Raw genomic sequence first — 127,500 nt, 5'->3', positions numbered from 1 at the left:
CCCTTGAATCAGTGAAGGGTCCCCCTGTGGTGAAGCAGTGTGCACGTTATTATACTGTCAACACAGCATTGAACGTGCATTAACTGAACTGGTATTGAATCTCTGTATTGCAAACACACAGTAGAGTGTAAAATATTTACGTTGTAATTCAGTTTCATCAATTAACAAGAACACATTTGACAATGTGCGTGTGACTGGCTATGCAGCTTTAATTAAGCATCCCTGCGGAGTGCACTTGTAAGTGTGGGTCATTCCTGAAAGTCACAGTGTTATTTGTGCAGTTCATCAAAATGGGCTTTTTGTTTTTACCACCTTCAGACACAGTTTCGCCATGTGGGGCTGCTAGTATATAACACCTGCCCCGGCCCCTTCTCAGTCAGTTGTGGTTTATGTATCATTACACCCTGTAATTTGCCCCGTTTTGTATTCTGCTGGTGCGGCAGTGATACAGACTCCATGCTTAGTGATTTGAAACCAGCAGTAGATCTTTGTATGATATGCCCTACGTTATGCGCTTTGTTTTAGTTTGCCATGCAAGTGTTCCTATCCTTCAGTGACTTTTTTAAACAGTTTTTGATTTTTCATATTTTTTCATTTGAAGGCTAATGATGGTACATCCCTGAAATTAACTCTCATTTTGGTTATCAGGCAACATGCAAAAAAAAAAAAAGATTGCTTACAATTCTTATTATTTATTTATTTATTTATTTGTGTTACAGTTGCACGACTTTTAGATCACTAAAACGTTTGGTATGGAAAGGCAAGCTCTAGGTAATTCGAGCACCCACCGCCCCCCAGTTGAAATGCACTCTGCTCCAGGAATGAGCCTCACACTATTAAACAACAGCACAGTCAGTTATTTTACTGTGCTACTAACTTGTACAGCAGCTGCAGACAGTGGGTAATGGCTACTGCACCAGCACTTTTCTCCCAGTAGGCGTTGCTGCAGAGCAAAGTAAAGCGATCTCGGAAGGAAAAAGGAATAGAAGAGTTTGTTCTTGTTTTTTGTCAGCAGCTGCACAATAAATCAGCCAAAGAGTGTATTGATATCAGCCTTAGGCCTTACATCATGAGTTATTTAAAGAACATTTGATCATTCTACTTCCCCCTTTGTGTCAGTGTAAATTATACATCACGTGTGAGAAATCAACCTGTCGCTGTAAAGGATTTTTTATATAGATGTCAACCCATGCAACATGCAGCACTATTCTGAATTAAGAAAAAAACAACACTGTTTAAAAGTAGTTCCAGAGTACAATCTTAGTTTGTGTGATATATAAAAAGTTCAGCCATAGTTAAGAGGCTGTGCGATTTGTGTTCCGCCTTAAACGAGAATACCAGTGTAATACCGTTATGGGGGAAATGGGAGCCTTGACTGTGCCAGAGTTCTAACTTGTTCCACAGTATAAAGAGCTGCCTAGTAAAGGTGGAGCACTGTATTTACATCTATCCCATGCTGTCTCACAGACCTAATTGATTACCATCGCAAAAGAATGTGTCGCTTTATTTTCTCTTCCTTTGTTTTTTTTTTTTGGAAAACCAGGAGTGCTCAAAACAAAGCAGAAGATTATCTAATGCTCTGGCAAGCAAATCAAATGCACAATCAGCAACCTCTTCAGTCAAAAAGAGTGACAGACAGTCTATTGCAACACCCAGCTCTGCCAGACAGACCATGCCAGGCAAAAATACAGAAATTGCATCTCAATGGCAAAAAGCAGGTGACTTCTTTTTTGTGTAATTTAGCACTGTACTTGTTTTGTTATATTTAATTGTACACTTTATTTAATAATTATAAATTCAGATAAGAAACATAATGGATTTGCTCTAATGAAGTATGTTTTCCTGTTGAATTGTAATTACTGCAACACCTGTACATAGAGCTCTTTACATGGAGATGTTGGGAAACTGTTGAGTACACAAACCTGCCAGCACTTTCAGTTTTGATTAGAATCCTTGATTCCATGTTTACTGTGATATTTACTCAATGTAGATTTACAAAAAGACAACCCAACTATAATGTTAATGTAGAACTACTACATGTAAGAGTTATACCGGGACATACCCAAGATTGGGTTAACTGGCATGTTGCTGTGAAATTTGCCTTTTTTAATTGAGTTACTTTTCCTAGACCCCTTTGTTTAACTTGAAAGAGTTAAACAGGTGAGAAATTAAATACAGCACAAAGAAAATTATTAATAAGAAACCTTTTAACCAACTTGTTGTCTTGATCTTTCATGAGCAAACTGCGGTAGAAAGGGAGTAGCACTTTGCAGTTTAAAAACTCATGTCTGAATATGTGACTTGAAGAAACCGAAACACTTATAAAGTTTTACCTTAGAATTCCAATTGGGTGTTTTGAAGGTATGCTTGACTAAGGTTACACATTCTCTAACAAGTGTGTGACTCTGTTTTACTGTATTGTGTTTGTTTTTTATAGGTATGCAAACTTACAGGCCATCTGGTTTTCATGGGACGTCAACAGTCAGAAAGGTAATGCCACAAGAGCCCTCTGAAGATAACTGGAGTTCAAGTGGCTTGGGGACTACTGAAAGAACAATTCCTACCTATAGGGCAATCAAAGCCAGTGACAATTCTGCAAAAACTTCCAGTGATTTTTGGGAAATGCACAGCGAGAGGGAGGTTGAAGACCACAGCCCACATCTGAGGTTATCATCCAGTCCTGTGACCTTTGAGAAGCTGATGAACATGATGCACATCAACTTGGAAGCCATCAACACCTCAGACCCAGTCTCTCGAGCAGGGCCCAGCACGGTCAGTCCACCAGGAGCAAAGAGCTACATGGCCAATTCACCAAACATGCAGAGCTTCAATGCAACTGCAAAAAGATCAGACAGAACCACCTCACAGTGTGGGTCAGACAGCACCTCCTCACAGTGTGGGTCAGACAGCACCGCCTCACAGTGTGGGTCAGACAGCACCACCTCACAGTGTGGGTCAGACAGCACCGCCTCACAGTGTGGGTCAGACAGCACCACCTCACAGTGTGGGTCAGACAGCACCGCCTCACAGTGTGGGTCAGACAGCACCAGCCTCACAGTGTGGGTCAGACAGCACCACCTCACAGTGTGGGTCAGACAGCACCAACTCACAGTGTGGGTCAGACCGCCTCACAGCACAGCACCACCTCACCTCACAGTGTGGGTCAGACAGCACCGCCTCACAGTGTGGGTCAGACAGCACCACCTCACAGTGTGGGTCAGACAGCACCGCCTCACAGTGTGGGTCAGACAGCACCGCCTCACAGTGTGGGTCAGACAGCACCGCCTCACAGTGTGGGTCAGACAGCACCGCCTCACACTGTGGGTCAGACAGCACCGCCTCACAGTGTGGGTCAGACAGCACCACCTCACAGTGTGGGTCAGACAGCACCACCTCACAGTGTGGGTCAGACAGCACCGCCTCACAGTGTGGGTCTGCGCATTCCTCACCCAATAGCCCTGTCATTAACTGGCCTGTCTTAGATTCAGGATGGCACTACGAGCACATAGCATGCTACCCGTGGGGCGAGAGTGATGGGGGATACGAAAATTAATTGCTATTGCCATGACCCTGATGTTTTATAAGATATTGAATTTGAAAGACTACACACAAGGTTATGCCTTAGCTATTAGCTATTAAGAGAGATATAAAATATCATAAACTTAAGTCTTTATCTTTCTTCTGACAGCCAAAAAAAGAACCCAAATGAAATAATATAGCGGTCAACCCGTGATGCAAGCAGCACAATTCTGAATTAAAAAAAACAAACACAGTTTAAAAATAGTTCCTGAGTACAGTCTTAGTTTGTGTGATATATAAAAAGTGAATATGTTATGTGTAGGGTCTCTGTTATTATAACAGAAACAATCATGCACAGTTTGAGTTTCACGTCATGGTTCTCTCGCTCAAACTGCACAAGATAACGTCGCTTAGACAGTAAGAGACACCCAACATACAGAGTATTAGCTTATATGAGAAGCAGGCACCCATATATATATATATATATATATATATATATATATATATATATATATATATTTCAGAGATTTCCTGCCATTGCTACATTTTGGGAGGAAATGAAGGACAGAATCTCCCTGATATTTCAGCAAGGAGTGTCAGCTTCAGTGTCTGTTGTCATTTGGTTCAGGCGACAAACTGGACTCTGTGAAATGCAAATGTACGCTGATATAGAATGTATTTTACAAACTTGGATCTATCTTCCCCAACGCTTTATGTCATCAATATATTCTGAATATGTTTCCTTTCCTTTGACTGTTTTAAGAAACTTAGCTCAATCCAGACAGTTGTCATGCTGATGAGCTGGGGAGACTGCACTGTGGTTGATCCCCGGAGCCAGCATCGCAGCCGTTTTGTGTGTGCTGATGCACTGGGGAGGCAAAATAACCTGATCCCTGGAGCCAGCACTACACTTCAGCAATCAACACCAGGCAGAAGGATATCTACATTATCAGATGGAAAACAACGCAAATGGATGGAGATGCAGATGGATCACATTAGTTTACTGCAAAGCTACGTCTTAGTTGGTGCTTATCTTGGCGAGAGCCGAGTTCAAATCAGCATGAAGTTTTCTACTCTCGTGTAATGGGAATCAAATATTCGGAATATGTTTCCTTTCCTTTGGCTGTTTTAAGAAAGACTAGAATATTTTATTAGGTCATGGCAGCCAGTAATGGGTTACTTTAGGCCATGTAGACAACTATATTAATTTGAGGACCAGACATCAACACTAATCTTCCATATGAGGGATCTCTTATTGACACAGAGTACTGTAATTATATATATATATATATATATATATATATATATATATATATATATATATATATATATATATATATATATATATATGTGTGTGTGTGTGTGATACAGTGCTCCCCTTTTATAATGCTATAGTCAGGAGCCATAGTTAAGAGGCTGCTATTTGTGTTCCGCCTTAAACAAGAATATGAGTGTAATGGCATTATAGGGCAAACGGGAACCTTGACTGTACCAGCCGTCTAACCTGTTCCACAGTATAAAGGGCTGCCTAGTAAAGGTGGAGCACTGTATTTACATCTATCCCATGCTGTCTCACAGACCTAATGATTACCATCACAAAAGAATGTGTCTTAATTTTCTCTTTGTTTTTTTTTTTTGGAAAACCAGGAGTACCCAAAACAAAGCAGAAGATCATCTAATACTCCAGCAAGCAAACCTCTTCCACAGCCAGCAACCTCTTCAGTCAAAAAGACTGACGCAGGGCCATCTGGTTTTCAAGGGACGTCAACAGTCAGAAAGGCAATGCTGCAAGAGCCCTCTGATGATACCTGGAGTTCAAGCGACTTAGGGACTACTGAAAGATCATTTTCTACCTATAGGGCAATCAAAGACCACAGCCCACATCTGAGGTCATCATCCAGTCCTGTGACCTTTGAGAAGCTGATGAACATGATGCACATCTATTTTGAAGCCATCAACACCTCAGACCCAGTCTCTCGAGCAGGGCCCAGCACGGTCAGTCCACCAGGAGCAAAGAGCTGCAGGGCCAATTCACCAAACATGCAGAGCTTCAATGCAACTGCAAAAAGATCAGACAGAACCACCTCACAGTGTGGGTCAGACAGCACCTCCTCACAGTGTGGGTCAGACAGCACCTCCTCACACTGTGGGTCAGACAGCACCGCCTCACAGTGTGGGTCAGACAGCACCGCCTCACAGTGTGGGTCTGCTCATTCCTCACCCAATAGCCCTGTTATTAACTGGCCTGTCTTAGATTCAGGACGGCACTGCGAGCATGTTGCACGCTGCACTTGGGGTGAGAGTGATGAGGAATCCGAAAATTCATTGCTATTGCCGTGACCCTGATGTTTTATAAGATAGTGAAATTGCTTTTATTAGCTATTAAGAGAGAGTAATAAAAGATCATAAACATAAGTCTGTATCTTTCTTCTGACAGCCATTTGGGTCCAGATCCATATTTTGTAGTATTTGGATATGGATAATTAAAAACCCATCACCGCTTTCATTAAAAAAGCCAAACTTTCAAAATAGGGGGCCAAGTTAGACCCAGTTGTTTCACTTGCAAATGCAGTGTGGTCCAGTGGTTGAAGTTGAGGGCTTGTAACCTCAAAATCACCAGTTCAAATCCCACCACTGACTTGCTGTGTGCCCCTGAGCAAGTCACTTAACCTCCTTGTGCGCCATCCTGCAGATGAGATGTTAAATCAATGTCCTATTGTAAGTGACTCTGCATATAATGCACAGTTCATAGCTTACCTGTGTAAAGTGCTTTGTCATGATGGTCCACTATGAAAGGTGCTATATAAACTTATTATTATTGCCTTTTTAATTTTTTTTTTTTTTTGCTTGATTTTTTTTTTTTATAGACATCAAATGATACATATAACATTGTTGTTGTTGTTGTATTATGTTTCAAAATATTCAATAAAACATTAGAAATACAAAATATTTTTCTTTTAATTCAAATACCATTTATAAATATTACCTTCGATAAAAAAAAAGGTTTTCTTGCCTAAAATACAGATATTATTAAAAAAAATATCAATACATACCCTTGTTGCACATTTTAATCCACCCATATGAACAGTAGTGTAGTAGCGTCCTCGTTTATTGTAGTATACTGCTCTACATATTACACGATAGTACAGCACCTTATTTTTTGATAGTATTTTCAAAGGGGCAGAAGCCACTAAATCAGCCCAACACACTTAATTCATACCAAAATGGGTCTGAGAATTGCCAGCTTCCGTACTGCCTTGACACTAATTAAAACAATAGACGTGTTGTTGACACAGTTGATAGTGATTTATTTTTAAGTTTGGATTTCTAAATTGTAGGTGATAAAAATAAAAAAAAAATAAAAAAAAGTTTGTAACCTTGTTGACGTACAACACCCACAGGCGATGACGTTTTGCCCAACTCTGCAGCAGCTGGTAAGCGATTGTGTGTACGGGCAGAGAAAAAAAAGAAAACACGGCTTATTAAACACTAAAATCGACGCTAAAGACAGAGGAATTTGCTTAAAACCAGAGCTGGCGTGTTACAAAAGGGCTGTGCAACTGTAGGTGTGCAAATAGCCAATGTGTTCGCTGAGCTAGGCTGCCTGATTCTCCGATCCCTTTGTGGCGAGAATGGTTTGTTTGTATTGAGTAGCGAGAGAGCAGTCCATGGGTATCGGGTCCAGTGCAATGCTTAGGGGAGCCAATTAGTTTTGTCTCACGAAGAAAAAATAAAGTATATTATATATATATATATATATATATATATATATATATATATATATATATACAAGAGGGGCCGAAGAGGAGATGGGCAATTGTCTGAAATCTCCGACCTCGGACGATATTTCTTTACTGCACGAATCCCAGTCTGACAGAGCTAGCTATGGTGACGGGACGGACCCAGACCAAGAGCCACCGCCGCCATATCAGGTAAGATACTGGCAATCCAACATCTATTATCTGCTTTTATTTTAAATTGATACATTTTTTAAAACTCTAACATTCGTCGCAAGAATATTCTACCCTTAGGTTCACGCCCAAAGTGTATATGTGACTACGTAATCAACAATCCAGCTCCTAATTAAGGTAAATATTTCTGAAGCAAACACTTGCAACATTACCCACCAATCAATTGACAGTGTTGTTATTGCAGGTCTTTTTAGGTCGTTCCCAAATTTGTGTTTCGTTGTAATTTTGAAACTCCTGAGCTGTTTAATGATGAAGAAATACTGCACGTCCCCTTTAAACACTCCGCTCTTCACAGTTCAGACTAAGTCTGCTTTCTACGTAGGCGCCTATTTTGACCTTCTTGTTTAACCCAGGCGACTGGATTTGAACTTGTGACTTGGCCGTCAGACCATCGTCTCCCATAGTTGGGAATGTTTTTACAGGTTTTACTGCAAAGCTTGATTAGCCACAGTGTATACGAAGCTGAGGTGTATTCTTAATAAACTCACAGTAAAACCAGGAATGGATCAGACTGCTATGCAGTGGGAGTCTCGTTCCCAACCCTGTCTTTTCTGTGCATTGTTTTCGATGAAGTTTACAGAATGCGACACGTCGATGCCCTGGCTGGTATTGCCACGGCAAGTTGTAATAAGTAAATAAATAAAGGAAGCGAGCAAGAGGCCTTTCTAAGATGACAGACTATCGGTACTTGCTTACTTTGTCACTGCAAATACTTCACAGAATGTGATGGAGAGACCGGAAACGACACCCTTTAAAGCCGAAAGTATTTGCTTACAGGAAATATAAATATCTACTGCATTTTCTGTAATGTGCGCTGTGAAAAAACACAGGAATGAGGTATTTTTTTTTTTTTTTTTTTTTTTTTTTTTTTAATATAAATTTAACACTGGAACGTTGCAGTGAAAATGATTCCTCACCCCGGTAATGGAGGAAGTACAGTATGAACCAACAACCCTTGTTGCAATCTGTATTGCGCATGTTTTGTTCCTGCTTTTCTCTTGATTTTTTTTTTTTTTTCATGGTTGTTTTCCTTGCAGTACAGGTGTTTGCGCAAAAAGCCCTGCACACCTGTGATAACACTGCCAAGGGCCACACAGGAGGGCACGAATTGTTTGCTAGAATGGCCCAGGCATTCATTTAGGACCGTGCTTTGTGTAGCATTGGACCCAAAATAATACATACTAACATCTGTCCGATTAGATAATGATTATGTATTGCAGAATGTATTTCATGCAAATCACGTGATCAGTCACATGAGGTGCCGTCTATTTACCATTTAAACAAAAGCAGGTTTTGTGATTAGAACCCTAATTGCATGTATTTTTTTTTCAATGTTATTATTATTATTATTATTATTATTATTATTATTATTATTATTATTATTATTTTATCCAACCGCATTGTTACCGCCTGACAGTAGCGCTGCACTTTCTACACGAAGGATGTTTAAGTGCCTGGAGTTCAGTTTGCTGACGGGAAGAGGAGGGATTAAACAAAGCCTGTGCTTGTTAGAGACCCGGGTTTCACTGAGACAGAGGGAGGCTTGCTTGCGCTGTCAAAGGTTTATTCTCTTGCTGCAAGCTTTTAAGCTGATGTGTTTACTGTAGCTGCTTATCACACAATAAACTGAATATGTCCAGAGTACTCCCATATATCGCCCAGTAAGAAAAATAAATGTGTGTCAATATGCCAAATAAAGGTTACTGGTTTATTGATGTGCCCCAATTGGCAGGTTTAGGGATCAAAGGGGGAATACAACACTTTGGTGTAAGGCTGTAGGAACTAGCCATGTGTGTTCACTGTAAAGGGACGGCTACTGTTTTGGTCTGCAGCCAAGCACAGATGCAAGTTCTGTTACTGGAGTTAAGAATGACAGGCTCTGCTACCAAAGGCTGGAAAATAAGCATGCACTAAAACCAATTCTCCTGGTTTGTGTGGTTCCTGCCTGCCTGCCTGCCAGCTCTGTCACGCAGCCTGATTCAGTTTTTTCACAGGGACACGCAGTGTCCTTCAGATAGGATGGGATTTTATTTCTTTCCTTCCATAGTTGCATTGTAGGGTGACTAACTGACTTTTTGTAATCACCATTTTATTTTGTGTTAGGACAGATTCAAAATGAGAATTTGTCTTTCAAAGTATTTGTTTTTGTTTTCAGTCCAAAAAAATGTAGGGTGGGGGTGAGGAATTTTTTTTTTTTTTAATTTCTGTTTTGCTTCCGGGAGAAAACTAGGCTGCTGTGAGAGACAGACAGCCATTACCATATTTAACCACCTGGTGGCTCAGTGTGTTATGGAAAAATCCCATTAGAAATTAATGGAATTAAAAGCACATTTTAAAGGATTATAAATATCTGCCTTGTATGAAAGTTTTTGTTTTACTTTATGGGACTGAAAATAACTATTAATTAAACATATAGCGTCAAATCAGTCATATTGAACTGTATTAAGGTGTATGATGATTTACTGTACCAGAGGATGGGAAGTCTGTTCCATTACAGGTTTAATAGGTATAATGAAATGATGAAGTGCTTTAGGACCTGATCAGGGGTTTGTCTGCTCAATATAATATTTAGTGACATGGTTAGAATAAAGACCTGGACAGGACGTGACCCGGTAGCTACGTCTTCTGTACTGTAAGATTATTGGAAGTTTTTAAAACTTTTTTTTTGCTTTTCAGGGCACTTGTGTTAAGGACAATCTGGTCTCAGGAGAGGATTTTTTATTAAACCGTTTTTAAATAAATTTAATAATAATATTTAAAAAATGCACCCCAGATACCTGAGCTGGAACAGAGCACAGCATTCTAGAGAGTGTCAAAGTTAAAGGTTTGTCAATGGGCTCAGTGTTCATTCCAGCCAGTATGACTTCCCCAGTATGACCTCTGACCGCAGCTCTACAGTACAGTGCAGTGTACCAGTATATACCTGCACAGGCCTAAGGCGAGTACAGGATGTGGACAGTATTATACAGCTGATCTGCATCACTGACATTGAAATGGGATTGACTGTGCAGTATATAAGGCCTAGGGCAGTTACCCGTTGGTATGTTCTATGATGAAAGGAGTGTGATGGCTTTTTCTAGAACAGTCTAAACAACTACATTGGCTGGGAACTGTCTTGGTTAGAGTACAGTAATGCAGCTTGTGTTGGTTAGAGTACAGTACAGTAATGCAGCTTGTCGGTTAGAGTACAGTACAGTAATGCAGCTGGTCTTGGTTAGAGTACAGTACGGTAATGCAGCTTGTCTTGGCTAGAGTACAGTAATGCAGCTTGTCGGTTAGAGTACGGTATGGTAATGCAGCTTGTCTTGGTTAGAGTACAGTACGGTAATGCAGCTTGTCTTGGTTAGAGTACAGTACAGTAATGCAGCTTGTCGGTTAGAGTGCAGTAATGCAGCTGGTCTTGGTTAGAGTACAGTACAGTAATGCAGCTGGTCTTGGTTAGAGTACAGTACAGTAATGCAGCGGTCTTGGTTAGAGTACAGTACAGTAATGCAGCTTAAACGACCACAAGGATGCAGTTTCCTGTGTCTGTCTATAGAAATTGCACCCCGCTGTAGCGGTTGGAGATCTAATTACACTGTGCATTACCTACTCAGTAATAGTACAGTAGGGTAATGCAGCTTGTCTTGGTTAGAGTACAGTACAGTAATGCAGCTTGTCTTGGTTAGAGTACAGTAATGCAGCTTGTCGGTTAGAGTACAGTACAGTAATGCAGCTTGTCTTGGTTAGAGTACAGTACAGTAATGCAGCTTGTGTTGGTTAGAGTACAGTACGGTAATGCAGCTTGTCGGTTAGAGTACAGTACAGTAATGCAGCTTGTCTTGGTTAGAGTACAGTACGGTAATGCAGCTTGTCTTGGTTAGAGTACAGTATGGTAATGCAGCTGGTCTTGGTTAGAGTACAGTATGGTAATGCAGCTTGTCTTGGTTAGAGTACAGTACAGTAATGCAGCTGGTCTTGGTTAGAGTACAGTATGGTAATGCAGCTTGTCTTGTTTAGAGTGCAGTGCAGTAATGCAGCTGGTCTTGGTTAGAGTACAGTACAGTAATCCAGCTGGTCTTGGTTAGAGTACAGTACGGTAATGCAGCTGGTCTTGGTTAGAGTACAGTAATAATGCAGCTGGTCTTGGTTAGAGTACAGTACAGTAATGCAGCTGGTCTTGGTTAGAGTACAGTACAGTAATGCAGCTGGTCTTGGTTAGAGTACAGTATGGTAATGCAGCTTGTCTTGTTTAGAGTGCAGTGCAGTAGTGCAGCTGGTCTTGGTTAGAGTACAGTACAGTAATGCAGCTGGTCTTGGTTAGAGTACAGTATGGTAATGCAGCTTGTCTTGGTTAGAGTACAGTACAGTAATGCAGCTGGTCTTGGTTAGAGTACAGTATGGTAATGCAGCTTGTCTTGTTTAGAGTGCAGTGCAGTAATGCAGCTGGTCTTGGTTAGAGTACAGTAATCCAGCTGGTCTTGGTTAGAGTACAGTACGGTAATGCAGCTGGTCTTGGTTAGAGTACAGTACAGTAATGCAGCTGGTCTTGGTTAGAGTACAGTACAGTAATGCAGCTGGTCTTGGTTAGAGTGCAGTGCAGTAATGCAGCTGGTCTTGGTTAGAGTACAGTACAGTAATCCAGCTGGTCTTGGTTAGAGTACAGTACGGTAATGCAGCTGGTCTTGGTTAGAGTACAGTACGGTAATGCAGCTGGTCTTGGTTAGAGTACAGTACGGTAATGCAGCTTGTCTTGGTTAGAGTACAGCACGGTAATGCAGCTGGTCTTGGTTAGAGTACAGTACAGTAATGCAGCTGGTCTTGGTTAGAGTACAGTACGGTAATGCAGCTTGTCTTGGTTAGAGTACAGTACAGTAATGCAGCTGGTCTTGGTTAGAGTACAGTAATGCAGCTGGTCTTGGTTAGAGTACAGTACGGTAATGCAGCTTGTCTTGGTTAGAGTACAGTACGGTAATGCAGCTTAAAGGACCACAAGGATGCAGTTTCCTGTGTCTGTCTATAGAAATTGCACCCCGCTGTAGCGGTTGGAGATCTAATTACACTGTGCATTACTTACTCAGCTCATTTCCCACTAAACATTTTCCTTACAGTTTAAAATAGTTGATGATAATGATAAAATGTTGTGTGCTGCATATAAAACGGTCTGTTTTTTTTTTTTTAACTGGTCAATTTGCATTCTGTATGCTGTGTTGGCAGCTTTCATAGACTTGCCCTAGTCATTTTTTTTTATTATTATTTTAGCTTCGGAAACAAAAATTCTTCCAGACTATACATTCCAAGAGACACATGATCAGTTTTTTTAGGTAGTAAGGAATAGAATGCTTTTCATAACTCTTAATATTGTACAGGGCAGTAGTGAAAAAAGTAGCAAAATTAGTATGTTTTGCTGGGTGACGACAGATGTTATATGAATTGTACTTGATGTTAATAAGAGGGTCAATAAATTCCCCTTGAGGTTACCTTGACAAAGGGTGGTAATGAGATCTGCCAGACTTTAGATCACTTAAATCGATTCACTGGCTCACATGGTAAATGTGGTGTTGCATACAGGAGGTCAAGTCATGCAATCTGGTGCTTGCTGGTAGGAGTTTCCTGTCTAGGCTTGGGGTTCCACAGAGAACACGGCATTGGACTTTGTGCTCCCACAGGATAGAGAGGAAAATAAACAGGGGTAGCTCACCTCATCAAGCCCAACTTGTCAAGCAGAGACAAGCCTGATCTGCTGTTTAGGTGAGGTGGGTAAAAAGAGGCAATTGGTTTGGGAATGGAGGTCAGCTGTTCATCTTCATTCCTCCTGATCGATCCACGTTAAAATATATATAAACACTGATCTAATTAGAACATATGAAAGCTCATTTGATCACATATCTTATAGTTGGTTTCTGATTTTAAGTATTCTAAAAATAAACATAGATACAATTAGCTCCTCAGTATTCTTTATTGTGTGCTGAAACACTGCAGACGACTGCTTCCTTGATGGTGCAGTTTACAGAGCACACTGTGATTCCTGATCTGTGCTGTTACAGGAGATGCCACCACACATCAAAACTCCAAAAACAAACCCATCGGTTCACTTCTCGGAAATTAAAAACCCAGATAAACACAGATTTTGGGCCATCTCCAAAAATCTTCAACATTTTTAAAACATAAACACACACATGCAAAAAAAGGGAAAATATAAACACAGAATGCCTACTTGTAATATGGAATAGTCATAGTCTACCATAATAAGAACCTTAAGAATAAAATGAAGCTCTGAAGTACTACATTGCCATCTCAGTCTTGTCAAGAAGCTAGGAGAAGGATAGCACAGGATTTATTTTGCTATATGTTACTTAATACTTTTCCTTGGCTGTATGTTGGCTGTATCCCTCTTCCATCTGTATGGAACGCTATCCATTGTCTCTTATTATAGCTTTCACCATAATTTCCGTACTAAACCTATTGTTTTATTTTGAGCTCTTCACTGAAACTATGGAGAGTTATGCTATTGGGAGTTACCGAGTTATTTAACAAACTTGCAACAGCACATGCAGACAGCTAAATGACTGCTTGTGTATCAGTGTCTGTAGTTCTGGGCACCTCTGTGTGTGTTTCCAGTACAGATCCTCTGTTGTGCTGAATGGTAGGACAGGATAGGGGCTGGATATCGGAGCTCAGACTCCACACGGAGGATGAGGAGACAGAGTTGTTTGGTTTCTTTCAGGGTACAGTCTAAGGTTACTGTGAGTGAGCTCATAGTCTGGATCCAGGCCCTCCAGACTGCCAATGCACAGTCACTCTTAAAGGGCCGAGACAGAATTCTCCTCCCCTTCCCTGGCAAGAACACTTTCACACTTTTATTGTTATCTTATCAGGCCAGGAAATTAGTGTGTCTTCCCTGCCTGCCAAAACAAGACACTGAGGTTGGATACGAAAATATGAAAATAGACAGCTTCAAGATTGGGAGCTGTATTACCGGAGTTGACATGATTCAACCCTTAGTTGGTACAAGTGTTTCTTTTAATAAGATATACGGAATCAGTGCTGTTGTTTTCTAAACAGGTTTGAATGTATCGTGGCGCTGAGCTGAAAGCAGGAGCCAGGTCGGTCGGGCTGTCCTGGCGCGTTGCTGCGGTCTGCTTGTTGCTCTGTTTGTTCATTCTACAAAAGGAAGCTGCAGGATAGGTGATAACATGAGTGCGGGCAATGCCCTGTACACATGAGTGCGGGCGATGCCCTGTACACAGTGTGTGATGTCACTGCAGTGCTGTCATCACTGGGAGGGGATGATACAGCAGAAGAGTTTACAGGGCTCTTGGCACGAATCGGGTCTGCAAGGAGACAAAGCCATAAGGATGCTTTGTGTCTGAAGGAAGCTGACGGCTCCAGTTGTCTGCTGTGTGCTAGAGGCCTGCCTAGACAGAATTAAACAAGTGGTCATGATTCAGGGAAATTGCATAAACGACACGAAATAAATTCTACTGTATGGTGGAGTGTTTGTCTCCTTTCTTTTATAAAAGGAAATTTGATGAGGCACCAGGTTTATTTTACACTCAATATTTGTTTTACGGTAGTTGTACTTTTGTTTTCCATCTATTTCAAAATGAAAGAATAGTAGAATAATCAATTACAATTTTGTAAGACTATCCAACTCTAACAGGAACCCACCTGAGCTTTACACTCGCGTTCCAAGCTGGGCAAAAGAAGCTACAGTGTGTTCCTATTGTGCTTGTGGAGAGATTACTTCCGTTAATACAATCTTCTAGCCAGAAAGAAGTAAGCAAAAGTGAAAATGTGTGTTCACACCCCCGCAGGGTTAAATACAGAAGATATTGGTGTTTTTAACCAACCAGTCTAGGATCTGCTTTCATTTTTAGTTTTTGGTTTCTGTTTTTGGTTTAATCAATTCCAATGTGGTTACAATCTAGTCAGTCTATTCGCTCTCCCACACGCATACACTCAAGAGGAAGCTCTAGTGGTTGAACACCTGGGTTAGTATTATTATTATTATTATTATTATTATTATTATTATTATATTATTATTATTTTCAGTCAGTGTTAAACAAGAAACATAATTCAAGGCACAGCACCAAAACCAGATCAACTGCAAAAAAAGGTTTTTGAACAAAAAACTGTATGCATTGCTTCCCTGTTCAACAAATCTAGATATGCCATGCTGACTGGACATTTTAATATTTAGCTAAACGAGTCACATGCAAAACAGTCCAATAGCAGAGCATAAAGGACTAATTAAGCCGTGTACAGTCACCCGTCATATTTTAATGCAGACCTAAAAACATCAGTTCCCTCGTTGAGTACTAACGGTGCCCATATGCATTTAACAGTTGAAACATTCACATATATTATTTATTAATTTAAAAAAATATATATAATTTGTAAATAAGCCAAATGACAGAAGCACTTGGATAATGCAGTTTACTCTAGCTAGCTTGCATCGAGGGAATACCCTTCCTGTACTGATTCAGACGGCAGTTTCCACAGTGCATTATATAAGCTCTACGGTAGTTTGAACTATTTACAGCTCTGACTCCAAGCCATAATAAAAAGGACCCTTATCCTTTAAGGTGCCAGATGGAACGTTGACCTGGTTTCCTGGAGCTCAGTGGCCCATAGCGTTCTCATCATTGCTCAAGGTTACCTCACGAAAGGCTTAAGGAGATTGGCGAGGTGAAATCACCACTATACAGTGTGCCACAGCACGCCCTTCACTGCCAGCACTTGGGGTATTGACCAGAAGATTTAATAACAATCAATAAGCAAGTAAGCAAACGTACAAAGAAGATTTATTTGAACATGGCAGTATTGTGATTCACTAAAGTACTTTATTGTGGCAAATTATCTATTATCCCAAGGGTTTGGCAGGCACAGTGAATCTGTTACATGCTATAATTTGCAAAAAGTGATGGCTTTCCCGATTGGCGATAAGCAAAAACATGTTAAAGTTTAAAATACGTTTAATACTAAAGCTTAAACTTTTAGGAAATTGAAATGAAAAATAACACCCCAACTATCAACCTGTTCATTTAAAACAACTTGAATAAAACACTGCAAGAGCAAACTGCATTGGAGTAGCATTTCATAAGGATTAGCAGCTCCATAGCTGTGAGATTAACTAAGGAGAACTGTTGTGATCCAGGTCCAAGTAACAGCATAGCATTACAAATCCAGCGTGCTGTAATTACACACACAGTGGTGTATGATTACCAGCTTGTGGCTGCACTGTCTGCTCAGACCTGTCCAGCACAGCAGTGAAAGTGTAGCACAGGAAGGGAGTGCCTTATTTATATCATCCATCTCCATAGGCAGTCTGCTCAGCTCTGAGCAATGGATCAGCTGATCAGGGGAATTGGCTGAGTCATGTTTGCTGTGGGGCATTTGCAGTCTAGTAGCAAGTTTTTCCTGATTCAGCTCTGAAGGCCTTGGTTCGAGTCCTACTTAATAGCTAACTGAGATCTGTGGCTACTACCTTGTTCTGAGGTGACCCCACCATTCAAGCTGACATGGTTCAACACTTTTATTTATTTATTTCTTTTTTGGGGGAAAAAGGCCCGGACTGACTCGCAGGCAGAGGGTGTTTAGCTGAGGATGAACGTGCTCTCACTTGAAGAGGTGTGAGGGGAAGTTTTCGCCAGCGTCATTGACACTCGCCTGTCCATCAGAACAAGTTTTACAGTAAAACGTTTGAGTAGCTGCACCGTGGCATTGTTTTTTTTTTATTAACTGTGTGGGCTGCGGTTGTAAAGTTGCACTTTTAGTTCTTTATATTCCTCTGTTGATGGGGTTTGCAGACAGCTGGGTAAATACTAGGAGGCAATGTAAAGGGCTTAGGCTACTCAGAGTATAAAGCCTCATCCAGTGCATATTATCAGGTTGTTGGTTCATTTAACATTCCTTGATCACTCCCTCTCAAAAGCTGCAGCTCAGAATTTCATTTTTGAAATGTATTTTCAGAAATAAATGGACTGACGGCTGCAGTGGCCTCTTTGTGTCTAATTTGAAAACTGGCTTGGGCTATAATCTGAGCCCTGTAATAAATGCATGTAATTTAGTGGCAGTTTTTGGCATGTTGAGTTGTGTCAGAAAAGTGCTGATGTAACATTCTGTTTGTGCAAGGTAAAAGCTAGCTCCAGCTAATCTTTATCCAGGGCTTAGCAGTATTTCTGATCTGCTATCTGGGAATTACAGCATCATTCACTGAGGCTCTGTGTGTGCGTGTGCTTGTGGTTGTTGGGTTCATGAGATGGGGGGAGGGGGGGAAGATTAACTTGTGCCAGTATCTCCAAGCAGAGTGCAGTTATTATGTATTCATTCAAAACTTATATTTCATTTTATAATTTGCTCAAAGAGCCAACTTCCCTATATATGTCAGTATACAGTATAAGCCCTGCTGCCTCCAGGTTTTTATTACATGTTACATATTAACCGTGTATACTGTGGATTAGGTAGGTCATAGAGTTCCAGATACATTTCAGGCAATGTTTTATCCCAGCACTTGGTATGTATATACCAACATGCAGCTTGAACACCCCATTTACAATGGCAAAGATGTGCATTCTCTCACTCTCTCCAGATGCAATGACACCTCTCTCTCTCTCTGCAGACACACACACTCTCCAGGCACAGCTCTGATAATGATAATAAACTTCCCTGTTTAGCCACAATTTTTCCTTGTCCCCAGAACGTCATTGCTTTTTTAGATTCCCATTAAATCGTTAAACCCTGCATTGATGAAACAGCATATCCTCATTTTAAACCATTCTGTCGCATTCTTTTAAAATGCAACATTCCTTCCCTCAGAAGGAAGTGCCAAGATTGTGGTGGTGAAAAAATAAAAAGCCTATTCTGATCTTTATGAAAGTGCCATTTAGTATAAAAAATAGGGTCGCAGTTTGCATTTGGTTATTTAACCTCACTATTCATAAGCTAAAAAAAAAAAAAAAAAAGTATATAATGGTATGCAATAAAACATTAATGGTAAAGAAGCTTACATTTTATTTCATACCTCCTCTTGTTCTGACCAAAACACACACACACACACACACACACTGATCATCAAAATCACTGCTATTTGAATTAGGGTAACATTTTTTTGTCGTTGAACATACTGCTGTATTTGAGTGGTGCCTGAATGACCATGTACATAACATAACGTGTTGACTGTAGCATGTAATGAGTAGGCCGATATTTCTAATAAGTAAGAGATAATGAGACACACTGTTAATAAAGCCCATCGTGACAAACATAACCACCCAAGCTGGACTTTAACAAGACTCGTGGTTCATGCTCTGCGCTTTCATGTTCTAGTTTCGGACGTGGAGGGTTTGAAATAAGTGCATTGAGATAAGGCAGGTACTGGTTCAGGTTCACTGAGGGTGTGGGCTATTGTTCTGCTGTTGTTTGTAACCAATTAGCCCTATCATTCTTATTTAAGATGAAAGCCAGTTGAATGTAACCACTACCATGTTTACAACCAACCATTGGTCTTCATTTTCATAGTATCATGTCTACTGATCGCCATTCCTTTTTCAAGTATACTGTATTTCAGAGCTGTAGGGTCTCATTTCAATGTGTTGATGTTGCTGTAGTTCAGGGATGTCCAATCACGGTCCTGGAGAGCTGTTCCGCTCCAGGTTTAACAGGTAAAATTAGATAATTAACAACTTCAGGTTCTGGGTGGTGGTTCAATTAAACAATTTAGAACAGGGCTGGAACAAAGACCAGGAGTGGAATGGCCCGCCTGGACTGTGACTCACCACTCCTGCTGTGGAGTGTCCTGTTATAAAGAGGAGCACTGTGTTTGGGTTGAGTGCTGACTGGGTGTATATCCTCCCCTGGCAGGAGCAGGTGCAGGTGCCGGTGTACCACCCAACGCCAAGCCAAACTCGCCTAGCCACCCAGCTGACCGAGGAGGAGCAGGTGAGGATCGCACAGAGGATCGGCCTCATCCAGCACCTCCCCAAGGGGGTGTACGACGCTGGCAGGGACGGCTCCGAGAAGAAGATCCGAGAGTGAGTACCTGTGTTCCTTTTTATCCAAGGTGGCGCACGCAGGGAAGGTGTCCATCATTACTTTTATGTTGCCTCTGCATTGTTATTTACAATGTTTCTTAAGACCCATCTAACTCAACTGGGCACTTTCTCTTCTAAACCACTTCAAAATCTGATTCGTACTGTAGTTAAGACATGAATTGATGTCATTCTGCATGGTGTTTGTGTTTTACATCACATATAATCTTATGTTTATCTTATTATTACACAAGTAGTCTGTTACGACAGGCACTTACATTGCAGCTTGGCAGGGTTAACAGCAGACCATGGACTGTATGGCTGGCATATCGCCCATGGGCGGTGTCTTATCCATGTGACCACCTGTCGTTTCTACAGTGGCTTGCATGCTCAGGGTGACATTCCCCCCCCGCAAATTCATAGCACTGGGGAAATAATCGCGATCACATGGACATCACTATGACGCAAGGGGCCAGCAACAGTATGCCATCCTCTCTCCTCTTGTTTACTCTTGCTACCTGTCTGGCACATATCTATTTAGCATACACTGTACCCCTGAATAGGTAAAATGACTAACTTTATATACTGTTTCCTCCTGTAACCTTTACCTTTTTTGCATGGATTTCAGTCCTTGTTATAATTGTGAGATTGAAATCTTCCATTGACACCGTGCTCTGCTGGGTTAACTAGCTGGTTTCCCCCTGCAGGTGTGTGATCTGCATGATGGACTTTGTGTACGGAGACCCCATCCGATTCCTGCCCTGCATGCACATCTACCACATGGACTGTATAGACGACTGGCTTATGAGATCCTTCACCTGCCCTTCCTGCATGGAGCCTGTGGACGCAGCACTGCTCTCCTCCTACGAGACCAACTGACCCTCCCCTCCCCTCCCCTCCCAGCCCCACAGAGCAGAGCAGGGCAGGGGGGCACAGGGGTGTGCTGCTCGGATCACTGAGGCCTGCTGGCCAGGGAAACAAGAGAACCAAACAGGAGGAAGACTGTGCCCACAGAGATGGTGTGTTTCAAAATCAAGAGATCCCTGGTGAAAAGGACTCCTGTGCCGGTATGTTAGAAGACAAAATGCAAGAGAATAAAAATAATAAATAAAAAAAAAAAAAAAAAAAGATATAAATAAAATTAGTAACAGTTGCTAATGCCTTGACCCCTTCTGGTCTTTTTCCAGTACCGGTGTACAGTAGAAACCTTTGGGAGTCTTTAATAATACACTTATTGCATAGATCAATTTTAGCCCTTCAGGTAAAAATGTCTAATTTGATGCCAAAGCAGGTTTGTGTATTCACAAACATTTCAAATAAACAGTAGACGTCCTATTTAATTATGTGTACACACCTAAACAAGTGAAAAGTATTTTTTCACGTGCACAAGTTACATTTCTAAGTACAGTGTGTCCAAACATGTAGAATTGCGTTTCTTATATAAAGTATAGTAGTGCTGATACTAGTTCTCTGATTTTATCATACTCCTTTGAACCCTTAGCTCAAACTGAATGATTGCTCTTATTCAGTGGTACAAGTTGAAGGTTGGAAAGAGGTCTACTCTTTGGACTTTCCATACCTTGAGGGCTTTGACCCCTGCAATGACAAGCACACTGGTCAACCCAGTGTATCTGTGACCTGCTTTCTCGAGCTGGCTATAAAGCTGCTGTAGAAACTTTGTCCTGAGGGTTGGTGGGCGCATTCAGCCTTCAAAAAACAACTCTGAATAATTCCTGTTTATTAGAGATGCAGAAGCTGCTCCTTGTTTCCCTGTCTGTTTTCTAAACAAATCAGATGTGCTGGAAACTCTTAAAAAAAAAAAAAATAAAATAAAAAAAAACAAACAAACAAACAAAAAACAGCTAAAAGCACAGGGAAAAAAAATCAATTCGATTCCAGTATAGATTCTTTTAAAAATGTTCGTTATATATTTAAATGGGCTTTGTAACATTATGGAAAACAAATATTAAAACCCTTTCTTGCTACCTTGCTGAAAAAGTGTACTTCGAAGCGATTTAAAACCCATTTATATGTATCTACCTTGCTATATAAGTTAATAGATATGTATATATATCTTTTGGGATATATATATATATTATCATATATATATATATATACCTAACATTAATTGTAGAACTGTAACTACATTAGAACTTTCTCAAAACCATAACCGTTACTGGGAAGAAAAATTAAATCCCATTCACATTAGCGGTATTGTTTGTTGTTCTCATTTAAGTGCATGTGATAGTAAAGATGATTTTCACCCCACTAAATGTCACTTGGCTTGGACTGTAATAGCGCCCTGTGCAAGAAACCCTTTTCTTTGTATCTGGCTGGAGCACCGTCTCCCAATACCAGGGGTCAAGGCGTTATCAAACAGCTGACATTTTATAACACAGGCACAAAGAAGTAGACTCTAAAAGCTTTTGTTTTGCACAGTTCTTGTTGTGTGTGTGTGTTTTTTTTTTCCATTCAAAATGGAATCCATTGCCTTAGGTCTTTTAAGACTGAAGTTTGGATCAGTGTCCCTCGCTCAGAAACTAAATGGGGCAGAGACTGGAGGGGACAGGACTCCCATTAGACCAGCACAGTTGATGCCAGCGCTCCACACTGGTATAACATTGCATGGATAAGGATGCCAAAGGATGACATGAGCCACACATAATAAACAAGAAAAAATCTTACGCATTACAGCACTGACTACAGGAATGCAATGCAACCTACCGGACATGTGTGTGTGTCTGATAGTCTTGTCTTTTCCATTTTGTATGTTTTGTGTATGCAGGGTGTTTCAGAAGTTACCAAAGGCCACACAGAAATATGTCCAGTTGTTCGCAGGTATTTCAAATGGTAAGCTGAGCCACGATCTCTATGTTGGAGCAGGCGGGTGCCGCACAGAAACATACTGTGTGTGTTTGGGTACATGGGTTCATAGATTCTGTATCAACATGATGTAAATCTAAACTTCTTTAGGATTATACAAAGGGCTGTGAGACTCCACTGCCAGGCGTAATGTTTAGACCGTGTCTGTCTGTTGCCCCAGTTCACGATGGCTGTTCCCTCCACTCATCAGTCCTCAAACACCAGTGTCTTCAGCATGAACCGTTCTGTCATTTCTCTGCTTCACGGACTTTGTGTTAACAGGATAATGGTGCACCCAGACTGACTAAGGGCATCCGACCAGACCAAATGGAAAAGGTCTGACTGTTGTGGTCCCTATCCTGTGTGTGCTCATCAGTGACTGTGTTAGGGTAGGTGTACAGTACTGTACATGGAAGCAGCCAGGCCACGCTTATCCTGGGCAATTCTAACCCTGTCACCTTTAGCAGGGCAACCTTAACCCCGGCAAGGGATCGCTGCACTGCATGGGCCCGTCCTGCGATTTTAAAGAGCTTGACTACTGAGGCCTTTCAGATGCGTGTAAATATGTACGTACACAAACATTATATTCTCAACGGAGAAGCAAATGGTCGTAAGTGAAGAATTGCAACCTTTATTATCGGAAATGTGCTTTTTTGTTTTTTCTCTTGAGTATGTTTAGTTTTTTTATTGCCTATTTGTGCTTGTGACCTTAGCACCAGGCCTTAGTTTGGCAAATGTGCGGCCAAGGAAGAATACAAAGTCAACTGGAAACTTTGCAATGCTGCTTGAAGGAGGTAATCTGGTGTTGTGTGTCCCAGTGACTAATTTGCAACAGTGCAACAATGTAGCCAGATAAGGACAATGGCACTTAATGGGTTAGTCAGGTAATGCCTAAACTGTTCTATAGGCCTCGGCTCCAGGGTCATTTATTAGCAGTGTTGGTTGCTCTGGGGTCTTATTGTCCCTCAATCCATTTTTGTTGCAGCTTCATTGTCCCACTGTAACTGGATATTCCACAGCAGCAAATGCAAAAGGCCAGCTGACATTGTGCATGAAACCACAACCCACATTTAATGAACACAAAACAAAAAAGTCACTTTGGATCATAATTGAATTAATATCTCTTCATTTCAAAAGTAAATGCAACCGTTCTGCTTATGGAGAAACCACAATTATTACGTGTGTTGTTTCTGACGTAGTTCCGCATGCAGCAACGTGCATATCTCATGGGTCTATTACATGGAGTTACGAATCAAAAGCTGAAAAAAACTGTCAATGTTTCTGGTGGTTGTGTGCGAGTGTGTACAATGGTTGTATATACGTATTCTCTTGATGTGTACTTTTTAAAAGACCATCAGACATTTTCCGTAATATTTGATCTTTCAGAGTACAACGGGAGCAAGGACTAAGGTTTTTAATTACAAGAGTAGAAACGGGCAACTGAGATTACCGCCTCAGTAGCTTTATATAGTTACATTTTATGCTTTTTGTGTTTGTTTTTGTAGAGGTAATAACCTCTGCATTGTGACTAATTTCTACTGTGAGTGCTTGTATAGCCAGAAAATGAAACTGAAAATAAATAAGATTGAACATTTGCATAAAGATCAGATCGCCATTCCCATGAATTTGTAAAAGCTGTCTATCACTGTTTTCCCCCATAACTGAAGTATGAATAACTTTTTGTTGAGCCCTTCCAGAAGAACTCCTAAACTCTGTACCAGGAGCTCAGTGCAGCCACACAAAACGCACTCTTAATACTTCCTGAAAATAATCTCAGTTGGAAATTAAGCTTTCACAGGGTCTGTCTAATCAATAAATAATAATAATAATAATACTTAATTCATTATTGGGACTAGGTTGTGCAGCAGATTCATTCTCAAGTCTTGCACTTTAAACTTTTGCTTTTCAGATTTACTTGTATTATTATTATTATTTTGTGTAATTGTATCTCTTCTGCACATTATATTCACAAGTAACAAGCTTAAGCAGGACTTCTGTTTTCTGGCTATACAACAGATTGATTTCTTTTGACTTTCTATGCACATTAGATACATTTTAACACATGTATTCATTCTGTAGTTCCTACTGATGTTTTGTAACAGCCTTGTGTGTTTGTGTGGGTTCCCAAATATACCATGCAGTTCCCAGATTTCATTTTCTTTTTTTTTTTCTTCAAGTTAATTAGGTGTCATTGCTTCAGTTTTTTCCCCTCCTAATATGAAGTCAGTTTGCATCGTGCCCCCAAAAATCTGCTGGGGAGGTGCAAGTCCATTCTACACAGAGCATCAAGTAGTATCCCTGCTGCATGCTGTACACTGCTGGCATTGAGCACTGTATCCATGGTGAAATTGCCAGCAGTACCACCAGCTTTCTGCAGCATGTCCAAATCAAGAAAGCAATCATACATGACAGGGTGTTCCAATATGCGATTGCTGTATGAATTGGCTCCTCCCCACCCCTGTGCTGTTATTGTGACATCTGCACAGGTCGGAACACTTGTTAGCCAATCAGGAAGCTTCCACTATTCTTGCCATTTTATAAATTAAAAAGCAGGCTGTTTATCGGCCAGAATACATATTGAACAGTGCTGCTGTTCAATACCGACTCGCGAATAACAATGTATGATACTCACTATTCTATGTGTAATGCAGGGCTTTATTTTACCTATGAGAATGCAATTTGATCATCTCAGCCATGTGCCATCTTATAAAGAAAGATTGATATTTATTCCATATTGCCACAAACTTGTGTCTTTTAAAATATGGAGAACAAATTAATTCATATGAAAATTAACAATAAAGAAGTGATAATAAAACTAATTCAGGGGTGGTACAACAGAATTGTGTACAGTATGTTAGACACACCAGGATGCTTAATCCAAACTAAATTTAAAAACAGGAGCAAGAAAAAGACCCATTCCCGATAGCTAAAAAAGATACTGGATTATATTTCATACGAGCAGAAGAGAATAGCTAAAAATACACTTGTATGCAAAGTAATGTTACAGCATGGGCCACTTAATCTTACAAATACAATCATGAACTTCATCCAACGAACCAAGCAGGACTGGCCTTGACCTGGATCCCAATCTGAAGGGGTTAGCCTGGGACAGGTGGCACAGAAGGGAAATCCTGTTGGGCTAAATCAGTGGTGACCAAAGTTGGCCCTTCCACACCTGGTCCTTAAAATTAACCATTTAAGCCTCCCTCCAGACCCTGAAGTAGTTAATTCTATAATTGTACCTGTTAAAACCAATGGAATGGCCCTCCAGGACTGTGACTGGACACCTCTGAAAAACCACTTGAGCTGACCTTGTGTTAGTAGCTCAGCCCACGAACCCCTGCAGGACGGGAGCTGTAGAAACAGACAGCTGGCCTGCATCTCGCTGCCAAGACAGGAAGCGAAGCCAGTCCTGTACAGAATGGCGCAAGCAGAGAAGAGAAGGTCGTTGGAAAGACTTGGCCACTTGACTGCACTTCAGATTGGGGAGGGATTTATTTATTTATTTATTTAGATTGTTTTGTTGTTTTTAAATGTTGCACAAAACCAATACTGTAATCTACATGTACTCCACAGATGGAATGTGGGCTTGTGTTGCCTAGATATTAAAGACCTATGGTAAGAGTGCTGGAGGAGTTGGATGTGTTTGGAGTCTCTTCTTCCCCGCTAACACCTCCCTCAGCTCCTTCATTAAACTAGACGACACATTTCCCAGCCTCTATGGCCTGGGATATCCCGTTTATTTAGTCAGCCCCTGTGTTATTAAATGTAATATAGTAAAATTCAGACAGAACTTCAGGTTTTTTAATATCCTGACATTTGAAAAATCAACCCCCCCCCCCCCAATTCACAAAAAAGCCATATTAACAGAAATACTAATATAACTATTTTATTGTCATATTTAAGTATTTACAAGAATGCACATAGCCCTGCCCTAGCGTGAACTCGCTTCACGTTACTGTTTAAAAACATGTTTTAAACCCATTACTCATTTAAACAATGAAACACTTTTCAATGGACCATTTCTTTCATTTGTTTGACCTAAGCATCAATACATTCAAATGGGGTATTTTTGCACTTAATATATACTTTCAAAACTGAAGATTGTTTTGCCAAGACTCTTGATCTCCATTAAATAAGAAAGCATGTCCAGGGTCGCTCAAAAGCCACTTGGCAGGGGAGGAGAAGGTATGCGTGACGGCAGGTAGCAACAAAAGACAAAGACAAGAATATGGTATGTTTTCATAACATCATTCAATAGTGTGCTATAACAGCTGACAAAGGAGCCCCAGTAATACAGTTTGACAAACATGTCGACGACTATCCTTAACTCAATTCCACACGGCTCTTCGGTCTGACTGATTAGAACATTACGGCTAGCCTAAAAGCAACCGAGCTCTGTTACGCGGTCATTCACCATGAACAGCTTGCAATTCCTGAGGATGCTCTGGGTACAAACAGTGAGCAGCAACAGAGAGACCTGCCAGGACAGTGCCCAGCTCTGAGGCAAGCAGACAAGCACATCACCCTCTATTAGCCAGAGAGGAATAGATAAATACATAAATAAGTAGGGTATAGAATTAGACAGGCCGACGAGTAACACTAGAGAAAAAACTTGACTAAATCATTTTTCATGGCAGCCCAACTGAGCCGATGTGAATTCCTTCCTGGCGGGGATTAGAGGCACCATGCTTACACCTAGATCTGTAGCTGGGTGAGACTCAGACACAGTGAGTACTGGCAACACTTTAAATCATTGGCTTCAAATCATACTGTATTTACAGTATAATTGTAAATCTCGAAAAACTACTCACTTCTAAATCTTTTGTAGTCATCTTTGTATTACTTTAGTATAAATACATGTTAATTTGGATTCATGTGTTGTTTTTTTCTGACTTTATGTGAACGAAAAGACACACATTTGCCCATTTGCCCATTGGAAATAGTGATATTTTGAAATATCATTGTCCTGGTCACAAAAGCAAAGTTTGTGGGGAATAATAGCCATGTTCTATACTTTTGAGGCATAAGCAATTAGGAAATAACACTTACTACCCAGGAACAAAAAAAAAAAAAATTGTATTACACAGTGCTGTCATAAAACATTGTGATCACTTTTAAAAAATAAATACATTTAAAAAGAAAAATCAATAGGAATACATTAGAACTCCAACCACAGAAAATTGAATATTGTGGCGAAACTTAATTTCCCTTTTAGAGTGTTTTTGATTTGTACTTAGGAGAGTAAGGGCGGGTATCTTGTGGAAACCCAGCTGACCATATATAGCAGTCAAGGTTTGTTTTCACACAAACGTGCGTTTAATATAAAAACTAAAAAGATAAGGAGATTTATTACCACGAACCTGGAGGAAATCAGTAATTGGGGTTGAAACATGCAGGGTGCTTAACACTTCTAGGAGCAGGTCTTGCAATGGGCTCAGAGCACACCAGGCTGCCTGATCCCGACTGGAGCAATGCTGTGCTCAGCTCCAAACCCTGTGGTGTTCCCTGCTCCTCTCGGGCCGGGCCGGGCTGGGCTTAGTCTCAAACCCTGCTCCGGAGCCATGGTTAAGGAACAGAGTCTCCATTTTCTGCTGCTGACTTGGCGCTGTGCAGTGCAGCCTGGATTCGGAAATGTGTCCTGGACTCCATGGAGTAATTCTTGTAATTGTGCCTGAAAAAGACAAAGGAATAAAATATATATTTAACACACATTTTTCTTTTGTTATGCAAAGGCATGTAGTTTGTATATTTTGTGTGTGTGTGTGTGTGTATATATAATCTTTATTACTTTGGTATAAGTGAAATATATTTTTCAATGGCAATAGTGATCTTTACAGTATGCATGTAGCACAATGTACTCTTGTTATACAAGAGGTGAACGCGTTGGCAGTTCAGATTAACATTGTCTGTCCAAGCTTGCCCACTAGTGGTAGAAGGTAGGTACGGTTTCTTCCCTGCATCTGTTAGTGAGTTTTAACTTCTCTGAAGCCGGTCTACATAGGTCTCCATTTCACATTTCGGCATTAAAGTATGATGCCAATTATTACTAATATTTTCGTTCATTGTGCCTGGGTCCACTGTTTGCTTACTTTGCAGTTTCCAGGTATTTCACCCCCTCTTCTTTTCTTCCCAGCTCCATGCAAAGCAGACCGTGTTCTAGCAAGGCATTTGGCACTAAATAGTGATCGTATTTAATTTGAGTTTCACTGCAATACACAAGCAAAATGAAAAGGTGAACAGCGCAGCCAGTAGAAATAGTTCACAAATATTCAACACAACAGAGCAGCAGGTGAAGTATGCACACTGACGGCAGGGCAGTGAAATGCAGTGTGGGGGAACATTGGAAGCATGTGCTAGAACAGTGACTCCCAACTCTGGCCCTCAGTCCAGCTATATATTCCAACCAGGTCTAAGGGTCAGTCAACTCATTTAAGTTGATTGCAAGGGGGGGATAAGGGGTTGTCACAAATGCATCACCTGACACACGTCTACGAGAAGCCATCCATCGGAAAGAAAGATGAATTACTGGGGCTCCCTATGCCCACCAATGATAATTCCCAGCACACTGGCTGAACTTCCAGGCAACGCCAGTAGAATTATACAGTGTTAATTATGTCGTAACCCAGTTGGCTGCAAACCTGTGTTCCAGTTCCCAACTGTTGCCTATTGCTCCTGAAATTCCCAGCAGGGTTGGAATGGTCTTGCTGAACCAGCAGCTCACTAAGGATGCTACTCCGATCACGAGGCAGCAACAACATACTTTATGTGGATGAGGTTGAAATACTGCTCTGCCTCTTCATGACACTCCAGGTGCTTCAGACAGAGTCCTTTCAGAAAGCTCACCAGACACTGGTCATCTACTGTGTGCTCCGTCACTGCAAGAGAGCACAGGGTCAGCTGAGACACAGGTCGAGAAGGAAAGGGTCTGCAGGTACAGCAGGTCATCTCAGTTACAGCAGAGAAGGGTTGCTGGTGTGTTGTACTGCAAACACCACTAGAGGGCGCTTACCAGGCGCTTGCTCCAGGGTCCTCTGCGCCTGGTTCAGTGTGTCCAGCATTCCCTCAGTCAGGTCCCTGTGCTTCCCTATGACTGCATACCCGTTCCAAATGTACATCATTTCCTGAAACGACAGCAGAACACATCCTTTCAATAAGAACAACAGGATCTACAAGCACTGCGCAACACGTTGTGCTTCTCTGTCCGGGCTAATGTGGGAGTGGAGCGAAAATATCAACTGCAAGGTTTCTAATTCTTTAGACAGCACATCGCCCTGGATTGGATAAACTATTTCTCAGGGGTAATTCCAGGAAAAAAAAAAAAAAACACACAGAGATTCCCCTGAGCTATACTATGTAAAAATGTTCTAATAAAAATCAATCTTGGCTTCTACTAGTAGAGGGTCATCAAACTGTACCCTGGTGTATGCAAAAACATAATAGATAAAAAAAAAGTAAGATGCAAAACAGAAATACAGAAGCATAATAAAATGCATTTTCATTTCACGAAAGCTGGGACACAGATTCACACAGATTCCAAATCCAAATAATAGACTACAGTATTTTTTATCAGGAACCAAATAAGATGCAAATGAGAACTACAGAATTTGCAGGAGGTTGAAGCTGCCTGCCAGATGAATCAGGACAGAGGGTTGAAGCTGAAGGCCTTTGACTCACCAGAGGCGCCACTGGCAGAGGGAGGGGGTTGGGGGAGAGGTATCGCCTCGCTTTGCGGATTGCAAACTTCTCCGTCGGCAGCGACTTCCCGGCTATCTTCTGTTTCATCCCCGGCACTTGTCTGCGGGTGGAGAAAAAAAAATAGACTAATAAAACTATTTAAAACAAAAAACAAGTTTGCTTCTGTCTTTCCTCAGCTGCAAATGTTAAATATTTGACAGGGTTTCAATTGTAGTGCGCAGCTGTATAATCACTCAGTCCCTGTGAGCTAATCAAAACACTGGATTCATGAATATCCCTGGAATCTCCTGGTCTCTGTTCCACCTGTACTCTACTTCACTGAAGCAACTGAACCATCTGCTGGTTCTCTGACCCTCCAAGACCATGTTTGTGCGCTTCTGCTGTATGCTTTACTTCACCCCTCATGTCTCCTTGTTCATGTTATTTAAAAAATAAAAACCCAAGGAAGTATTCCCACCTGAAGATTTCCACCTCATCCTCCCCAAAGGGCCTGCAGTCCTCTTCAGTGAACATGCTGAGGTAGGCAGCTTTCATGTAAGCATAGGTAGCCTGTCACAAGAAAAAGAACATGCATTCAAAATTATGCACTATTTCCATTGCCAGATATGCCAGAGGTTCTACTGTATCCATTAGAACATTAATTCTCAAGAACGCTCCTTGCCAGGTTTCAACACAACTGAATGAGTAATTGCAGGTATTTTGTATTTCTCTTTTACTTTGGGGATCTCTTTCAGCTTGTGTTCCCCCAGGTGTGTAAAATCAACTTTGTCCAGAACAATCACAGAGTGTCACAATGGTGTGCCAGCACTGCCACCTGCTTCAATTACTGCACAGCAGCAATTTCAATGCCAGCAGCCCTAGGTTGTTCCTGCATTTAGGTTCATAAAACCACGCTGTGACGGAGTCCCTTTGGTTAGAGCTGAGGGACTGGGAGGGCAGTGTGGTCTAGTAGTTAGAGCTGAGGGACTGGGAGGGCAGTGTGATCTAGTGGTTAGAGCTGAGGGACTGAGAGGGCAGTGTGATCTAGTGGTTAGAGCTGAGGGACTGGGAGGGGGAAGGCAGTGTGATCTAGTGGTTAGAGCTGAGGGACTGGGAGGGCAGTGTGGTCTAGTAGTTAGAGTTGAGGGAATGGAAGGTAGCGTGTGCTTGGGGGTGCATGGAGAAAGAGAGTGGGGTTGATTCTACCGTGCGCGCTCCTCACCTTGGACCAGGAGTTCTCTTTGCAGAGCAGGTCTGCGTAGAAGTAGGCCATCTTCCATTGACGCTTGTAGGTGAAGCACCACATCAACTCCCAGAAACACATGTGATGGAACTGCTTCCAGTGCTGCTGGGCCGCGCAGCACTCCTCAAAGCGGGCAATAGCCTGGGCAGAGAGAGCAGCGGGTCAGGCACATGGATAGAGAGGACACAGGTTTAATACAGTACAGGTGAATTAGATAAAGGAATAGAATATATTTAAGCAGGATAGATCCAAGGCAGATAGACCCTTGGTTTAAATAAGCCAGTAGTGTTTCAAATGTTTACCAAATGCATAGATATTGATAATATTTTACTAATACTGTATTTGCATCCCTTATAGTATCTTGATGCATTGCAAACTATAAATTGAACATTTTTTGTAAAAACAAAGGTGCAGATGAAGAGCTGCCAAAGTGAAATATAAAAAGATGATGACTACGAACACTAAATCAATTGAAGTACTCATTCCTTCAAAACGTGTATGATAGGTTAAACGGTAAAACGGCAGTTTATGCAGGTTTAACTGTTTAGTGTATTAAACTGTAGATTTACAGCCTTACAGGACTGCATGTTTAAAGGTCTCATCCAGCAGTACAGCCCCTCCTATACCAATACAAATCACCAGACAGAATTGAGCCCTGGCTGTGAGGGAGACTGATCCAGAAACACCAAGCCCAATCTTGCTTAGCTTCAGGCAAAGGCTCAAAACTAGCAATTATACTAATACCATATCTGACTGTACATATAACATATACATTCCATTTTTTTCTTTCTTCTAATAAGACTGTGCAACATTGTCTCCCAGTCTCTGAAGCCTTCCCCTCCCCCTACACATATGCTGTACACGATCCTCAGCGATACTCACTGCATCCAGGTTGCCTTTGATTTCCTCTATTCGGCCAGCGAAAAACAGGAAGATAGCACCCTGAGATAAGAAAGAAAAGCCAAACCCAAAACACCAAGTTAATACACAGTTAGAAAGAAACAAACAAACAAAGGTGCGATCAAATGGCAGTTTTTAGCTTCACTGTTCAACATGCGGTCCCTGATCTCTGTCAGTGAACATGGTAACTGCCTTGAATTGTCAAGAATCTTCTCAAAACTGGAACCATACACTCCTAGCCTCTTTCTAGGAGGATATTACGAGGACCCCTCTATGTGCTCCTATAGGGACACCAGTATTCTCCCAGTTAAAACCTGCCTTGCTCTATACTGCCTTTTGCTCCTTATTACAATGCATTTGCAGCACTAGGAGGTTATAAAAATGGGGCAGACATTAAAGAGAGTATGGTATTTTGTTTTCTAGCTTGCATTAGTAATATTGATAGAAGATTTTACAGAAGAATAAAATCTCAGCTCTCTTTTTTTTTCTCACCTTGGGATATCGCTTCAGATAGGGTTGCAGGAGTGCCTCTGCATCTCCCACATCCCCTTCTCCTGTCCCTGGATGAAAAGAACAGGAGACAGTTTGAGTCAAGGAATGCAACCTATCCACCAGGCTGCAGCACAGAGCACATGGGGAGGGCTCTTACACTCACTGCGATACGGGGTGTGTGAGTCATACTCTGACACACAGGGAGGAAAAGGAGCGGTGCTTGAAAACGCCACTCAGGATTTATTTTAGTAGCAGCACACAGAAAGAAAAAGCACACATCCTTACCAACAATGGGTGTGTGTGTGTGTGTCCTGGTTCAGTGTGTGCGTCAGTGTCCCAGTTCAGTGTGTGTGTGTGTGTATGTGTGTGAGTGTCCTGGTTCAGTGTGTGAGTGTTCTGGTTCAGTGTGTGTGAGTGTCCTGGTTCAGTGTGTGTGTGTATATGTGTGTGAGTGTCCTGGTTCAGTGTGTGTGTGTGTGTGTCAGTGTCCTGGTTCAGTGTGTGTGTGTGTGTGTGTGTGAGTGAGTGAGTGAGTGAGTGAGTGAGTGAGTGAGTGAGTGAGTGAGTGTCCTGGTTCAGTGTGTGTGTGTGTGTGTCAGTGTCCTGGTTCAGTGTGTGTGCGAGTGTGAGTGTTCTGGTTCAGTGTGTGTGTGAGTGTGTCCACACTGTCTATGTAGCCCTTGCTCTCGCTGTGTTGTACGTGGAGCTCCAGTCCTTACCTAGTACGAAGCTCATGAAGGTGTGGTAGCAGAGCAGTAGCATGGTGCACAAGAAGGCCCTGAGGCTCTGTGTGGACGCCCCTTCCTGAAGCTGCTGCAGACCGTACTCCTGAAACCAGAACAAAGAAATAAAACTACTACTACCACGACTACTACTAACTAAACATTTCATTTACATCCCTTCTGAACCAGTTTCTCTTTACATTTAGTTAAATGTCCATTCTTGTTAGCACCCTCTAACTGAGAACCTTTTTCCATCAGTCAACACAACTGTTAAAAAACATTTACCTTGTTGCCAGAAAAGCCAACAAACTCCAGAAGCCGAAGTATCCTTGTGGGTAGCAGGGATAGCGTCTGAATAAAGGATTGAAATCAAACAAGTCACTTCCACTGTGGTCAAGTTTCCTGCCTCTGTTCACGGTAAAGCTGTGGGGTTTTTATGATGACTTTTCAATCAGTTTAAACAAATTTTTAAAACAAAGTCATGATGAAATAGGAAAAAAATTAATGTCAATGAGCCCCCCCCCCCCAATTGAAAATGAACAGTATGATTGTCTGCAGCACTGCTTCAGAAACCTGGCCAAGCAACCTTGCTTTAACATTGGATATATTGGTTTTAAGCTGGCATTAAGATGTCCTCATTTACGAACGCAGGTGATATTTTTATATTGTAGTGTCGCTTGGTAAAGGAAAGCCTGTCACCTAAGTACAGTACATTGTGTGAGGAATGCCCATACCAAGTTTCATCACAATTGAATGATACAGCTAAAAGCATACACACACATCAGAGATCCTACAGCACATTTTGAAAAGCAAGAGGATTCAAATCAGGAGTGATCCACTCACCAGGTTAAAGGCTCCCATCCCAAGCTTCACGCCCCCCTCGAAATGACTGTGACTGACCCCTCGAGTGTACTGGGCTGACTGCACAATGCTGTGGAGCTCTCTTCAAACACAAGAAAGACACGCCAGCACATTTACAAGAAGTACGCCAGCTCTGACACTGTGGTATCAGCACTCATTAAACCTGAATGTCATATGCAGACAGGCTAAAAGAACTGAATCTGTTCAGTCTTGAACAAAGAAGACTACGCGGCGACCTAATTCAAGCATTCAAAATTCTAAAAGGTATTGACAATGTCAACCCAAGGGACTTTTTCGACCTGAAAAAAGAAACAAGGACCAGGGGTCACAATGGAGATTAGACAAAGGGGCATTCAGAACAGAAAATAGGAGGCACTTTTTTACACAGAGAATCGTGAGGATCTGGAATCAACTCCCCAGTAATGCTGTTGAAGCTGACACCCTGGGATCCTTCAAGAATGATTGATGAGATTCTGGGATCAATAAGCTCCTAACAACCAAACGAGCAAGATGGGCCGAATGGCCTCCTCTCGTTTGTAAACTTCTTATGTTCTTAAGTTCTTTATCCAGCTATCTGCCTACCCTCAGTCATGTTTAAACATGAATTAGAATTCAGCCACTCAGCTTGACATTTCTTGAAACATTTATTGTGAACAGGGTTAGGGTGCATTCCTAAACTCAATGTTGAACACGAATGCCACTAAAAATCCTTCCTAATCAACGATGACGGCTATTTGCAGAGCTGGCTCAACGTGCTCAGAGTCTAGGATCTGGGGAGCGAGTCAACACAAAAGAGGGCAGCACCCACAACAAGCATACAACTGTAAATAAAATAAATACATTCTGTACATGAATGTGTACAAAAGGATACGAATCACAAAGAATATCCTATTTTGATTCATGATGCTATAAAGGATTATGATACATTTATTTTTACTGCATTTAAAAATGTATAGTCCACCTTCATTCAACAAAGCGCTCCCGCCTACACGGAATTGTTGACATTTTAGTGGAGTTTTTGTTTCAACGCTGGAAACAGAGGTTGGGTTTTGGTATGCAGCCTAAAACAGACTATTAGATGCATCAAACTACAAGTAGCTGCACGTTTTCTTTTAACAAGTGTAATTTAAAGATATGTTAAGCATTTTCATGTGCAAATAAATACAGTAAGTACATGGAAGGGATTTACTTGTAGGTTTGGTAACTGCTCCGCACTTTGATTCCTCCTCTGATGAAACTTATCATGTTTTCATCCTGAAACAAAATGCATAAAATGGTGCCAATAATGTACTTAATAACCCTGATCCCTTCATTAATGCTGTGTAGCGATTATTAAGTCAAGGTATTAATAACCCTGATCCCTTCATTAATGCTATGTAGCGATTATTAAGTCAAGGTATTTCTTTTTCGAAGGAGTGGAATATGCATGGAAGCATGATACAATGTAAATCTCCTACTATTTTCTTTGTTAAGAGAATGACAGACTATGGGTCCCATTTGGACTCTGTGGGTATGTGCAGAATTCAAGACTGATTAACACCTTTTTTTTAAAAATGTTAAATTCTCTAAAATTTTACCTATTTTTATTTTCCTACCCAAAAAGAAGAAAAATACCACCCCAAAAACAGAACCCCTTAAAATAAATGATTTAATGGACTTCAGAAATGTATTTACCTGGAGAAAAGTAAGGGCTGCCCTCTGTAGCAGGCACTCTGCATAGCACACCTCAGCATGAATTTCCTCTGGGCAGAGGGGAGATAAAAAGAGTTATCTGCTTACAGACAAAGCATTTGTAAATGTTTAGGTTTGCTCATACTGCAAAACTAACATGTTTGTCCTGAGCACATTGCCATTAAGAGAGCAAGTTTAACCAGTAGCTACAGTAAACATCCACACCTGAACCTGTTCTTATTATTGCTGAAAAGGCAAGGCAAGGCAAGGCAAGGCAAGGCAAGGCAAGGCAAGGCAAGGCAAGGCAAGGCAAGGCAGGGCAAGGCAGGGCAAGGCAAGGCAAGGCAAGGCAGGGCAAGACAAGACAAGACAAGACAAGACAAGACAAGACAGGGCAGGGCAGGGCAGGGCAGGGCAAGACAAGACAGCAAGAGGGCAGGGCAAGGCAGGGCAAGGCAAGGCAAGGCAAGGCAAGGCAAGGCAGGGCAAGGCAAGGCAAGGCAAGGCAAGGCAAGGCAAGGCAAGGCAAGACAGGGCAGGGCAGGGCAAGACAGGGCAGGGCAAGACAAGGCAGGGCAAGGCAGGGCAAGGCAAGACAAGACAAGACAAGACAAGACAAGGCAAGGCAAGGCAGGGTAAGACAAGACAAGACGGGGCAAGGCAGGGCAGGGCAGGGCAGGGCAGGGCAGGGCAGGGCAGGGCAGGGCAAGACAAGACAGGGCAAGACAGGACAGGGCAGGGCAGAACAAGAGGAGACAAGACAGGGCAGGGCAGGGCAGGGCAGGGCAGGGCAGGACAAGACAAGGCAAGGCAAGGCAAGGCAAGACAGGACAGGGCAGGGCAGAACAAGAGGAGACAAGACAAGACAAGACAAGACAGGACAGGGCAGGAGAAGACAAGACAAGACAAGACAAGACAAGACAAGACAAGGCAAGGCAAGGCAGGGTAAGACAAGACAAGACGGGGCAAGGCAGGGCAAGACAAGGCAAGACAGTGCAGGGCAGGACAGGGGACCCCCTGAAAAAGACTTCCTATCCTGCCATGTAACACTGAATACCTAATAGTGGATTGGATTGTTTCCAGTTACGAATGGTGGCAGCATCATTGAACTAACCTTCTGTAAACTGCTCCCCAGCCTGCCTGTTGATTAGACTGTTAAAGGAACCTGCCACAGTGGACTTCCTCCGGAACCTGAGAGAGAGGGGGGGGGGGGGGGGGGGGGTTGAGGTTGAGGTTAAATAAAAAGTTCCAGCCCCACTATAGCTGTGGTATGTATTTAATGGCCCTGTATCACCTCTACAGCTGAAGATACTGTACATGTTTCGACAAGGTTTAAAAACTGCAGTTAGATGTTCGCTGGACTTCCACAGTAAAGGTCCTGTCTCCTTCAGGACTGAGGAATAGCGACGCATGTTACCACAAACGCAATGTAAAAAAAGCACTCATCTTGTCTGAAGCTGAAGCACATGCAGGTTATCTAAAGGATTTGAACTGTACTTTCTGCTCAATGTATGTTATTAATGCAGGAGATAAGGCAGGGGGTGGCTAATTGATTTAAACAGGGTCATGTGGAGTGAGACATGTGATCCGACTGTTTATTGTGTTTACTCTCCCTCTGCAGCAAGAAATTGGTTCAGCCGTCTTCATAACCCCTGCTCTGGGCCCTTCTTTATTATATTGATTAAAGTTCCGATTTAATATTTCAGCAGGACTAACGCAGTCGGCTTGCTTCTAAAACACCCCTTCGATGGTGTAACAATCAAGTGAAACATTCAACTGTATGCCAGTCAAGTGCACAGATTTAATCTAGTGTAGCAATAAAGCAAAGTGAATCCCATGCGTCATCAGTCCCTGCTCTTACTTTTGGAAACCGTTTAAAAAACAAACAATTGAGCTGTACATCCAAAGCCCATTCCAGTGACGGACGAGGGTCCTAGCATGGGGGCATCACGATATGGAGCTGTGCTGGAATCAGTCAGCCCGGCACTCCTGAAAACTGCACCCATTCAAAGCAGCATGCATGGGACGTGGCAGCTGCTGCCCTCTGTTCTGTTCTTCCCCTTTCAGATGACTCGGTGTAGCTCTATATCAATGCAGATATGTTACCCTACCTCTGGCACACTGTCTGAGCATCTTTCATTGTGTTCCCTGCTGCCAATATATCCAGAGGGTCAAAGGTCATCATAGCCTGCATCTCCAGGATTGTGGCGTAGGTGAGGGCATGGTACATACTGTCCTTGTTTCTGGAAGTTGGGAGGAAAAGAAAGAAATGACATTTCCAGCAAAATATCAGCATGAGCAGCCTGGGTTTCCCCTCTGCTGTATGTCCACCCATGTAAAGTGTAAGGGTGGCTTTCACATCAATTCCAATAATCACATTGGAGAAAATAATGTATACTTAATCAACAGAACTTTTGAAGACACTGACTGGATCTGAAGTCTGCCATCACTGCACCCAAATCAAGCTCCTGCTCGTTACCCTCGGTACAAACCCTGATGATAGTCCTGCAATATGATTGCAACTTCTGGAGCCAAACTGGCAGAGGAAACAGCACGGCAGGCAGCTTAGACTTCAAATACGCAATATTACAGGGTAGCGAAAGTAAAAAAAAAACAACTATTTTAAAGAAAGTAAAACAAATACAAAATGAGAAACAGCTGTCAAGTTAAGGCCTCAATCCTAGTGTTTTCCTATCATAAAATGCTGTATATGATGTAAAATTTACGAAGATGGGCACAGCCACCTCAGAGCCACAGCACAAGAGGACCCCACAGCTCAGGGCAACTTACAGGCAGGCCTGCAGGCACTTGGCCAGTCTACAGGATTCCGAGGACACCCTGGCTGACCTAGGCCCTCCCCACCCGGGTGGCGCTCGGCCAACTGTGTGCCACCCCCTGGGAACTCCTGTCCATGGCCGACAGTGGAGTAACCTCGACTCAAACCGGCGACCTCCAGGCTATAGGGCAGATCCTGCACTCCACGCGGAGTGCCTTTGCTGGATGCACCACTCAGGAGTCCCCAAACAGGGCATATTTGAGTTTAATTATAGCATATTTTGTACGTGATACTAGCCACAAGTTGTATTTTTCCCCCTAAACGGCTACGAGATGAACAGAGCCATGGGGACTGGCTTTAACGCCCAGGGTGAGCCGATCCAAGTCTGTCCCTACAGCAGCTGGCATATAATGCAAGGATCACAGCCATGCTGGGCTGCGTTGGGAGCTGTGGATACAGGCAGGGGCAGAGTACAGGGCCTCTAAGAATGTGGATCTTCTCTAAGCCATCATACAGCAACCTCACCTAACAGTCACTAGTTGACATACCTGTTCAATACACCTTTATTTGGTGAATTAACGATTTGCTAAAGAGGGTTAGGCTGTGTGTACCCAGTGGGAGGAGGTAAGAACTTTGTGTCCGGATAAGAGTTCAAATATAGATTGGGATTTTTTCATTTATTTTACCTGCAGATACCTTGTTTTGCAGTAATACAGATCACTATAACAAATCAGCTGAGAAGGATGCCATTATTAACACTTACCCCTCACGTTACTAATATTATTTTGATTAACATCAGGTTTCATTCATGACTGTAGCGTTCCAGTGTAAAAGCTGTACAAGCACAATACATACTGGGATTGCTCAGCGGGCACATCCTTTACAAACTCTATTAAGGCGATGTGGCTTCTGAGAACAGGTGTAATGCAAGGCACTCATCGAAATTCACTGTCATTGTTATGGCAACAAACGTATGAGAAATAGATTGACATTAGGCTTGCTGAACAATAGATGTTAGAAACTTGTTGTGGTTGTTATTGTCAGGTGCATAAGGCAACCAGGGTTACACAATAGCAGTGATGTTATTACATTCTGTATCCAAATGAGAGAATACATGGGGTTTATTTCTCCACTGAACTGGTTACCATGACGTTACAGGGGACAGCACTCTCAAGAGAAGCAACAACAACAAATATTCAGTGCTAATTTTGCCCTTTAAAGGGTACATAAGGACCTTTTTATTTTACTGTGTTACATGTTCCCATGTGTTGCTACAACTGTTTCAGTAAGGTGTGTGTTGTTTTAATTATTATTATTTTTTCACATCTTGACCACTTTTTTTCACTTCTAAATTGCAGTGATCTCTGGCAGTTTCTGTTATTGCTCCAAGATGGCCTTTTGTGTATTTCTCAGAACTACATTTCCCATTATCCTCCTGCTCACTGGTAAATCCATCTCAGTTACATATGCGAGCAGGAGGATGATGGGAAATGTTGTTTGAGTGTTCCATGCAGGTCAATGTGAAGCCATCTTGGAGGCAATGGAATGCAATTTAAAAGTTCAAAAAAGTGGTCAAAATGTAAAAAAAATTAATTAATTAAAACAACACACACCTTACTTAACCAGTTGTAGCAACACAGTAAAATACAAAGGTCCTTATATACCCTTTAAAGGGAATATAATGTTATCATTACAGATCTGCACAAGAGGAACTATTACTTATTAAATTATATGCCCTGGATTATACATAATATAGTAGGTTAAAAATGGGAAGGTTCTGTTCAAACACACACACAGCAGGCACCTTCAAAACACGATACAGTGCAGCATACTGACCACACACAGTAAATAATTAATACGTATTAATCTCTGGCAACAAGTTGTTCCAAGACTTCAAGGCTTTGTTAAAAATACATATTGATTAAACCAATGTCAACTCAAGGCAAGCTGCAATGGACTGCACGTTTGTATTTAACCAATCAGTGTGAACAGAAGCTGTGTCAGAGAGCAACGATACACGAAGGTTACAATACAACACCCATGAGGACTTGCAGGTCTTTGGGTGATGTGGAGTAAGATCAAATCATTAAAATATGGCAACTATAAACCACAAGTTTTCTTTTTGGTGGACTGCTAGTACAGTAGATGCTGAAAAAGTGCATAGTGATTTTTATCTCATTGTACACAACCTTTATCACGATATATCATGAGATTGCTACGCAGCTTTCCTGGAGAGTAGGTAACATTTTTTTTTTTAAATCCCATGGACCAAAATAGATTTCCCTTGTTTGGAAGTCAATGATGCTGCCTTTTATTTGTTCCTTTCTTTATTTGACCTTTTATCCCGGAACGCGTGTTTCCTAGTAACAGTACATCATGCACGTCATGGAAACTGTTTATGTGGGAATGGTCCATTAACATCCTTTGTGATTAGAACCAAAACTACCGCATACAAAGCATGTGCAAGAAGGGTTACGGGTTGCGCATTTGCTGCTGTAACAGTATACTGCCTGCGAGTCTGGACTGTTTGCACTTACAATGTAGTGGGCAGGGCTCCACCAACTGCAAGTCAACCATGTCCTCTCCAGCCATCACATGATCTGCTCTGAATGAACAAATTCTCCAAACTCAGCAACAAAGCATGGCCTTGTATTGAAACCTTTCGAATAAATAAATGACAACATGGGAGAAATGCAAGATGTGCCAGTCAGATTTCCTGTACCGGGTTACAGTATGCATGTCTGTGGTTTCAATCCTTTACCTGCTCTGGAAAGCAAATATTTTATGTGTGTTATTAAAATATACAAGATCCCAGATTTAGCAGTCTGATTTTGTATACAGTTGTATAACTTTGTGCACACCAGTTTTAATTATTAAATTACACTGCAGGACATTCACTGCATTCCTGTGCTGGGGTGAAAAGGTCATGTAATTTAAGTCTGTTTATGACCGGCCCGCCCTCAGCATTCTTTTTCAAACATTTTTTTATTTTATTTTATTGCACAAGGAAAACAAACTGAAACATCCTTGGCAAACCCAAGTACACCTAACCAAGCTATATTACACATTTAGAAATTCTTAAAAGAAACTTAAATGGCAAACGTTTCGACCAGCAATATTCCTCACTGCCTGCAACAGTAAAGACATTGAGGAAGTCTTCAAGTCGAAAAGTCTGTCATTGAATTTATATAAATGCAATTTTGAACATGAATAAATAAATGGTGCCATGGAAATATCATGGGGCCCTATTTTCATACCCAGATAGGCAGGAAAGAGCATATTCCAAAACATTTTATTAGCAGGATTCGCAAGCCTTTTTCTGTCTCCAGCTTCCTCATCTGCCGTGACCTCATTGTGAAAAACTGAATACCTCAAATCAAACTCACACAGAGACAGACACACACCTCTTTCTGTTACTTTTTAACTCTGCTCAATGTATGTTCAGCCTCTATCCCATTATTTTTTTTTTCTTTTGACACCTTCACCCCTTGCAGAACAAAACCATTTCGCTCTACACCCCACCCTATCTATTTACAGTACATTAAGAATTGGGTGTGAGTTTGGCGTCAATGCTATTAATGTGCATAAAAATACACCTCCGTCAACGCAATGAAAACAGCCATTTAACTATGGCAAGGGTTACCCATAGATCTCAGAGACTACCTTATTAGTAGGCAGGAAAGGGTTAGACATCAAATGAGAAATAGCCGCCATATGTAGAGAGCACTTTTATGTAACCAGATTATACTGTATATCACATGACTAAGTTGTTGTGCAAACGGAATCTCTGGCCTACATTATTTTTTATATAAACACTTCATCCCCCTGTTGCTGTTAAGTGTTAGTCTTGATGGGACAGACCAATGATCTGGCAGAAGGCTGACAAGAAGTTAGTCTGGCTGACACATTTGAAGTCTGCAAAAAATGAGGTCTCAAAAGTAAAGTTCCATGTGCCATTTTTAAAAAAAAAAAAAAAAAACATGCAACATAAAAGAACGTTTTTACGAGAAAGACCACACCGTTCAAGCTTCCCACTCAGACAACACAGTTAAGCAGCTTTGAAACTCCACTGCAGTGCCAGGTCCTCACATCACTGTGATTCAATGAGCATAATCCAGGATAAAGATTTAATAATAAAACATAAAAAAACAGAATGCATAATACAGCTAGCAAAACGAATCCAGCCTTACCTGGACTGCAGATGAGCCAGCGCCTCTGCAAACTTGTTGCTCAGGAACAGGTCAAGGGCAGCTGTGCAGTCATCGAGTTCAATCCGCAGGTCAGACCTCTGAGACCTGCAACGGGAAAACAGGAATGACCATGAGGACACTGTAGCCTTCACCATGACAAACAGGTAATGCGCGGGGGCTATAGGAAACTATGGGGTAGATTTGAACAACTTCTACTAAAGCTGAGGGAACACGAAGCCACTCTGTGGCTTGGAACTTGGTTTCAGGCCACTGCATGGCACACCAAGGGAGACTTCATGTTTAATACAGCAAAGTTGCCTCAAACTAGGTCTCCTGGAACCAGGTTTCAAGCCACTGTTCCTGAAAAAGCGGCTTTGTGTTCCCTAAGCTTTTCGCCTTTACTTTGACCAAGCACTGAACAGACCCAACCTTGCTTTTCATCAGAGACAAGACTCCAGTGTGGAATGGTTAAGTGGAATGGGTCTTAAGTAGATCAGTTTAAATAGGAGTGCGGACCCTTCAGCCTAGGCCAAGTGCTGCGTCAACATTTTACATTACAGGAATACTTTAAAATGCCAAAAAAAACCACACAGAGCAGTGCCCTACCATGTATCAGTCAATCAAACCCCTGAAGTCAGGACATTAGCTTTGGCCTATTACTCCATTAAATAATGCACACCACATTTAAATACTTGGTGCGCTTCTATTCACCAATCCACCATTCAGGGAACACATAAATATCTCTGGTTCCTGGTACAGTATTGTGTGGTGTTATCAAATGATGTGGTATTTGCCAATTACCAGCACTCTCATTATCATTGAATAAATACAATGTTAATAACACAACACAATGCAGTCATACCTAGAAATTGGTGAATTTGTTACCACAAATAAATGAAAGCTGGATTACTTTAATCTGTTTATTTGACCAAGATTCATTTTATTTATTGCAGGAATCAATTCACCAGTTTATAATAGTAGTTGCCGAGTTACCTGAATCTTAGTCTACAATACTGAAAAGGAAAGCATTGCTGGATAGTGTCTATATGCCAGGGTTCCCTTTAAAATAATTCTGTACCTCAACTGTAACATCCTGGTTACATGAAAAGACCATACATTAGCTACCCTTGGAGTACATCGAGTGGATTGTATTTGCAAAGGGAGTCTGCCCTCCTCACAGTGCAGCACATGTCCCCCACCAAGAACAATTAACAACATATCACACCATGATCTATGCACATGACTTCAGCAAGTGATTCTGACAACCTTAACAAACATATACATCACTTCATTTAATGTCTAAAACAGGCAGGAGTTTTGTGTTCATCTGACCTGCATTCACAGTATGTGAACTAGTGCATAATCCTTCAGAAACTCTGACATAACATGCATAATAGAATATATTTCAAAATTGTTCCAAACAAAGTACAGGAGTTGAAAGTAAACCATTTCAAGGGCAAATCCTGTGACCTTTAGTCATCAACACTCTTACTGTATTTCTTGAAATGTATAATAAATTAATAAATAAATAATAATTCTGCATCATAGTAACAATGTTACACTTCTGAGGACAGAGTGATTCTGCAAGATTACACACACATGTCCAGTTCAAGTAAAGCGCTACCCAAATGCCCATGCAGATTTACTAACTTTCACAGAGAGAATCTCTGGACAAACCAGGAGCCATTCAGAAGTACTAGGGCAGGACACCCAGAAAAACTTCTGCTTAAGAATGTCCATACCAAGTCTGATCATAATTTAAGGCAAATACTCTGCATCTTACTGGATATTGTTCCTTCACTGATACCAGAAGTCTCTCGCTTGGGCATTGTCAAACTGAAACTTGTTTTATCCTCATAAAGCAACACAGCACAGGGTATTCACAGTACATGCATTTTTCTCAAAAGCAACAAAGGAAAATGTCTATGGTGTTTAACAAATCTTTCTTTGCTTTAGGAGAGCTATCCCGCCCCATCTCTGTGCTGAACAAATTTAACAGAATGTAACAGATTGGGATGCCCCCCTACGCATGATAAAAAAATTTAAAAAAAAAAAGCGAACTGCCCTCAGCTAATAAACTGCACAACACTCAAATAAAATAAAAAAAAAAAAAAAAAAAAAAAATGCCATCCAAGGTATGCCCTCACGCACAGACAAGATACACACACACACACACAGACATGTAAAGGTACAGTGGTACCCGCTCCCCTTACCCATTAGACAGAGTTTCAGCTTCTCCCGACATGCTCATGTAGTAGACACAGAGGAGGCAGCCTCCTGCAACAAGGGGTTTGGTTTTGTTTTTAAGTCTCAGAGGCTTGGAGGAGCCTCCTCAGTATCTCTGAGTGAGGCAGGCAGGCAGGCAGGCAGGCGGTCAGAAACTAACCCAGTTTAACAAGATTGGGATGACTGTCACACTGGAAATCTAAAGATGCAATCCAGCCCCGCCCCCTTCCCCTCCACACACACACACTGCAAACTGCAGAACACAGCACTCACTGATTGGATGTAGCTACACAGAGGCTGTCAGTAGGCACTGGTTTATGAAAAGTGGAACTGTTGCCAAAAATTAAGGTATTAAGTATGGTTGTGATGATCATCATAGGAGTTCAAATGAGGCTACTTTTTTGTTTTCTAGACTTCCCTGTATTTTGTATTGTATTTAGTGATGTTTATAAGGGAAAACAGAAAAACACCAGGGTTCATGTATTTATTTTTTTATATATATATATATATATATATATATATATATATATATATATATATATATATATAAAAGTAATAGAAACGATGTATTTAGATTCATTGAGTTTAGTTTTTGACCATCAAAATAGAACCCACAAATCCCCTTGTTTCACCCTTCCCCCCTGCTCAGTGATTGCCCCTGCCCACACTAACTACTCTATTAGGTTGTGTTCATTCTGGGGTAATGTACTTCACTGCAGTGATTTACTTTAGACTCCAGAGCAGACAGTGTGTGTAAGAGGATATTATCGACGGCTGGAAGTAAAGAAGCCTGCCAATTGAATAGGCTGTATCCTAAATCAGGACAGCATAATTCATTTGAGAATTTACAGAAAACACAACTATGACAGCAATGCGGTTAACGCCACAGCTTTATCCAATCTGTAATTTATTATTATTTTTTTTTTAATAATCTCATAGTTTAGCAGTATTAAAAGACACAGCACATGTCTACAAATCTGAAGAGAGGAAATGTATGTTGCTATGTACAGTATTTAACTACATGTGTGCAAAAGATCAATATTTGTGAATAATTGAGCACAAGGCTTTTTTTATTTGTTTGTTTTTTTAAATTCCGAATGGGCCTTCGGTTCCCGATTCACTGCCCGGGCTGACTTGTAATTTTTACCATATCAGTAACAACCCCCTGGTCCAGCTGTAGTCCAAACTGACTCATACTAGACACACAGGTGAGGTTCGTTTCAATCTCAATGGGAGTAAAGAACTCATTCATTGCGAGGTTCAGTTCTTCAGCCAGCCCATTAGTCAAATACTGGATGACACAAATTTTACCAGTAAATGTCTGTGGATTCAGGACTCCAGGTCGGTAATAAACAGCAGGGTAAACACCACACACACACACACACACACACACACACACACACACACACAGCAGTTGCTTGCACATGTGATAGGTGCTGCAATTTAGGCAAATATTTGTTAATTTTTATTTTTTTTTTTTTAATATGCACAGCAGGAAGAAATACATATATAACAAGCTACTTACTCACTGAGACAACAGTCACATTTACAAGGGGGACTTTGAACTTTCCAGAGACGAATGCAGAAACAGAACAACCAATCCCTGTGCAAAAATCATCCCTTCATTAGCTGACAAATTCCCACTCCTAAAGGCTTTAAACGTCCGGTAAAGAAAAACTTATTTATCCTTATAAAAGTCTCCTATGGTAAAAGATTAGCAGTGTGGTAAAACACAGTGAAAGCATGGTAAAGTATAGGCCTGCATTGTAAAGTACAGAGAGGTATGGTAAAGCACATTCAAAACCAGGGTAAACTATGGTGAATGCATAATATAACCAAGCATGGAAAAAGTGTAGAAATACCATGGTAAATATTTATAAGGGTAACTTCTCTGCACTTCCTTTGTAGCCAGTTTGGCTGCATGGACTTTGAGAAATGGTATTGTGTTTCAATCTTTCCCCAGGTTAACCCATTTTAAAGGAATTCTATTTTAATGTAAAACTGGGGGGCGCGCACAAAGGGCTGAGCGCTGCCCGGGAGGGGAGGCATTAGGTCGTCCAAGATGTCCTCGGTTCACCACGCACAAGCAGCCCCTGTAGACTGCCCAGGCACCTGCGAGCCTGCCTGTAAGTTGACTGGATGCATGTGTCCATCTTCGTCTCTCTCGAGTCCGTACTGGTGTGGCAGCAGTGAGCCAGGTTGAAATAAAAAAAAATAATTGGGCTTTCCAAATTGGGGAGAAAATGAGAAAAGATAATTGCTGATTCCAAATTAAAAAAGGGGGTGTTTGTAAAACTGACATTCAGAAATACTTTATTTACTGTTCCTTCCTGCTCTAGTTGTATCCAGTTCATTGTAACTGTGTCTTCCCGCTAATTACATTGCTGACACTAGTGAAAGGAGGACGTGGCACAGAGGCACACAGATTCATTGTACTCAGACAGCAATTTTTAGTTGGGCCGACGTGAGCCCAATGTTGGCCCAACTAAACATTGCGGTCTGGGTTATTGCAATGAATCCCTGTACCTCTGTGCCACATTCAGTTTGGTTGCCCCTCTGTACGTTGGCAACTGATGGCGGGTCAACGTTATTTTGGTACAACGTTGTCATTTAGTCATTATCCCCAGGAGGTCCAACGAGCCAACGGTAACGTACAGAGCTCAAGAGCAGATTAAAAACTGCCAACCAAGCCAACCATAAACCAACGCTGGGCCAACCTAGTTTACTAAAGTATATACTAAAGTTTAAAAAGTGCTAATGCTGTTGAAGCTGCTGACCTGTGCTCCTCCTGGTCTTCACGGCAGCCCTGGATTTCACGGCAGCTTGATGACCTGTGATGTGTGATGAACACAAAGACCCGTCACAGTAAACACATTCCCACTCCCTATATAAAACACTAAAGCATGATCATCACGCTTTGTAAACGGGATCGCCTGGGAATAAAACCAACAGTTAGCACGTGGTTAACGCATTATTTGGAAACTTATTTTGCACCTTTATAAAATATTTATATATATATATATACTTCCGAAGCTTCAGAAAAACAATTAACACTTCAATCTTCATATTGTCATATGTGTCTTCTTGGATTATAGTGTTTGGCAAAAAAGAATATAACATCAGCATAGGGGATTTAGGCTGACATTTTGGAAAGAGTACCCCACTTTATTACATAGTTGATCATTTTAATTGTTCCTCATAAATCGTAAAGCTGGTGGCCTCCTTCATATTTTAACATGATCAAAGAATAATCTTCCAGTGCAGCCAGAAAAAAATAAATAAATCTCCTCATATCCCTTTACATAACGTTTAAAGTCTCTGCTACATCACTGACCTACATCAACCCTCCGAGAATCTGTAGCATGTTGTAAAACTCTGTATGTAAAAGCAAATGCTTATTTTAATTGAATTCCACACCTGACATTACACTTTATACTACAAAAGGACTCATGCGTGGTTGTGTAGCCTGTTAATCCTCCACAGTGCTGTATACCTTCTAGTGCCCTCTACCTCATCATAAACCTGGCCCTGTTGACTATCCAGTTTATTTACATCCCCTAAAGGAAAGATAGATTTCAGCGGCAGGAGGAGGTTATGGAAGCGATGTGCAAGCCATGCAGCAGCACAGTTGTGTATATGTAATAAATAAATAAATAAATACAATACTAATTAAAACCGTACACCTAATTGAAGTTGGTCATATATATATATATATATATATATATATATATATATATATATATATTGTGTGTGTGTGTGTGTGTGTGTGTGTGTGTGTGTGTGTGTGTGTGTGTGTGTGTGTGTGTGTGTGAGTGTTACAATTAGTTCGCTGCGCATATCCAAGTTAATTGCACACAATTTATGCAAACGGTCATTGCCAATAAGCTGTGTGTAGAGTACGCATAATAAATTGTACGTGCCATTGAAATACACAGTTCCGGCACAAAAACTGGCGCGGTTTGTCTGCAGACAACACCGAGTGAAATCTGTGCATCTGAGCGAAACGCTTGCAAAATACAGTTTTCAAAAGCACAGAAACAAATGAAGATAACCTGAAAAACTCCAGTACAACAGTGTGCAAGCCTGCACGGTACTAAAGAGTATCACTAATTAACTGTGGTACTTAGCAACAAAGTGTTTACGAAATAAACCACGAATGACTATTGTAATAGGTCAACACAACGCAGTTTAACTGTTCTTACCTAGTCTTGCCTTCATTTCTCTTCAGACTCCTTTTCCAGGACGGTAAAAAACTCATGTGAACAGTAAAATAACGTTAACAACCTCAGTCCAAAACATGCGCGCTGCACCTGAATTCAAGTTAAAGAGACTGTTCTAAATAATCCTGTGCAATCCTGGCAAAACGTGTACTGACATGTAAAAATGGGAAATGTACACCTGCGTTTTTCAGGAGGAAGTGGGTTTTTTTTTTTGTTTGTTTTTATTTTATTAGCTTCTCCGCTTGCAGAACACACCGGTGGAATATTGGTTTCACCAACGCTAGGTCATAAAGGAGCTGAGTGCCAGCCTTCCACACCAGAGTTCAATCCAGCTGACCTACAGTGTATCAAGACTCCTAAGCAACGTGTCCAGTGCCCAAAGCTGCCGTGCTCTGCTGCGTGTGATGTGTTTTTGTAAGATCCAAACTTATTTATTGGAAACCTGTGCTGCGCCCTGTAGAAGTCACACGTGACCCTGACGCGTTACAAGCTGGAATATTGGTTCTGATTATTACGCTGGATGTTGGTGCAATTAACCACAAATCTTTTTCACCAAGCAAACCACAGGCTGGTTACTACAGTAACAGCTCTTAACTTCCAACTTCAGGGCACATGCCATTACTTATCATCTGTGTGGTGTACACGTGGGTCAAAAGACGTTTTAAAGGGCTATGCAGGGAATGTGCTGCAGAGCACTGAGACAACGTGGTTGCCACATTGCATCACCTGCACGGCCGAATGAAATAGAACGCGTAAAACAGACGCACACCATTTACTACGCTGTAATGGATGTCATACTAATGATGCAACTAATGCATGCGTTTATTTAAACGCTGCACATTTGGGACCTAGCTAATGGAAGTGCAATTTAGGTAATCTCTTGAAGCCCCTATATACATGCAATGACCGTTCCCTCTAATATGCACAGTGCAATTAATTACTACCGGGTTCAAAATGTCTACCAAAACACCCTGGAGTCAAAATCATATTTATTTGTGTTTAAAAACGTTTTGAAATGGTTGCCAAAATGCACACAGTAAGACTGTTCATTTTGTTTCCTGCACTCTTCTCATGTGTCCCATCTGTGAAGCCCTAGAGGAATGTATCACCCCTAGCTGCGGTGTGACCTGGAATCACACAGCCACTCCTCCACATATAACCTGCCTAAAGGCAAACAGTTAAAATCAACACTTTTGCTCCAGGCAAACATGAGCGGTCTCCAGTCTGTGCTAACTGAGTTCTTCTTACCTTAAAAGGCACAATGACTTGTACTAACATCCTTTTACTCCAAGTATTCATGTCGGCTCCATCAGTGCTTGTGGACTTCACAATAAGGGAACTGGCCTAGATTGATCAGCAGAGTAGAATGATTTGCTTACACACTGACTAATGTATTAGACATGTCAAATAAACAAGTGTGTGCTGCTGTACTTCCCTTCTCAAACTATTTATTTAAAAAAATGCATTTCCCACCTTTAACTACAGGACAATGAACTTACTTGAACAGAATTTATATTTATTATTATTTTAATTACAGGTTACAGTCAGGAAATTATTTAGACAATTTAAGGATTTTCCATTAACAAAAAATGAGAACAATATGAAAAAAAATAAATCGGGACAAGTTAAAATATAAAAAATAAAATGAGCCAATTTAAAAAGCATATATAGGTAGGCTGTTAACATACATCAGTGGTTTTATATGCGACAGGCATCTATACAATTCACATCAGTAACAGGAATAGGAGTGTCTATTACAATGAGATGAGCTGGAGTTCTTTTACAGAGAAGCAGCCATGGCTCCAATATATACAATTAGTAAAAGTCTTCATGGGCACTGCAAGGATTTGGAAGGATTGAGAATTCAAGGGGGAAACTGCTGACCAAGAATACCTTAAGAGTCAACAAACAGTGGCTCTGTCATTTGAATGGCGGTTGCCTTACCTTCGTAGTATTATTTAAAAATCTGACACGTATTTGTATATTGAGGTTCTGTAAAACTAGTCAACAAGAGGCTGGTTTCACTGGATATTTCTTCAGGTAGCAAACCTTCATGACAACAGGCCAGGCTGCAGGTCACAAAAAAAAAAAAAAATTAAGACTGTTTAGAAAATGACGCTGCTTTAATAAATTCCCATGGAAACTGTAATCTTTGCTGGCTATTGCTACCGAACCTCAATAAACTAGATAAAGAACAGTAGCCTCATAAGACTTTACAAACAGAAACAATATGAGCTCTACAATGATTGATGGAGGAGTTACTGTGTCAAAACTAAATCCAAGGACTCAGGTTTGTCAGTAAACTCTCACGTGGCACTCTACCACCCTAGTGAATGTTGAAGGCTGGGGGGGGTGTTAAAGTAGTAAAATGCAGGCTAGTGGTTTAGTTCTATTGAAGAAACGGGAGGAAAAATCTGCAGCATACACTATTGGAGGTCTGTGGACAGCAGGGCTTGAAACACAGACACTTGTACCTGCTTTGTTTAAATGGAGTATCTTTTGTAGTGGTTAATGTAGCATGTTCAGAGGCTGCAGTGGATTGGGATGCAGAATTAGCCACACTCCAGGTTCCTTTACTTAGACTCCTGTGCCTACAGCATGCTCAGCAAAGCAATGGGCCAATGCAAAATGGGCGACTCGTTTATGCAACAAATATGCTCTTCTGCACCAAATATTTATGTGGCTCCTACAGTGGCCTATTTTGTGTATAAGCAGAGTAAACACCTTGGAAGGAGAAACTACAAATAGCAATTCCAATCCATCAATACACGAGTCATCTGACATTAAATAAAAGCTACATGGTGGCAATCGTGGGATTATAATATGTTTGTTTTAGTTTTAATATTAGTGGTGTAAATCCACTTCTAACAGCATATTAACTAAAAGGCAAAATCTCATCCCCCACAACATAATTATACTGTTCTATTCATGCTCTGTAATAAATGCATTTTAATCCCTCTGCCAACCAATAGCTAAACCCGATTTAAGTGCAAAAGATGGACGGCACGGTTCTAAGAATCTATTTAATAACATTGCACTCAACCTTGAAGGTTTTTTTTAGTGTCTTCTCAAGCAGGATACAACTGTGCCTCTACGCACTTCTCCTCTGCTGTTCCAAGCATATCCAGAGGCTACAAAACAGGGGGTACTGTGCACCAAGTTATCAAATTATAAAGTGGCAAGTGTTAACCTCTAGGTTAGACCGGAGCCCTAAATCCCTGTCCTGTTATCTGGCCGAAGGGGATTTCTAGCTTAAATGTGTTAATCGCCCCATACATGGCATCCAACATATCTTTATATATACACGTCAGTATGGCTGACTTAAACTTTCCTCATGTAACTGTACATTATGTTATGTAGATCTACTATAGTTTTATGGAGTTTCACAATGCTCTGCGATTCAACACCACGGAGATTATGTGGAAGGTTGGTTTGTTCACCTGTTACGGTTTTGCCAATAGAAAAAACAAGGTGCAAAAGATCTGGAGCGCCCCCCTCTGGCTGCCTTAATCCTTCACAGCAATTGGCACGAGCAGCTAAAAACTGGAACGTCTCAATCCCCAAACGCTCGCAAAAATAAATAAGGCATTCCTGCTCTGAAGACCTCTGACAGCCATCAAAGTGGGAAAGGAGATGAATCCTACCTTCAGCCAACCTTATCCCCAGGAAATAAGAGACCACCCCGGTGCTCAAACTAATCCCAACCTGGGTCATGAGGACTATTTCCATAGCAAAGACCCCCTCACATCCAGTAAAAATCTTTTAAAATAGGTCGCACACCAAACAAAGGCTGCTTTCTGTTCCACCACAAATTCAGAGCACCTTCAAATCTTTTGCACCAGTCTCCTGCCAAGGCCTTCCTGTCCTTTCCTTTTGAATATACATGTCTTTAAAGAGAGGCGAGGAAAGCTGCCTCACACCTCCGAGATTTCAGACTTGCTGAGGGCGATGGCCAGCTCCAGGTCTTCCTGTTCCTGCTGGGTGAGCCGGGCAAGCCTCTCCTTCTCCTCCCGCTCACTCTCGCGCTTCGCCCATTCGATCAAGTCCTCCTCAGTGGGGTACTACAGGAGGGGAGACGGGACAGAATGACAGCTGTTTTAAACCTGACATGCAAACACCACACCTCAAAGGTGTAAGTAGAAACTTAAAGAAACACAGTTTGAACCATTACAGGTTTTCCCTTTATAAAAGCTTCCTGCTGGAATGCATACTGTAATACATTAAAAGGTTGCTAGCAAATTCAGTACTGGAGCTACAGAACTCTGCATGATTGCCAGCATCACGAAACTGGTACCTGTGTGGTGGATTTGTATTTTTATTTTTACAAATGAAGGCATTGTGGTGATTAGACTGTAGTCTAAACTGCTGTTTAGCTGCAATAACTAAACCGTGCAATGCACAAAAACTGAAGTTCAAATGGCAAGACCGGATTTCAGAATGGATGCATTCTGAAATCATAACATGCCCATGGCCAGTTTCACAAAACACCTCCAGTAGTTAGCAGGCTGCTAGCCAAGTGAGATTATAAGACAGAATTGAACAGCTTTACAGAAACCAGCTCAGCTGGTCTAAATGATTGAAAGAACATTCATTGAAAAGAAAACAAACAACAAAAAAAATGATTTTGCAGACTGCTACCTGGTGAAACCAGCCTTTTGGCTGATGAGTTAGACTGGACTGGAGTATGAAATGAAAAGGGGTGCAAGAAGCTGGGAGGTTAGACTTGGCTGCAGCAGGGAGAGCAGCTGGTTTCGAGGGCTTAGTGTGATGCAGTGCAATCTGAATGCAGGTTACTGCATTGCTACAGCTTGAAAAGGAACAGGTTTAGGAAGCCAAGCAGTTAGAACGATGGAATGAATGTGCGTGGCAGTGAATTCAAGCAATTAGAATGATGGAATGAATGTGCGTTGCAGTGAATCCAAGCAGTTAGAACGATGGAATGAATTCAAGCAGTGTTGTGGCTACAGGGACTTGTCTCAGAGTAGGCATATAAATGGAGATGTGGCTCAGTGGTTAGTTTTGCGGACCATGGGATGCACGGCAGTGAATGGTTAGAGCGTGTGACTCAAGTTCAGGGGGTAATGGGTTTAAGGTTCAAGCTTCAGGTTTTTGCTGTAGATGGAAACACAGCTAAGATTTCCAGGTAAGGTTTTGAAACAAGGTGTGTTGCTCACGCTGTTGATGCTGCTGAAGTTAGCCGGGTCTGGAGGAGCCTTGCTGGGGGACGATGTGGAGAAGGGGTCCCGGAGCTTCTCGTCTTGGGACTCGGGCTGAGAGGGGTCCCCCAAACCCGGTGTCTGGAACTGGTTGCTCCGCTTGTATGAGTCTGAGGACTCCGACCTGGAAAGGGACGACCTCTTTCCTGCGCAGACACAACGAAACAACAGGTGAGGCATGCGGCCTGCGTGCCTGGAGGAAGCTGGACACCCTCTGCAGGCGGAAGAGAGCCAAGTCCGGGTAGCTCCTGGGTTACAGCCTGCTGGGCGGGACGGCTTTGATCTTTCTACTTTGCGGTTAATAACTGGTGTGTCGTCTCCGTATTGGAAAGCAGTTGCTTGATTCAAGGAGCTGATTGGTTAGATTTCTGGGGCTGCGGGGTTGTTTGAATAGCTCAGGGGTTACAGTGTGTGTGTGTGTGTGTGTGTGTTGTTTCTGGTAGTAGACTCAGCATTGGTCTGAAGTGAAGTTTTGTGCTGAGCTGCATTGCAGAAGGTAGTTAAAACTGTTCCGGTGTTAGAGTGCTAGGCAGCAATGTGAAGGTTACTGGCTTGAGTCTGCAGATCTGCAAGGGTACAAGAACAGGAGGAGCCCGCAACACCCAAGTTTAACAAAGAAATACATAATGCTGATTTTCCAGCAGCATAGATGGTATCAAGTTCAGCTTCTTATAGTTAGTTCTGAGGGTGGAAGGCAGCAGGTTGGAGCAGTTCAGTGCTTAGTGTTAGTGTGGAAGGCAGCGGGAGTGCTGGAGTAGCCCCAGCTGGGTCCCTCTTACCTGGGGGAGGAGGAGGGGGTCTGGTGGGTGTTCCTATCTTGGGCGGTAGGGCCGGGGGCGTGTCCTGGCTCTTTGGTACCTCCTCCGCAAATACATTCTTACTACTGAAGACGTCAGGGGCAGAGCTAGTGCTGAAAGGGTCAGGTCCATTCGACTGTCAAAAAAACAGATTTGCAAGTTACAACATGTCAATAATATCCAACCCAGATAACTCCTCCCTTTTGGAACTTTAAAGACTTCAATGGATCCATACGCAATACTGGGACAGTGACAACACGTGATCTACTAGTTGAATAATGATAATTACACAAAGCTGTTTAACTCTCAATTGCATTTCGTCCAGTTTTTGAAGCAGTGATAGGAAGATACATTTCATGTTAATTGTACAAACTGAATTGGATTCTCCCAGTCTACTTGAAATCGGCATCTAATTTCTGAACCCCTAACAAACAAGCTACTTCAAGCGGCATCCTCCTCAGCCAACACTTCCCGTCTCCCTCCCTCCATACAGCGTCAGCCCCATGGCCCCTCGTCAGCACCCAGATCACAGCTACCTTGGACAGTGTGCTGAAGTCAGCGAATCCACTCCCAAATGAGTCATTCCCAAAGAAGGAGGCAAAGGGGTCTGCTACTGAAACAAAAGGTGGTTACACATTGAAATGGGTATGGCACGACACAGCAACACATTCAGGGGCAGAAGAAGAAACAGCAGGGCGTGGGACACAGCTTGTGATGAAGTTGTGGAATGAGCTTAATCCCACCCCGTCAGATAGGGTAGAGCTGGGGTGTCCAATCATGGTCCTGCAGGGCTATTCCACCCCAGGTTTAACAGGTGAAATGAGACCACAAACTACTTCAGGGTCTGGATGGGGGCTTCAATCAGTTCAATTAAGCAATTTACAACAGGACTGGAACAAAGACCAGGAGTGGAAGGTTCAGCTGTGGCTACCCCTGTGGTAGAATAAAAACATACATCACAATCGAAGTATATAACCGCTGGAAAACCAAAAAGGGTTGACGTACACTTGGGGAGCTATACTAAGTTTTGGAGACTTTTTTGGACGTATTTTGATGTGGAGAACACCATTCTGGACTGATTCGAGTGGTGGGTGGTGGTAAAAAGAGTTTTAATTGCATTGATGTAATTTCAATAAATAAATTACAGAACAACAGAAGTCCAATAAATAAGCACAGCTGAATTCCAGACTGTTTGTACGTGCTAAACATTATTCTGGATTTTCCAGTAAGAACAGGTGTTTGGGAACAAGAGACGGGGTGTTGGGACAATTTGTTATTTGAAGCAGAAAAATCTATTCAGCATATCCCCCGCAGAGTTGAAACCAGTTTTCTTCATATATGCGCAACCCTGCTTAACATATTTCCACTCAATTCAATATTGCTTTCTTCCAGTTGCAGGCTGTTTTGCAGAAACATGTTTCCTACTGAGGGTTTTCCTCCAAATCACCGGGGCTACAAAGCCTTGGATATCAGAGAGCGATTGAAAGAGTGATGAAGAACCACACTCACCTGCATCAGGGGCTGTATACACTGCGGTGCCTCCTGGCGCAAACGGGTCATTGGACTTCAAGACGTCCATCTGAGGAAGAAGCCAGGACTGTGTTAATGAGACACATGATAGTGACCAGCAAATTTCAATCCTGAAAAAAGGCAAAAGGTGGAGGAAGTGAACTGGGCAGAACTGCGTCAGTGGAGAAGCATGACAGATCTCACCGTGGGGAGCCCAGTGCTGCCAGCTACAGTACCGAAGAGGTCTGGTTCCCCAGCTTTGCTGGCTGCAGTGTTGAAGAGGTCTGGCTCCCCAGTGTTGAAGAGGTCTGTCTCCCCAGTGTTGAAGAGGTCTGGCTCCCCAGTGTTGAAGAGGTCTGGCTCCCCAGTGTTGCTGGATGTAGTGCTGAAGAGGTCTGGCTCCCCAGTGTTGCCGGCTGCAGCACCGAAGGAGTCGGCAGGAACTGTGCTTCCTGTTGTGTTCCTGAAGGGGTCCCCTCCCACAGAGGAGAAGGGGTCTGCCGACGGCTGCTTGAAGAAGGAGTCTGAAGCAAAGGGGTCCGTGCCTTTGAAAGGGTCTCCACCAAAGGGGTCTGAAAAACATTCAAATAAACAGACGCTTGTTATTTCAGTTTTTATTAGTGGTCACGGATTTGGAACATCTTGTTTCTTAGGGTGTTCAATGAAATGAAGGCTTTCATTCATTCATTAATCAAGTATTGATTCATTCAAACTAGTTAACCAACATCAACTAAGACAGAAACTGCAATCCCAATGCACAATGATGTGAGGAAGAGTCCATAACAGTGATGTGATTTTGTTAAATGGTGTGGTAGCAATTATGCTGCATGAAAATGCATTGCCTTTTCAATTTCAATGATATAGCTTCCTTTGTGTACAAACAGGATTTCATGGGACAGCTTCCATCTGCTTTCCACCCTCCATCACTGGTCATAACTAGACTAAATCTCACCTGAAACATCCACCTTCCCAAATGGATCATCTTTGAAGGGGTCATCTAAAATGAAGAAAAATCAGTCAGATTTTGTATTTGTTTTTTTAATGTACTGTGGCAGGTTAAGAGTAATTAGTTGTTTTTGCGTGGCAAGCTGGGTTCTGGAGATCTTTGATTTTCAGCCGCTGAGTGAAAGTGGAATAGACTGGGTGATTGTCAGGGTTGTTGGAAAACCCATTTGCAAGTCAAATCAAACTCCCCAGGGATGTATTATTAGTTGTTCTGGTATTAGACTAGCTGTGAGTTGCACAGCGAAATACGAAACTCTTTAGACTTTCCTGCATTGCACCATATGACTGAAAACCTGCATATCTCTCATTAAGAGTGCTCTGTGTTGCTGCAGGGCCTTGCTGAGGGTTGTCAAAGTAAACCTTTTGCACACAGAGTGATATAGAACACATAGAATGGTTACCATGCTGCTGAGGCTGAATCACTGGCATCCTTTCATCACCCCACTAGAGAAGTTCTGGGGTCTGTCAGCTACGAGGAACCGACGAGAATGGATGGGCTTAATGTCCTCCTCTAGTTCGGAATGTTCTTACTGTGTGATCTTATGAGAGCAGACGCTGCAGTACTGCCACTGTCCACTACAACTGTGAAGCAGTACTGAGTGGATCAAGCAGATTCCTTGACGAAACAGTCAAACTCTTCCAAAAAGCACACAGATAATCACAGATAATTCCTTATCTTGTTCTTTGTACTTGAATATTGAATATGTACACCAGACACAGTCCCTAATGGTATTAAATAAGCCTTGCGGTCCTCTTGCTAACACAAAGCGAGTCATTTAAAGTAGTCAAGACTTTACCAGAATAGACATGTCAGCGGTATATATTAACTTGAGGAATGCGTTTCAAACAGACCATCACTTTTAATGATTCTCTGCAGTGGGTATCACTAGTAATCTGGCAGCCGCGTGGTAACCTGTCCAGTTTGCAATGCTCTTCCACAGTACATGTTCTATTGATCTGAAACTGTGGGGCAGGGCAGGGGGGGGTACTCACTGTCTGTGAAGGGGTCCGACTGGAAGAAGTCCAGGCCGCTCTGTGCAGAGGGGCTGGCTTGCTGAGGAGATGGGTTTGGCTGGGCATCAAAGGATTCCTCCTGCAACCAGAGCCGCCATGTTAATGCCAGGAACACCAAAAAAAATCAATCTGCTTGTCTGTATCGGGCTTCTTGGAGTTAAGCTTATTTTTGCATTTATTTCCCTGTATTCTTTAAGTCACTTTTTAAGCCTTTTTGCATCTGTTCTGAAACCACAACCATCAAGTTGTTCATATCTATGTCTGCAGGGGATATAATGCATATTGGTGTGTTAAAATCACTATAAATAATATGCACATGATTGCCCATATTTGAGTATAACCCAGATCTTTCACCACAAGCTTTACCAGAAAGACTTCTCTCTGCGCTGTGGCGAATGGCAGTCAGGTACAGATAATGAGACTGATGGACAGAGATGGATTTATGAGGGAACAGCGAGTCAGGCAGACAAGGGGAGAAATGGTACCTTGGGAATACTTGCTGTTTCAGTCACCACTTCTCTTTCACTCATTGTGTCTGCACAGGAGGATACTGGGCTGCTTCTCTCCTGCGGAGAAAAGCTTCAGCTAAGTGCACAGCTTCTGTGGAATGCTAACTGCCTGCCTGTAGCATTTACTGCAATATAGCAAGCAGGGTCACAGCCTCATGACAGTTTCTAGAACAGAGGAATCAATGGTTATTGAAAGTTCTGAAAAACAGTTAGGAGAGCACAATGTGACATTGGGCAAATCCTTCTGCACTGTTCCAAACACAGAACTCCTAGGGGCAACTGGATAACAAAATAGCCATCTCAAGTTCTTTTTGTTTCAAATGTTTACTCGAGGGCTGTTGGGTATTCTTAAGGCGTCTATTACTATTGCTTCGAGGGTACTATTAAGAAAGGGGCTATGAGAAGGGCCCACTGTTGGTTGGTTTCACAGACCCTGATTTGCACTAATCCGAGTCTGTGAAAGCAGCCCTCTGTGTGGGATCTCGCAGCATTGCGTGACTGACCGCTGGAGTGTCTGCCTGCTTGGTGGTGTCCCAGTCTGTGTAGAGCTCCTCTTCAGCTTCCTGAGGGCTGGAGGTTGCGTCGGGGTCCTCTTGCTGCTCGGGGGTCTCGGCTCGCTCCCCCTCGCTCGTGCCGTTCACCATGCCGCTTTGCAGGTGACTGCGCCAGGTCAGCTGGCCCTTCACGCCCTCCTCTGCCTCCTGCAGCTCAGACAGCTTGCTCTGCACCTGACAAAATGAGAGCAGTGGAGCCTGGGGTTAGTGCAGGGGGCAGGGCACGGCTTGCTCTTCAATGCTATGGAACCCTGTTTCATCACAGACACCCCAATGTTTCCTCTTGCCCCCCCCCCCCCCCCCCGCCAATCAAACAAAAGGTACCATTATCCGGTATGTTTCCTCCACATATCCTCAGATACTTATTCTCTCTGTACTTTTTACCAAAGAATGTCATAACTAATGAAAAATAAGTTATTTAAAAAGAAAGACATCTGGTGCTGAGGGTTGGCTAAATGAGTGACGGGTTATGAGAGGCTGATCAGCAGGGGCTGATTGTACTGCTCTAGATTCTGGTTGTCTCAGTGACGTGCTAAGGGATAGCCTGAACTTATTTCATTACAATTAGACAAGGTCGAATGTGAAGTAGTGTGTGTAACTGACTTCTCAATACTGGAACCAATGAGATGGACTAGATTAAATACTACAAAGAAATATCTCAGGATTTATCAAGATATTTAAGATTTATCAACCAGTAATACAAGCATTAAATCACTGCTATTTATTTCAATCCCAGGAATTGAAAGGAGATAGGCTTTCTACAAAGAGCACACTCTCCCAGCACTTCTACCAATAAATCAATACCAGGTCCTTGAAACAGCCCTTTACAATTATTTTTAAAATGTTAAAGCTATACAAGATGACAGGAGGATGGTTGCTGTGTGAAGCAAGCCTAGCTTTTGAGCTGAGCCTAGCTGATGAACCCTGGCAGTGAGGATTAAAGAATAGAGACAGGACTGAGAATACAGGCTGCTTTATAAGAATGTCCTAACCAAGTCACATTGCAATCTGATTATGTGTACAACTGTGAAGGGTGTAAACATGCACGTGTGGTTGTTGTCACTATATCCCCTTCGCCAGGAGTGTCATAATGCACTGTGTGGTTATAAAAAACTAGAACTAAATAATAAACTTCACAGAAAGTAACAAAAAGCAGCCTTGTGTTACACTGACCAGAAATGTAAGCAACATTTAAAAAACTCTGTCTGCAAAGCACAGGAATTGGATCACGATTCTATGCCGATTTCACCTGATTTAATACAAGTTAGCCTAACTGTCTTAAAGTTGCACTTATTGTAAATAAACAGCCTCTGCCAGTAAATGTTACTCACTGTAGAGGAATACATTGCATCTGTGAAGACTCAGAGCTACAAGACATGGAAAAGCTGGCTAATCGAGTCTCCGAGAGTACGCTGGCTTAATTGATATTAATATGTTGTCAAGGGATTCTTCTAGTAAGTAATACTCATTATTCAAACTCACAAGGCAATTCATTCCTTTAAATACCCAATGCCTTGCTACCTGCAATTTCATTGGAAGTTAATGGGAATAAAGCAGATCTGAATTGCAACTTTGCAGAAGTATTCAGTGCATTTATTTTCTTCCGGTCTTTATAATAATATAAAACAGCTTTCCTAATTGAGTTTGTGGAGGCTTCATGACATGATTAGTTGCCACATTAATTACCCCAATTGCTTATTTAGGCATTTCATCGAGGTAAGCGCTCATGTTTGCTCTTGATTCACGGAGTGATTTATGCACTCACCCAGCTGTACTGGAAATTGCTGACACAATTGCAAAATGCCTCCCTTTCTGAGATGAGTGTGTGAGTTTCCTGGTCGTTAAAGTTGTTCCTTCCTCTGGTTTTAAAAAGCGATCCCCTATGGGAAGCATTCATGACACTATACAGGGATAAAGATTTCACGTGTTTGTGTAAATGGCGGATTCATTTGTCCAGGAAAGAGAATCTGTAATACTGGATGCAAAGAAAGTTTTAATCACAGCAATACAGCAGATCTGAGAGACTAATAGAGTTGGCAGGTGCGCTCTTTAGATTGACAGGCTGTCTATGGTAAAACTTACGTAGGGGTAGTAAATATTCAACGGGCACATCGATGCTGAAGCAGTGTGTAGGCTGGTTCAAATCTTCTTACATTTTTTAATTATTTGAGACTATTTTGTCATTTTTCTTTGTTTTATGTACAGTAGTACTTTTTCTGGTTATTGTCTCATGACTTTTTTTCTGTGCCAAAAAGATTGGACAGCTCTGTGGTGAAACATTTTTTTAAGTCTCATACTGTCTGTATTAGAACATAGTCAATGAAATATAACAGACTGCAGCAAGACGACAAGGAGCCATAAAAATGAATGGAGAATGGTCCTTGAGAGAGGAAACCTTTCAGTATTACTCAGTAAGTTCTTGTATAAAAATCGGCAAAACTTAGGGTAAGTGGTGCTGTTGGGACTGACCTTGATGGTCTCTTGCTGGGTGCTGTGCAGCTCCTGTTGCAGTGGCTCAAGCCGGACCTTGCCAGCCTCGACCTTCTGCTCCATCTGAGCCATCTCGAGCTGCAGCTTCCTGAGCTCCTCCTGAGCTCGCCCCAGTTCCTCCTCGTACCCCGACACCCGAGACTGCTGGCTGGAGAGCTCTGCCTGCAGGGACGAGATCTGGAGAGGAGGGGGGGGGGGCGTCACACACAGGATGCTTTGTCCTTCACAATGGACGATTATTAGCAGCGTTGGATTGAACCGTATAATTCCACTGGGGGCGACACCAGTAAGGTTGGTTCTACTAAGGTTGTCTGACATGCTTACTAACTATTCAACCAAAAACTGTGTCTCCTAAGAAAGGCTGATTATGGGGAACTCTGTCAGCTTTGCATTATGCACTACATCCCATACAGAAGGGGAATCTGAGGGGAATGTGTATAAAACTACATGGTCTACAAGCACTAACGTCAAAATGTAATACATACTGCATATTAAAAATAAATAACCCTGCTGTTGTTTAAATGCCTAGATCAGCTTGCAATGGTTCAAACTGCAGGTCAGCATATTCCTTTGACACAGCGGCCCTACCAGCTGGCTCTCCTGGCTGCTCTGCTGGCGGATGAGGCTGAGCTGCTCCTCCAGGGCTGTCTTCTGCTGGTCCAGCTCCCCCAGCACCTCCTGGATCTCCTGTCGCTGGGCCTGCAGCCTCTGGAGCTCCTCGCTCTCCCGCGCCACCTCGTCCTGCAGCTCCTGAGAGGGGGGAGGGAGGGGGGAGAGCATAAGCGACACACCAGCACCAGACCGCAACACAAAACTGTACAGCTGTTCCAATATTTATAAAATACAATAGTAGTTACAAGTCACAGACACCACTTGCACCCCATATAGTCAAACGGATATATTCATAAACGTGAGACTTGCAACGCAAATGCGAGGTTGATGAAATCAATTAATCCCTGAAAGCTTCAGATTAGAAAAGGCACTATGTGAGAAATTGTTTTCACTTTTATTTTTAAAATGCTAGCATGCGCTTTGATCAGATGAGGAAAGCGATCACCCATCCGATTCCATAATTCAATTCCAGCTGTCATGGAATTTCCCGGCTCTGATTAAGCCAGCTCATTTCAATAGCAGAAAGAACAAGCACAGGCTTTTTTCCTGTGGGAGAGAAATGAGGCGAAAAACAAAAATCGATGCTTTTTAATGAATCCTGCCTGCCGTGGTGGGTATTTTTGGATTCTGGCAGCGCTGGTCCTTACTTTCTCATCGCACCTCACTTCTACCTGCCAGGGAATTTAATAAACATCATTTGTCATGCCAAGCAATGCCAAATGCAGCACAAAACAAGGGTTCTTTAAAATTCCCCTGAACTCATTTCCCCAGGTATAAACACCTACAAGCTGTATCCATCTCACTATCTGAATGAGGGATTCAATTTTTAACTATCAACACCTGTTCAGAGCTGGCCTGTATGCAACTGGAAATATTATTTAGCAACTAGGTAGCATTGATTAATATTATTCATTTTAATGTCACCATATGGCACACTGGCCTTAATCTTCAAGACAGACCGGACCTTGATACAAATTGTCACACACAGTTTGGTACCTCTGTGTGGGATGTAACTGAGTGTATAAAACCTCCCATTATTACCTACTGTTGAAAACACTACAGCATGTGGTGCATGAGAAAGCCATTTGTTTTATTTCATTTTTTTAAACTATTATTGCAAGGTACACAAGAAGCTGCCCTGCCAAGACATAAATGCAATATAAAGCAAGGGACACAACGCTATGCAATTTGAATTTAGAAAATAAAAGGACGTTCTGTAAATAAATCACTGATTCAGGCTTTTTTTTCCCCCTATTGTTTCTTGTTCTTTTGGGAAACCGGTAACAGAATAGAGACTAGAATAAATGCACCAAAATATATTCCGACAATAATAATGATGACAATGTAAAGAAACACAGAGGGAACAATCTGGTGTTCAAATGAACTATGAACCATTTCCATATATAATATATTTCATACAACATCTTAAAAACAATCAAACACACAACCCAGTTCTAAAATAGAAGATCTGTTTTTTGTGCCAATCAAATACCTTCAGTGTCTGAAGCTGCACATTGCAATGATTTTAAAAACATGTTGATCTTATCATAGGTGTCTTCCATCTCTGACGGCTTGCAACTCCTGACAAGGGCTCGTGTTTCCATGGCTACCTCAGAGATACGCAACTTGTCTCTCCCTCCAAGGTGACAAAGGCAGTGCTGCCACTTATCCCACATATAACATCCCTGCCCAGACTTGGTCTCCAGAAAAGTGAACCCCCTCTTCTCTCAGACAAAACAATGACTTTCAATTGCAGGTGGGGAGATTTAACAACAGGCCCAGATATTTCTAAAATGGCAGCCGTTTGGCCTTTCATTCTGTATTATTGTATGAAATGTCATTAAAATGGAGGCTAACTTGGATGATTTGGCCATAAAAGAGATGGTTTCAAGAAAGGGATAGGATGTATACACGTTTACAGTAATTTTAATAGTTCATTCCCCTTAGTATTGTATATTAGATATGTACACAAAGGAAATATTATTTCAGTTTCTAAAATTTTAATGTTATTATTGTTACATAAACCGCTCAGACTTGTGTTTATTTTACACAAAATCAACACTTTCATTCTACATCTTCAAACTGATGTGTGGGACTGATGTGAAAAGCAAACTTGTGAGTTTAAGCATATTAAACAGAAGCAGTGAATATGCAACAATATTTATTTTATCATTTTATCATTTTTATCAATATTTATATTAACATGGGGTTAATATAAACAGACATTTGGATAAAGGGGAATTTATTGTCATTAGATTGGATGTGGGTGGAAGATGCTGCGGGGAATAAGACAGCAGTTTGGATGAATGGAGCTGTACAGCAGCTTCAATATCTGCTATACTGTACTCTCACGGCATTCCCAAAGAGGAAGCAGAGTTTGTGGACACTCACTGTTTTTATCTTCCATCAGAGTTCCTGTGAAGCTGAATGTCACGACAGCCAGCTATATTTAGCAGCCTTATGGTTTATGCTAATGAACGAACCCAGCAAATGTTAAATTCCACTGTCGGGTCTAGAGGTTCAAGGTGAGAGATGGGAGCCAGGTTTTAATTGATCATCATCTCCCTGTATCGCAATTTAAAAATGTGTACCTGCTTCAGTTTAGTATTCTATTACTAAATGTTTGGTAGCTTGGTGCATTTTTCACTATCAATCTGTTTAAAGATGCAGTTTAGTTTCTGGCCATTTCCGTACACGTTTCCTGCCATTTTTAAACCAACCCTTTGTAGAACCACACTGCCTCCCAGTCCCTCTGCTCTAACCACTAGGCCCTACTGACAACCAGTCCGTCAACTCTAACCATTACCTCACACTACCTACAGGTCCCTCTGCTCTAACCACTAGGTAAAGCTGCCTCCCAGTCCTCAGCTCTAACCATTCAGACACACTGCTTACTTTGAAAAGCTGCTTTCAGGTATCATGAAAGCTGTATCTCAAACTGCAGAGCCAGCTGTATTTAAAAAGGAGCAGCTCGTTGTGTTTTAGATGAGGTTGTTGGGTAGGAAACACAAATTAATTTAAAAGTAGAAATTAAAACATGACTGGAATAAGCCTCGGAATAGAATATTCTGGACCGTCTCAGCTCCACTCAGGCACTACAGTGCCTTATTACGTATTAATTAAATAAAGGGAAGGCACTGTGCTTTTTAAGCACTAACATTGGCGAATGTTGGAGCAGCAGTAAAAGGTACTGACCCAGTTGTCCTTGCCACAATTACCCAAGAAGCTTTACTTCCAGCTTCTGCACAGGCCTAGATACTTCTTCATATAAGTGTGAATGCTAAAGGGCTAGTGTCTATGAATATTCATAAGTGAATAAATGAAAATAGAGGGAGCCTGCCCCCATTCCAGACACACACGCACAAACACAGATGCACATGCATACCCAAACACAAAGAAACGTTCTTCATTACCCAAACACACACGGATAAGTGTAGCAAACTATAGCGACACACACGTACAACACAAAAACCATACACAGTACATGCAAGCACACTGGCATACTGTTACACACACACAGCATATAGACAAACACATACAAAGAGAAATAGAGAAAACCTCAAGAAACCAGACAAAACAAACAAACAAACGCAGTCCCCTAACCGCAACCACAAACAGCACAGGCAAACCACATTAAAAAAATGCAAGGAGACACAATGCACACAAGCCACACGCATGTACCCAAATGCACAAACAATAATGAATACATGGACCATCCCTACCTGGACCTCGTTGGTTCTCTGTTTGATGCTGTCCTCATTTTCTTTGATGTCTTGTTCCACGGTCGTCTTCTCCCTGGAAGACCAGCACAGGAGGCAGGAATATTTAATAACATCCGACACGGAGGGGACAGACAGCCAGCTACCGGCTCCCGACTGCTCACCCGTCACATGCATGCTACAGGCGATCGGCCCGGCCCTCAACACTGCTATCACTAATACCACTGCGAGCTGGACGAGCAAGAGACACAGTGCATGCGGGTGTGTGCAGACGAGACTGCCACAGACAGGGGAGACAGAGAAATTCCCCCTCCCTCGCTCTAACACCGCCTCCACATTCTTAGCTGGAGCCTGCCTGAACAGCTAAGCTGGGGAGGGGGAGCAGGGAGAAAACAGACTCCTTTAACCACCCCCACTTAAAATCGATGTCACTGTTGCTATGGTGACTAGGAGTGCAGGAATGGGAAGAACCATTGCCTCTGATGTTGCTGTTTAACTCTTTGTTTTCCAAACAAGCAGTGAAACCTGTGTGAAGATGGCCGTCCGCTGTATGTTTTTCAAGCAACACCTTTATGCAAAATGACCTCTGTTTGACCACTGGTCTCTATAGTGGAAAGAATGATCCAATACACCCAATCTACAGTAATTTTCCTGTTTAAAATACACAGGCCCCCATATTAAACCAAGTGCAACAGCAAAGGGAGAGAATACAATCATTTTACTGGAATAAAACCAGCAAGAAACACCTACATTCCTGCAACTAATTTCTTTGTTAGTTTTATACCGCTACAATGTTTTTTTTCTCTATAATAAAGATGCCTTGTCTTAGCAATTCAAACAAGCATGATCAGCAACATACATCCCTCATCACCACAGCTCAATTAAAACTAACGAGCTATAAGTATGAAGAAGCAGCTGATGACCTAACAGACACAATATTACAGAATAGTATGAAATTAGAATTAGCAATTAAAGGTTCAATCACAATGATAAAAATTGCCCAGATTAATGCAAAAAAGATGGCTTTTAGCTAAGCTGTTCTCCAGGTCCATGCAAACATGTTCGTTTGACATACAGATGGATGGATGTGTGGACAGAGAGACACCCCCATGTATCCCTAGGATAGGACACTCGAAAAAGGGGGTTCATAGATGTGTAATCTGTCAACATAATCATGAAGGTTGAATCAAAAGGTTATGAAGGCAACCCTAAACCCTTAACCCCCACACCAACATAAATCACATGTATGTCACCATTTACCAGCATGTTGTAAAATGCATTACACGATGGCCATCTGTCTACATTGATCCGCCTCCCCCCCCCCCGTCTGTTCCACTTAAGTTGAAAGCAAAGGGCTGCTTGTATTGCTATATTAATAAAACACCTCAGCGAGCGAGATCCTTTACCTACTGTAGATGCATGTGACTATGTCCCAGCTAGATGCTCAGTCAGGGGGCAGACCATCAGTCAGAACCCAAACAGCAGCCCAAAGTCTCAGTATGATGTTAAGAGGCACTGCTACCCTGCATTACAGACTAGTGTCTCTGAATGTACCAATGACCAGACACCCTCTACATGCCTTAAAGACAATGTCCAGGACATGCAAGGAAAACTAAAAACTGCCCTTTCCTGGTCACTTCGGGTCTTGTATTAACCTTGTTCGCTAATTGCAATCTTGCGAGATCAGTTTGCTTGAACAAAAATGTGGATTTATTTTGAATGTATTAGACAAGCTATTATTTCTATTCTACTATAGGGTTCAGCTGTCTTGAAGTTAATTTATCTTTCCTAGAACTGAAAGAGCTGAACAAAGATTTGAATAGAACACCGACAAGTTGCAATTTTAGCAAGACACACCAAGGGGTGTTGGATTCATTTAGTGTGGCAGTTAAAAGGTTAAAAGCACCATCAGGGTGTCTGCTGCCAGGAAATTCAGTATAACCACAGGGATGTATTAACCCTCACTTTTCTATTATTAATTCAACTGGATAAATGAAAATGACCTTCACTCGATCTAATGTGGTTTGAACTAATTCTGAAACACCTTATCAGGTGGAACTGGCATACAGTATGCAACAGGGTTAACCAGAGAACAGCACAGCACAGAGTTCGGTTACAGCAAACTAAATCATTACAGAAATCTTAAACATTGCACACTTCCATTTGTAACATAGAACTCCTAGGAGCAGTCTGGAAAGACACACATGTTGTAGCAGTCCTGTACTGTCACTTTAAATCCTGATATGCCGTACTTACATAGTATGTTTCTGTATTTGCAAATAAACAGAGTAAGCATGTTAATATGTGTAGTTGTTTAATGTTATTTTTCTTGTAACTGCAATTGAACAAAACAGCATTGCAATTGAAGTTGCAGCAAACAACGCTGCTGCAGTTGTAATCAGAATTGACCTCAGGACTGCCCTCAGCAGTGTACTCTGTGTACAGCATGATACTGGCTGCACGCATGTCAGTCAATAGGAAATATATCTGGTCACAATCCTGTTGTTAAGACCTTTGCAAACCACAGCAATCGCGGCGTCTCTACATGATTACTAGCAGTCTTTCTTACCCACGGATTTCAAACAGGACTGCAATGAAGGGTCACCAGATTCTAGGTTAACAAATCAATTTGCTTGTGGTCCTCTGAAACAGCATGAGTACGCAGGTTCTGGGAAACGGAACACGGTGCTAAAAATGCACTGAGCATGATTCTCACAGGAAGTCTGAAAACAAGTGCATGTCTTCCATATATAATGCAGTTTCCATCACCAGTGAGCTGGAAAGACGTTTCTTCCCCTCCAATGCCTCTCTACACAACACCCATTCCAATACCACAGAGCCTTGAAGAAGCAGCAGCACCTGCAGACGCAAAGAGATTCCACAACGGCCCTGTATAGAAAACGCATGCTTAAATCAGCTAACTAAACCACAGGCCTGTCCGCAACTACTGCCACTTCCTCAATTACTCCTCGGTTGCAAAAATATTGAATCTACAGTACCAAGCCAAGCAAGTACTAATGTTCTTAAAAAAAAATAAAAAATCAATTTAAAAACCAGTAAAATAAAAATTAAAGGAGACACATTTACATATCAAACTGTACCACCATCAGCTAAGACCGTGTAGTCGAATTCACTGACTGATAAATATTCATCTTGTTCGGTCACCTCTGCCGGATGGAAATCTACTGCTAAGAACATCAATACATCAAATCTACAAAAGAGCAGATAAAGCCCCTTTATTCATTTGTCATGTTTGTCTCCTACACCTTTGTATATTTTCCAGTTGTTAAAGAGTGCCCTCTTCCTCCCCCGTTCTACAGAGCCGGTGGCTCATTTTAACCATCTTCCAGCTTTGCATTAAAACTGCATGAGAAAATATTCAATGAAGCCGAACTGCAAGGACTGGAAGACACAAGCAAGCTCAGCTAAATGCTCCGCTGTTATACAAAGTGCAGGGTGCTTACCTTTCACCGGAGGCAGTGCGTTGCCGTGGCAATTTTAAGCAGTCCAGTACCACACGCATCATCTTTGCAGCATGCAGTCCCCCATCCTAACTCTGCATAGCCCCCTGTGCTCGCTGCTCCACACTCAGACAGAACCCACCCCCCCACCCCCCACAACACACACACACGCACTCACAGCCAGGGAAAACCAAGCGCCTCCAACACTGCACTCTCAATATTCCAGCGTCAACTCAGCTTCAAAAAAAAAAAAAAAAAAAAAAAAAAAGCAGGGGAGTGAGAGAGGGCAATGCTAAGAGAAAGGCTGTTATCGCTCATGTAACAATATGAAAAAAAACTCCCTTCCTCTTTCCAGCCCTGAGGCAGCACAGTTCATCACGTGAAAACACAACCTCAAGAGACTGCTCCACGCTTCCCATTCAGCGAAGCAGCGTAGCCCTGCCTGAGGTTATCTCCCCTGAGTCTCTGAGTGTGTGTGTATGTTTTAATAGGGCTCATAAAAGGTGAGTGGCAGTGGGGCACAGTGCTCTGAATGACAGGTTGGTCTTCAGCAGGAGTTGGTCACAAGGGTAATGCAGAAGGCTGCTCCTGCTAAGGCACAGAGCAGGAGAACAGTATTGAACAGGCAGGCAGAGGACAAAGGAAGGCAGGTGCTCTTCTGTCCCATGCGGAGGGAAACTGTCTCTCTCACTCTCTCTCTCCTCTGGAAAGGAACTGAACCAAATAAAAGTCAGTGAGGGACTGAACAGAACAGGCGTTAGTGTCTGATGAGAAGGGGGGGGGGGGGGGGGGGGGGGGGGCAGGGTTACACATTAAGCAGAATCTGTGAGGTGATTTACAGACGATACTTAAAAAAACAAAAAAGAAAAGCTCACTAATTAAAAGCCCTGCATACACCTGCTCTGCTGTCTAGCAACATCTTGAAGCATCACGGAGCCTCACCCCCCTTGAACCTGCCTTCAGAGAAAGATTCCCAACAAGCACACCAACAGTCTGCCAGCGGGGACCGCGTCGCTGTGGAAACAGCAGCCTTGTTTTCACCTGGCCACCTGCCTGCCTGCAGATCTGAGCCCTTGAGAGACAGACACACCCACCAGGCACCACCCCCTCCTACATGTCACAGCTGAGCCACGCCCACCAGGTACCACCCCCTCCTGCATGTCACAGCTCAGACATGCCCCCAGGAACATCAATTATTCATGACCTGAGTAACCAATCCCTATTTATAAACTCCTGCGAACGGAGAGACAGTACCAGAGACTCTTTGCTGAGGCATTTACAAATCACAGCGTTTTTTTTAATTATTATTTTTTTTTACAAAGAGCGTTTCTCACCTTTCAGCCAGACACTGCTGTAAAAGCTTTGAATTCTTTTTGGAATAAAGTGCCTTTTAACTAAAAGGCCCAATTTTAAGATCACATCAAATGAAAACAATAGATTAATTCTTACCAGTTTCCTCCCTTTACTTTATCTCTGGCAGATATCCCAGGACTAAAAGCTTCATATCAAATCAAAAAGGAACATTTCTGTATCGTCTCTTGTCAATTCAGATTTGACAGTTTGTTTTAATAAACCACCAACACATCACAATCCAGTATGCACCTCCTGAATCCAGTTCTCTTGCAGGATCTGAGAACTGACTGCTCAAAAGGACAAGGGTTTATAAGGTGGGAATTTTGGCAGATATTTCTGTAGCTGTTTCACCCTTCAGTAGAACTGCAGTGACAGACTTGCCCATTGGCAACCCCCCCCCCCCCCCCCCCCCCAGTGTATCAGACAGCAGGCCCACTCACCTCTGCAGATCCACAATCTCATTGCTCAGGGAGTCCAGTTCCTTGATCGCGGAGAAGTCTGCCACCAAGCTGCTGGGAACATTGCCCTGCAGAGACGCAAAGGGGAAAAGGTTGGACATCCTGCCCTCAGCAGTGACCCCCAGGGCAGACAGGACCCTGCTAGTCTGTTAGGTTTATTTCCTTCTGGTATTCTGCCTGACTGATCCAACCCTGATCGAGAAGAACAAGTGCCCCTCCCCGGTGCTACACATATTTTTGGCGTAAACAGAAGTATAAAATAAAAACAGCAAAAGACTAGACAAGGCCTTTTAGAGGGTCACAGATTACGATCAGTACACTGAACAGATCAAGGTCCTTTCTCAGCCTGTTTGGGCAAGTGACAGTCCATTGTACATGAATGGGGATTCACTTACTAAATCACTGTATAAATACTGTACATAAAACACACAGACAATACATGCACAGATCTGCAGCAGGTACACAGTGTTGCTGAATTAAATATGATATGGGGGTGGTTATTACAGAGGGCTATACAAATACAACAGATTGGACTGTGCTGTTAAATGCAGGGTCTTAACTTTAACAGCAATACAAGACCAGCAATTTGTAATGTACATGAAAGGTGATAGTAACTGAATGACTGTACCACAGGTATGTTGGTAACCTGTCTGTAATTTGCCTGCAGCTCTCCACAGCCCTATAACCTGATTAACAAACTCAGTAACCGTTCCCCAAAGGAAATGAAAGTTTGTGCTGTTGATAAAGAAATGCTGGTCCTGGGATTCGCCGGCTGGTGTGAGCGGGTGACCTCCTCTGCATTATTTATTAAACGCTTGATTCAGAGCTGCTGACTGAGCTGTAGAGAAGCAGGCTGCACCGTACCGTGAAGAATGTTCCAAACAAACCACTTTTGCCTCTTCCCTCCAACTGCAAGACTGGTCTACTTGATGCTCAGCACCTTTTTCCTGCTTTTTTTTTTACATTTTATTTTTACAATTCTTGAAGTGAAACTGCTTTTTAACACAGGAACTGGTTTCATGTCTGGAGCTGTTTTAGATAGTTATGAATTTGACCATAAAAAGACCCAGTGCTGACAGCTGTGCAAGGAACTGAAACCTACACTAAACTGCCACTGAACATTGCATCATCAAGTAGTGACGTAACAGGACAGTACAGGTCAGCAGAACTAGTGTCACATTGGAAGCAGAGTTTCCACGGGGACAAGACACCAAATCGCTTCGGCATGGCTTTTCCACAGCACTCTTTAAAACACTTTTCTACAGTTGTCTTTAGTTTAATCAGAAACATAAAATGTACTTACTAGTTTATAAAATGCAGGTTAAACAATTGTTTTGCGATTTTTGCTTGCCCATGTGCTAAGTAAACCCAGGCCTAATTAGAACTGTACCGTTATCCAAGCAAATTTTCTACCACTACACAGGAATGCTTATTGACTTTCAGTTACCTGGGAATTGGGAGTTTGAAGTTATTCAGCTCTACGAAGTGTTTGAGAAGCCCTGCAATGCTGTAATAACAGCAACACTGCAGTTTAAAGCAGGTTAGTACAGTGAGTGAATGTCCCCGTTGCTGTGGTTACCTGGTGTGTCAGTCTGTCTGAGGGCGGGATCATGTCTCCAGTCAGGGCCTGGGGTGGATCAACCCCTTTTGTCAGCTTCTGGTTGATCAGGTGCAGAGCCAAAGCAAACTGCTCCTTGGAGAGCTTCCCACAGTCCTTTGTGTCACAGAGCTCCCTGGACAGCACAGCGAGGTGGGTGAAGGGTTATTGCGCTTTCACACACGCACTACAGGGTCCTGTATTATTTATTACATTTTTTTTGCCATGGTTCTTATTCTCTTTACAAAGACAATTAATAAAAAATGTGTGGTACAAAAAAATAGACATAAAAATAATCAATACTTGTCTAAGTGTCTGGCACAGGTATGTCCAGGCAGTGGCAAAACTTTAGTTTCAAAAGTGTGTAGGGGTGGGGTTAGACAGTTTCTGTAGCTGGGGCATATAATAATAAAATAATAAACAAACAAATAGTTCTTCACTAGCGGTCACTTTCGCCTGTGTAGAGGTTACTCTCCCCCCAGTCCTTCGCTCCTCACCAGATGTCAGCGAGGGTGCTGGAGGGCAGGCCGGTCTTCAGGAAGATGTCTCGCACCTCGGGCCCGGACACCAGCCCATCCTGGTCCTTGTCTGTTTTCAGGAACACCTCGTCATACTTGGCTCTGTCAGCTGGGGACACTACCCACTGTGGAGAAGAGAGGCAGAGCTCAGCAATACTAAGCAAAACCAGGCTCGCAGAAACCACGAAGAAATACAAGACAGGGTCACGCACACGAAATGCTCTGCCTGTTATCAATTAATCTATGGCACATATTTTCAAGTGTTTTTTTAATTCCACATAAAAACATTCACAAAACATGCGAGTCATTCTGACTTGGAATGCAAGAACTATGTGAATTGGGCCAGTGTTGATGAACAAATAACTGCAAGTAAAACACAGCTGGTCTAGTCAGCACTGGTTAAAGTTTAACAAAGTGTTTAAATAAATATTAGTATGCATGTGTACCTTCACTGCTATCGGCACCGGTGGGGATTTGGAGGGGAGCATGCCCCCTGCTGGCAGGGACTGGCGGAGCTCCTTGGCAGAGGGAGGTGAGGGCAGCAGGGGCACCACGCTGGGCAGGGCAGATTTCTTCCTTTTGGAAGGTGGCACCAGCGAGGCAGGCAGGGACATTGGCACAGGCTCCTTCTCCAGGGCACGGTACACCAGGTACATGGCCTTTCAATGACAAAGCACACATTCAGTTCAGCTGAGGAAACACTGCACTCGGGTGCCTCATTTCGTTCAAACTTCCCAAACTTCTTACCACTGCGAATTCATCTCTGTCCAGCATTCCATCTCTGTCGATGTCGCTCAGTTCCCAAACCTGAAACGAAAAGGACCAGAGTTTTGCCCCTAAATCGAGTGCACATGAAACAACCTTAACAAACTGACTGCCTATGAGAATTTAAAGCCATTACTGTAGCTACACACTGTCGCGAGTCCACATTGACGTTTTTGATTTTTCACAGATAGTTCTAGTATGTTAAAATTTAAACAGGTTTAATCCTACATTTCAAATTAAAAGCAGTTTAACACCCCTACACACATTTAGACTTTCTTAACGATGGAATCAATAAACTTTATAGTCCACAATGCATACATTATTACTATGTACAGCAGTTAATAGTTCAGCAGCGCTTTCCTTACCAAGTTTCTTCTGTGAAACCCCTAGGCAATATCTAAACGTATTCTCAATATGTGGCTTGAAATATTTATTAAATATTTCTAACTTTCAGAAAGAAAAAAAAACAGTGAATAAAAAAACACACTTGCAAAACAGCACCACCTTCTGGACAAAAGAAACAGCACAGCATTACTGAAACACCATTCTCCTGGTGGTGTCTAACACAGAAGCCATGCAGTACACTGGTGGTGACACTGACACTGAAGAGACATCTTCATCAAGGGGAAGAGAATCAATGCTGTCTTTGTGAAGCAGAGCAGACTGCTACAGTGTGTAGTAATCAGTAACAGGAGGCCATTAGTATCACGCGACACAAAGGGGTTATCAGAATCAGATTCAAGTCATTGCACTGGCCTTAATAAACACCAGAACAAAAATCAATATCAGTTAAAAGGAAAACCTCAAGAAAAATGTTTATATATATATATATATATATATATATATATATATATATATATATATATATATATATATATATATATATATATATATTTAAAAAGGCAGAGTTCTCCTCTCTCCTTACCCGTCCTAAAACATCCACGGGCAGTTTGGAATTCAGCAGCACTGGTTTCACTTTATCCCCAGACAGCATGCCATTCACTGGGGACAGGCTCTCGAATATGGCATCAAACTTCACTTTCTCCTCCGGCTGAAAGAGAAATTGGGCTTGAAATACAGGGAGAGGCAGAGGCAGGAACAAGAGAGACCGAGCTTTGTTGGCTGTCTGTATGATATATATATCTCCTTACATGATGAACTGTACCCAAGTTGTGCCTCTGCAGACACTTGATACAGACAACAACATGCCTAAGTGTCTAAGTCAGCACTGATGATGCGAGAGCTCAGTGAAGCACAGTGAAACACAGTGCTGTACTGTTGAGAATACAGCAAGATTTCCATGGCTCTTTCTCACTGGTTTCAGAGCTAGGCAACAGGCAAACTTCTGGCCAGACAACACGATCTCCAGTCAAACCTGCCTATAGCAACTACTCAGCAGCATCTGCCTAAAATATATAGTAAATACAGCCCATTTAGTTTCTTCTAGCCAATTTGAAACATCGGAAGGACTGAAGACAAGCGACGGCCTCCATTCGCACTGTAAAGCCAATTGCATTTTCTCCCTTCTAACACAAGCGATGGATGTTACTAATCTACAGAGACAAGGGCCAGCCTGGGGAGTCTCCACCTGAACTTGTGAGGTGCCTGACCATGGAGCATTCCCTGCGGGTCAAGATCAGCAACTCAGCATGCCCAGGATTCGAACTAGCGACGGGGAGTGCTTTTGCAGGATGAGGGATGAGGCATGGGAGTCACGTGGACCCACCCCCCGAACCTCTTTCTTTATTCTAAAGATCTTACTCCTCCCACCCCAAGCTCACCTTGACAGCCCAGGGAACATCGATAGGCACTGCTCCAGCAACGAGCTGCGGGCTGCTGGTGTCATGCTGCAAGAGAAAGATAGAGTGGTTTGATCCAATGCACTACACTGCTACTTGAGATACCATTCTACCAGCATGCTGGGAGGGCAGACAGAAAAACATTTGAGCCTCCAATCCGGCAGCAAACCGAATCTAAATAATATTACAGGAAAACACATCCCACACCACGGCTATATATTCTTGAAAACGTGGTGGTACGACGCTTCTCTCAACAGCATGTACAGAACAGTATACAGTAAGAAATGGCAAGAAAGAGTTTAAAAACAATGGAGAAGTAAATGAATCAAACACTCTCAACACAGACCCCCCCCTATACAACCGAATCAAACGCTCTCAATAGCTTAAGCTCAACAATGTTAATACTGAATTTCGTCACAGTCTTATAGAAACATGTGAAGTGTGATATGCACAAGTACGACTGACTAAACTAGGAATGCACTCATTTCAAAGCTACGATGGAAAGACTCACAAATTTGGGTGGCACAACGGCCAGGTGGAGGCTGCTGAGGGACACGTCGAGTCCATTCTGAGCACAGGCCACCAGCCGCAAAGCAATGAAAAACTCCTACAGGGACAGGAAGCATACAAAATACATTCCAATCCACTCAATTTCCTGAATCTCACACTGCATGTTACCATCATCATCATTCCGAACTATCAAGAATTCCACCTGCCGTGAATGCTGGAGAGTACTCCAAAACACAGAGGCTTGGCAGTCACACTCCTCTGCATGGCTAAATATTTTCACAAAGTGTACAATTTTATAACGAGCAATACATCTTCAACAGTTTCCTGTTCTACGTGAGAGGCTACTTTTTACAAATCAAAACTTCACATCACATTTGAAAATTATTGTTGGACATATATTAGATAAAACAACACACAACAGCAGTGTGTTGTAGTTTATCAGATGGATGTCAAAACGATAAATACAATAAGTTACCCGTTTGTTCAAAAACCCCTTCCGTTCTGCGTCTGCCAAATCCCATATCTGGAAAAAATATTCATTAAATTAAATATATATTTTACCATGAAATGTGCAAAAAATACACTACTGTCTCAGCTAAGACACACATTTATAATTTTTTTTTTTTTTTTTTTTTTTTTAACAATTCCTCCAAATGAGAGCTAAATGCTTGTTAACTACAAAACTGCTAACTAAAAATAACTCTTGAGAGCTCTCACACTTCAGTAAACTGATCTGTAAGTGTTAGGTTGTGTTTGACTCACAAGTGGTTACCTGTTTTTAGCAGCCAGTAACACAAGCAAATTATCTTTGTTTCAATGCAAGTGAATGACCAAGACACTCTGACTGTGTTTCACTTATATAATATATTATTAAACTACTGCAGGTTCAGAACAAGACAAAAGGTGTGTCCAGAAGGCTTCACTGAAGGGAGGAATCTTGCGGTCCTACATCTAAACACTACACGCCATGGTGTGCTGCGAGTGTCATTGATATGGCCCGAGGATAAAAATGCGCCAGTGAAACAAACAAACTGGCCAGCCAACAACGGCAGGTTCCTGATCAGAAAGCTGGCTTCGATGAGCATCAAGCTGGCCAACACCCCACCTTCCCCAGGACCAGGTCTGCCAGGCCAGACTTCTTGAGGAACAAGGCTGCATCAGACGCCCCGACTCGGCCAGTGTTGGACAGGTCCACCTGCAGAGAGGTGAGGAGGAGGAGGAGGAGGAGGAGGAAGAGGGGGTTATTGTCTCACCTACCAAACAAGAATATCTTCCCCCTACAGATCAGGCCTTTTCACCTTAACCCTAGAGAAATGTCACTTTCAGGCAACATAACGAATTTGTACTTAGAAGTTAGAAACCAACCAAGTGGACATTTCAAAGTAAAATATGTCCAAAATAGATTGAAAAAATAATGTAGCCTGAAAGCACTGGCCAAACAGCTCTAGTTTAGAACAGAGTTCTAGGACGGCGACAGTCTGTGGAATATCAGCATGAGTAGAAGGGAACACACCGAGGCTGAATGTTTAGGTCTGTTTAAGCACTATGATTGTCCATATAACCGATAATCCATTATTCAAGCATAGCAATTTGGCCACTGCTTTCAGGCTACATTCTTTTTTCATTCTATTTTGTACATATTTTATTTTACTTTAAAATGACATATGTATTAATAATAAAGCAGTAAGTTAAACATCCACCTATGTTTGCTTTCTAATGAAAACTAACCTTTATTTATTCTATTGTCAATTTCATTGCAAAGAGGGAAAAGGTTGATGAAGAGACTGTTTTAAGTGGCTGAAATACTCGGCTGATTGTGATGTCATAATTTTTAATGGACTTTGGGGTTGAATCGAATTTGGAGAGGTGCCTCTGGTGATTTTATTATTATTATTATTATTATTATTATTATTATTATTATTAATCAGGTGAAATCAACCATGCGGATATGGAGAATACAGTAAGGTCAAAACTGAGAGGCACAGGGTGATGTCACGAATATGGTTTCTTAGCGATGTGTCATGGCAAACACAAGGCGAACTGTGCGCTCCGATTGGGTGAGAGATCCTGTGCAGCCTATGTAAGAAATACAAGCTTAGAGGGTACACCTAAAAGGTAAATACAGGTATACAGAGGAAGTATAATACTGGCATAACATTTAACAGGTAGCATTACCAGCTACGTTTACACCCAAACAAACATGGTAATGATTATTTAATTTAAAGTACCGAGCTGCAGTACTACTGAAAGGATATCCTTGTATCTCTGAACATATATAATATTGCAAGCAACAGAACTACTTTGTAACAATGAAATTCGGAAGAAAAAAAAAACACTTACCTGCCGATAGTATTTCTCATAGACAGGATTTCCACTTGAAAGCTGCAAATAAGTAAATAAATAAAAATCAGAATAGGAATTCAAGTTTACAAACAGTAAACTGAAGTGACAGTTAACAGCTGTAGACCTTAATTCCATGGCTTAAGTATTTTCATCTGGTTTTGTAGCAGGAAAGGATGTTTTTAAAGGCACTGTGACATTCACAGAGAAGCACCAAACTAATTCCGAAGACAAAAAAGCCAACATTCAAAAGGGCAGGCAAAATCAACAATCGAAAAATGACAGGTCAAGGGACCAACAAAATGTGACCTTACTACTGAAGGACTAAACATTTCTCAACCAATCAGTGAGACGGGAATTATTTTAGTTTTCTTCTAAGCAAACTCATCTCAATTACTGTTTTTCTAATAGTTTTTTTTTTTTAATCTTAATGAAATACATGTTGCCTTGGAGTTCACAGGAAGTCTGGAAGTTTCCAGCATGCTGGTTTTATTAGAGGCATTTTAACAGTGGCTTTGTGTGTTAGAGACTGCAGATGGTGGTCTTAATACAAAATACTGGGGAGGCCTTGTTATTAAAATGTGGCTTTACACTGCCATGAACTGGAGCAAATCAGGACTGGAAAAGGTGCCTTCACTCTCAGATGGTCGTTTTACTGTACAGTGCAGAAAGAAACGTTTTCTTATTAATAGCAACTTTCTTACCATTTTTTTGCTGAATTTTCCAGACGTTCAATTTGGTGAACCCTGTACAAGGATACTATGCACTACACTGTAGCTTCCCTCGCTGTGCAACAGGTATTGGGATCCCATAGATAACACGGACAATCCCCGCAGGGGTTCATGCTTCAGGAGGGACCCTTATACCAGTTACAAAGTGTAGCAAGGTTTCTGAAAACGGAAACTACATACGTTTTTGGACAAAAAAAGCATAATGTACTGCAAGTAAGGGAACGGCGCAGTTTGTTAATGCAAAAGAAAACTGATATGTGAATGTGATCTGGTTAGGGTTTAAATAAATGCGGCAGTGAACAATTTTTACTAGACAACACCAGTAATGAAACTTGACTGGCAGAAACATCGAAAACAGCTGCGTACCGACTGCAACTACACCATCCCCAAGGCTAAAGCCACATGGCAGGGAAACAGTTAACAGGCCAAGGGCTGTACAGATCGGCTCACAAACCCTGCATCCCCTCTTTTGCAACTCATGAAAAAGCCAATCATGTTGAAGAGGAGTTCACATTCCACAACCCTAGGAGAAAACACATCATGGGTACAATACGAAGGACCGTGCTCAGAAGAGATGCAATACGAGGGACCCTGCTCAGAAGAGATGCAATACGAGGGACCCTGCTCAGAACAGATGCAATACGAGGGATCATGCTCATAACAGATGCGATACGAGGGATCACGCTCATAACAGATGCGATACGAGGGATCACGCTCATAACAGATGCGATACGAGGGATCACGCTCATAACAGATGCGATACGAGGGATCACGCTCATAACAGATGCGATACGAGGGATCACGCTCATAACAGATGCGATACGAGGGATCACGCTCAACAGATGCGAACAGATGCGATACGAGGGATCACGCTCATAACAGATGCGATACGAGGGATATAACAGATGCGATACGAGGGACCACGCTCATAACAGATGCGATACGAGGGATCACGCTCATAACAGATGCGATACGAGGGATCACGCTCATAACAGATGCGATACGAGGGATCACGCTCATAACAGATGCGATACGAGGGATCACACAGATGCGATACGAGGGATCATGCTCAGAACAGATGCGATACGAGGGATCACAGATGCGATACGAGGGACCACGCTCATAACAGATGCGATACGAGGGATCACGCTCATAACAGATGCGATACGAGGGATACGCTCATAACAGATGCGATACGAGGGACCACGCTCATAACAGATGCGATACGAGGGAACAGATGCGATACGAGGGACCACGCTCATAACAGATGCGATACGAGGGACCACGATGCGATACGAGGGACCACGCTCATAACAGATGCGATACGAGGGATCACGCTCATAACAGATGCGATACGAGGGACCATGCTCAGAACAGATGCGATACGAGGGACCATGCTCAGAACAGATGCAATACGAGGGATCATGCTCAGAACAGATGCAATACGAGGGACCGATACGAGGGACCATGCTCAGAACAGATGCGATACGAGGGACCCTGCTCAGAACAGATGCAATACGAGGGATCATGCTCAGAACAGATGCAATACGAGGGATCATGCTCAGAACAGATGCAATACGAGGGATCATACTCAGAACAGATGCAATACGAGGGATCATACTCAGAACAGATGCAATACGAGGGACCGTGCTCAGAACAGATGCGATACAAGGGATCGTGCTCAGAACAGATGCGATACGAGGGACCCTGCTCAGAACAGATGCGATACGAGGGACCCTGCTCAGAACAGATGCAATACGAGGGACCCTGCTCAGAACAGATGCAATACGAGGGATCATGTTCATAACAGATGCAATACGAGGGATCATGCATCAGATGCAATACGAGGGACCCTGCTCAGAACAGATGCAATACGAGGGACCATGCTCAGAACAGATGCAATACGAGGGACCCTGCTCAGAACAGATGCAATACGAGGGACCCTGCTCAGAACAGATGCAATACGAGGGACCCTGCTCAGAACAGATGCAATACGAGGGACCATGCTCAGAACAGATGCAATACGAGGGACCATGCTCAGAACAGATGCAATACGAGGGACCCTGCTCAGAACAGATGCAATACGAGGGACCCTGCTCAGAACAGATGCAATACGAGGGACCCTGCTCAGAACAGATGCAATACGAGGGACCCTGCTCAGAACAGATGCAAACAGGAAACAGCTCAGCACTAAATGTAATTTTAGAGAAGTAGGAGTGCAACTCAGAAAAAACTGTTTTTAATAAGAAAAAAAATTTAGCCATTGAAATCAAGACCTCATTTACAAGGGAGTCCTGGAAATTGTTTGCAGGAAAGGGTTATTTATTTCCATGGTTTTTGGGAGTCTTACAAAGGGTGCAGCATAGATCAGCCCCTGTGCTTAAAACTTTAACAGAACAGGGAAACTTAAATCCCACTGCAATGCTTTGGAACAAGAGGGAAGTGCAAAATAGCGTGCTGCTGTCAATGAACTGCCCCATCAGGAAGCTTCATACACCCACTGGACTTTCCTTTTCCTGCTGCACAAACAAAGCAGAGATCCTAGGGTCAGAGGGATGCTGTGTCACCTTCCCATCCAATCCAACTTCCCGAGAGTGGAGCCCATTTTCCTCTAGATTTGGAGCAACTGTAGGATTGTTTTTTTTTTTTTCTTCACCTCTCATATCTATTTTGTTTAAACTCCACCCAAAGGAAGAACTCCTACTCAAGTGTGACCGCACACACACCAAACATGCATTACACAGGGTTGACTCTTACTGTAGGATCCACACTGCCAAATGTTACCAATTTATTTAAACTTTGCAATTGAGTTATGCTCTGCCGTCAAAATTACCCTTCCGACACTCTCATGAAACGTGCACACTGCTATGGCTTACTTGACTGGTCTACAAATAAAATTAAATGAAATTTAAAAAAAACAAAAACAAAAAAAAAACACACTCTAATCTGATATCATGTCATGTGTTTTTTTTTTTTTTTTTTTCCAGAACAAGTGACTTTAGCTGCTGTACCAATGCAAATGTATTCTGTGACATTCTAAAAACATTCTATACATGTTTTATTATGCTAGACATGATATACACTAACTGCATTTTCGAAATGTTCGGGAAAGATCTGTTTATTATGTTATTACACCACACGTACTAACCATGCAAGTTATATTTTCTTTACACTAATCAGTCATTGCAAACTGTTCCTCGCTGGACGTTCCTCGCTCAAAGATATATATATATTTATATATATATATATATATCTAGTATATTTTATATAACATATATATATATAATAGATAAACTTTTCTATAGATATATTTGATTATTATTATATATCTTATATACTGACAAACTGCACCTCCCTCGAAACTGAGCTAAAAATGAAGCAACTGGACTGGAGATGGGGTGGGGGTCGCTTTTATTAACTCCTTATAACTACCAAGAAAAAAACAAGCACTCACACAAAACAAACCTGTTAAAACTTTAAACTTTTAAAAAAACATAATAGTTTTTCACTCTAAAATGTGGCACAAAACGGAGGCACTCAAACTACGCCCTTATACTGTTCCCACAGAGATTAAAACCAGAAAGTTTTTTTTTTTTCCCCCACAAACTTTCTGTAATTCCAGAAACAAGTTCCGGAGCACACGACTTTAAAACAGCGCCCTACTCGTCTTGTTTGTAAACACATGTATCCGCTTGTCTCAAACTGTTTATGGATACATATTAAACATGGTATTTATGTATTAAAAGAGTTTTACCTGAGTCAGAGACAAACTGGCAGCCATAATGTTTCTTTTCCCATTAGCCCATCCTGCACTAGGCAATATAGGGGAGGCGGTGAAACGTGGAACTGGAGCACAAAATGGAACTGGAATACCTTAGAGGGGGCGGGAGTCGTTAAAATGAGGAACTGGATTTCGTGATCTGTTTGTATTGGTGAATGCTAGAGAAAAGCAGAGAAGAATAAGAACATAAGAACATAAGAAAGTTTACAAACGAGAGGAGGCCATTCGGCCCATCTTGCTCGTTTGGTTGTTAGTAGCTTATTGATCCCAAAATCTCATCAAGCAGCTTCTTGAAGGATCCCAGGGTGTCAGCTTCAACAACATTACTGGGGAGTTGATTCCAGACCCTCACAATTCTCTGTGTAAAAAAGTGTCTCCTATTTTCTGTTCTGAATGCCCCTTTTTCTAAACTCCATTTGTGACCCCTGGTCCTTGTTTCTTTTTTCAGGCTGAAAAAGTCCCTTGCGTCGACACTGTGCATCCAAATGCATTCTTAAATAATAAACTGAACATGTACATCGAGTTACCACTTGTGATCATATCATACATTTATTATGAACCTGTTTAGCAATCAAAGTCAAAAGAAAATATAATCATACCTTTTGAACAAAATAAAGAAATATCAAGTTTAATAGCTGCATAGATATAAACATAGGAAAAGCATGGGAAACGTCACATTTACAGTGCAAATTCACTCACATTTTATATGGAAATGTATATAAACAAGATTTTAAAAATCCACTGTGATCCACATCTCACAGGGAGTGGCAGGGAACAGTTATAAGAAGTCATCATTTACAAAAGACAATATGACTGAACTATACAATTGGTATCATGGTCACTGCAAAATCCCACAGAACTCATTTATGTACCCTATATATATATATATATATATATATATATATATATATTGTACATAAATGAGTTCTGTGGGATTTTGCAGTGACCATGATACCAATTGTATGGTTTCATATATATATGCAATCCCATTTTTAAGCATGTCTAGTACTTTTTATTACATGGGGCTTGCAAACAAGGAACCGTGAGGCTCTAAAAAGGGAGGCAGGGTCACATCAAGGATATTGCAATCACCTTTTTGAAACCAGAGTCACCCACAGGGAATGAGAGTCACTGGAGCAGAACTGGACATTCCAGCTGCATTCTGGAATTCCAACACTGGGAAGTACTGAAATACGGAGCTGGAATATTCCCAGGAGAACTGGAGTTCTGGCAGTCTGGCACAGGGAAAATAATGAAGCTCAGTGATGGAGTGTATATATATATATATATATATATATATATATATATATATATATATATATAGTTAAGATATTTACTAGCAAATAAAGCCCATTGATCCATTTCCAGAGGTATCCAAATCGATGAATGAAGCAGGAAATAATTCAAAGTCAATCTTAGAGTCTACATTTCTCAAGATAACTAATAATTCCCACCCATGCCTTACTCACTGCTAGTACTTCCACTGTTAGTCAGAATGCAGTACAAATGAACTGTACAGTGTGCAATGATTGATGTAATAAATCACAGTTGTTATACACAAACAAAGGACAAAGAATCATGGTGCACATAATGAAAGATACGTTTTTCTGCAAACACATAACACTGGACTCGTGTGTTGGAAACAGAAGCCCATGCACAGTTCAATGTGGGTATACAGAGATTTTCATTCGCAATCAGTTATACGTGGAAATAGATCAAGAAACTAGGCTCCAAGTTTGAGTTCAGCAGGGGGGTTCTTTGCTCCGTTAACACTCTGTAGATTGATCTTGTAGTTTCTTAAAAAGATAAAAACAGGAAGTACATCTGCACTCCATGACTGGTCATTTTTCAAACCCCCTCACCTCAGAATATCAGCTTTTGTTGCTGTTGATAAATCACCCTTGTATGGAATGATCAGAGAAGAAAGCATGACTGAGGATGATAGGGAGCACACAATAGAATGGTACACAGGAAGACATGGGAAAGGCTGCGTCCGCAGTATCATTTGGGTTAATGTCCAGTTCAAATCACATTACAAGTCATTTCCAGCGCACTTAGTATCACTTTGGGTAAAGGAGCACATGTAAATTTGCATGTCAGGTCAATTTTCTAAGTGATTCTTAAGGATTTTGCATGCTGTTGTACAGTTTTGTACAGTCTTAAGGAATGCCACAACAGTGTCCTAGTTTGTGTGTCCCAGTTTGATCTAAAGTGCATCTCATACTGAACAGGACCTGTTTCTGTATCCAAATTTAATGTAAAACAATTAATAATTTAACAAACACGTATATTTCTTATTGGACAGAACAATGCAGACTGAGGGCACAAACTTGTGAAATGGATTTTCAGCAATCAATTTCTAAAGAATAGCATACACGGTCTTTGCATTCGACTTCAGTGTAATGCTCACTTCATGTTGACTTCATGTCCACTGGATGATTAGCTTATTTAGTTTCACAGCTTTATTAATGGAGGTTTACACAAGGTACAGTAAGTTACCACACTTTGAAAATCGGGCCCTTCTTATTCAAAAAGTGTGTCTTATTCAATTTGATGTTTCTTGTGTTAAACATGACAGCAATGCTATAGATCCAGTCCATTGCTTTCTGGAAGGATTTGCACGACAGCAAGGTTTCTTGTTATTGAGCACAAAGAAGATGTCATTGAAGTAGACCCAAAAAGCAGCTGATGTTGCTTTAAAAGACATTGTTTTTATTTGTCTAGCTTTTATGCCAATTTGGCAACCTACAGAATGAAGTATTTTGTTTATCCATAGCGATGCAGCCACACCCATTTTTAAATGAAATACAGAAGGAATATAGCAAAATAATATACATGCAGGAGATGCATGCTGTGACAAAAGTAGTCAAATTTTAATAAACATACATTGACTGTCTGTCAATACTTACGATTAAGATTGCTCTTTACTAAAAAAAACCTCAAAATGCAGCAAATTTCATTTTTAAACATACATACCCTTATAAAAGTTTATCATAGTAAAAGCATAGCAATGTGTAATACAGCCAGGTGCACAGTAACACATAGATAAATATTGTAAAGACTATTACAAAAACATGGAAAACCACGGTAAATGCATAGTATAATCATGGGAAAAGTATGGGAAACTGCATAATTACCATGGTAAACTTTTATAAGGATATGCACCAGTATTACAATTGTAAGTACTGTACACACCTAAATGATTGATTGAGCATCTAAGTTAAACCTTACAAGAAAGTCTACTGAAGAAGGCACTAGTGAATTTTTTGTCTGCTTGACTCAATTTCCAAGTCTTACCCTACTGATCTCTCTGCTAGATGTATCATACACAGCACAAGAAAAAAACACTCCTGCAGAACATGTTTGCAGACTTGCGTTGGCTGTCAACACATTGAGCAAGTAAAACAGCAGGTTGACACGAATACACCGAGGATACAAAACGCACGATGCAAACACATACATAAAAACAGTGTCTTGCAAAATCAAACTGCCCTTTATTTCCGTTTTACCTTTGGTGGTCGGAATTATACTGTACTGTTGATCAGTGGTTCTTAAGCCAACAGATGGGATGGTCACACCATTCCGACTCATATAAAGAAAATTAAGTAAGCAATAGAACTGGAAACTCAAACCATAACAGTGGGAATGGGTTGAATGAAAGCTGCAGAGGTTAGGGTTAGGAACACTATTTTAGGACTGATTGAGAGGGGGCTGCTGGGGTCTACTGCATGCACTGGACACTGCAAAAGAATATTAGTAAAATGCTTTTCTACCTGGGTGGTTTCTGATCAGGAGTTGCATATTGTATTCTTCTACTCCTTTAACATGGGCAAGGTGCAATCTGGTATTGCTGGGTATGCAGACACAGCATTTCAAGCCTCCAGAACTGATTTTAAATTTCAAGAGCCGCCCCCACACAACAATGAACGAAACGAAAAACATCTGCTTCATTTTTGCATTTTTTTTTTTTTTTTATTATCACTGTATATTAAACTTGTTTTGCATACAATATCTTTTTGTACAACAGCTGAGAAAAACAAAAACACAGCCTCCCACACACAGTACAAAATATATAAAAACCAAAATGAAAATAAATCTACCCTTTTGTTTATTTTGACAAGTTTTGAGATTGTATGAATGTACAGCAGTGCAAATTCACATTGTAAATTATTTGCAATGTTGTTATTTTCATTAATAATGGATGGTCATTCTAAAACAGGACAAACCCTCCAACATTCACTCAGCATGATGTACAAAGTAATTGAGATTTAGCAGTCACTCTCTACTGCCTAATATGTGCCCCCTTTTGCTACCAGTGGGTCTGTGGTACTTCCAAAAACAATTTAAAAAGTGAACAAATTTAAAAAAAAAAAAAAAAGAAACCACACAAACATGGGCTTGCACTAGCAGGCCTTCACCAGCTCCTCTCATGCCACTAAACACGGTCATGCTTTGATCACTTCATATTAAAGCTTTTCTATCAGCACTAATAGCAACAGACTATACATTTACAGAGCTATGCACGATTGTGATTGGTGATGCGATTCAGAACGTTTACTATTTAGACCAAATGTGTAAAATGTCAGCATGGAGGGCGAGCAGCACTAGACAGGGTAACAAACACATGCACTAGAAAAGATTGTCGCAGAAAATGTCAACTGGCATGTATAAAACGTTGCCCAAGCCACCATTTCTACCCCTGACTCTTAACGATGGGCATTTAGTTTGCTACCTGCATGGTTTACTTGAGGCATTGGTTAGAGCAGGTTATAGCAATTTCAAAACAACAAAAAACAAAATAAAAACATATGGGCAATGAAATCTAATAGGGTGGGGGAAGGGGGGGTCTTTCCAGTGGAGTTTACAACCGGCATTTAGATCATGGCTAACAAAGATAATAACCATGAAGGCATAACCCAATGAGGAAATCTGCATCTAACTCAAGGCGTGTTCTTAGCCAATTCAGCAGAAAAGGTGAAAAATTAAACTTAGGCTTGAAAAACCCACATTTGTTTCCTCAGTAAACCCTCTTAAAAAGGGGGCTTCTATATGCAACACAGCGGGTACCCAAGGCTGCTATTGGTTTTGTGTTTTTTATTGCCCAAGTGGAATGAAGCCACCTCCCCTCGTCCTGCTTGGAAAAGTATAAGGAATGTTCGCACAGCTCCGCCAGATTGGCTCATAATAGGCAGCGTGTCTCTTTGCACACTCTGGGATTACAACTCGTCCTTCAGGTTAGAGTCCGTTTCTTCCTCGTTTTCTTCTTCTACGTCTTCGTCATCATCCTCCTCCTCCTCCTCTTTTTCTTCTTCCCCTTCCCCCTCATCCTTTATTTCATCCTTCATGGTCTTCTCATCCTCCTCACGCTTCTTCCTGTCCTCTTCCTCCTGGGCCTCCTTCATTTTCTTCTCTGGGTCCTGCAAAGATAGTTGAAAGATTAAAAACACAGGCTCCACTTAGTTCAGCTCACAAAACAACTCAGCATCACATTTCAAATTGACAATTTGCCAGTGGCCTAAATCCGGTAAAATAATTTCAACGTCAATCAAAAAAAGGAACATCTTAGGCCCTGTCCACACTATGCCTTTAAACAGTATTAGTTGCCTTTAAAGCAGGCTTAAGTGCTGGATATGGTTAGCATCTAGACACTGCAGTGTAATACCGTACTCAAGAACCGGACTCCAGACCACCTCAGGATAGTCTCGAGTCTGGTTCTAAATGAGATCCCATCAGGCAGTGTGGTTTGTCAGAAGTGCGGACGCTGTAATACCAAAACTACATTTTTTGCGTATCCTCCAATATCCCAAAATGCTTTGCAATATGTCTGGATAAATACTCAGAGTAGGCACCTGAAAGACTTGCTGTCATTGTACACTCCACATTAGGTATTCATTTTGATGAAAAAAAAAACTAGTGGGGGTAAAATAACAAACACAACGTTAAAGACTGCAAAAATGAAACGCAAGTAAAACAGTACAATCAGGATGAACAATTCACGTCATTTGTCAGCTCTGTTTGAAATATTAAAGGGACCGCAATTGGGCTCAGGCAAGACAAGAAGGTAAAAGCAAAGATTGTTTTGTAATTAAAAGCATTTTCTAACTTTAGTTATGAAACAGAATCAGCTCAATTTGTTTAAAAGGGACGTCACCGGATTAAAAATAAAACCCAAAAACTTCAAGCCCTGCTTGTGTGTACGCATTTACTTTTTCTAAAATACTTTTTTCCTTCTTAGCAATATGGACATCTGTTAATGTGAGGCATAACACACGATGGGCTGCTATCGTACTCATTTCCACTGTTCATTGTGCTCCTAGGAACTGTAACCAAACTATTTTACCAAACTATTTTAATAGTGTGCGTACGCATTAAGCCATCCTAAACATGAAATGGTACTTTAGTGTGGACGCTTTGAGCTGGATTAATTAAACTGTTCGAGTACGGTTCTCAGGATCGGTTATGGAGTGTGGACAGGACCTTAGTCTGGTAAAATAATCACTTCCAGTTCAGAAACCTTTTTGATATTTATTAAAACTGAGAGCAAATAAAGCACTCGCTGCACCCATAAATCACCTAAAACAACGGTTGCTGAAATGAGGTTGACACAGATAACCGTGACTCTCCTTTCAAAAGCACTCACCTTGGTTACACCCCAAGTTTCATTGCCAACTTCTTCGGCAAACTTTTCGTCATTTGTTATGAGGAAGTTGTCAAAGATCGTTCCCGATTTCACCTGCAAGGGCAATTTTAAATCTTGAATTGATTTTAAAAACAACTTTGCAATGTCATCTCATTGTGTGTTATAAAGACACGCATGCCTCCAAACCAGAAGTTCAGGCTGTTTATTTAAAAAGTACTTCATACCTGCCACAAGTCAAGCCCGAGGACACCATTGCTGTCATACTTGTAAATGTTGGAATCGGGGGTGTAGTCTGGGTTGTCAATTTCAGGGTGCACCCATTTGCCCTTGTAGTCAGGGTTATCAATCTTGCGTGGCTTCCACTCGCCCTAAGAAACAAAAACACACAATCAGAAGAAGTGTCCTATAATAAATGGGTTTCAGCATCCATTGGAAAGAAAAAAAGGGACTACCAAGTGAAAATACAGACGTACTGAATACAATCAAAAGTTACTCTGCTTAAATTAAAAAGGTCATACTGCTGCATTTACTTTACTCCAATTATAGATGGGAACTTAAGCCTTTATTATGGAGACTGTCATGACATGTAACTTATTATTCCATTACCTTGTATTCAGGGTTTGTGATCATAGGGGGCTCCCATTCACCGTCCATCTCTTCATCCCAGTCGTCCGGCTTTTTGGCATCAGGGTCGGGAATGTGCTCAGCCCTGTCCCAGTCCTTAAAAACAGAAGTTTAAACATTTGAGAGACTTGAGTCTAGCAAGGGAAAAACAATGTTTCAACAAATTCTACAGTAAAGCGTCAGATGTGGAAACCATTAGCATTTATTCAGAAAGAAATCACAATTTGCTTGCCCAGTCCTAACATGTTTTAGTATGCATTGTCTTGCAATGTTAACCTTGCTTTTACCTGTTAGAATGTTTCACTCCCTCAAAAACTGAGTTCGAGTCAATGGCTGGTCTCTAAAATGTATTGTGTCCAATTATAACGCCTCCCACCTGATATGCAACACTCAATTGCTTTTCTCCTCACTGCTGCAATTCGTCACATGGCTCAGGAGACCCGAAGATTCAGTAGATGTCCTCCAACCCCATGACCATGCCAGCTTCCTTTTTCAACCAGGAACTCTAGAGCGGATGTCAGCAAGCTACCGACCTCTGGAGGACAAAGGCCAGCCCTGCAGGTGTCCGCTCTGAGCTCACTGGGTTCGATGTAGAAACAGCCCCTGCTGTTTTTACCTCCCTAACCCACGGGAGAGCCTAGGCCAATGTGACACTCCCTTCGGAGTCCCCAGCAAAGACCGGCCTACTTCGCACAGCCAGTACGTGAACCTGCGCTGTGTGACTCAACCTGCGCACCATGCAGCTGCGCTTCTATCAGATGAGCCACTCAGGAACCCACAGCCAAGTCTTCAAGATAAAATTCCAAAATAATGTTTGCTGAAACAGCATATTGCTATACTACTTAAAGGAGAAACAGGATTAAAAAGCATTTTATGCCACATTTTTACAATTCCAATCATTTAGGGGGTTATTTTTAAAACCGAGATCACAGATAAATGGTTATCATGGAGTAAGACTGCCTAAAGCAGTTAGAGAGCTAACTGACCTCAGGCTTTGAGTCTTCGGGGTCGTCAATCTTCTCCCTCTCGTCCCAGTCGTCTGGCTTCTTGGCTTCAGGGTCCTTGATCTTCTTGGAGGGCAGGAAGTCCCAGTCCTCCTCCAGGCTGCCAGACTCCACCTTCTTGTTGTCGATCTTCACTTCGTAGGTGTTGTCAGGGCGGACGATCAGAGTGTACAGATGAGTGTACTCGTCGTCCTGATGAGCAGTAAAGGCAAATTTACAGGGTTAATAAATTGAACACATTAAATTATGACACCAAAACAAACGTGCCAACCCTAATCTTATGACAGACATTTCAAGTCGAGCAGCCGTATAGAAATTTGAATATGGTATGTTCATGACTGACCGTTCTTGATGCACCCAATTATGCCTAATCTAAAACATTGTCTATTGCAGGGTGCAGCCACTGCCAAGCGAGTTGCACTTACTCCTGCAATGTATAGACTGAGTTATCAAAGGTGATCTTAAGTCCTCCTAAGGCCTACAAAGGAAGCATTCTGGTAGGAGCACAGTAGCACAATTTTACCTTGCATCTAATATCCTTGTTGATCAAGTGGTTCTTTCCCTTGTAGTTGAAGATCACATGAACCTTCTTGGTTCCAGGCCCACAGATATCTGGACCTGTAAAAGAAACACACGAAATAAGACTACCATTAAAAAAAAAAAAAAATTATAAAAATCGGTGCACTCTGAGAGCGCGGAGTAATGGTCAACAGATTCTAAAACCCCACTTCATGATTTAAGCTTTGTCTTGTTGGCAACAGAACAACCTGGCCAGCAACCTGAATGATGAATGAAAACTGCACCATTCATGGATAATCAGGGCAGATAAATCAATGCACAAAAAGAACGGATAACCCAGGCCAAACCTAGCCAGCATGGCGTTTGTGAACAGTGTCATGTCATTAGCATTCAGGGCAGATATTTAAACCCTACCAAACATGATGTTGTAGCTGGACTCCCCGTGCATTTCCTCTTGGTTCAGTTCTCCTGGGAAGAGTTTGATGTAGCCGCCCCCACAGTCAATGCTCTGCTCATGCTTCACTGTGAACTGAATGACCAGGGTTTCCCCTTCGTTGCTGAAAGAATTAAACCTTGTGGATATGGAGTAGAATCTGGCATCCTGGCTGCTCTGCAAGCCTGCAGGTTGAGAACAAAAGCACACAGTCATCATCAGCAATCCCAATTTTAACAAGCTTTCTACCCAGCATGTGTTAGTTTCCAATTCAAATAATCCAAAATGGCTCAACTAGTCAGACTCACTCTGCATTAGGCCAGAATGCACTTTATGCTCAAAAGAGAAGTTTCACAACATCCACTGTGGTTACCTTTGTCTTTCTCTGCATCCCCGTAGAATTTTCCAGCCGTCAGAACAAACTTCCCATAATCCGACTTGTGCTTCGATTCAACCCATCTGCTCTTCCACTCATCTGCAAAGGGATCAAGGGAAAACATTTTGCTGCCAGTTTGCTAAACACAGGCATGGATGGACAAGATGCAGCCGCAGATCAAGGGCTGTAACTGACTTCTTCCACTGGGTGTCACTATCACAGCAGTGCACGGGGGTGGCAATGTGACAAAAGGGTAGAGCAAAAGGTTTAACAGTATTACATGCAATTTCCAATTAGAACAGGTTTTGCTACCATCTTCCTCCATTTCAATTATTTGTCCTTTTATGTGCATTGATGTGGGCGTGGTCACAAATTGGAAGCATATGGTTTCACTTTCCAGACTCATTATACATTACACATTCTGGGGCGTGCATATCACTTGTACCGAGCTGTCTGGAAATTGTCAGGGTTTTGGGAATCCCTGCCCTGTATCGCCGGTTCCAAGCATGTATTCTTCGACATCCTGCTCATCGACTAAACGTGAAATGCGATGGCTGGTTTCTGCGTTACGGTGCTGCACCTTTCAAGAAATGTTGTGGGTTTTCCAATCGTGTTTCTTAAATCAAACCAAGCTATGTTACCAATTTATCAATGGCAAAATGCGTTTTGGATTATTTTTGTGTTGTTTTATGACATCTGTAACAAAATTAATTCGTAGAAATCTATCCAGAAGCCCATAATGTGCATACTTTATAAAAAAAAACAAATCGACGTGTTTGAAAGACGTTCCGAACAGAAAACCTAAAGTAATCTCACATTCTGATTGAACTACAACCAACAAAAACAGCTTTTCACTCGCACTGTGCGAACTTTCTAATATTTGCAATTTCACGAATAGCTTTGTTATTGATGTTATTTAATAACATGCAACCATTTACTGTTTTTAACGAAAAAATAATAATAAAATGTACCCCCCCCCCTACCGTACACGGTTAAAACATTTTACCACCAGCCACGTAAACTAAAAAAAAAAAAAAAAAAAAAAAAAAAACCCCGCACTAACACAACTACAATAAAACCCAATGAATTCCGAGATTTTTCATTACTTACCCCCATCATCGAACTGCTCCCTCAAGTACACTTTGGGGTCTGCACACGCCACAGCCAATAAGGCCGCTATCACTAACGCTTTCATTTGTTTGTTTAAGTTGGCTAACTGTTATTTTATTAATTAGAATATAAGTACAATATATATATATATATTTATGAATAAATTAATGTAAAAATATACATGCAACTCTCTCTCTCTCCTCCTCTCCGGAACCCTGCTTATTATGGCCCTATCCAGCCGATAAGTGCTGCTGGTATCTCCTCTCCGCTCACACCAGATGGCTGCCTCCCATTGGCTAGCGGGGAAATGAGGCCGGCTCATAGCGTTAGGCCAATCAGAATTGGTCGGTTGGAGTCGCACATGAAATTCGGCAGCCAATCAACTCAAACCACGCATTGGCTGCCCCCCCCATCTTATTTTGTTAAAACACAAATGGGTACATTTGAATGGACTGAAATGAACCCAAGTTTAAGAGTTTTACACTGCTTATTTCAATAGAAATACAAATAAATTATGGCCCTTATCGTGAACATATAGCACTGAATAATATTGAGTTCGTGATTTTAAAAATTTAAAAGATACTGTTAGATTTGCAAGAGAAACCTGGATGAAATATGTACTACTGCATTATAAATAGTAAACTAAGTGTATTTATAATGCTATGGTAATTGCACACTAAAGTCGGCATTGTAGGATTATAATGTACATTAATATTCCCATTGATAATAAAGCATGACAAATCACATACAGTAAAGCAACTGTAAAGAGTGGCGGGCTGGATTGATGTTAATCCAGACTATACTGTTGTATGGCAAGGGTTGTCATCAGTAGCGGTTATAGGCATAAGCAGCCCATGCAGTTGCTTTGTTGTCGTGGCTCAGTTACTATCAAAAGAAAAATAAATAAATAAATAAATAAATAAATATAGATAGATTCACCTCGTCTGCAACAGAATAAATAAGTAGCTGCTGTTATGATTTCAACATGAGTGACAATGTTGTAGCAACTCTGCCACTTGGTCACATGCACCATATGACACAGCCATGACTAAAGACCATCATCATTGCCAAACCTTTTTTTTCAGTGAATGTCAATCGCATTGCATTGGGGAATAGATGTGTCTGACACGCGTAGGGCTTGAGAGTGTTTGAATCAAGATGGAAACAAACAAATTAATAAATGCGTTTCCCACCAATGTATCGCCCTCGCCTCTTGCGATGCTCGACTAGAACATCTAAGGAAATTTGCTGGACCTGTATCCTAACCTCAGTATTACTGACTTGCGTTCTCCTTGTGACTGTGCGTCAGGGGAATGAAGTTTTCTTGTCTGAACACGAAATCATTATATAAAAAAAAAGAAAACATGGGCGTGCAGTCATGCGCTTCAAGGTATTGTCTGCGGACCAAGCAGCACAAACTATTCGACAGCACTCGATTCATAGTGCTCGCATGTGCTGTGAAACGACTAATGTTTTCCTGAAGGGCCTGCGATGCCATCAGCCAATAGAAGATCCGCATTTTCTCCCCGGTAGTCTAATTCTAAGTGAGCGGAGTCGGGACATAAACGGTTGAAGGTATTCTCTGCCTTGGCTCAATGGGAGTCCCCTGGTTTTCTTCCATTTGTTACTGGCTTGCTGGTGGGACTCTTATTGTGAATAAACCCAGAATGATGCGTTAAATACAACAATTAAGCAGTTTAATACTAATACTTTATTAAATGTTATAATCAGCATACAGTGCCATAAAGGCATTAAATATGCATAATTATCAATTTCAGAGACAAAACTGTGCTGGTCTAATAAAAAAAAAATCCTAAACATGCCTTTTTATACACTGCCTAACCTGTGGTTACATCTTTCTTCAACAATTCTTTCTTTTTAACCTGTATATTTTGGTACCCTCTTTGTCCTTCTAAATCCATGCATTTGACACACAGACCCTGTGTCCTCATCAGTAACTTTCCACAAGCATGCGTTTACATTGAGAGCTTGCACAATTCAAATAGTAGAAAAAGAACATACACCGAGCATTGCAGCATATCAAATAGAAAAAGCTTTATAAAAGCAACACCTTATTTTCTAGCATTATTGACTATAGCCTCTAGTAACACTTTACTGCATGACAAAAGGTCAGAAACCTTTCTGCAATTAGTGTACACTTCAGCACTTTCACTGAGGGGAGTGGCTGGCAACAGTGGGGTTAGGATGGATGGAGCCGTGAGTACAGGCTACAGTTGTGTTAACTTGTCTGACGGGAGTTGCATTTTATTTTAAAAACAGTAAATGTTTTGCACACGACCTGCCTGTCTCAATTTAGTTAATACAGTACTACAGTATTTTTTCTTTAAGATTTAATTATTGTCCATGCAAGTTATTTTTTGTATTATTTAATAAATGGCATTTAAATATTTAGATTTGTCATTGCTTTGAATTGTAGCTGTGGGAATTGTATTTTGTTTTTAAGTCTTCTGCAATTACAAAACAAATTGTTGTTGTTTTTCAAGTAGCACACTGCTTATATACACGATAAGATTTTTAGCTCCAAAAATGCAGCCTGATTGTCTTGCCCACAGTTCACAGTTCAATTAAATGATTTTGCCTTCAGCTATTTTCCTTCAAGGCACACTGCATCTGCAGTTAAAAGATTGTTTGCAATTCTCTGGTACCTATATTTCTTACTTGTCCAAATGTAGACTTTCTGGAAATATTAGTTATTACACAATGCATCATATTCCATAAATAAACAGGAAAATAACTATTTAAAAGTTACAACTTTGTTCTCAGTTTACACCACACTGTCCAGGGCCAGATTGCAAACACGGACAACCAGTTTGGCATGGATCAAGCATGCCTTTTTAGGTCATTACCATAGTTTGCAAGACCAATTTTCTAGCAGCACTTTTGTACACAGCTCCTGGGCGTGTTACATATTTAGCTGCCATCCTAAAAGGCTCCCATTTATTTCCTACACCAAATTCAAGAGTCCCCATTAACAAAACATTAACTCATGAGTTACTTAAAAAAAAAGAAGCTATTAAAGAGAGTCCAAAATCTTTTCATTAATATTCAATTGTCTTCACAAAAAAGATCTTTAAATAAAAAATAAATCTTGAAATAACTCTTTTGTAGCCCCACTCACCTTCCCTATTATAAACGTTTACCACAGTAATTTTGCATGGCAATTTTGTAGTTTTCCTCTGCTTTTGCCATGGTTCTACTACATATTTACTATAGTTTACCTTGTTTTCTTATTTGCTTTACCAAACCTTTTTCTGGGCTTCCCAATGCTTACCTATGCTTTTACCATGCTTTATTGCACTTGGCAAAACTTTAACAATGGGAAACTTTCGTGAGGGCCTTTCCACACAAATAAGGTTTTTTTGAAAACCACCAGTTCTTTTTTTTTTTGATTGATGAAAAGCAAAAAAAAAAAAAAACTTATAAAACTAAAGGAATGGATTTGTTTTGTTTTGTTTTTTCAAGACAGTTTCAGAGATTTAGTAAGTTGTTCAGCACGGGTTTGTAAGAAGCATTACTGGACAGCAGTAAACCTTTACATTGTTTATGTTGTTCTGAAGAGTTTCATGTGAACCTGTATCCCCTTTAACATAGCATTGACTAGCACAAGCTGCTACCAAACAGTGTTGAAGACTGATTAAGGCAGAGCATAATGCTAAGGTGATAGTACCTTTGTGTCTCATAGATTACTCCCTGATTCACTTGCAGGATTATTCAGATTAATGAGCATGAACACTGCTCATTACAGTAATGAATGCAGACTGTTGGGGAGACCACAAGCAGAGCATGGATACCTAAGGGGACACACCACGCAGTAAAAGTGTGTTGACCAAGTATTTAAAAAGAATTTGTTCACTAAGATGTGTCGATGTGTTTATCACCTTCGAGGGTCTCAGTCAAGACTAACTGTTAAACAAATTAGTCTACATGTCCAACAGTGGACGAGCCCTTCAGTCTCAGATTATCTGCAACCAGGAGTCAGGGGATCCCTGTCTGCTCAGATTGGACATGTCGCTAAGTCTTTAATATTGTATACTATGTGTCATGGCTTGTATTACAGTCTTGAGGAAAAAGAGTGACTGGGGTGTTGGGTAACCTGACCAGCTGGCACGAGTGTGGAGGGAGATTAGACAGGGTTACTGACTGACTGGCCAGGTGCTGTAGGGAGATACAACAAGGGTGGAATAATACATGACTTATTGATGACCATATTTAGTCTGCCTACCGATAAGCCTTATGAATACAACCCATTATTCTTATTTAAATTCCATATACAGCAAGGCCAAAGCATACAATTAGGACTACTTTGTATTTCATGTATTTGTGTATGTGTGTGCATTGGGGTTGAATGACTTTTGCAACTAGATTTTGTTCATGTTGTCCAATAAACCAAGATATTAAAAACAAATAAATGATTAACAGTCTGCAGCAGTCTTTAGGAAGGGTCAGTTACCCATTGCTAGTTCTACTTTTTGATAACAACCAGGTTTAAAAAAATTGTTGCACACAGTGTTTTCTTTTATATCCAAATGCAACCAGAACTTGTAATGCAAATAAATGTATATGAGAGTGAATACGTGATTTATCAGCATGCACATTTAATATCCCCAGACTTCTGTTTTTGCGTGTTGTTTTATGTAAACAATACAGTACACTGACTGTGTGCGTAACTCACAAACAGCATGCCATAGTTAACTACTGAACTCCACGAACAGAAACAAACCCATTTCTGTGAATGGCGGTTCGGGGAGTGTAGTTTTTTTCAGTTAGAGTTTCCCTTCATTGACGAGCATCAGCTACATAAAAGACTACATCATCCATAATGCCTATAGTTTAAAGTCCCGGATGTCTTTCACGCCGGAAGAGAAGACTGTCTCTTTCCCGGCCATCTTGTGGCAGCAAACAGCGAGCTGTTCGCTCCAAGCCTCGTAGAATCGGAGGGAAATCCCGTTGAAGGGGCGCCATCATGCCCGGACATATGCAAGAAGGCTTCGGCTGCGTCGTAACCAATCGGTTCGACCAACTATTAGACGACGAGGCCGACCCGTTTGAGGTTTTAAAGGCGGCCGAAAACAAGAAGAAGGACGGGGCCGCCACTGGCACCACCAAGACCGCTGCACAAGCCGCCAAGCAACCGAAAAAGGAGTCCCAGAAGGACAGGAAGAACCCACTGCTCGACAAGAAGGAAGAAACACAGGCGGCCCCCGTGCCACTTAAAAAAGAAGGTAAGCGTTTCAAACGAAACGATGAATTAATACCGTGCTCTCGAGAAAAGAAAGGGGGGGTTAATGTAATTGCAATTGCGTACCCCCCAATGGGGTGAACAACATGGTTCCCTTTCCAAGTTGGAGTGCACATTTTCATGCACTTAGAACTACGTTTGTGCCACAACCCCTATTAAATACAAGATGGATGGTGTTTTTTTCTCTCTCTAAGAACGAACCCTGTTTTTTTCAAAACTGTGGTATATTTAATCTAACTTTATAAAGCGTTATATATCTACCTGTTTAACCATTAAAGCTCTGACGTGGTTCGACGGGGAAGCAAGAGTTAAATTCTAGGTTAGCATCTGCACGGCTGTCAATTTGAAAAGGCCTGGCGTTTTTGCATCTTGTCGCCAACCTCGTGCTTGAAGTTTGGGGGAGGGTTAACTGTCACAGAATTTTTTTTATTTTTGGGTGGAGGCGGGGGGGGGGGTAGGGGCATGCAGGATCCTGTTAAGAATATTACATTTTCATAGTCATTTAAACTAATGTTGCATTTCATAATACCTTGAAAAACATGTTTTTTTAACATTTGGGTGCAGCCCCACGTGGTTCCTGGTTTTGGCTGCATGGACTTTTGTATCGCCTGTAATTGTTGAACAACGCCACCGCCTATACAATCTGGTTATATTTTGAGTGCGGTATGGGAGGCGTCTATTTTAATGATCTGATGGTTTGTTGTCACCGTACTGGCATGGCTTAGTTTAACAATGTATTGTTGGCACAAGGCTGTTTTTTAACTAGGTATAATAGAACATTTTTTTTTTTTTTTAGAGAAAGCTGTTGTTTTTATGACCTTTTAATGCATTGTATTGAACAGAAAAGCGCATCGATGATAGATAGCATCAGAAAATCATATTCTTAAGTACTGTAGTCCAGTTTAGGTCAAGTATTAATTGTAACTTGGAATATCCACAACAGGTGCAGAACCAAGCAGACAGCAGCTGCCAAGACGTGCTTAAGTTTGCTGCTTAATTACTTAGTCACGATTTGCTATTTAACATCGTTTGCACTGAGATCCTACTGTGAGCTAAACTATATGTACACTTTATGATTAACACAAATGTCATTTCTAATTAAATACATTCATTGATTAAAGTTGGGCCACTAAAAACGGTAGAAGGTATTGTATCCGCATGGCAAGCTAACTCGCTATTTCTCTCTTGACGAACTGCGCTTTGTTCCTGCGTCTACTAAGCACCCCCATCCCTAATTACACGCTATTGATCTGTAAAGACACGTTTGCCAGTTGCGATATATCTTAATTGCAATGTTTAACATCTAAATCTAAAAGCTTTTTCACAGTCCTTTTGGCGAGTTTATAATATATTCTAAACGCCACTGTTTACAAATCACAAGTGTGACATACCAAAGAACCTGTTTTTATTAATTTAACTTATTTGTGCACCGTTTTATTTTCAGAAACAGAAACACATAAATCTACAGGGGCTAGTTGAGTCCTAAACTGTTAAACCAGATTTTAGGGTTCTTGAGGATTGTAAGGCTTTTGGTGTTTAGAGTTGTAGAAGTTGGTGTGGTTTTGGCACATTTCTACTGGAGCTTCTATGTGACTGAACTGTCACATGGCTGTGTGTACAGCCACTGCCACAAAGGACTGATCAAATGCCATTTGAGATATAACATCCTTAACATTTCAAATATAAATATCACTGCAGACTGGTTTCACAGAACCAGATTAGCACTTATATTGGACTACCTAATGATACCTTAGGTATGGTCATCCAAGATAGTGAAACCAAATGTAATAGGTTTGTGTTTGAAATAAATGAGCTTTGAGACTTTCAATATTGAGTATGATGTTAAGATCTATACTGGATGATAACTGTGCTCCAAATTCTTTACCGGCTCTGCATTCCCTATTTGTGTTGTGTCCTGTAAGAACACATTTTCCGTATTGCTCATTTTTGTTTGCCTTGTCTTTCAGGTATCAGGAGAGTTGGACGAAGGCCTGACCAGCAAGGACAGTCGGGGTTCCAGCAGCAGGGTCCCCCTCCTGCTGCTCAGCAGCATGTAGGTCAGGGAGAGGGCCGGCCCGGAGAGAGGCGACCAGACAGGAGGCCGCCTCGCGAACGCCGCTTCGACAGGCCTGTCGAAGAGAAGCCTGAGGGCGGAGAGTTCTCTGTGGAGAAGTAAGTGGAGACACTGAAAGCAAGCACTGTATCAACAGACAAACGAGTGGCAGGGGTACCTCAAACTGCATCACCACAGAGAGTCATTTATTGTTGGAAGAGGTTTCCTTTTTGAACGTGTGTATTCTCATCCACAGGGCTTCCCTACATTTTTTGTATGGGCTGCGCGTTAAGCAGGTAAAAGTTTAACCAAATGAAATCACTGGTAACTGGCACTGTGGGGATGTTCGACAACACGAGGTGTTAGGTGGTATTATAAAAAATTATTGTATATAAATATAGGGTTTGTAAGGTAAACACCTGGCGGTATGCAGCTCTGCTTATGATATTCAAATCTATAGTAGCCACACACTTTAATTACAATGAAGCAAAACTTGTTTGTCTAGTTGGACTGTGTAACAGCCTTGTTTGGAAAAGGGTTAGTACATTGAAAAAAAAAACTTGGCTGAGGTAGGCAATGTAGTACTACTTTTTAATTAAGACCCTGAGAATGCAGGTTGCAAAATAAACAAGGTACCTGGTCTGCATTGGTAGTATTTTCTTCTGAAGTGAACTGTAAGCAACAGTGAACTGGTCTGCAGGTTAAGTTACAGTATGGCTGTGAAGTGCTCTATTGTTATTCCCCTGTCAGGTTTAGTCTAATGGCAGATAGGGACACTATTACAAACACCAACTTCTTTATGAAATAAATGAGTTGCACAAAGATATACATGTTGGTAAACCCAGTGGTTTGTGAGTTGGGCATTATAGTTGTTGTCTGGACCTTGACCAGTGTCCTTTTTTATTTAAATTAATTTAAATTAATATTTGATTACATAAACCCTACATTGAGTGAGAAACTGGTATTTTGAAAACCGCCAGGCTGTTGTAGAGTTTTGGCTTTTCTAACAAGCAAATCCCCATGTTGCATGTCCTTGTTTTCATCTAGATCTGTAGTGGAAAGGCCTCTCCGAGGGCGTGGTGGTGGCAGAGGGGGACGTGGTGGCCGTGGACGTGGTATGGGCAGAACTGATGGCTTTGACTCCCGTGGCAAACGTGAATTCGACAGACACAGTGGAAGCGACCGATTGTAAGTGATTCGTAATTCATCTATCTGTTGCCCCTTTTTAACATTTTCCTCCTTTTCTTCCCTTTTAAAAGATAAGTCTGCCCGAAGTGATATTATGCTTTTGTTTCAGCAGCCTGAAACCCGAAGAAAAGCGTGGCGGGAGTGGATCTCACAACTGGGGGAATGTCAAGGACGAGTTGACGTAAGTAATGTACATGGAGCGCAGACTGTAGAACTTGGTTGTTCCCAAGCTATTGCCAGCTAGTCTTGCAACATAATGCTTTAGAGGAAGGTCAGTAGTGTCGGAGGCTTGCAGTGTGAGATTCCTTGTTGCTTAGTAGTGTTATAACCCAGTTACAAAACAGCAGACATTTACACATGGAAAAGTTTATTTTAGGCATGAGCCTCATCTGGTACCAATGTGCTGCTTTTGTTACAAGTCTGTTACATAAATGTGTTCAGACAGTATGAACTTGGTACAAATACAGAGTCTGGGTCAAACTTTATTAGTTTGAGTATACCACTTTCTCTGGCCTCTGCTAATGAAATTAAACTGCTTTTAGAAAACTGTGGTTATCGTTAAGTTTAATCACACTAATAAGAGAATAATTATGTGGGTAAAGCTATAACTAGATGCTTGTCTTATTTTTATAATTTGTCAATTTTAATTTTAGCGAGCTGGATCAATCCAACGTGACTGAAGAAACTCCTGAAGGAGAGGAACACCCTGTGGCTGACTCTGAAAACAAGTGAGTGAAGAACGTGCAGTGACTATAGAAGCACATGCTAATATTCAGATCCATGCAAGGTGGGCTTTTGCTATTTTTTAATTGTCTAGTGGACAATCACTGAAACGTTCATGAAGTAGAAATTTAAAATGATTGTAACTCAGACTAACAGTGCAAGGTTTATTTTGGTGCCTCTTATGAACAAGTTGCTATGTAAAGTGAAGTCTTACTAGCTTAGTGTTTGCTGTGGACTGCTATATTATCCCTGCAAATGTGTGCGCTAGAATGAGTTGGACATGTCTAAGAAAAGACATTATCTTCAGTAGACTAGAATTTCAACTTTTATAAAGAACTGTGGTGTAATATCAGTGTTTTTACTCTTTGAGTCACCTGTTTCTCACTAGTTTGAAAATTACTAGCATAGGTAGCTGATGCTCATTGCTCAAAATATTTTATGGCCTGCTTTTATACTTCAAACGTGTAGCCTGACATTAGGAAGTCAGGCTTTCTCCAAATGTTTTACAAACGCTGCATTGACTGGTAACCAATAACACTTCTTTTCCCAGGGAAAATGAGGCTGAGGAGGTGAAAGAGGAAGGTCCTAAGGAGATGACTTTGGATGAATGGAAGGCTATGCAGGACAAGGAACGCGCCAAGGTTGAATTCAACATCCGCAAACCCAACGAGGGTGCCGACAGTCAGTGGAAGAAGGGATACGTTTTGCACAAGTCCAAGAGTGAAGATGTAAGTCTGTTTTGGATTTTTCTTGTAGGGATCCCTGTAGCTATTCTTTTTAGTAAGTAGTCTTTTATTTAACTGTAGAATGTACCCTAGTTTGTGCTGGTAAATAAAATAAGTATAAAAAAAAATAGAAAATTGAACAGGGTTAAGCAGTTTTTTGTCTTGGTGTTCAATCTTAGTGTACTGATTTGAGTTTTTTTTTTTTTTTTTTTTAACAATCCTTTTCATGGCTTTTTCTTTAAAACAGAGACCAGTTGGTACTCTTATTGATACTGTGGAGCTCGAACAGGCTGAAGCAAATGCCTTCTACCAAAAGGTGCTTATGCCCCCTTTTTTTTAATTTAAATAAATTTAATATATATATATATTATATATATATATATATATATATATATATATATATATATATATATATATATATATATATATATATATATTTAGCATATGTTTTATAATTGCATATTAGCCTTGTTACTAAAATTTGATTTGTTTAAGTTCTATTAGTTATTTGAATTGTGCCTTTTAGACATTTTAAGTAAAGGTATATTTAACCCTTGAATAAGAATACACGTCTATCTATATAGAGATACACAGACCTGCTTTTGCACTGCACTGTTTATTTGCTCTGTTTTATTACTGAGTGTAAATTTGGACTAAGGTGTATCTTTGCATAGTTGGATTTCCCATGTAAATAAAGCTGGAGAACATCTACACATCTTCAAAATAGCACCCACACAAACTATCCAGCGAATTAAATGCATATATTATGCTCGTTTTCAGTAAAGAGCATGTTGGAAAAATTCTGTAAGGTTGCAAGTTGCATTTGCCTACAGTTTTATTTAGGGAACTATAATTTTAGATTCCTTTGTTCATCAGCTGTAATCCTAGTTTGCCGAGATCTGCAATATTAACACACATTCCAAAACGCAGGCTGATGACGGCTCGGAATTCCACTTCCGGAAACCAGCCAATGACATCACGTCCCAGCTGGAGATTAACTTTGGAGATCTGGGCCGTCCTGGCCGTGGACGCGGGGGACCCCGTGGTGGGCGTGGGGGTCGCGGCGGCAGCGGTAGTGACCGCGGCGGCGACCGTGGCGGGGACCGCAGACCGGTCCGTGGGGGCAGGGCTGATAAGGTGAGAATCCCTATAACTTCCCATGTACAGTCCTTTTTTTCTTCTGCCACCGTACATTTGTCTAGTTTAATACAATTTTTGCAAGCTCTGAACCCTTTGAGTAACTTCTGCTGTCTTTCACAGTATAGATGTTGTCAACCCAATCACGCTAAATAGAATGTTATTTTTTAAACAGTTGCTAGTCATTTATGTGAATAGGACATAACAATTACATGTATCTGCCAGTGTTAACCCCAAGACAAAGAATTAATATTGCAATAGTCCCAATAGTTTTTAATTGTGTTATTGCCTATTAGTTTATTTGGCAAACTTTTGAAATGTTAAAAGTAGAAACTAAAGTGATCTCTTGTATCCATTCAGTGGTTAATGGATGAAACGTTACTCTTTCTCTCGTTGCAGCCTGGCGGCATCTCTGTTCCTAATGTGGATGACCCAGAGGCCTTCCCAGCTCTGGCTTAAATCGGAAGTCGTCAGCCGACCCTTAACCCTTCGGGCCCTCCTCTACGAGGCTTGCATGCTTGTGGATCCTTTTCCAACTATAATAAAAATGAAGACTGTCATACATACCATTCACACCTGAGGACTGAATTTTATCTGTTTTAAAAAAAAAAAAAAGAAAAAAAAAAGAAAAAAAAGGACTTCTATTGCTACACAGAAGAAATATTGATAGTCGGTTTTGTATTTGGGAAATGGTAGCAAGGATGTTTTCATAGAGTAATTTTTTTTCCAGAGATTATGCATACTTCATGAATACTTTTTGTATTGCTGCTTGAAAATATGCATTTCCAAACTTGAAAATATAGGTGTGAAGAATGTGAATCAGTTAGTTAATGGTGTCCCATGACTTGCTTTATTTTAAGACTACAAATTTTAAACTAAATCTTCACTCTAATGCTAGCTCATTTAAAGAAAGATCTACGAATAAGGATCCCATATTCCAGAAAATATTAGCCAAGTCTCAAGGTTCAGGACTTTGTAGAGAGGTTGGTACCTGGTTTTAAATAGGTTTTATCAGCTAGATACATTCAAATTCAATGATGCAATACTACTGAAGATTTATAGTTGCTCTTCCACTCATGTTTCCATGCCCCTGCACTGAAAAAATCATGTTTTCTTTTTTAAACTTTCAGTAAAACAGGACTTTGTAGAGCTGGTCCTTGGGTCGTGTATGTGACTTATTGAAATTTAACTGAGGGCCTATGAACTAGCTTGTGTTAACCACTAAATGCAAATCCCACCGTTCACATTGGAATGCATTGGTCTGTTGAAGGTGTGTTTTTCTGGTTGCTCTGAGTTTTATTTATTGGTGGTCTGATAACCAAAAGAGTGAGTACCTTTTCAACGCCAGAATAAATAAGCACAATCTCTTGTCACATTTCTAAGCCACTATGGATACACTATGATTTCAATTGGGAGGTGTTTTCAAAACCCTTTGGGGCACACCAGCGTTTTTAGAATTTACATTTTCTGTGTTGTGAAATATTAGTTGATTAGCTAAAATGCCGGCGACCCATGAAGTTGGGGGAAAAAACAGTTTGGGTAATTAATTTTTGTAGTTGATTTTCTTAAAGCCATTTAAATTTCGATCTTGACAGCAGCACTATGGCATAGTTCTGAAAGAATTAAAAGGTAAATTGCATGATTGCTTCACTGGGAGCCATGCTTAATGTACAAAGTGTGCGAGTGCTATACACTGCAAGTGGACATTTTATTGTGTTTTGGATTGTAAAATAAAATCATACGATAGTACTTCATACAATTAGGTAAAACGCTATAAGCATAAAATAAGCTTTGTATTTAGTGTTTGAAGGTGTAGCTGGCTTTGTACTTACAAGTTTCAAGCAGATTTTCAATTGTAGAGCTTTTGGGTCCAGATTAGTTTGGGGTTCTTGACTCTGAATCCCTGTCTGCAAACATCCCTGTTCTAATAAATTGCTTACAGGTGTTTAATGTGTACTGCCTCATGCAGCGAGTAGTGCTGAATGATTGCTGTTTCATTCTTGTATCTTTTTTTTTGGGGGGGTGGGGGGTAGGGGGGTAGGTAGGTGTTGCCAAGCTCATAACAGTGAAGATTTATCACTAACCTGGAGACTGGGTGGCGATAGTTTTTAAAAAAAAAAAAAAAAAAAAAAAAAAAAAAAAAAAACAAAAAACCTATTCCTTCCCTGTCTAAAAATGGAGTAAGAAATCCCCCAGACAGACCAGTAAAATCTTGGTTTTGCAACCTTTTTTCAAACTCTGGCTCTGGCCAGTTTTAAAAAAGCTGTGATTCTGAAATGTCACAGTGCTGATTTATTTGTAGTATTGGTTCTTTGTTTTGGTAGAAAAGGAATTTAATTTATTAACAGCAAGGATGGAAAGTTGAAATCAGGAAGAAAAAAAAAACAGTATATAAGAATATATGCAGCTGCAGGTAAGTCTTTGGTAATCATTTGAATGGTTGTGTGACAGATTTGTGTTAAACCCACAGAGGAGCCTAGTGTTCTGTTAAAGCTTGAATATCTCCTAGAACCTAACCCATCAGAACAGGTGGCAAGTGGTGGAAGCAGACTCAGTGTTTGGATATAAGCATTAACACCTACAACTTAACTACAGAGATATGCCCTTATGATAAATCCCATAGTATCTTCCACTGAACTTTAATCTTACCTTTGATTTAAGATGGCTCCCCATATCACACAAAGTATCAACTGTACAGCCTCTGTTTTCATGGTCTAATGTTGCTACATGCTAACTAGGCTGCATTAACACTGGGTCAGTTTTGTTTGAAACGATGCATATGTGTCCTTGCTGTACACTTGCCTGTGAACAAAGGGACCGAGTTCATTTAGATGCAAGGTAGAGTTAGGGTTTTTTTTTTTTGTTTTTGTTTTGGCCTTTTCCATTTTGTTTGACAGTATCCTGCAAGGCATGTTGACGTGTTGCATTTTAACATAGCATGTTTTAGATTCTTACATACTGCTGTAGAAGAAAGCACTGGGGGAGCACATTGCTAATTTATTGAATATATTTCTTGAATGACAAACAGGAGAATGCAGTTATGCACGGTTTTAGTGTTGGCATTAAAGTCATTTGAGAAAACTGAATATATTTTACTATGTTTGAGTACTGGCCAGTTTGGCTTGGATTGTGGTGTCTGAACAAATTTTCTGCCAGTGTTAGTTTCTGGCACGGTCTATAGTTTACGCTAACCAGATTACTATTTTTCAAATTCACTGTAGCAACAGAAGCTGTTAATAATAGCAGTATATAACAATAGTTTAAAAATTAAACATTGGGTGAATTTATTGCTGGTCGTAACTCATTATTTTCCTTATTGTCATCTGGTCCATGTTGGATCATCTACAGAAACCAAGAATAAAAAAATAAATAGATCAGCTATTACCATTTAACATGGTCTAGGGCTAGGCCTATGCCTATATATATTCAGAATGATTAAACAAAAAATTAATAAGATAGCATTATTTTTGAATGGTGCTAACACACAACCATACACATTACACTGCTATTTTTGAGTACGTTGCATAGTTTTGCACTTAAAATAATAAATACAATAGCAAAACCAGGATGATTAACACGGCTTCTGACTGCGTGGAAGCCCTGCTGGTATGAAGTGTGGGTTAGTATGGGTTAGCATGGAGGGGGTTATATTCTTCCCTGTAACAGTACAGGTATATAAGAAGAGTGATCAAGGGTGTTAATATTAGAGTTAATGTTTGAAAGAGGTGGAGGGATGTGTTGCTGTGCTGTGTATAAGTTTTTGTAGACCTTTTGTTTTGACCCTTGTGCTGTCTTGTTTGTTAAATGTGTTTTTGTACTGTGCTGTTTGTTAAAAGTGCACATTAGCGCTAAACTTTCAGCTTTCTGAGTCTCTCCACCTGCAGGTAACAGCATAAGGTTGAAAACCTTACATTTTCCCAGGATGTCTGGTAACCCTAATGTAGTTCTGGGACATTTTTGGTTTTTTTCGCTCAAATTGTTTCCTCAGAATATGAACTAAACCGTGAGATATTTAGTTCCTAATCTGGTTATCTTGCATAGTTTGTTTCCTATGTGCAAAAGGACTGAGTCCAGGTCTTGGTCACATTGAGGTTTAGCAAGCGAACCAGTCTCGGTATGGGTTGTTTCCCAAGCGGACTTTGTTCGTGCTTCACAACAAATGTACCGGACTGTACTAACCATCTAAATGGACTCTGAACACAGCCTTACTCTCCAGCAGTTTTTTTTTTCTTCTCCCTTCTATGCATATCTGTCACCTGGTTAAGTGACTTTGGATCCACCCTGTATAACTAGCCTGTAAAAGTGTATTTAATCAATACCTCGAGGAGCAGTATGGGGCAACGACCTATATTTAGTTCAGATCAGGCTTGTCAAAGGCAGGGTGTATCTGATGTTAAACCCTTTTAGCAGAAATGCTCAGCTGGATTACAGTCAAGATGTGGGGTACATATTGGTGCTTGATGCACCAGGGGTTTAATCAAGTTTGCATGAAAGAAAAACACTTTGAGGATCATTTTTAACAATAACCATTTAAAAACATAACCCTCCTTTTATTATTTCCACTAATGTACACTAAGGTGTCTCATCCCGGCAGGTTTCCTACACTACAGTAGAATATTATCTGTTGCAGTAAGATAAAAACAGTAACAGCAGCACTTCAGAATGCATGTGAATGCGTGGTGTAAACAGGTTTGGCAGTTGGAACTCGCCATCTTTAGATGGTGGCTTCAGAGGCAGGTTTGGTTGTGATGGAGACTAAATTGCTCCCTAACCATCTAAGAGTCTGTCTGGTCAATGCAGACTTCAGTGTAAATGGGGTTAATTTCACATTCCCCATGCTTGTAGAATATATGGTCTGTTTATACTGGTTTGTACAATTAACACTCATTTATTATCCCAGCAAGGGATGCAGGTCCCTGACAACAGCTGTGGAAGCATCATGCATGGGCATGTGTTACGAGATGCTATATTATGTGCTTTAGATATAGTTCATGAGCTAGTTTATATTACATGACACTGAGACCTGGCTGTAATGTGGTGCTTATATCCGTGTATTCCATACATAGCTATTAACACTCTATGGTGGTAAATTTAGAAATACTGAATGAAACTTTAATGACAATGCTTTGCCTAAAAGACTGGGTTTTGCACACCAACACCACAGATTAACAACTTGGAGTGGCCTCTATATATATATATATATATATATATATATATATATATATATATATATATGTATATATATATATGTATATATACATACACAGTGGCTATAGAAAGTCTACACCCCCTTGGAACTTTTTTCCACATTTTGTTGTGTCAGTGCCTCAGTTTCATGCATTTAAATGAGGATTTTTCCCCACTTATCTACATACCATACTCCATACTGTTAAGGGGAAAAAAGGTTTTATTGACAAAAGTATATTAAAAATACAAAACTGGAACATCATAATTGGATAAGTCTCCACCACCCCCTGAGTTAATACTTGGTGGAAGCACCTTTGGCAGCAATTACAGCTGTGAGTCTGTTGGGATAGGTCTCTAACAACTTTGCACACCTAGATTTGGCAATATTTGATCATTCTTTACAAAACTATTCAAGCTCTGACAAGTTCCTTGGGGAGTGTTGATGGACAGCAATCTTTAAGTCATGCCATAGTTTTTGATTGGATTTAGGTCGGAGCTCTGACTGGGCCACTCAAGGACATTTACCTTTTTGTTCCTTAACACTCCAGTGTAGCTCTGGGTCATCATGCTGAAAGGTGAACTTCCGTCCCAGTTTCAGTTTTCTTGCAGAGGGCAGCAAGTTTTCTTTACATTTTCTGTACATTGCTCCATTCATTTTCCCTTCTATCCTGCCAAGTGCCCCAGTCCCTGCCAATGAGAAACATCCCCATAACATGATGCTGCCACCACCATGCTTCACAGTAGAGATGGTGTTCTTTGGGTGATGCGCTGTGTTGGGTTTTTGCACTAAACAAAACGCTTTGCATTTAGGCCAAAAAGTTCCATTTTAGTTTAGTCAGAGCACAAAACTTTTTGCCACGTGGCTACAGAATCTCCTGAGTGTTTTATTGCATACTTCATGGGATTCAAGGTGGGCTTTCTTGAGTAATGGCTTCCTTCTTGCCACCCTACCATACAGGCCAGATTTGTGGATTGCTTGGGATATTGTTGTCACATGCACACTTTGACCAGTCTTGGCCACAAAAGCCTATAGCTCTTGCAATGTTGCCGCCTTCTTGCTCGGTCATCCAATTTGGAGGGACGGCCTGATCTAGGCAAGGTCTTGGTGGTGCCATACACCTTCTACTTCTTAATAATCGTCTTGACCATGCACCAAGGGATATTCAAGGCCTTTAAAAAAATTCTTATACCCGTCCCGATTTGTGCCTTTCAACAACTTTGTACCAGAGTTCTTTTGAAAGCTCCTAAGTGCTTTCAAAAGAACTTTTCAAAAGAGCATTTCAAAGTCTTTGCTTTGAAATGCACTACCCACCAGAGGGAACCTGCAGGAACTGCTGAATTTATCCTGAAATCATGTGAATCACTACAATTTAACACAAGTGGAGGCCACTTGGTGTGTTATTTTGAAGTTGATTGGTTACACCTGAGCTAATTTAGGACTGCTATTACAAGAGAGGTGGACACTTATCCAACCAAGCTATTTCTGATTTTATTTAAAATTCATTTTCTACAAAGTTCTAGAATTTTTTTCACTTGGAAGTTGTGGGGTAGGATGTGTAGATAAATGAAAAAAAAAAAAAAACTATTTTAAAGCATTTTAATTCCAGGCTATAAGGCAATAAAAGGTGACTAAATATATATATATATATATATATATATATATATATATATATATATATATATATATATACACACACACACACACACACACACACACACACACACACACACACACACACTCTGTTGTATGATAATTTTGGAGCATGTAATAACTTTTTAATTGTTTTTAAATTTCTTTTAAGTTGCTTCCTGACATTACCGTGATGAGGAGTCAGCCTCTTACTGGCTGTATCCCAAGTAGCTGATCCCTATAAAGAAATAATTAAAAGGCGTTGCATCCACATTTTGTGGTTAGCATTCATGGACTGTCACTGGTTGGAACTGTCTATTCATCATGCCATGCCCCAGCAACATGCATTGATTTTTTTATCCTTTTATGTTTTACAGTTTCTCCCTTTGCACACACATCGCTACATGATTTTAGAACATTGTTTTAAAGCAAAAATAACACCATTACTAATTCGCAATGCAGGCTGTAGAAAATGATTTCTAGTTAGTACAATTTACAGTATAACAGGTGGTGAGGTAGTTCAATCCAGTAAAGAACTGCAATCTATTTTCACTGCATCCAAAGTGAGTGTCCCTTTAGGTTTTGAGAATGGGCTTCTGGGGAAAGAAGGGGCAAAGTCATCAAAGAAGTCGCTGGTTTCCTCTTCGCTGGAGCCCATGTGTAACACGTTGGAAGGTATGTAATCCACTGTAATCTCAGTGTTACAGGATTCTGGTGTCTGCACGTTAGTGTCAGACTCCAATGACATACTTTGGATATATGCGCAAGGCAGCTGGTGTTTATATATCGCCAGGTCCTCCAGTCTGCACCATGGCAGCATGGTTGTCTTGCCTGCTTGCTTTTCTTCTGCTGAAGCACACATTCCATTGTCATTGACGAGGTCTTCAGGGGCTGAGTCGCTCTCCTCGGACACTTCCTCAACTTCAAGAGTGTCAGGCTCGTCACAGCTGGACAGGGAGTCGCTCAGATGCAGGTCGTAAACTAGCTTCCTCTGCCCCTGTGTCAATTTGAGAGAGTATATATAGCTGAATATTGTTGCTCTTTGGGTTGGGATCCACTGGCACGCATGCATGCATTTGTTCAATTCCTGATTCAACCATTAGGTGTCAGTCTTTGGCCTTTATATTGGCTGTTAATGCTGTTCTTTTGAGTAAAGTGTATGCTGTGCCAGGTTTACCTATACATTCTGATAAAGAATTTGCACCAAATATTTTCTAGCTAATTCACTAGCCTTGTTATCTGATATATTGACCCTAATATCGCCTTCATCTTCAACAGCTGAGACAGCTCAGGGATGTAAATCAGACTCCTACTGCATAGCGATTTCACCCATTTCAGGTTTCACTACGAGCTTGATTAGCAGCAGTGTATAGGTAACAAGCTCAGGTGTGTCTTATTAAACTCCTATTGAAATCAGGAATGGATCAAACTGCTGTGCAATGGGAATCTTATTTCTATCCCTGCAGCTCACAGTCACTGGTAGAAGCATGTGTTGTACTGGGTTTTTTCAGCACAGTGGTTCTGAAGTTCCTCCCCGGTTCCTGCCCTTTGCCCCTTACCTTTATAGCAGCGTATTCTTGAGCCCATTTGCAATTGGCAGGGTCTGGAACGTGACCCGTGTACCACTGAGGTAGGAAGCGGGAACAGAGAAGTGTCATCCTGAAAACAAGAGACTGGTTAATAAGCAAGTGGCTCACAGTAACACATTAAATCAATCTAGTGCAAATTATTAATTATCAGAGCTACATTCTATTGGTTAAGCACTGCTTTTACAGTTTTTTTTTTCCTCAAATAGGGAAAGGATAATCAAACAAAACAGGCAGTTTAAGCAGCACTTGATTAGTGAGCTCTTAACCACGGTGGGGCTCAATTCCTTTGTTTCAATTCCTATTCCATTTCCAATTATTTTTCATATCAAATTGCAATTTCGATTCCTTTGATTGATTGATATTTTAGAGATGTAATAATTGTTGTGATTGTTCTGCTGCTTTCATGTATATAAATAATATTGAAAGTCAGTCACCTTTGACTTACTGCTGAGTTACAGGAAATACACACCAAAGCCAGAATGAAAATTAATGCGACGCCCGTCAAAGACAACACAAGTGGGTTTTCTGTAAGAGAGATTGCATTTCACTCACTGTGTATCACAAATCCACTGCATACCATACAATACAATACAATGCTATAAATAGATATTTTCTTTTATACCAAACAGATTGTATTAATGTTTGAAATATTTACTCCGGGCAGTTTTAATAATTGTACATACCTTCTGGATTGACAGTTAATTCAAACTCCTGCTTTGGTCCCTCTCCAGCAGCAGCTGAAGCAGTCACCCAAGCTAGGTAGGTGGCTCCAGACTTCAGCCCATTGATTGTATAGTTAGTGTGCGAGGCATCAGTAGGTCCTAAAACAAAATCAATTTAAATCCCTAGGACGGTGAACACGGGTACATTTACGTAAACTTGTCAAGCGTGTCCTATAACAAACTTGTGTGTGGTGCTACCCTGCACAAAGAGATTCGAGCCGTTCGTTACTGAAAACAAATCCCCTCGTGAGTCTAGTGAAAAGAGACTGTACACATGTCTTAATACCTCACAGCACCAGTGCGGTGAAACAAGCATTCATTGACATGCAAACACAAGTTTATGCGAATCTTTTCATTTCCATACTGTGCACTAGGAGGTGCGCTGAGTTGAGACTTTTCAAGTAAATGCTGTAGCTGCTTATTCAGCTCTGGTGGTTTTCCACTGGGAGTTGTTGCCAGTACACAGCTACCATTGTACTGCTCTTGTGTTTTATAGAGAGCTTGGGGCGTTTTGGTGGAGCTGGAAAACAATGTGCAATGGAGAGACTTCAAAAGGTTTTTGTTTTTTTTAATATCAAATATATCTATTTTTACAGCACAGGAAATGCAATTCTTACCTAATTGTTTAACATATGCATGCACAAATCCAGCCTTTCCAACGCCTTCATCATATACTGCATTCACTGTAACGTTATAGCAAGCATGAGGTTTCAACACTTAAAAATAAGAAACAAATAAATATGAAATCTATGGGTAATTGAATAGCTTCCTATTGCAATGTAAAAAAATCAAAGATTAAATGAGGTTTTTGATCAATTTGAAAGTATAGGAAAGAATGGTCATGGTTCCCCTAGAACCTCATGCAGTCCTGGACTTCTGTCTTCTGTCTGCTTATTTTGACATGTATTTGTATTTTGAGATGAGCGGTTCTGCAAAAATTTTTCTTTGCCTAGCTTGATGTATACAGTTATAAATAAATGTCTTATTTGGTCTAGTTTATTTGCAAAAAATATATACGAAAAATCAGCATAGCACTATAGCTAACTCTCTACCATGAATGTTACAAAAAAAAAAAAAGTTCTTGTACTTTTAAAAGGTATATCAAGTTGATAGAAATGTGTATAAATCAGGCTAATCAAATACAGTTTAGCTGGTAATGCTAGCTACGTTGCACATTGTTGTTTAGAAGTGTAGGTGTAGTTTTAATAAGGTAACATTTGAAAATGCCAGATCTTTGGAGACAGACTGGCATGGTGGCAGGCAAGTTTCATCGAGGGGTGGAAGCTTGTCTCTCTAGCTAAACTTCTTTTGGGAAATGTACAGACTGGACTATCAACACTGCCTGCTGTCTGATAACAAGAATTCCTGGAAGATAGCCATCTTTAAAGTTAAAAAATATATATTGCAACATTGCAACAGGCAGTCTCTTTTGTGTCAAATGAGGTGCCTTGCTTAATTAAAGAGGATGCTTGGCCTGCCATGAAGCAACTATCTATCTTTATGTCAACCATCATTCTGAACAAGTCTGCTGAAGTTGTGCTCCATTCACTGCTGTACCTGATATGACAGTAGAAAGCTTTTCATGATGGAGTCTTGTCCAGCCGAGGTCCAGTTTCTCCTGGTGAGGAGACCACTCCACTACATAACCTCGTAAAGCCAGGCCTTTGTTTACTGGAGGCCTCCATCTAACCACAACGCTGTCGTTAGAGTGAGGCATGCAGGTTACATTTCCTGGTGCAGGAAAACCTTGAAGAAAAGAACAAACCGTGGAAAGAGTTCATTCTTCATAACAAGAGTAACATCCCAGCCTCCTAGACAAAGAAGGGCTGACTGTATTATAGTAAATTCGCTAGCCTAGCATTTGCACTGAGAAAGTAGTGAAGAGAATCATGCCAGATTATCAGTGTGCCGCTGTTGATGCTATGTCTGATACTGTAACGGCAGTAAATGTGGAAGCCAGTTTAATTAGCCTTGTGGTACTTGATTTCTTGATGACCACTGTTAAGGAATTGCATAACAAGATGTGGTCAGGTCACACTATCTTAAGAGGTCAGTTACAACTCAGTTTTATAATTGAACAATGATAGGCTACAATACCTCAATTTGTATATATTTTAGCAGCCTGTTAATTCATATTGTAATTTTAAATAATTGGGGGTAAACTTAAAACATCATAACAGAATAATAAGATGAGATGTCAAAGGGTTATTCGATAATTGTGGAAGATTGTCACATAACAGTGAATGACAATAGTAATCCAACAAAAAGTGAGGTTGCTTTTGACAAAATGTCATGCAGTAAATGTTGCAATAAACCCAGGTCTGAAGGAGCTGGGAGTAGAAAACCATTTTAGCAGCTGGGACACTGTGTAGTTACCTGTCTGGAAAGGTATGCTGATGTTTGTAGGAGGGGAGCTTCCTCTGGAGTTATAGGCTGACAGTGTAAGGATGCAGCGAGAGCTGGCCATGGTTAGGTGGTTCTGGGAGTCTGGCAGGACTGCAGGGATCTTGTTCTTACATGGAAGAGGAGACGTCACTTTGTACCCCAGGATTTGTCCTCTTGCTTCAGACTGGCTCAGCTTCTACAACACAGTTTAGATTTTTTATTTGATTTATTTTGTAATATTAAATACAGATTCATATTTGTGATTGTACAATGGTATGTACAACCTCCTTGGACCAGGGAAGGGGAGGTTACGGTCACAGAACACTAAATGCTTATTAGTGGGCTGTGCAAACATTTTCCCTTTTGGTATAGAACAGATGACCAATTATTGTGATTAGCAATAGACTTGAGACAGCTTTACCTAACTTAACATTAGTCAGGTCAAGATTAGTGGTAATCGGGGTCTCTGAAGCCAGGCTAAAGGGTTTAGTCAAGTCTAACGTTAATGCCCTCTGCTAATGAGATTATCCTAGAAAAAAATGAAATGCAAGGGGAGAAAGATCTTAAAAAAATTACACAGAGACATAGTTCAAATACCCTTTCATAGTTCCATTAAAAGCTAAACCACTTGCACAGAAAATAACTAACTTTTTATTTTACACTTGTAGGCAGAATCTTGTCCTTAAAGGGTTACATCCGTACCAGGTCATGCACTATATATATTGAATATATATAAACTAACAGCAGAGCCTGCCTGAGTGAACAATGTATCCATCTGCACTGCATGCCGAGGTTCTCAGCAGAATCTTGAGTATCTTGAGATGTTTAAAGGGGAAGGATCTGCGTGTGATTTCTTTTAAGTACCTTTTTCATTTCATGGTAAACTGAAACTGTGAGGCTGTGGTTTTGCTCTCACAGGTTAGGGTTGTATTTCTCAGGCTGGGTCTTTTTTAGAAAAAGGTGTTGCATCAACATTCTGAGTGACAGAAGCAAGTCTGCCTGTGATCTGCTGTGGCTACGAGACCACAGAACTCAACTCTTGGTTCCTTCATGGAAAATGTGATACACCTGTTTCTCAAGATTTGAAAAGAGATGTTTCTATGTCCCTAAATGTGTAACAGCGTCACTTGAGCGAGCTTTGCTATTGGAGGAATAAAAGGCAATGTGTGTGTTTAGCAATAGTTACATTGAGAGCAGTGCTTTTCACTGTCATTGTTTTGAATTTTCTCTTTTGCTAAGTTGTACTTGCCTTCCAAACAAGGGTGATGGAGTTTGGGTCTGGGGTTTCCATCACAAACCAAACATCCAGCTCTTTTGTAGGCACTGCAAACAGAAAAAAAGAGTGCCATTTATTTGTTTGCCTTTTCAATAATAATAATAATTACAATAATAATAATAATCTTTATATTGCACCTTTCATAGTTGAAAGTTTGCTCTTTACAATCCTATACCACTTATATAATAGGAAATAATTTATTATTGTTCTCATAGTGGACCACCATCACAAACCACTTTACAATAGGACGTTAATTTAACATTTCATCGGCAGGATGGAGCACAAAGAGGTTAAGTGACTTGCTCAGGGTCACACAGTGAGTCAGTCAGTGACAGAGGTGGGAATTGAATCGGTGACCTTCTGGACTCTAATCACCTGACCACACTGCCTCCTGCTACGCACTTTGCTGTTGCTGCAGATTACACGTTAAACCAAAGAAAGTTGTTCAGTAATCCGTTCAATAAGGGATTGCAAATCAACTCAAATAAATGTGCCCTGTATGTACATTCTGACCAATGGAAAGGGAAGTGGCCATTGTCCAGGTCTTCTAAGACACAACATTAAGATGGCCTGGTCCATTACAAAAGCTAATTCTGCAAATGCACTGATCTGATCGCCAATTGGGCCCTGGGGTCTGTTAAGTCTTCATGCATATGTTGCTAATGTGCGTCACAATGACAAAAAAGGAATCTTTTTCTGTTGATGACTAATAGCCATGGAAAATCCTGATTCATCCAACGGACAACAAAATACCTCAAACACAGGAAATTGAAGTACTGTCAAAATCCTAAAAGAGAGCCAAAATGAAAAACTGCTCTGAATTCAGTGCAGCAAGGGTTAAAAAAAAAAAAAAAAAAAAAACCCCTGCTGAATAATTCATACAGAAACCTGTGATGTCAACCAGACCCTCACACTCATCACACAGCGGGCTAGGTGTGAAGCAAACCCACGCTGCCTTCCGCCATGTGCTCTGAGCAGACAGGATAAGGTGTATAATGTACTAGCATTTCTGAAAGCAAAGCATCAGAGTGTATTTACATATACAGTAAGGTGGGTGCTGCTTTAGTGCATATGTACTGAGACAGGGTTATGTTGATTTATCTGGCTGCTTCTGCTCCATTAAGTGTTTGAGCGCAATAGTAACACAATGCTTAATAATCCAAAAACACAGAGACCAGCCTTTTTTTTTTGCCTGCTGTTAGTTTGGCATTTATAGTAAGCCCTATTACATTTTCAGAAGAAGGTGTCATATTTCAGTAGAAGATAGTGAGTCAGTAAAGATTATAACTAAATGTATTTATTTTAATTAATTCTGAATCATGACTTTTTAAGTATATTCACACCATTTCATCATTGCATCCATTCCAAAATAAATTCTGAGCTATTAAAAGCATGTACAATAACAGTTTAACAGTACCAACACAATCAAATAAATACATTCAAACACATTGGTTTTGGGAGTACAAAGTTGCAAAACCGTGCTTTATTATGGGCAGTGATTACATATGCATTACTGCCTTATAGCACAAGCCGACACAGATACATGATTTGCTGTGAACTGGCCATCACATTGTTGACATGTTTAAATAAATGTATTAGCACTGATCAGGTGAGAACAGCTTTCTCCTGCCTGCATGCGAGGTATAGAAACAGGAATGTATTGACATCTAGAAAACCTCTGTGGGCAGCCCCAAGAAATGCTCAGACCACAGCATAGGGCGGTGCTACAGAGCCTTGGCATTTAAACAAATGACCCAATGCAGTTTTATTCCAAAGCAAAACTACAACAATAGCATTGCATGAACATGCAAAGGAAACGGCAAAAGGTTTTAATGGAGCGACAACAGAATCCGGTATAAATACTGAAAGCAAAGCTCCAATCTGACACCATCTAGAAAGACGTGAAGTTGATTAATTACAAGCCATTTCTTAACTGATTTTATTAACACCCTGACACGGGACAATTTCCCTCTGGGTGAAATAAGCAAGAAAACGCTGACTGAAACACATGCAAGCTTTCTCTAACCTAGTATGGTAGAATGCAAGTGCTCAACAAGTAGGATTAGCTATACCCCCCCCCCCCCCCCCCCCCCCCCGCCCCCGCCCCCCCCCAACCATATACCACCCCCCCCCCCCCCCCCCGCCCCCCCCCAACACACCAGAAGAAGTCTCAGCAGAGTCAGTTCAATGAACCATGTACAATAATTAAATAGTATATCTGCCCTGAAGTGATATTACAAAATGGTCTTCTGCAGAGGATTGCAGTCATTTTTAAATGTGTCGGCAACAGCAGCCTTTTTGTCTGAAACTGCAAAAGCCTTTCTAGTTTTGTCAAGGAAAAGTTTATCATTAGACTAATGGTTTGAATGAATACATATAATAAAAAACACCAGTTTTCAAGCTTGTATTTTTGTAAATCCTATAAAGGAGTATCAATGTGTACAAACACAGAGAGCACAGCTGAATGTTTCTACTGAATTTGTACAGTAAGAAATGAACATGCTTACCGGCTTCCGGTGTCCTGTTAGTGACTGGCTCACTCCACTCACTCCACATGCCTTTAGTGCGGCTCAGCTTGCACCGCGCTTGGAACTGATAATCTGTAAAGGGCTGCAGACCAGGCAGAGTGAATCTGTTGACTGTCACCTGTGAGAAAGGAGGACCAACGTGAATCAGTGACAGCAGTCCTGTGAAATGTAATAATTAAAACAGCGTTTCAAAATCACAGCAGACTGAGGCATTCTGTTTACCCAGTTCTTTTATGAAACACAAATGGTCAATGTTAAATAACTAGAATGAAACCAGTTTTGCAAGAGCAGTTTTGGCACAGAAGCTTAGAAAGTTACTGTGGTACAAGACAAGGACCCCCAGCGGGAGGTTTCGGTAAGCAATTTAAATTTGAAGTGTTCATTTTGAAATACCACATGAAAATAGACCGATCGCTGAAATGTTACAGTTGCAAATTTCTAATGAAGAACTGCACTCAAGAGTTGAACCCTTTGCTGTTGACAGGTTGTCTTCACTGAAGGACATGCTTTATGTGATAACCTCCCAATAAAAGCATTGCTTTGAGTTTGTCCTCTGTGTTGTGTGAGGGACTTCCCAATTCAAGAGGACATAACAGCTTATTCCAGGCTGACCTCCCCCATTAGATGAAGCCAAAAAGCAGGTGGAAGCTTTGGAGGAGGTGAGCTCTGGCGCACAGGGGGGACGTAATGCGCTGAGGTAAGTTTGAAATCTCTTCCTTGCCAATCATTGTACGTATTGTTTATCAAAGGACAAATAAGAAACTAGCAATTCGGCTGACAGTTTGTTCTGGTATTGAAAGAGCCTAAAATATGCATGCTGTTTGCGTGATGTGATCTAGAGGTTAAAAGTGACGTTCCTGCCTGAACCACAGCTTTTCTTAATTAACTGATAGGAGCCTGTGTGCCAGCAACCTCCCACTTATGCAGATCGCTTCCTGTAGCAGTGATTTCTCATTTCAACTGCCATAAAACCACACTGTTTCCAAGCAATTCATGCTGTAGATTGTCTGCAATAACCTGCACATCTATCTAATAGGAGCATGGGTTACTATTAGGAAATGTGCAGGTACCAGTATTCAAGTAACACCAACGTGAAGCACAAAGGAATATACAGTTCAGTTGTTCTAATGAAAGATATCTCACGTTCAAAGTGTGATGTTTCCAGGCATTCTGGCCCAGGGGCTGGACCCTGACCTCCAGGAGCTGGCAGTTCTGTGCAGCCTCCCAGTACAGCGTGCAGTCAGAGGAGGCACAGTTAAACAAAGTGATGACCGGAGGACTGGGCTTCACTTCAAAAAAACCAAAAATACTGTAAGAGAATGTGTCTTTCCAATGCATGATGTAGCCTTCCATTATTGAGCTGAATTTAACAAGCTCTTTGCATAGACATTTGACAGAAGTATTTAAGAGTTAAACCTGAGATACCTACCTATGTCACTGAGTGTGATGTTAAGAGGTGGGGAAGATGCATTTCCCAATGCGTTTGAAGATGTAACCCAGACTGTGTATAGAGATTCTGCATTGAGCTTATGAAAAGACACAGATCCAGAGCTAGGGTCATCACAGATCCCATTCAAGTCATGAGTCTTATTCTTCACTCTACAAAATGCAATATCAGTTGTGATTGCAATAGGAGCCGTCAGGTTCGTGGGTAGATTGTCTAGTTACTGGTACTGAAACAAGGTCTCTCATAATACAATTCACATGCTTACTTCCTGTAATGGGGCCTCAACTATAACTATTAGCTTACCTTAAATGAAAGCTGGTTTTAATGTGAGGCTCCCTTCCTTTGTCCCAAGTGCATGTGACATCCCCGCGTTGTCCATTCTGAGTGCAGGTCAGGTTCTGGGGGGACTCAGGTGGGTCTGTAACGAACCACACACGCTTACAAACACTGCTGAGCTCTTCTTAAAGGTCACAGTTTCAGAACAAGGCGACAAAAAATTCCCAGCCGCACATACAGACGTTAGACCAAACAACTGAAACACCTGCAACATGTAGCACACACGTTCCCTCACATGACTCTGTTCTGTAACACTAAAAGCTCTGTCAGTTGTGCCATATAACGCGAAGGAGAGCGGGTCTGACACAAAGTGATACAGAGCTGGCATCTGAATCCCACAAAGCATTGCAGCTTCACAACATACAGTCTCTAAAGTTACCCAGCAGCAAATGTAAGGAATTCCAAGGCAGTAATCAATAGCCAGGTATCCCTCCAGCCCAATAAACACCTCACTACCAGGTTGGACCTGTGCTCTCCTACACAGTGCTATGGGCAGGCGTTTCCCATGTCATGTAACCGTTCTATATGAGACACAGAGGAAATGGGATGGGAGTCAGAAAATATTACTAACGTCACAAATATCAGAGATCACTTTTCTATAGTGATTTTCTATCCCAGCCTTTTAAGAAGTGTCATAAAGAGCACTGTTGTATTTAACAGTTTATAACACTTGAACATGATCTGTAAGATTAGAGACATCCCTTGGTGCCTTTACACTCCGCCCAAATCCTCTCCACCCAGCACTTCCCTGTACTGAAGTAGTTTACTGCAACACTGCAGTTTAAATACTGCACTGAAGTATAATCAACTGTACAGCTGTGACAAGAAGTTGACTTAAATACTTAAACAACGTAAAAAGGCAGAATTAATAAACCTCTATAAATGCTTAGGACCATGTACAACGTAACAGTTAAAGCACTGGGATCATGCAAATAATCAGCTGCATCATTCATAATAAAGCACAAACAGTATGTTTTTTTGGCTCAGTCTGTGTAATTAATAACAATACTTACAACCAGCTTTAATATCAATCCCACAGATCAAGCGCGAGAACGAAATGCACTCTGTTTTACAGGCAAACGACACCTTGTGCTTCTTTAAGTTTGCAATCTTCAAATAAATGGTAGAGGAATTGTACTGGCGACGATCGCGTATCTCATTTGAATCCTGGTAGATTGCTGTTCTGCATCTATGCGTAGACTTTTTGAAGGTGCAGTATACTGTGACGTTTGTTCCTAGCGGGACTACCGGCCCAGGCACAGAGAAAGCAGCACCTTCATCGCAGGTTTCTGCAATAAAATAAAATACATTCTTACACAGGACAGTCTTATTAGGGGGCTTAGTGGCACAGAGTAATAACCAACTTGCCCTTTCACCTAGTCACATAGTTTTGGTGGTCTTGTCCGAGCAGCCTCTGGAAACGGGACTGTATCACAAAAGAAGTACACAATTCCCAAATTGTGCTTGATAGTGGCCCCACGCCTGAATTAGTGGATTGAGGTGCGCTCATTGAGCTATAAGGTTAAGCAAATCTTCACTCCAAAAGGATTTTAGCACAACACACAACGTAGTTCTGTGAACAGAGCCATTTAGCCACACCATTTGAATATGCAAGAGGCTGACTATGTTCAGGGACTGCCCCTTCTGTTAAAAAAAATGCTACACAGAGAACACCCCAGTAATACATCAGTGCTGACTTCCATTGCAGCAAATGTGCCCGCAACTGACAATGGACATCTGCTCACCAGCTGCTTTTATTTCTGAGGATCGTAGACAGCATGGTTAGGAGGCTTACCTATTCCTGCTGCTCTACCCCATAGCAGAACAATCAAGTTAAAGGCAGCCCAGCTCGTTCCAGCAGAACACATCATGTGAAAGGCATCTGGCTCCTTTAAACAACGACTGGAGAGATTGCTAAGGAGCCAAAGAAAATCAGGAATTACATCCTTCTGAGTGGATCTACTGTAGTAACCTGTACCTGCATTCAACAGGTTAATAATGAACATTTCTACAAGTATTGTACGACATATCCATCCACAGAAACACTGAAGAAAACGTTGGCATTGAAAGAACTAAGTTTCTATCAGCATTTCTAAATGTGTGGCTATGGAGTGTCTTATAATTACAGATTAAACACCCACAGAAACAACCATTTATAAAACATTCAATTCTTGAGTTAAATGAAATGTGTTGTTATTTATTTAATTATTCTTCACAGAATGTAACATCTGGAGTATACAAACCCTGCTGTCACTGTCATGCATTGAAATGAAGGGAAATTTACAGAGGAAGCAAGTCGTTTGTTTGTTCTATTCTTATACCAGATGATTCAAATAATTCAAATCAAGGCATCTTTAGCTGTACAATATAGGGTTCCTAACTATACAGTATGCTACAATCAAATAAATAAATATGTTTTTTTATATGTTGACATGCAAAAGTCGAAATACTTCTTTACTTCCTTACTTACATGTAGCTATATTAATAATAACCCAATAATACCCACAATAATAATAATAATAATAATAATAATAAATAATAATAATAATAATAATAATAATAATAATAATACCGGTATGATTTTCTATTTATCGAGAATGCATATTAATTTATCGTATATTTCATATCGAGAATGCATATATATACATTACCGTTGTCCCGGAGTAATTTGGTGTGGTGTGTGTGTGTGTGTGTGTGTGTGTTATCTATATATATATATATATATATATATTATATATATATATATATATATATATATATATATATATATATATACACACACACACACCGTATTGTAGAGTACATATGGAAAAATTATCAAGAATGTATTTTATATGTTAAGAGACATACAAGATAATGTAATAACATTCATTAACAGGGAAAGGTACTGAATAGGTATTAATTTAAAAAAGTAATTAATTAATCGGCTAAAATATATGAACTATTACCAACATATAATGCATTTTAACACAAATGATAATTACTGTTGTGCTCAAATAACAATCATACTGTAAACAAATAGCACGTACCTATCTAGACGTTTCGAGCGCTTCCAAGTTATTTGGCGATGCTCTGAAATGATCTGTTAAGCCTGTCTGCTAAACAAAGCAGCAGATCATTGTGATGAATCACCAGTCACGCACACTGCACGCTGTGCTGTAAACGAAGCCGCTGATAAAACCCCGGTGCAGTAGCGCTGAGGGTGCAGTTCCTCTGCTGACAGCCCTGCCAACGGACACCGACACACTGTAAAAAGCAAACAAGTAAATCCTTTATCTTATAGTTAAAATAATAACATTACAGTATACATCATCATCATCATCATCATCATCATCATAACAACAACACCGAGTAACATTTTTTTTTTTTTGTTCCTGGGTAGTAAGTGTTATTTCCTAATTGCTTATGCCTCAAAAGTATAGAAAATGGCTATTATTCCCCACAAACTTTGCTTTTGTGACCAGGACAGTGATATTTCAAAATATCACTATTTCCAATGGGAAAACGGGCAAATGTCAGGAAAAAAACAACATATGAATTCAAATCTCGAAAAACTACTCACGTCTAAATCTTTTGTAGTCAGTTTTGTATTACTTTATATAAATACATGTTAATTTGGATTCATATGTTGTTTTTTTTTCTGACTTTATGTGAACGAAAAGACACAAAAGCTCCCGTTTTCTCATTGGAAATAGTGATATTTTGAAATATCACTGTCCTGGTCACAAAAGCAAAGTTGTGGGGAATAATAGCCATTTTCTATACTTTAGAGGCATAAGCAATTAGGAAATAACACTTACTACCCAGGAACAAAAATTGTGGTACATAGTGTAATAGAAACCGCAATGAGATCCATTCCAATCAGTGGGTTTTGGCAGCCAGGTAGACTATGTCTGTTTGCTCTGCTTGCTTAACCTCTTCCTGTGAAATTCAAAAACAGACCCTTCATATGAGTAATAAGGTGTAATGATTTTTAACCCACCATTCATAACACCTATGCTAATTTCAACTACATAGACTTTAAATTGCACACGTGGCTTATTTCAATAAACACATGAAAAGGAAAACATATACTGGCTGACCACTTTATTAGAACTTGTCTCTAATTAGTGGTTGGGCCACTGTGGCATGGGCTCCATAGAAGGTGCTGAAAGCGGTCTCAGGGTAAGTGGAACGGGCAGTGCTGTGTGATACCCTGCTGTTAGGGGGGGTCTCAGGGTAAGTGGAACGGGCAGTGCTGTGTGATACCCTGCTGTTAGGGGGGTCTCAGGGTAAGTGGAACGGGCAGTGCTGTGTGATACCCTGCTGTTAGGGGGGTCTCAGGGTAAGTGGAACGGGCAGTGCTGTGTGATACCCTGCTGTTAGGGGGGTCTCAGGGTAAGTGGAACGGGCAGTGCTGTGTGATACCCTGCTGTTAGGGGGGGTCTCAGGGTAAGTGGAACGGGCAGTGCTGTGTGATACCCTGCTGTTAGGGGGGTCTCAGGGTAAGTGGAACGGGCAGTGCTGTGTGATACCCTGCTGTTGGGGGGGTC

At 41.1% G+C, this 127,500-nt stretch overlaps 7 protein-coding genes across 11 annotated transcripts; 3 read left to right on the top strand and 4 right to left on the bottom strand.

Annotated features, from left to right (window-relative positions):
* The first annotated feature begins 2,468 nt into the window (after positions 1-2,468).
* On the top strand, positions 2,469-6,149 carry LOC121326386. The gene is made up of 2 exons (XM_041269643.1): positions 2,469-2,772; positions 5,167-6,149. The coding sequence occupies exons 1-2, from the start codon at positions 2,494-2,496 to the stop codon at positions 5,857-5,859; spliced, it is 972 nt and encodes a 323-aa protein (XP_041125577.1). The 5' UTR covers positions 2,469-2,493; the 3' UTR covers positions 5,860-6,149.
* A 1,103-nt stretch (positions 6,150-7,252) lies between these two features.
* On the top strand, positions 7,253-21,371 carry LOC121327177 (RING finger protein 11). The gene is made up of 3 exons (XM_041271029.1): positions 7,253-7,451; positions 19,332-19,501; positions 20,206-21,371. The coding sequence occupies exons 1-3, from the start codon at positions 7,329-7,331 to the stop codon at positions 20,375-20,377; spliced, it is 465 nt and encodes a 154-aa protein (XP_041126963.1). The 5' UTR covers positions 7,253-7,328; the 3' UTR covers positions 20,378-21,371.
* A 6,000-nt stretch (positions 21,372-27,371) lies between these two features.
* On the bottom strand, positions 27,372-49,741 carry LOC121327380 (tetratricopeptide repeat protein 39A-like). Of its 2 annotated transcripts, XM_041271395.1 has the most exons (19): positions 49,321-49,741; positions 47,896-47,949; positions 42,893-42,997; positions 38,038-38,169; positions 37,041-37,117; positions 35,930-35,997; positions 35,445-35,509; positions 34,238-34,337; positions 33,680-33,745; positions 33,392-33,500; positions 32,673-32,740; positions 32,163-32,222; positions 31,260-31,421; positions 30,516-30,607; positions 30,038-30,158; positions 29,373-29,484; positions 29,124-29,238; positions 28,453-28,569; positions 27,372-28,034 (listed from the first exon to the last, which is right to left on the bottom strand). In XM_041271395.1, the coding sequence occupies exons 1-19, from the start codon at positions 49,374-49,376 to the stop codon at positions 27,929-27,931; spliced, it is 1,785 nt and encodes a 594-aa protein (XP_041127329.1). In that variant the 5' UTR covers positions 49,377-49,741; the 3' UTR covers positions 27,372-27,928. The 2 variants fall into 2 exon arrangements, with proteins under 2 accessions (XP_041127329.1, XP_041127330.1); XM_041271396.1 differs by lacking the exons at positions 47,896-47,949; positions 49,321-49,741 and adding an exon at positions 45,106-45,339.
* Positions 49,742-50,856: 1,115 nt separating this feature from the next.
* LOC121326628 (epidermal growth factor receptor substrate 15-like) lies at positions 50,857-84,116 on the bottom strand. 3 transcript variants are annotated; one of them, XM_041269964.1, is made up of 26 exons: positions 84,050-84,116; positions 79,565-79,606; positions 78,330-78,419; positions 77,700-77,747; positions 77,226-77,321; positions 76,697-76,762; positions 75,841-75,966; positions 74,898-74,957; positions 74,597-74,809; positions 74,130-74,275; positions 73,615-73,768; positions 72,018-72,103; positions 66,767-66,839; positions 63,021-63,182; positions 62,412-62,609; positions 59,892-60,116; positions 59,365-59,445; positions 58,859-58,958; positions 57,813-57,857; positions 57,065-57,432; positions 56,861-56,930; positions 55,888-55,964; positions 55,334-55,487; positions 54,513-54,700; positions 53,259-53,399; positions 50,857-51,407 (listed from the first exon to the last, which is right to left on the bottom strand). In XM_041269964.1, exons 1-26 carry the CDS (start codon positions 84,074-84,076, stop codon positions 51,390-51,392), a joined length of 3,054 nt encoding a protein of 1,017 aa, XP_041125898.1. In that variant the 5' UTR covers positions 84,077-84,116; the 3' UTR covers positions 50,857-51,389. The 3 variants fall into 3 exon arrangements, with proteins under 3 accessions (XP_041125898.1, XP_041125899.1, XP_041125900.1); XM_041269965.1 differs by having other exon boundaries at positions 55,888-55,961; XM_041269966.1 differs by lacking the exons at positions 50,857-51,407; positions 54,513-54,700 and having other exon boundaries at positions 53,307-53,399.
* Positions 84,117-88,022: 3,906 nt separating this feature from the next.
* LOC121326920 (calreticulin-like) lies at positions 88,023-94,910 on the bottom strand. The gene is made up of 9 exons (XM_041270573.1): positions 94,783-94,910; positions 93,670-93,771; positions 93,278-93,481; positions 92,868-92,962; positions 92,327-92,536; positions 91,323-91,436; positions 90,941-91,084; positions 90,717-90,809; positions 88,023-89,493 (listed from the first exon to the last, which is right to left on the bottom strand). The coding sequence occupies exons 1-9, from the start codon at positions 94,865-94,867 to the stop codon at positions 89,293-89,295; spliced, it is 1,248 nt and encodes a 415-aa protein (XP_041126507.1). The 5' UTR covers positions 94,868-94,910; the 3' UTR covers positions 88,023-89,292.
* A 4,751-nt stretch (positions 94,911-99,661) lies between these two features.
* On the top strand, positions 99,662-107,241 carry LOC121326698 (plasminogen activator inhibitor 1 RNA-binding protein-like). 2 transcript variants are annotated; one of them, XM_041270082.1, is made up of 9 exons: positions 99,662-100,025; positions 102,010-102,214; positions 103,143-103,283; positions 103,396-103,464; positions 103,937-104,011; positions 104,557-104,734; positions 104,979-105,047; positions 105,662-105,868; positions 106,268-107,241. In XM_041270082.1, the coding sequence occupies exons 1-9, from the start codon at positions 99,767-99,769 to the stop codon at positions 106,325-106,327; spliced, it is 1,263 nt and encodes a 420-aa protein (XP_041126016.1). In that variant the 5' UTR covers positions 99,662-99,766; the 3' UTR covers positions 106,328-107,241. The 2 variants fall into 2 exon arrangements, with proteins under 2 accessions (XP_041126016.1, XP_041126015.1); XM_041270081.1 differs by having other exon boundaries at positions 103,393-103,464.
* Positions 107,242-112,779: 5,538 nt separating this feature from the next.
* LOC121326667 (interleukin-12 receptor subunit beta-2-like) lies at positions 112,780-126,068 on the bottom strand. Its single transcript, XM_041270016.1, has 14 exons — positions 125,998-126,068; positions 124,764-124,882; positions 123,982-124,257; positions 122,936-123,050; positions 122,615-122,784; positions 122,329-122,474; positions 121,165-121,303; positions 118,631-118,704; positions 117,373-117,577; positions 116,554-116,742; positions 114,958-115,095; positions 114,709-114,799; positions 114,245-114,344; positions 112,780-113,682 (listed from the first exon to the last, which is right to left on the bottom strand). Exons 2-14 carry the CDS (start codon positions 124,837-124,839, stop codon positions 113,206-113,208), a joined length of 2,196 nt encoding a protein of 731 aa, XP_041125950.1. The 5' UTR covers positions 124,840-124,882; positions 125,998-126,068; the 3' UTR covers positions 112,780-113,205.
* Between the last annotated feature and the right edge of the window lie 1,432 nt (positions 126,069-127,500).

The sequence above is a fragment of the Polyodon spathula genome, chromosome 14, assembly GCF_017654505.1.
Source record: "Polyodon spathula isolate WHYD16114869_AA chromosome 14, ASM1765450v1, whole genome shotgun sequence".
Lineage (NCBI taxonomy): Eukaryota > Metazoa > Chordata > Actinopteri > Acipenseriformes > Polyodontidae > Polyodon > Polyodon spathula.
This window is presented reverse-complemented; position numbering and strand designations above follow the sequence as displayed.

Coding starts and splice junctions, on each gene's coding strand:
- LOC121326386 (XM_041269643.1), top strand. CDS start 2,494: ATGCCACAAGAGCCCTCTGAAGATAACTGGAGTTCAAGTGGCTTGGGG. Junction 2,773..5,166: donor CTCGAGCAGGGCCCAGCACG/GTCAGTCCACCA, acceptor TTGGAAAACCAG/GAGTACCCAAAACAAAGCAG.
- LOC121326698 (XM_041270081.1), top strand. CDS start 99,767: ATGCCCGGACATATGCAAGAAGGCTTCGGCTGCGTCGTAACCAATCGG. Junction 102,215..103,142: donor GGAGAGTTCTCTGTGGAGAA/GTAAGTGGAGAC, acceptor GTTTTCATCTAG/ATCTGTAGTGGAAAGGCCTC. Junction 104,735..104,978: donor ACAAGTCCAAGAGTGAAGAT/GTAAGTCTGTTT, acceptor TCTTTAAAACAG/AGACCAGTTGGTACTCTTAT.
- LOC121326667 (XM_041270016.1), bottom strand. CDS start 124,839: ATGATGTGTTCTGCTGGAACGAGCTGGGCTGCCTTTAACTTGATTGTT. Junction 122,475..122,614: donor CATCACACTCAGTGACATAG/GTAGGTATCTCA, acceptor GTTTTTTTGAAG/TGAAGCCCAGTCCTCCGGTC. Junction 115,096..116,553: donor GCTTTCTACTGTCATATCAG/GTACAGCAGTGA, acceptor ATTTTGTTTTAG/GACCTACTGATGCCTCGCAC.
- LOC121327380 (XM_041271395.1), bottom strand. CDS start 49,376: ATGAGTTTTTTACCGTCCTGGAAAAGGAGTCTGAAGAGAAATGAAGGC. Junction 38,170..42,892: donor CTGGCTCATCTGCAGTCCAG/GTAAGGCTGGAT, acceptor CCCAACTTCCAG/AAACAAGGACAGTATGTACC. Junction 29,239..29,372: donor GACCCTGGAGCAAGCGCCTG/GTAAGCGCCCTC, acceptor GCTCTCTTGCAG/TGACGGAGCACACAGTAGAT.
- LOC121326628 (XM_041269964.1), bottom strand. CDS start 84,076: ATGGCTGCCAGTTTGTCTCTGACTCAG. Junction 74,810..74,897: donor ACAGAGATGAATTCGCAGTG/GTAAGAAGTTTG, acceptor TGTCATTGAAAG/GCCATGTACCTGGTGTACCG. Junction 56,931..57,064: donor GCAGCACTGGGCTCCCCACG/GTGAGATCTGTC, acceptor CTTCTTCCTCAG/ATGGACGTCTTGAAGTCCAA.
- LOC121327177 (XM_041271029.1), top strand. CDS start 7,329: ATGGGCAATTGTCTGAAATCTCCGACCTCGGACGATATTTCTTTACTG. Junction 7,452..19,331: donor AGCCACCGCCGCCATATCAG/GTAAGATACTGG, acceptor CTCCCCTGGCAG/GAGCAGGTGCAGGTGCCGGT. Junction 19,502..20,205: donor TCCGAGAAGAAGATCCGAGA/GTGAGTACCTGT, acceptor TTCCCCCTGCAG/GTGTGTGATCTGCATGATGG.
- LOC121326920 (XM_041270573.1), bottom strand. CDS start 94,867: ATGAAAGCGTTAGTGATAGCGGCCTTATTGGCTGTGGCGTGTGCAGAC. Junction 92,963..93,277: donor CAGCTACAACATCATGTTTG/GTAGGGTTTAAA, acceptor TTTCTTTTACAG/GTCCAGATATCTGTGGGCCT. Junction 89,494..90,716: donor AAACTTGGGGTGTAACCAAG/GTGAGTGCTTTT, acceptor CTATCTTTGCAG/GACCCAGAGAAGAAAATGAA.